The sequence below is a fragment of the Micromys minutus genome, assembly GCF_963924665.1.
Source record: "Micromys minutus genome assembly, chromosome: 9".
Lineage (NCBI taxonomy): Eukaryota > Metazoa > Chordata > Mammalia > Rodentia > Muridae > Micromys > Micromys minutus.
In genome coordinates, this window is record NC_137978.1 from 9,121,529 (window position 1) to 9,250,486 (window position 128,958).

The 128,958-nt window shown below is 38.8% G+C and overlaps 1 protein-coding gene across 1 annotated transcript; it reads left to right on the plus strand.

Moving 5' to 3' along the window:
• Positions 1-25,501: 25,501 nt before the first annotated feature.
• On the plus strand, positions 25,502-83,712 carry LOC308423950 (uncharacterized protein C1orf87 homolog; the record flags this gene model as incomplete). Its single annotated transcript, XM_080920776.1, has 11 exons — positions 25,502-25,608; positions 36,943-37,177; positions 44,677-44,817; positions 45,429-45,692; positions 51,085-51,206; positions 54,172-54,337; positions 60,397-60,494; positions 69,716-69,780; positions 76,052-76,125; positions 79,206-79,410; positions 83,552-83,712. The coding sequence occupies 11 exons, from the start codon at positions 25,502-25,504 to the stop codon at positions 83,710-83,712; spliced, it is 1,638 nt and encodes a 545-aa protein (XP_080776902.1).
• Between the last annotated feature and the right edge of the window lie 45,246 nt (positions 83,713-128,958).

The following is a 128,958-nucleotide window of genomic DNA, read 5'->3' on the forward strand; positions in this document are numbered from 1 at the left end:
CCCTTTAAAATAGCCACAAATAATATAAAATATCTCGGTGTAACTCTAAACAAGAAAGTCAAAATCTGTGTTACAAGAACTTCAAGTCCCTGAAGAAAGAAACTGAAGGTATCAGAAAATGAAAAGCTCTCCCATGCTCATGGAAATGTAGGATTAACACAATGAAAATGACCATCTTGTCAAAACTGATCTACGGATTCAATGCAATCCCCATCAAAATTTTAACACAATTTTTAATAGATTTTGAAAGAGCAATTCTCAACTTCATATGGAAAAGCTAAAACCTCAGTATATCAAAAACAATCCTGAGCAATTAAAGAACTTCGGGAGTAATCACTATCCCTGACCTTAAGCTGTACTACAGAGCAACTGTGATAAAAAACTACCTGGTATTGGTTGATTGGTGGAATCTAATCAAAGACCCAGAAGTAAACCAAGAAACCTAGACACTTAATTTTTTTATTAAGGAGCCAAACCATATGATGTAAAAAAGAAACCATCTAAGCAAATGGTGTTTGTCTAACTGGATATCTACATGTAGAAGAATGAACATAGATCCATATTTATCACCTTACACAAAGCTCAAGTCCAATTGGATGAAGGAAATAAATATAAAACTAGATACAGTAAATGTCATAGAAGAGACAGTGGAAAATACTCTTAAACACATTGGCACATTGGCACATGAGACAATTTCCTGAACATCACACCAATGGCTCAAGTTCTAAGATCAACAATTGATAAAAGGAACCTTATGAAGCTGTAAAGCTTCTATAAGGCAAAGGACACAGTCAACAGCACAAAATGGCAGCCTGCAGATTGGGAAAGGATGTTCACCAACCCTGCATCTGAGGGATAATATCCAAATTTTACAAAGAACTCAAAAAGGTAGACATCAACACCCAAATAACCCAATTTTAAAAAAACGAGGAACATAGCTAAACAGAGAATTCTCAACAGACGAATTTTGAATTTCTGAGAAGCAGTTGCAAAATGTTCAATGTTCTTAGTCTTCAGGGAAATATGAATCAAAAGAACTGAGGTTCCATCTTATATACATCAGAATAGCTAATATCAAAAACTCAAGAGACATCACATGCTGGCTACAATGTGGAGGAATTATTCCTGGCTTGAGTGTAAACTTACACAACTACTTTGGCAGTTTCTCAGAAAACTGGGAACAGTCCCACCTCAAGACACAGCTGTACCACTTTTGGGCATCTTTTGGTTAAAGGATGCTTCAATATTCCACAAAGACACCTGCTCAACTATGACATTGTTTTTAACAGTCAAGTAATACTCTATTGTATAAATATACACATTTTCTTTATCTATTCTTGATTGAGGTACAAATTGTTTTTTTTCAGGTTTTGGATACTGTGAAGAAAGCTGCTATGAATATAGTTGAGGCTTGCTTTGTAAGTGAGAATGGAAATTAGTGAGGGGCATCTCTGGGACCCGCTGGAGATCTGGAATGGCATAGGCTATAGGAGACTATGGTGGTGACTCTAGCTGAATTTCCTACCAGCAGGACATAAATGAGAGACTGAAATGGTCACTTCCTGTAGGCAGGTTGGGTTTCCAGGGAAAGGACGGGAACACCAACCCACCCACAAAACATTTACTGCATTCAAGATGCACAGGGATAAGGATGGTGCAGAGAATAAGGAAATAGTCATCCAATTACTGGGCCAACTTGAGACACATCCCAAGGGAGAAAGCAAAACCCTGACACTATTAATGATACTGTGCCATGCTTGTAGACAGGTACCTAGAATGACTCTCTCCTGAGAGGTTTCAACCAGCAGCAGATGCAAACAGATGGAAAGACCCACAGCCAAAATATCAGACCAAGCTACAGAAGTCTTGAGAAACAGTGTTTGATAGAATTGACCAAGCTGGAGGGATAAAGGACATCCCAAGAAGACACAGAGTCAACTTAAATGGGCCCATAAGGGCTATCAGAATCTGAACCATAAACCAAAGAGCACGCAGAAGCTGGACATAAGTTCTCCACACATTTGTAGCATATGTTCAGCTTGGTATTCATGTGATTCCTCTAATAATTGGAGCAGGGGTTGACTCTGACTCTGTTGCCTTCCACTGGTTCTCCTCCACTTACATGAAATGCCTGGTTGGGCCTCAGTGGGTGAGGAGGTACTTAGTCCTGCTGGGACTAGATGTTCCAAGGTGTAGTGAAACACAAGTGGGGCTTCTCTTTGTGAAGAAGAAAAAAGGAAAATTGGAGAACGGATATGGAAGGGAGGGATTGGGAGGAGAGAAGATTGGGCTGAGATTGGGATGTAATATGAATTAAAACAATTCATGGGAAAAAAGAATATAGTTGAGAAAGTGCCTTTGTAATATAAAGGAGCATGTTTCAGGCATATGCCCAGAAGTGAAATAACTGGATCCTGAGGTAGATACATTCCCCATTGTCTGAAATACTACTATATTGATTTCCATAGTGGCCATACAGGTTTTCTTTCCCACCAGCAATGGAGGAATATTCCCCTTCTCTATATCCTTACCAGCATGAGCTGTCACCAGTGTTTTTCACCTAGCCATCCCTAGAGTTCTAAGACCATTTTATTTGTATTTTCCTAATGGCTAAGGATATTGAACATTCTTTTAAGTGTTTTTCAGCCACTTGAGGTGTATCAGTTGAGATCTGTACCACATTTATTAATTGGTTATATTTTGTTGTTGATATCTAGTTTCTGAGCCCTCTGTCACATATAGAGAAGATGAGAATATTTTCCCATTCTGTAGACTGCCATTAGGTTATACTGACAGTGCCCATCATTTTACTGAAGCTTTTCGGTTTCTTGAGGCCTCATTTACTAGCTGCTGATCTTAGTGCCTATACTATTGGTGTTCTATCCAGGAAGTTGTCTCCTGTGATAATATGCTCAAAGCTATTTCCCACATTCTCTATCAGACTCAGTATTTCTGGTGTTATGTTGAGGCCTTTGATGGACTTGGAGTTGAGTATTTGCAGGGTGATACACATGGCTCTATCTGCATTCTTATACATGGTAACATCCGGTTAGACAGCACCATTTGTTGAAGATGCTTTATTTTTTAATTGTATAATTTTGTTTTTCTTTTCAAAACAAGGAACAAGGTGTGCATACAGTGTAGATTTATATCTGAGTCTTTGATTCAATTTTATTGATCAGTCTGTTTTTATGCTAATATTATGCAGTTTTTATTACTAGAACTCTAGAGTAGAGCTTAAAATTAGGGACAGTGATACCTCTGGAAGTTCTTTTAATATATAGGATTATTTAAGTTGAACAGCCTTTTGTTTTTATGGGACTCTTAACAGTGGAAGTGCCTTTTTTGTCCACTCTTGGATCCCGTTTCCTCTTACTGGGCTGCCTTGTCCAGCCTTGATATGAAAATTTGTGCCTAGTCTTATTGAAACTGGTTATGCTGTATTCCAGTGATACCTCTAGGAGGCCTGCTCATTTTTTAACATAAACAAAGAAGTAGTAGATGTGGGGGAGGAAGAAAGGAAGATGGAGACTGAAAGGAGTCGAGGGAAGGAAAATTGTTGTGGGAAGCAATGTATGGCAAAAGAATTTTTAAAAACACATGGTATATTCTGTAAGCTCAAGTGGAGAGGTTCAGATTTTAATACTAATTTTGTCACTGTGCCTGCTGCCAAGTCGTTTGAGATCTCTGAGACTGAGTTGTCATCCATAAGGATCACAGTGAGAAGCAACCTGATAAGATAGTTAGGACAAACTTGTTCAAGGGGTGAAGGAGCCTTAAAACAATTCACAGAACCTGATAGATGTTCAGTCAGCTGTGCTAGCTGTTGTAGATCAGCCAGGCCCAACAAAGTAAACTTTGTAACAGCAGCACCTACACCAGAAAAGGCCTGTGTTCTTTAGTGCTGGAGAGATCAACCAACTTTATGGAAAGAAGAGCTTCAAAAGCTCCTGACAGCATTTAAGGTCCAAGTTATTATGGACTATCGGGCATTCTGATTCACTATCAGATGTCAGAACCAGAAAAGCAAATGGCACATCTACATGGAGTTAGTTTGTCAACTAGGAAGCAGAGTGGCTAAAAGGCAGGGTCCTTTCCACATCTCTGTTTCTAGCTGTGAAATGCATAACTCAGCACATGTAAACAAAGTCATGGTCTGTGTCATGGCTGAAGGACCAGACTACTGACACGAGCAGGTCATTGCTTAGATGGTCTCACTATTCCCACTTGACGTTCTCTTAATTTCTCTTGAATAACAATTAATTCAATTCCCCCTTCATTGTTTGGGAAGAGCAACTGAAGAACTTTGTTTAAAGCATCTGACAACACTGACATAAACTTTTAAAGAATATGATGCTAAAGCCAAACAAATCACTGAAGATTCTTCTCCAGTTTCAGAGCTAGGGCAGAAATAGAGCACAATTTTTCCTTCCATTCACAAATTCCAGAATTTGTTCCCTAACACCACTAAACCACCAGAAATGACAGCATACAGCAGACAAAGCAGAAAAGATCAGAATTTAAAGACCTCATCTACACACAGGTTTGAAATCAGTTTGTGACACATGAGACTCTGTCTCACAGACAAGGCCACACATGCACACATGCACACACACATATACACATGCACACACACATACACACATGCACACTCACATACACACAATGATAAAACACCATAGATTGTAACAATCTTTATTACTGGCATATTTTAGAACAGTTATTTGAGATGTAGAAATCAGAAATTAAAAAACAGAATCTCTACCTATCTCTGTGGGAGAGAGGAGGAAATTTTCACTTGGCTCTAAAAGACTCTAACTATAATTGCTTCAAAATGAAAATTGAAAAGAAAATCATAAGAAACACTGAATGTTAATTGGAGAAAGATACAAAGTTCACCAAGACACTAGATTAGACACCAAACCAAAAAGGAGAGTCAAAATACAGGAAGTCAGAGATGCAAGAGAGAAACCCACAGGCATCCAAAGACAGTGAGATGAAGCCCATGTAAAATTACCCATCACCTCTTACAGCCTAAAAATGTCTTTCCGGGTTTCTACTCCATTGAGAACAAATATAACAGAGCCAAGCAAGACCAATGATTACACAGAGAAGCAAGTAGACGGAAGCCTGTAACAAGAAAGAGATGAGCACTATGTAATGAATGGGGGAGAAGACAGAATAGCATCCAAAGAAACCATACCAAACATAGATTAGTCTTTGCAATGTGTGTGGTTTAACATTAGTCCTAGGGCTTGCCCTGAGGCAAGCTTGAATAGCATATTTTGCTTTCTTGCAGAGTAAAGATCATTTTCTTATTTATTCCATCTACAGAAAGGTTAATTATGCTTATAACTGTGGTTGAAAAAACAATTCTTAGAAAATGCTTTGGTAACAACAGGTTGGCAGTATATGGAAACCATCTGCTTCCCACAAATGTTAAGGTAAACTTTCAAACTTGTGGGGTTAGCAGTTACAGATTGTAGAGTAGTTCAGTGGATTGCAAATACATGCTGTGTTGATGTCAACTTTCTGACTCTTGACACTGAGCCTAAAAGATGAACCATGTTATAAGAAGAGTGGTCTCTGGGCATATCAAAACTTTAAGTCATCTTTGCTTGCACATATTACAGAACAAGAACATTACACAAGGGAATATAGTATTTATAGTGAATGTCTTTTAAGTAAATTAAGCTGCTCTGGTTTGCTCTTACTCTGACCTACTAATGGGAACAGGATCATAGAGGGAGGATTTGTTTCTTATAAAAATATTCAGTTTATTCTACAAAAGAACATAAAATGCTGCTCCCCTGACCCCATGGTGTGAGCTGCTCACAAGGGCTGCAATTGCCTTGGTACTGGCTGCTTTGTATTAGAAATGTTCTCCCCTCCTCCCAGGACTGCAGCAATTCTTATCTCCCCACCTCCACTTGGAAGGGCAGAGAGAAATGGAAATGGCTAATGTTCTCCCGGCTTAGCAAATGCTGCAAGGGAAGCTAATCAATCACTTTAGGGTGCTTCTCAGAAAGACAAATTTCTGTGAAAACCATCTAGCTGAATCTGAGAGGGAGCGTTTTAAGTAAAGAGTATTTCAGAATTATGAATGACAGTGAGGAATGGACAGAAATCATATATTCTAATGGAAGTTAAAAAAATCTAATTAGTCACTTGTGCATCCAGCTTTCAAAGCAACACCTTAATCTGCATAGAATCTGGGTCCTTATGACCAGTAGATATGGAAGAATGCCCAGTAAGATATCTGCGCTACATCCAGCACAAATTCAGGGACAGATTATATTGGGGCTGTAAAGAATAAAGAAAAGACAGACAGAGTGAACACAAAGACAAAACTTGGAGTTGGGTGCACCAGTCCCTCTGATGGAGAAACCACAGCATTCCAGGAGTTCAGCATGTTTATTATATAAGGGTTCCTATATAGAGATGAATGAGGAGGCAGAATTTAGGGTATATAAATGAACAAGGATTCGGTGTTTATGATATACAGCTGGATCAAGGAGAATAATTTAGCTAACCTTAGTAGGAGCAGTGTCTGCAGGAGAGAAGTTTAAAGGTTGTAAATATTTTGGGGAAAAAAGCTGTGGTATATCTTTTTTTGCACAGATTATCAACATCCACACATGGACCAGAAGGATTGACATTTCTGTCTGGGCCTCAGGCTAGGTTCCTTGACATGGCCAGGGCAATGTTAACCGCACACATCCATGTCTGCTGACATTTTACGTACATGTGAGTTAAAATTTTAGGTAATCCTAGATCTGTATGTGATTAACTGCTTCTACGCAGCATCCTTTTCATACCTGAGTAGTTTGAATTCTTCTAGTAAAAGATGGATGAATAAGTAAACAACCATGCTATTTATCTTAGTTTATATAGATGAAGATAATACAGGGATTGTTATAATGACCCAGAGAGGAAATTATACTCAAACTAGAACATGATCGGTTATAAGAGCCCAGAACACACATTCACATATTTATTTGAATAAAAACCACAGACATTATTTTATATACTTGATCTCGTGCTGGACATTTAAATTCATCAAATATTAGTGTTCCTATAATTTAAAATTCAAAAGATCACTGGACTATGCTTCAGAGAATTTCTGTAAAGAAAAATGGCTATCAGCTGAGGAGCCATTTACCTAGTATCCCTGCTTTTTGTTATTTCCTCTGGCAAAATGGAGTTTGGGCATGGATATGAGACTAATTTCTTGGAAGAAGCTAGTGTATTTTGAAACCTTTGGGAAAAAGGGGCCTCTAGAAAAGTGGATTGTTCTCTCATATCAAGCTTCATAAAGATAAACCCTGCTTCTATTCCTCAGGATTGTGTCAGCCCAATGCAATACCACAGGTTGTAAGCATTTTAAAGATGTGGTGAATCTATTCTGGGGAAGATGATATTGCTTGCTTAAAAATACCATAAGTTTTGATAACTGGTGTGGGTCATAAGTTGACTCACACCAGGTGTATCAAGACCTTGAGTCAAATGACTGATTTTATAGTTGTCAGATATGAACTCTAAGGAACTGTGGTTATAAACAAGCCACCACTAAAATAAATAAAGAATTTAATCAGAGTACTAGAACATAAGAAAATCAAAAGAAACCTCTGCAACTCAATTTGCAATAATCTACATTAAAAATTGAAATATGAAAACAATTTGAAATATGGCATGTACCAGTGAAATCAACACTTTAGAAATTGAGGTAGCAGTCTTGTCTTCAATTAAAGGTCAAGTTTGGCTAATAGTGATCTCTAGGCAAGACTTAGAAACTAAACTTAATATAGGACAACATTCTGAACCTATAATATATTTTGTTTACCTATTTCAAAGTTATTCAAACTAAAAAGCAAAAGAAAATATTTACAGCTGCTTCTGGTCCACTGCATTTTTCTGATGCTGTCAAATGGTTTACATTAATAAATGCAGAAAAACTTCTTCTATACTACTAAACATTAACATTAGAATTATTTAGTTATTTGCATACTATCACTGTCTAGTATTTTATTGTTTATGCAAAGCAATATAAGACCTCCGTCTTATATTGCACAAAGCATCAGTTTTTATTTTGTAAGATAATATTCAAGTTTATCTATTTATGTATCTTCTACTGTATTTACTTGTACTACACTTTCCCTTTTTTTCCTAGCTGAGGAAAGATTTATTTGGCTCAGTTAAAAGTGGCAGAGGCACTCCATGGGATATTATTCTCTGCATTTGATCTGTCGGTTATTTCTCTCTCAATTTGATGCAGAAAGAAGCTTCACCCATTTATTTGTGAATGGATGGATGCAATTTTACAAACAAGTTGGAGATTATGCTGTTTTAGGAAAGTGGTAGCTGGAGGTTGTCCTCTAGGGTTGGTGAACTCACTAGCCAAGGATGGATGCTTAGATTTACAGTACCAGGCATGGGTACCCTCCTACTGAGTAGAACTTAAGTCCACGAGGGAGGAATGATTGTAAGAGTCAGAAGCCCTGGTCATCTATTTCAGAATAGTGTGTTCTGAATAGTATATGTCAGGGAAGCTGCACCCATAAAATCTTAAAAATATGACTGATAGCCCAAGCAGAACCTGAATGTTGACATGAGTTATTTTGAAAGTCTAGTTTAATGAGTTGTTGGCTCTAACCAATGAATCATGTGTGCTTGGTCCTGCTGCAACTGGGCCGCAGAGAAGGTGGTACCTAATGGAACTTCCCCTTCTCCTCAGACAAGGGGCGGGAACAATGGGAGAGGAATTTGTAAGGGTGTTTCTGGGAGGAGAGGAGGGAGGGGGCTTCAATCTAGATGTGAAATGAATAAATTAATGAATGAATGAAGAAAAGAATACAACATGGTGGGTTTCATTTCTTGCTTTTGGTCTTTTCCTCACTGCATTCTTTTCTATAAACCATCGTCTTAAAACTTACTAATCTGGCCAATACACTTCTAGTCCCACAAGTTTCCCCTTTGTGGTTCATATAAATGCCACTGAATTTAATGATAGGTCTTTCACCCTGTACCAACCCCAGAGTTATTTCGTGCGACCAAATTGAGGGTATTATTGTTCCTTGCTGGGCCTGGCCACGTTACCTTCCATGATACAGGAAGGTTCATAATCTTTCTATGTAGCTGCATCAAAAAGTGTGACATGTATCCTAGGCTTGGGCAATTCTCAAGAGCAGAGGGTTTAGGAAAGAACATGCTGAAGACTTAAAATTCTAGTATGGAATTCTGTAAACTTTGGTGAAGTTTAAGATTCATGAATTTCTGCAGACAATTCATTGAATCGAGCTGTCACTTGGTCTAAATAGCCCTATACTCTATTCTCCATTTTCTTTTATACAAGGTGCTCATTTGTCTCTTGTAACCAAATATATTAGAACTTCCAAGACAATTAGAAATTCTCTGTACATGGTGGTAATAGTTAATTACACTAGTCCACATCTCTAAGTTGTGAGAACCTAAGCACAAAGAGGTTAAAGCTTGCCTTGGGCCACATATTTTAACTCACCAACTGAGATACTGTTATATGCACAAGGGTCTTGAGCCCCAGTAACATGCTCTGTACACTATGGGAATTATGCATATGACATATCAAGGATGGCATTGGGTCCTCGGAGAGATAAAGACTCGCTTTTATTTGTGCATGGAGACAATGGTACGATAATCAGAATATCCTGTACTGCATGGTGCTTTTGTTTTGCAAAGTGTTTCCCATCAATTACATCATTTTACTTTTAAATATCCATATGAGTCAGGGAAGACATTATCACCATTAGTATTTGTTCTTATTATTGATTTTTTTCAAAAATGTTCTCCTTGTCATGAGGAAATATAGTCATTACCATTTTTAAACTCTTTCAAATACATATCTCAGTAAATTCTGGTGCCTAGATTTCTCTGACAAAAAGGCTTTATCCAAATTGGAAATGACAAACTTCTTTGACAAATGCACAGCAATATGGCTTAGGCAAAAAGCCACTTGAGCAAGAAAGCTGGAAATTTTTTTTTTTTTGCATGTAAACAAATGAATTATAAAGAATGCATCACAAAACCCTCATTTCTTAGTTCTAAACTTTTGCAGTAGTTAAAGTCACAAGGATGAAGGGCTCTGTGAACTAGCTAACAGCACAAGTTAGCATCTGTTCACATAGATCCTAGGCAGCTGCCAAATAAATATGCTTGTCAATGTAAATAGAACCATTGGAGAGCACAGGCCTCATGTAATCTGGAACTCTGTGGCACTGCTCTCGCTGCATAAAACAAGGTCTTACCTACTCTTCTCATTATAAAGATGAGCTCTGTGGAGCTGAAAGAATAGAAGTGGGTGAAGTCTGAAGTCTCAGATTCGACCACTCACCTCCACCACTATCTATTTAGAAAGTCACATGTCCATTAGCTCTGCAGAGTCAAAGGACAATGGATTCTAAGGGGAATATTGATGGGAGTAAACTGTATCAAAGTGCACTGTTAATTTTTCTACATAATTAGAACAGCTTGTATTTAAGGACTTTTAAGTAATGCCAAATACGTGGAAAGACATTATATATTGCCCGGTGCATAACGGGATGTTAATAATTACTATTAATGCAAAATAATCAATTATGTGCATATATCTTAAAGATGAAAATACATAGATAATATACATAATTATAATACATACATGCATATATTAAAAAGGACAATTCTTAAAAAGAAGTACAAGTATATAATATGCCTCAAACATTGCATACTGCATGTTATTTAAGATATTAAGTTTCTTGAATAAATGTTTCCTCTTTAAAAGGGGAGCCACATGTGAAAGGAGGGAAGAGATAGGATTATTCTCTCCTATCACGCCAGTTAATTAAGGTTCATTTGTGTAACACCTGGTGATATAGAAGGCATATTCTCCCACCTGAAAATAATGAAAAGCGAAGGACTGATCCTTCATTACCTAGACACCGCATTTTGGAAATGCGCAGGAGGTTCTACTCCACCTAGACTCAACAAACTTTTGCCAGGATGAAAAGTCAGAGGACATCATAAAGGCAGAGGACATCATAAAGATCTACTGAAGGTGAAAGACAAGCCTCCACCAAATCTAGGGATCTGATTGCTAGTAGACTGTAAGTAGCCCCCATGTGCCGAAGGCAGGAATGGAAAACACGCAGCTCACATGGTGCTGATATGCAGATAAAGCTTTCTTTGAAGGATACTCTTTTTCAAAGAGGACCATTGTGCACAAGCACAAAATAAGAGCAGAGAAAGCTTGGCCACTCACCAGTTTCAGAGGCAAGGAGTGGTGAATGAGTCCAAATAAATGGATTCCACAGCCTAACACTCTTTTGTGGGACGTCTGACTTCACCAGCTGGCAAGCCACTCAACAGTGGGATTTCTTGGCAGGTCACTGAATCCCCAGGTCTCAGTCTCAGCACTGGGCAAAAACTAATAATCTTTTTTTTTCTTATTAATTTTTAATGGTGTAAACATGGGTTTCCTCATGCCATTTTTATAGATGTGCATTCTATCCTGTGTTCCTACCCTCCTTGTTACCTCCTCCCTGCCACTAGTCCCCCTTCTTCCCACTTGTTTCTCAGGTCATTTTCTTTTTTAGATTCTGCATATGAAAGGAAATGTGATGTTTGCCTGCCTGAGTCACACTTATTTCATTTAACGTGATGATCACTAGTTCGATCCATTCCTGTGGAAATAAGGTGATTTCATTCTTTTTCGTAGCTGGATAGCACTCCATTGTGTGCATATACCACATTTTTCTAGTCTTCTTTTTGACCAAGAAAACATGACTAAGGTTCTGGGAAAGCCTGGTTTGCTGTCACCCTTTGCCATGTAATTTTAAGTGTTGATCATCAAGGCTGATTTTATCATCAGGCAATAACTATTTATGAAAGAAAATCCACTGCATAATGATACCCTGTGGAAACAGAAATTGGAGCTTACTTACAAAAATCAAGTAGCAAAACAATTTAGCTCTTGGTTTACTCCAGCCTGGGCTGTGCTTTGCATGTGAAATGAGCTCAGCTTCAAATGTGGCAGATTCTTCTTGTTTGGGTCGTGTTTCTAATCGAGGCACATATATTTTCCCTCGATTGCAGGAAAACAAATTGGCAGTGGCATATTGCTTTGATATTCCAACCATTTGCTAGATTTCCATCCCTCCAAAATATCTTAAACGGAAGCATGAAGCATGAGTAAGCCAAACCAAAGAGCTCAGTATTTATGAGCCTATTTGAGCCTTATAAAGGTTTGATCAGAAAATATGCCGATTGATACACGGTAATGTTTTACAACTGCAGTTGTCATGGTATATAAAATGAATTACAGTTCTGAAGGGATTTTTACTTTGTCTGCAGACATTTCTGCTTTACTGCCACCAAGTGGTCTTGATTCGAATTGGCAGCCTCTTCACTGCTGGTTTAAGCAGAGAATAGGAGGGCGTTTTTAGTTTTAATTTTAAGATGAAAATACGAAATGTTTAGAGGAAGATCCCTTTCTTGACAGGTCCCTCCTGGAATTTTCACATAAAAAGCAGAACTATATATGCAAATACATATTAACACACACATACAAAAGATATACTCCCATTTGAACATACTAGTCTACCCTATGAATGATCACCTATAACATCAGGGGGACATACTATCTTTGAGCAATTCAGTTCCTCTGGTTTTAAGTTTTAGTAAAAAAAAAAAAAAAAAAAAAAAAAAAAACCTTTTGTTTTGGTGTTGGTTTTGGTTTAGCCTGTTTTTGTTTTGTTTTGTTTTGTTTTGTTTTCTGAGACTGTCTGACTTTCATGTAGTCCAAGATGGCTCCACACTCTAGATCCTGTTGCCTCAGTTTACTAATCTGTAAAAGAGGCTTAGCATAAATTTAATAAGTCCTGTTTGTTTAAATGACTCTTGTATTTCCAATTCTCCCATGACAATTCTGGAATTTTAACATCACCACATAATAGGAGCAAAACTATATTCACAAAGTCAGTCTATGCTGATGAGAAAAGATTTAAGAAGGAGAGCTAAGCTAATATGAAGACACCAGGTACATTCTCATCCATTATGACAGGTGTTCTCTAAGAAGAGAATATTTGAACTGACATACACCAGGAACATGAGAACAAAATAAAAATCTGTCTATTTGTAGGACAGAGAATGAAAAACCAAGTCTAAAGCTTGAACTTGAACTTCAAGCTTCTGGAACGGAAACAAAGTTTTTTGTTTATACCACATGGTTTGTTGGACATCGCAAGGGCAGCCCTGTTAATATAATGTAGGCAGATGGTAAATGGTACATAAAGTGTGTATTTGGAATTAAGCAATCAGTATCGTGTTAAAGAGTTTGTGACATAAAATAGTCTGAATCTCCAATACAAAGACACAAAACTTGAAGGAAATTGAAAAAGCTTAAAAGCTCCATCTTGGTATCTATATTCGCTCATGGATATAATATTTATATGCAAAATATCACATATTCATAGTTATATGCATACTTAAGTAAATATACAAAAATACCCATATGTACCACATTTATACAACAGACTTAAGACTGAAGCTAAGTCAAGTTCAAAAGCAGGCTCTATAATGTACAAACAGGATTGCCTAGGAAAGATACCCAATTTTCCAAAATCACCTGACGTAATTTTATGATAAAATAGAAAATAACTGATCATGGCGACCAATGAAGCAATATATACTGCATTAAACGGCTAACCATTTTTGTCTTCAATCCATACTTGTTTCTCACATCATGGAGAGAAAGCTCTCCCACTCTCCTCTCCTTCCAATGCCCCACGCATAGTCAGTTTCCCAGAGGGAAGAGCACTTACTGCTTATCGGGAAATGTGGTATGATGATATTGACTGTCCACAGAAGAGATTCTACAGCCACATTACAGATAAACCTATGGGTGTTTCTGTGAGGGAGTTTCTAGTGTAGGTTTTTTGAGATGAGAAGACCAACATTAAATGGGGACTAGAAATCTGCACTGAATAACCAGGCAAAACACACTGTGACCTGCATTCACTTCTCTGTTTCCGCACCGCTAATGAAATGGCATGTCTTGCATTCATGACATTATGTTTGTCATAGAAGATGCTATTGTCAAACTGAGAGCCAAAGTAAAATCTTTCTTCCTTCTTTAAGTTGCTTCAGTTAGGTAGTTGTCACAGTAACATGAAAAGTAACAACTACAGTTCACAAATATTATGCCATGTCCTGATGGGAGGACAGTGGCATGGTCTTAAAGAAAACATCGTCCTTTGGTAATTTATTCTGCAAATGTTTGCATATTTGAGCCAAGAAGCTCTTGGCTAAAACCATATCTAAAAGAAGTCTGTTCTTTAGAATTGACCATACCTCTGGCATGAAGTCAGTTTTAGGGAGATCAGAAGAATCTATTTTTATCAGAATTATGATCTTTAGTATTTATTGATCATATCCAAGTTATTGGTGATATTGAAGAGCAAAGACTGATCTCTCAAAAGAATACCGACATTACCTGGGGAAGTCTGGTTGTCCTAGCAAGAATGATAGATTGTTAAGTGGGTCTCCTGCCTGGGAGATACCAAGGGTACTAAGTGCTGAAGAAAAGGAAAAGCTCAGTCACATGTGCTGGGCACACAGATAGAAAGGGTCTTTTCTGCAGAAACCGCACCGGTCCCCATAGAAACATTGGCTCTCGGACACCATGGCAATGCTGAGTGAGAGTCCTTTGATCAGTAATTGAAGTACTACAACACATGCTTTACACTTCTGGATGCTAGTTCCTAGGAGCTAGGAATTCTAAATGACCTCCAGTGCTCTGGACAGTCCATTGAAATGAAAAAAAAGAATGCCAGTACCATCTCAACCGAGATAAAAAGGCAGACAACTCTGCATCCTTATTTCCTTCTCTAAACACAGTTTCCGAGGGCCTTCATGGCAGGACCTCAGTTAGAGTTGATGCATCTGATAGTAAAGACGTTTCCTCTTGTATATCTTGATGTACATTGCTGGGTATTCTGCTCATTCTCACCAACACAGCACTCCTATGCGTTTATAGATTTTATCCCACTCTCTTGAGGATATCAATGAACCAACCTGAGGTAATACTGTCTTGACAGTCTCAGATGAAGGGGACATCAAGGAGAACATTAGTTACCTGCCAAGGATGTTGTTGTCCAGAGAGCATATTCAAAAATCATTACGTTTTATCTATACACACCAAAAAAACTCTGACTGTTTCCATGTTATGTTCTGTTCTACATGTACTTTATGCTTATGGTAACTAGTATGATCTCAATGCATACTATCAAACCTCTCAAAGAATTAAGTACTGACAAAAAATATATTCATATAGTGTTATGCCAACATGCCTTTAAAAATCTGTACATGTATCTCTCTTTTTTAATTCAAGTTGTAAGAAAAAAATACATCTCTCTTGAGAGATGGCAATAAAGCTGCCTTTCTTTGGACCTTCACTGTGTGGAGATCACACTGGGCCCCATGCCAGTGTAGAAGATCTCCCATCACTTCTCTGTTGAGTGACAATCATCTGCTGTCTAAACAAGTATTACATGTTTTACTGTCTTTTATAGTCTTCCACATATTTTCCATAATCATTCCATACCATGTATAGACTGGGGTGCCTGAGACCTAGATTTTAAATAAACAAGTTTTTTTTATTTCTTCAGACTTAGTCCAACTCATAAAAAGTGACTCTGTTCTTCCCTTCTGCAGCTCTTTCACCGATTGAGGGGGGAAAAATAAACCCTCTCCTGAATTCACACCGTAAGTGTTACATGTCAGGTTAGTTTAGAAGGCATATGTAAATCTCAGATTATAATCATACTGGAGACTCCTCCTCCACTTCTGAACTGAACAATCTATATTTTTTTCATATGCTGACAACTGGCAGGTTTTATATATATATATATATATATATAAAATGTATATATATATATATATATACATATATAGATAGATAGATAGAGAGAGAGAGAGAAAGGGGGGTTAAGATGAAGGGCATGGGCATAGTTTAGCAAAATGGAACTTTATTTCAACTGGATTATGCACACTCCATCTTCTAATCATACACTTAATCGCCAAACGCCTTTACCTGCCTGCATTCTACACAGATATTCCTTACCTAACAACTCACCTAATAACCTTGTACCCAACCTCCACTGTGTTATAAGTACACTCCTCTCTGAAAAATATAATCGACTTCTTCTCAAATGAAAATTGAACTCTAACAGTTTCTTATCCAGTATATTTCCAGTGTATCCAGGGCCAACCAACCTGAACTGATTTTGGGTAAATGTATAGAAAGTCAAAGCTGAGTCTTCATGTGAACTCTTAAGGAGAACCCTGTAGGAGGATGCTCTGATGCTGCTTGCATTTAAATGATAAATTTTATACCCCAAGACCTGGTTACCCCCAATGAAGAGATCCTCACACACACCAAGTGATTCTAAGTAATATTGCTCCCAAGTTAGCTTGTCAATAAAAAGTCTTAGACAGTAGACAGAGGTAGGCAAGCTTTCAGTTAACTGGCCTAGGTTACAGGTAGAGACAGAAAAAAAAAGAAAGGACAGGGAGAAAGGAGAAAGCTGCCATGATAAGAGGTGAACCATGAAGACATCAGGAGAAACATCGAGTAAAAAGGTCCATATGTTTGTGGTATAAATAAGAGTAGCTCTGAAATCTGCCTGATCAAGGCTTACAATTTATACAAAAAATACTCTTTTTCTTTCTATGGATATCAAGAAAGCATGAGAGAAGTTGCTGCACAATCCACTTTGACCAGATATTTGAACCAACGCATCAAGGTTAATTGTCCTAGAATAATGTCTATACATCGTGCAAACGAAAACTGAAATTTCATTCACTTTTTCTATTATATAAAGTATGCGTGTATGCATTTGTGTGTGTGTAATTCAGAGGACAACATCTGGAGGTCAGTTCCTTCCTTTCACCATATGGTTCCTAGGGATTGAATTAAGTTCATCAGACCTTTATGTACTAAGCCATCTTGTAGGCTTGACTGTCATTTCTATAAGCACTGAGATGTATGTAATATATGTTGGCCTATGAAATTTGTTTTGTCCTAACATTATAGATTATTTTACTCGCATATGAAATATGCATATCCCTTTGCATATATCAATGCAGACCACTTGGAAGTGCTATCAAGAAACATCCCTTTTCTGGACCACATTGTGTTTCTCCCACAGAAAGCTATGCTTATTGACGGGTGATAGGGATTTTAGGAATTGAAAGTCCTGAATACACCCACAGGTCCTTCATTCAGACCCTGAGGTAGTATTAGAAAATAGATCCAGCTTTCTTGCTCTTCCCAGTTGTACATGTATCCAGTGCGACACCCAGACTGCAATCAGAGGCTGTGAGTGACAGCATCAGACACCATCGCCGAGGATATAAGGTAACCCAGACCCATGATGGGCAATGTCCATGTGATGCATGTGTACTTGATCTTCCCACAGATGTCAACACCATGACCACACAAAGAGGAGTCAGTTCATGTGCCGCTTTGTACAAAGTGTTTAATTTCTCCCTGCAACTGTTTCCTTCAATGGGGAAAGTACTTCCTACTCTAAAAATTACTACTGTGTTGGTAAGTATAGAAAACTTTCTGGAGAGTATTTTTACCTGGTAAATACTAGTTTACAGTAACAAATATTGTTCTAAAAAAGAATGAAGGAATAATGACTAATATCCTCTATTGCCAGGTTTTAATATTAACTACAAATGGCCATGGATATAGTAGAGCCTCACTTAAACCCAAAGTTTCTGGACTTACAATTAGAGCTCTGACTTGTTATGACTTACAGTCATTTCAACTTCTAGAGCCACCAGCTCCCTCTCCAGAGCCTCAGTTCCTAAGACTGTTGCCTGGAAGGAGAGAGGGTTGTTCAGTGTATGAAGTGGTGAAAATGTATGTTCAGTCTGAGTACTAATTATGTTTAAATACTTGAAAAAGAAAAACAAGTAACTTTCCTGACATTCCATAGCAGAGGAAGCTTTCTGCTGTGTAGTAAATTCTTCGGATTTTCTTGTTACTTTCCCTCTGCCTCTATTAATGCACTTTACAGTTTATAAACATAAGACTCTGAGTAAGTAAAGCTACCCAGTTCAAAAGAGATGTCTCTGATTCATGGTTGTACAACTTGCAGTTAGCAAGACCTTGGGAAAACTACTCAATCTCCTGACAGGTTCATCTACTTTAGACTTCTGAACCGCAGAGACCCTGACTAAGGGGCCAAGCATCAGTTTTATTTGGGTCTGCATTATAAAACAATGTTGATTGGTTTTGATGGTTTTGAACCTGTGCCGGCTGCATTAATTTTTGCTCTATAGGGGCAAAGAAATGCTATATGAAAAAGTCATATGGACACATAGCATCTTGAGTAGCCAAACTTAAAAATGTAATTTATCTAGCTGGATGTAGTCGATATGTCTTTGATAGTAGCAGTCACAACTGGGAAACAAATGTTGGAAAATCTCTGTTGAGTTCAAGCCTGGTCTAAACAGTGAGTTCCAAACCAGCCAGGACTACACAGTGAGAATCTGTCTCTAATAATAATAGTAATTCCTATTTGAAAATAGTTGAAAGGGAGATAGATTAAGTAGTTGGACAAAGCTAGGTAGGTAAAACAAAATACAACAGAAACTTGCAAATTTGCCAAATGGATTTGTTGGGGGTCTGATTGAGATGGGAGGGAGGTAAAAACAGTAGGAAGAGAGTGATCACAACATTATCTTACGCATGGATGAAATTGCTACAGAGAAAATTTAATACTTTTGTAAAGAAAAGTAAAGTACTTCAGAGCTGGAGGAAATTACTAACACAGAAAGTATGATGAGAAACGTATTTTGATTAAAACTGTTGTTTTCTGAAGAGAGTGGTTCGGTGCATGAGTCATTGTGGCACATTTTCACAAACAGAATCAATCTGAACTAATCCTACAAGCCAGGAACTGAGGCATGAGGAAGCTTTGCTGTTTCTCAGCAAACAGAGTCCACAGAGGCATGCAGTCATCCCTGGCAACATGGGACAGCATGTGCCAGTAATTGACTATGAAAAGAAATACAATACACAGACATAAGGGCTTAGGAGCCAAACAAAAAGGCCTTAACAAAGAACATTCAGGAGGCAAATGTAATGACAGCAACCTTGTACATATACCAACATTTTTCTTAGTCTTTTATACATCTTGTCCTCGTGTTTATGTAATTAGTATTATCCAAGAAATCAGACTACAGAAAAGCAAATGTAGTTTGTGTGAAGTAATAACAGAACCATCCTAAGTGCAAATCAGGCTTCAGCGCTGGTTCAATGTTGATTTGAATGTCCCTGTAGCTATTGATACAAGCACTAACCTGACACTCAGTTTCTCCCACTGGAGTGTTGTATAGGTATAGGACAGTAACAGAGAAAGAGACGATGTCACATGGTGATGAGAGCCCAATTCACTATCACGTGTGTCCCTGTAAAGAGGAAAAATGTGGACTCACACATACAAGAAATAGCATCTTGTGAACCTCAGTTCATCTTCAAGTCAAGAAAAAATGCCGGAATGGCCAGCAAACTGTCAGTGGCTAGCTAAGAGGCACTTTGTCCTGAAAGAACCAGCCTTGACAGTAGACTGCTGGCCTCCAGAGTTGGGCAAGAACGTGTTTCTGTTACTGAATTTACTCATTTTGTGGCACTTTTGTATCATAGCATCCAAAGTTTGTCCATCTGCTCAGCATCTACAGTCTTCTTTCAGAGTTGAGAGAGCACTTAGTGGAGAAAAGGGGTTAACTACTCTGTTCTGTTTGGGTTTCTTTTCTTCCTTTTTGTTTTTCAAACTTTTTTTTTTTAATTTAATGTATATGAGCACACTGTAGCTATCTTTTTTCTTATTTTTTATTAGATATTCTCTGTATTTATATATGAAATGTTATCGCCTTCCCCTACCCCATTCCCATTCCCATTCCCTTCCACTTGTCTTCATGAAGATGAAACAAGCCTACCCTGCTTTGTCTCATTAGCTGAAGTCTTCTTAACAACACAGACCATTGTCTCCTGGAGAAGAGAGAAGGTAGGATGAAGGGAAAAAGGAAAAGAAGGAGTAAAGGAGTGACCAAAGGAAAAGATGAGGGAGGATAAAGAAAGCAGGAAAGCAGAGGAGGAGAAAAGAAAGGAAGGAAACAGCACAACCCACATATTTTTGGCAGGACAGCTTGGTATTGATATCTTCTCTGTTGGTCAGGGACGTCACTACAAAATGCCTCATTTTTATAGAATTATGATTAAGCTGTTCAAAGAGCAATTTTGTTGTTTCCTGTTTATACACTTATTCTGCTTTCACTTATGTGGACCAAAGAAAAGCATTGGACCCCCATTTTCTCTCCCCTCCTCAGTTTAATGGTAATGGGATGTTCTGGCATTTGGGAAGAGGCCAGTCTGGTTTTCCTATTGCAGCAATTCATCTTTCTTTGTGGCAGAAAAGAGAGAGCGCTGACTATTGGACGGAGACCTTTCTGTGGAACCTTTCTCTGGTGACTCATAATCTAAAGCTGCTGAATCCAGGGAAGTTGGTTTTAACCACAGTATTTAATCGTAGGGAAACATTTACTGCAGAGCCTCTTGTTTTGCCTTAATACAAACTACAGGGGAGGTGTTTCTTGGTTATATCATTTCATAAAGCAGAGTGAGAGATGAAAATCCACAGTCCTGCTTCAGAATTGAGGAGAACGGAGCCTCAAAAGACCACCAAGAGGGACACTAATGGTTATAATGGCAATAGAACACTAACTTTCACGATTCTAATGATGAAAACTAGACCCCACAAAGGAGTTGTGGGGAAAGGCTGACTATTCCTGCCATCAGGCACACCTGGAATTTCCCTACATTCCTGCCTTCCCACAAGTCAGGTGTCTTTGCTAAGCTCAGCTTCTTCCTCTCTAAGACAGGAGAATAAATAGTCCTTGTAAAGTTGTTATGACTGTTCCATGGAGTGTTGATGGTAAAACTCTTAACAGTTTCTAGCACATAATAAATACTCACTATATTATTTTTATTGTTATAAGCAAATGCAAAGTCTATTGTCAGCCTATTACTTGTTGGAGGATGTTCCCAAGTGCCTGCTGTGCAGTCCTGAAGCGGCCATTATTAGCTGTCTCTACTTTACGGACTAATTAAATGGCAGATCACGTGCATAAGTTCAGAAGTGGCAAAGGAGAAGTCCCCTTGGGTTTGAAAAACATATCATATTTCATCTGAAAACAATCAACTTGGCTACAGGGCTAAATAGATCCTGTGAAGGTCATTAGTTGAAGTTGGCCATTGTTAAACCTATAGTCAAGCAAAAGTCGGAGGACATAATTTACTGTTCCTTCAGGGTTCTCGTGGACTTAGCAGAGTTTACATCCAATGGATTGTCTGTGCCCCACATCTACATTTTAAGAAGAATCTGAACTTTCAGGGAAACTAATGGGTGATTTTAGGGGTAAGTATTAATGACTTTATCTTGAAGTATCATCAGTAAAAGAGAAATTGTTTGCACCTGTGTCTGAGGTCACTAAACCTTATCAGGCACAGCTGGACCCCAGCTCTGTGCTGCCTTCTGCTGTCTACCTGCACCTTAGCCCTGCCTCCCTGTGTTAACCAGCTTTCCCAACAGAATCTGCAGATGCAGATATGCACTGGAAATCTCAACACCCATCCTCACTGGTAGCTCCACCACTGTCAGGCTTCTTTGCTTCCCAGAATCTGTTGTTCAGTAGTCCTAGGAAGACATAGTGTTGGAGGAACAGTGTATGTGACAACCTCACAAAGATGACTTGGAATGGGAAAGAAAAATAAACATTCCAGAAAAAAAAAAAGGCTAGAATGGAAAAGTGATCCAAGAGGTTGGGAAGTGATAGCAAGTAGCTAACTCCAGAGAGTGCTCTATTCACTAGAAATTTGTACAAACCAAAATTGTAAAGTCTGAAGAGAGACGGTGACCCTGAGAACAGAATCTGCAAACCATGGGTTGCTCATGATCTCTGAGACATAACTAGAGGGGAGATCATTTTAGAGCTGGGCCTTTGGAAGGCAAAGTGAAAACAGGGATGCAGGTGGGAGAGGGAGTTGCCCTTCTCTCTTGCTCCCAAAGATGCATGCCTGTGTCTCTTGCACTCCAGAGAGTGAGGGTACGGAGCAAGGCCATCTTTCTCTGTCTACAGCTAACAGCAGAGGCTGCAGTAATCCTGCAAACATAGCAAAGTCAGGGGCTGAAGATGGGTCCTTGGATTTGGAACTGAAACAAACAATGATATCATTTTGGAGTCAATTTAAAGTTTCACTACTCACATTTACAGTCTTTCAACACAGTACAGAAAACCTAGAAATCTGGGTTGGATGGAAAAGTTATGCAGGAGAATGGATATACTGAGTTATGCTGAGTAAATCAAACTCCCTTGGGTTCACTAGTCATTAGAGCCATTGTTTTCAATGTATGGTTCGAGATCCCCTTGAGTTCAAATGAACTTTTCACAGGGATCACATATCAGATATCCTGTATATGCAACTTTTACATTAGAATTCATTACAGTAGCAAAATTACAGTTATGCAAGGAAATAATTCTATATAGGGGGCCACCACAACATGAGGAAAAGTATTAAAGCTTTGATACTGCATTAAGAAGGCTGGGAACTCACCACCCTAGGGGTTTTTTCACACAGAAATTGCAGGGTTTAAGACTTGAGAGACCTGCATTAAGATTAACATATGCAAATCGTGGTTCTCTAGACCTGAAGAGATATTTGAAAAACTAGTAGAGAAGAGTCCCTGACATAGATAACTGAGTTCCTTTATTTGCATCCTGGGGTCTTGATAATTTCTCAGTATCCAAACTTTATTCTCTTTCTCTTTAAAATAAAAATAAAACGGTTAGCTGGCATTTGTCAATAATACAATATTTCCCAAGTTCAAATGAGGCATATGGCATATAGATGGCATAGAAGGTTATTACTAGTGTTATATTATTTTGTTTCTTAGATTTATCGTGTAGCTCAGGATGACCTGGGATAAGTGGTCAGGAATGACCTTGGATTTCTGGTCTTCCTGTCCTCTGAGTGCTTTGCCTACAGGAAATCACCATCACACCTGGTTCACACTGTGTTGAGGACCTAACCCAGGTCTTCATACTAGGAACTGAACCCATGCATTCTAGGCAAGTTCTCTATTAACTGAGTTACAACAGCAACAAGTGATCTCTTCTTATTTCATGTCAACAAAATCATCTTTTTGTCGTCGTTTTCTGCCAGTGTACAGCAGGAAACAGTCCTGGAGCCAAAAAGATGTTTACCTAAAGCCATGTTTCTAGGAGTGTGGGTCAGTCTAAAGTATCCAGTTCCTGGTAAGTTTTTAAAAGAAGAGTTCTTGATGAAAGAGCAGGGCAGTCCTCCGGTGAGCAAGATGGCTTCTGGAAAGACACAGGAATCCCTCAGCACAGAACACAAAACACAGAGCTCCCTCCAGGCAGCTGTCATACTCTGGGACACCTGGTTTCTCCCCTCACCCACTAGGACCTTCTGCTGCCAGCGGTGAGGGAAAACATAGTTCCCGCCCAGCAACAGCTTCTGCGTCCTTAGCAACAGGGTTGCAATGCCCCAACCGCGAGCAGGCCCTGTGATTGGCTGGATGCCTGAGCTCCACAACCTACATTCTGGGTTGCTCTTTAGACAGAAGCACTCGCGCTTCTGAACTCCCTGGGTAGGAAGCGCCACTTTGGCGGTAAGACTGCTTGCCCCTCTGGTCCCTCCTGGGGATGGTGTCAAGGTTGATGCCCCACTGCGGGGCAAGTAAGACAAGATAGGCTCAAATCTATGTTTGGCTTTCCACACCTATAGCTTCAAAGAGCCTGAGGTGGGCAGGATGAGGTCTCTTCTGGGGTTTGAGTTCACACTAAGTAACCTTCATGGGTTTTGGTGTAGCAATCAGAACAGAACACGGAAAGACCTGTGCCTTCTCCTTCCCCTCCAATCTGGAATTTTTTTTGGTGAGGCAGTAAACCCTCTCTGGATCTTAATTTCCTATCTGTAAAGCCAGTATTTTTAAAAAGTAAGTTCTCAAACTCTCTGAAACAAAAGGGGGTGGGGGTGAGTCAGGTTCACCTAGCTTCACTCTCTCTTAAACACCCAGGGCTTATCTCGAGCAGGTTTTCATTTGCAGAGTCATGTATCTGTGGGTACATACTGGAGAAAATTAATCCCCTTTTCGATATACAATGCTTCTTTTTTATTGAAAACTTTATGTTAAAAAACAAAGATAAATGTACAAATTTTTAAGCATTTTTGCATAAAAGTATACGAATACATTTTTTAAGGTTGTAATTAAGTATTTGTGGGTACGTATACATACACATATGTATATATGTAACAATAATATAGGAAAAGAGGTTTTAATTTGAGGGGGTAGGAGAGAAATCTGCCTTTCCTTCCTACAATGCTTCTTTAAGCACACTGTCTTGTGCATTCACAGAAAGTCTTTGATCATAACAGGAATTACTCTCTTGAATTCACAAATGGGGAAAGGGAGTATCAGAGCTGAGTGGCAATTCTTCAAGTGTTCTAATAAAGCCTGGCTTTCGGCTCTGGCCTCAGGACAGTCCCATCTCAGACTCTGCAGTCATAAAGATGAAGTCCCCCAAGGACCCAGTACACTTGTTTAGCAGTCCTTCTGAGATTTCGAGCTCTAGCTGCACATACCACTTCCCTCACTAGCAAGGCAAGAATAGTCATGGTTATTAAGAGTATCTCCCACCCTGGCTGAGGAGATGTCTTAGCCTTTCAACCTGAGTTCACTTCCTTGAACACACATTGGACAAGCAAAAAACTGATTGCAGCAGGTTCTTCTCTGTATTACACACACACACACACACACACACACACACACACACACACACAAATGAATGTAATTTTTAGGATGTAATAGGTAATTTTATTAGGAGTGTTAGGTGAGTTTAGGGGTGACACTGTTGATACCCAATCTTCTTAGGCTCTGTGATTTAATAGTAGAGAAGCACATGCATTATGTAATACAAGTTGTACACAGCATAGAAGCTGCCATTCCTCCCCATCCCCCAGTAAGATAGTGAGACTTCTCCAAGAAGCATTTAGAATAAATTGCTTATGTCTGAGCTGGATAAGGACTAGCTGCAATAAAGCATCTGGATTACTTGAGAGGAATTGAGGGGAGGTATTTTAACAAGGGTTTTTACACTTGTAGGCTGGACTTCTCAAAGGACATGAATTTCATCTTTTGCTTCTAGAAAAAATCATGGAATGTAATGATCTTGTACTGTTCTTGATTTTTTTTCAAACATTTTTAACTAAGTCACTATACTGAAACGGTCTATAGGACCTCTTCACAGGTTCTGCTGTCATTGTGGATGAGAAATCTATAACTACTTGGACTTGTTTATTTTCCTTCTCTAAAGGTCTGACAAGATTTGGAGAGGGATCATGTCTTCACCTTGGAAGACCCCACAAAGTTCAGTGCCAATGCCAGAGATGATAGTAAAAATTATTGGAAGTAAACACTTTCGCTACTTCATAGAAAAGCCAGTGACGTAAGTCTCTTCTCTGAAAAAATGACTGTTTCTTAGACAAAAGTGCCATGCTGACTAAATTAAGCCATTAAAATGTAAAAGTAGAAGCAAAACAGGGTTGATAACTCCATGAGCAATTTTTCTGATACTTTCATCCTTATAATTCCTCAATTCTCTTTAATTACATAGGCTGATTTTGCAGATAGATGGGAAATGTGAGCATTATGACACTAATAAATATTAATGGAGTATTGCTGCTTCTCCTAGTCAAGTTTGTAATCCACCACATGCATTAATTTGGTGGTGGGAAGGAGACAGGGAGGGAGACTATTAGTCAATTTGTTGTGAATTACAAGGGTGGGATTAATGACAAATCGCACCTCATAAGGCTTTTCCTTACTCTTTACCTTTGCTCCTTCTCTAAGCCACTTCTCAGAGATCAGCCAACATGTCTTTCCTCCCTTCCATTAACGACATCGTGCTTGAGTAGGGTCATTCAGATATCTTTAATGTTAACTAGGTACTTGGCACAGAAGACCATGACAAGTTCTTTCCTGTAGATTTTTAGCTGTTTTTTTAAAAGAAAGGAATGCCAATTACACCCATTTTCCTCAGGAAAGTCCATAGCCTTTCCCTCCTAAGTTGATTTCTTTGTTTCTTTCTGCTACTGTGTTATTGAACATAGCTGTGAGAAGTCACACTTACTAAAGACAAGACAAGCAGTCAAAGCATACTTTAAAAACAAGTGCCCTGGGTCTTCCTTAAGATAAATAGATGCAGAGTCTCTGAATGGAGGGCCTATGACCATTGTCTTCCAAATGGATAAGCAATTGCTTTTCCTCCTTCTCTACCAGCCTTGTCACCCAGAGCAATTCCAACATGAAGGCTGGCATCAGCCACGTCTGCACAGACTAACACGTGAACAGGGCAGGATGGGGGTCACCATTTTGAGATCATTGCAGAACAGAGCGATGGGAGTTTTAATTATAGACCTGTTCTTCCTGGTCAGTTGACATTGACAAAAATGTAGTGATATGTGTGGTCTTCTATTATTGTCTATAAGGCAGGAATTTAATGGGACCTGCATAGTAGGTTGCGGGGATTAAAAGTATGTGGGCAACTTGCAGTGCACAGGACATCTCATATACCTATTAAGTGATTCTGCTATTGTTATTGAAGTATATCTTTCCAAGGATACAAAGGGTTTAATGAAAATCAAATACCATCCTATGAAAAGGACGGCATTTCATTTATACTCTAAGCCTAAGAAACATAATATGTTCTATTTTATAGATGAAGAAACTGTGAGGAGGTAAATATCCATTTCAAGATCTTTTCCAATCTTCTGTCACCATATGAAAGCAGAAAGAATTATCAACAGAGCATATGTCCCACAGTGATACAACACCACCACACTACATGTTTCTCTTCATAAAGCTGGCTAGCTCTAGCCCATTCAAAACCTCTGGCTTTAAGGATGTTAAGTGTAGTTTGTTTGGAAAAAGCAAGTGAGGAGGAGCCCTTGCTTAATTTAAATAGTAAAGGAGTAAACGTTACATTAAGTAAATTGTGAAGTAAAAGCAATAGTTCTTACTCAAATGAGACAATGTAAAAGTGGCATTGTTTTATTGTAAGATAGGTTTTCTCTGAACTTAACGCTGTTGTTGCTTGAGTGCCACAGGCAATTAACATGCTTTGTTAGAATAATCCCCAGCAGTTCAAAAGTGAACAGTTGTCAACAGCCTACTTGTTGCTGATACGAAGGAGATCAACAGCCATCATGTTCCCTAAGTCCCAAAATACCAAAACATGGAGCTGCTAAATCTGAAAAGGCTGTGGCTTTGAGTTGAATCAATTAGTAAAACTCTGCATAAGAAGTTTAACTAAATACCAAAGGGGGTGTCATCAAAGGGAAAATCTGAATTAAAGACTAAAGCAAAAGAACTATGAAAAGGAGTGGAAACAGGTTTAGCTGAGATTTTCTCCAGGACATTATTGAAGAGGAAATATAACCTCGAACTTGAAGACCTAGAACTGTGGATGATCTTCTTACTCTGTCAATGTGCCAGAAACCACAGAATTTATTTTTTCACAGTTGTGGCTGTTAGAGATTTATCACTCAGGTAAGCATCAAGCAGATTTCCCTCCAGAGGTGCCAGAAAACAATTTCCATGTGTCCTATGCACTCTTGCTTATCATTAGGGTTTTGGTACATATGACTTTTCCATGTTTGCACCTGTATTCACATCCCTATTTTCATAAAAATTCTAGTCAACCATATTGTAAGCCCACTATATTAATTAGATATTCACACACACACACACACACACACACACACACACACACACACGGTATAAGAATTGAGACTTACACATAGTAATCTCGATGGTAACACAATTTTCCCCATAACAACCACCCACCCGTATCACAAATAACGTAACTGAGGGATGCTGTTATACTCCTGTTTTCTGCATTCATTATTAGATTAAAATATGCTCAAGGCCTATTTAATATAATTAAGTTTTCATAAAGAAAGTTAATCTATGAGCTTTGAAGAATGAGGCAAATTTTACTGTGGTTTGTACTGTCACCATTTCTCTTTAAGATTTCATCCAAACCTTCCAAGTCAGCTCTTTGCTTCTGCCTTTCTTGTCCCCTAGTGGACTGTATGAAGCCTTGCTTTTACAGTGTCATGCATGAACAGCCTGAAAATCCAGCATGAATCCCACAATAGCAGATCCCAAGCTCCCTATTCAGATAGACTAAGGCAAGATTGCTTTTTAAATGACTTCGCTATTGACTCCTATACATTCTAGAGTGAAAATCCTCATTCTTCACCATGGCCAGAAGGATTCTTCTAAAATACAAATCTAAGGTACCTGAAAGCTCCCACAACACCCCTGAGTATTTTATTATGTTGAGGCTTCTTATATCTCTGTCTCTCCCCTTTAACTGTGAAGTCCTGTGCACAAAACTGTATCCTCCCCACAAAGTACAAAGTCTTCTACATGTTGAAAGCTGAGTAAGTGAATTAGAGTAACACAGTTGCCAAGAAAAGTAAAGATCTAACAATGTTTCCTTGCTTTAAAGGATTTCAGGCCTGTGATCTCAAGCTTTCAAATTGCATGCAGATGTTACTCAGGATTCCTCAATAGTCTTTGATAGCTCCTAAATAGGAAGATATGCCTTTATCTTATCTCCAAAATAGAGTAGGTAAAAATGGGGGATGAAATCCAGAGGCTTGTGACCAACCCTCGGACAAATTGTAGCCAAACAAGTTTAAGCACTAAACATGAAAGCAGTGATTTCCAAGGGTCAGGGCATCTTGACAAAAAGCAGATAAAAGTAGATTCAATTATACAGGCCTTCCTCTGACTGCTGGGACTAGGAGGCCAAATGAAAGGAATGAAAAGGTGTATTACTGTCAATTCTGATGACTTATCTCTCTCACAATGGCCCGATACAAGGCATACTATTGAGGTGGGTGATAGCTCGCTGTTTATTTTGCCATGGCTAACAGCACAGTCCGACAGACCAAATACATCTGACCAAAACAGGTTTATTGTGCCCAGGTTTCTGGAGATTTAGGGTTGAGGTGGGTTGCATCTGATGACAGACTTCTTAATGGAGGTCTTGAAGTGCTGCAGACAAACATGGCAGCTAAGGAAATAGTGCAGGCATGATTTTCTTTTTATCTGTTCTTTCTACTCTTCTTTTCAAATCGCATAAATCTATCATGTGGTTGATTCTACTCTAGACATTTATTTAGTCCGAAACCCATCATAAAATTCCCACTCTAAAAATAATAACTTGGTTACGTGTTCATCTTCAGTATCTCTCAATGGAGAATAAAGTCCAATGAGTTTCAGATGGCATAGACCATATCAAAACTAAAATTCACATGAAAATAGTGGTTGTTAGGTGACAGAATGACTGATAATTCTCCTTTCTGGAAATGGGGGTGTTTATGTGTTATACTTTTTAACATGAAATCAAGGAAAACCTAGAACTCATCATAGTCAAAGTGCAATGACAGATTGATAAGAGACCCTGGCAAGAAAATATGCTACAACCAAACCTCATGGTTCATACCAGGCTTCTCCTTGGGTAAGTATTTATGGTCAGGGTTACATGACTTAAGGACTTAGGTTTCTGTCTGTGTTTGTACTAAGCATGAACTGAGATACTCAGAAAGAGAGATTCTCCCCCTCTGTACTCAGTACTCAAGGGACACAGTGTATGAGGAACCCCTTCACAGTAAAGACGAAGGCAGCAGGGAGTATTAGAGAAGATCCTTAGGACAGAGCTATAATAAGTATCGGTAAATTGATAACATTGATGAGCTAAATTCATGAACAGAACTGAAATGTGTATATTCTAAAAATAATCATTCCAATAAATACAGTTGACCTCTATGATAGCTTCCAATGTCAAAGGTCAGTAACACATCTTTTTATTCTTTAGATACTCAGTGATCACTAGAGCAGTATCAGGTAGGCTCTATGCAAAGCTTTAAGGGGGATGATTGCACACAATTATAACAGTTTATCTTGGTATCATAAGTCCATGTTCTCTCTAGTGTTTTCCTCACAGAATTTTCTTAAAGAACAAAATTTTGTCACTTTTAATCCTCTGAAGTCATTTCCAATAATAAATCTTTTGATATGTTCAAACTGTTTGAAGTTTCAATAGATTTAGAGAATAATGTATTCCATGGGGAACCATCATGATCCTCTTCACAGGTATGAATGAGCACTTTCTGATGACTGAGCCTTGGGGATTCAGTGGGGCACATAGAGTGTTAGTGGCAGAATAAACAGCAAGCCGTAAGCACTCACGTGGAGACAATATAATTAGAAAACAGAAGAGGAAATGATACAAAATGGATTCTCAAAAGGCCTTTCTGGACAGGCAACATTTGCGTGTGTCTCTGTAGAAACAGAGCAGAGTCATGCATAAGACTAACCACAGCACAGCAGACAGTAAGAAGTCCTGAGCTGACCTTACCAGTGTTTCTGCAGTCACGGTCCTACTAGACTTCACTTCTTTATAAAGGAGCATGCCTCCTCTGTTCTGAAGAAGAGGTTGCAACTTTCCACAGGTTCAGGTATCAGATAACTGGCCCTTCTAGCAACTGCAACAAACAAGAAGGCCACTAAGTTGCAAGCACAGAGCAAAACTACAACAAACACACAACACAAAGAATGTGTGAAATCAGAGAGGCCAACGAGGTTCTGTGTGAGCCATGGTGCGAACTCCGCTTTATGCAGGACAGGAATCTGTTGAAAAATTGAGAGCAACAGAGAATAAATACATAGTGTTTACACTTTGCAAGCCATGGTTCTGGCTGCTGAGTGATAGACAAACTAAGGGTGATGAAGTAAAGAGAGAGACCATTTAGAGCACCTTAAGTGTAATCCAGGAAAGAGAAACTGAAGCTTTTATGTAAATGTGCAATAATCTTTGCCATTTAACATTTTCATATCAGTACATGATGGGTTGGAATATTCCAGGACTGAGAATAAAACTTGATGATGAAATAATTATCTAGGATGGGCCAGACTTGGACTTCAATTCTGAATACCGGGGAAGAAGTAAGTATCAAGGTACAAAGGAAATGTTGGGAGAATAAATATCGCCAGTAATCTTCTAAAATATACAGTTGAGAGATAATTAAAAGCATTGCTGCTTCCTCAGAGGAGGCAGGTCCCTAGGTGGCAGTTTACAACTGTCTATATCTCCCAGAGATCTGGCACCCTCTGCTGGCCTTCAAGGGCTGCAGGCACACTGGTGGTGCACATATATAACTTCATCTTATACTCATGCACACAAATCAAAAATAAATACTCCTTACAAAGCCTGATAATCAGAGCAAATGCTGTTGTGTCCATTGGCATAAGATCAAAATGATGAATATGTGAAAACCTTTCTGTCCTAAGCATTTTATACTTCATTTAGCTGCCCCTTTTCACCTACAGTGGCTATATTAGTTAAATGTCTGTTTGCTCTGAAAACGTGTAGCAAGAAGCAGCTCAGGAGTGGAAAGTTTTATTTGGGTCCTCAGTCAGAAGGTCCGCAGCAGAAGCATGGGACAGCTGGTCACACTGCATCCCCAGGGAGGAGTGTAGAGCTTGCTGGGACTCGGCTTGTGTTCTCCTTACTCACTCAGTAACTCCAGTCTAGACAGATATGCTGGGTCTTCCCTCTCAGTTCATCTAATCTTGAAACTCTCTTATGCATGACAGTTTGTCTCCTAGTTGAATCTAGATCCTTCCAAGTTAACAGTATTAACTGTTTCCATGGGTGTTGTGGATTCCTTCTGTTTAGTTTTGTACTCATCTGAAGTGTTGTGAGAAGTACAACAATACATAAGACATACGTAATGCATGCACATAGTATAAGACACAGGCAGAAACCTTCAGTTTATGACATCCTGGAGAATAATAAGGAAAATGTGTGCCCACTGAATCCAGGCATTGAGACTATATGGTAAAAGTTGTCAGTGTATCATTGAAAATTCTGATTTTTTTTTTAAAGAAAGAAAACTTTGAACTAAAATCCCAAGTATTATTTGAAATGCCTATACCTCACACCCTAGACAAAATAAGTCTCTTAGCATGAACAGAGGTATTGCAAGTGAAGAAGGTAACTAAGAGCAATCCTACCTCAAAATTTGACAACAGACCCAGACAGGTAATTCACAAAAGAAGGTATGAGCAACTGATATGGGAAATTTAGCCTGCACTATATGAGAAGAAGGGTATATAGTAATGAGATATTATTTTTACAAACCAAGTTAAAATTACTTTTAAAATGAAAATATTCAGAGTTGACAAGGCTTAGAAAATGTGAAGGTCTTTAAAAAGTGTGTGTGCATTCAAAACATTAGATATGTATATACTTCCATTTAATAGGAGCATAATATCAGATTCTGTCTTAGTTGAGGTTTTTCTTTGCAGTAATAAAACACCAAACCCATAAATACTTGGGAAGAAAAGTTTATTTCACCATATAGTTCTCAGTCACACTCCATCTCTGAAAGAAGTTAAGAACACAAATAGGGCAGGACCCTGAAGGAAGAATGTGATACAGAGGCCACAAAAGAATGCTGCTAATTGCTTGCTCCTTGTGGCTTGCTCAGCCTGCTTTCGTATAGGACCCAGGACCACAAGCCCAGGTGTGACACTGCTTTTCCCCCACCAATCATCAATAAAAATTAAAAATGGACAACAGGCCAATCTACTGAGTACAATGATTAGCTTGGAGAGAGGTTTACTGGCATAGAAATAAGGAGGTAAGAATAACACACAAAGACAAACAAAAGACAAGATTTCTGGTACAAGACACAGAACTGTAAATAATGAATGGAGATTTCAGAAGAGCAGAGATACTGAGATATTATTTACAATTTAAAAGTAAATCACAGCAGAGAACAATTGCTGGTTGGATCATGTACTAATTTTATACCCTTCAAAATAAGAATCATTTGAGAACTCTGCTATACTCTCTAAAATCCGTCAGTATAAATGGGCTGAAAATGTAAACTTACTATTTTCGTTAATGTCAGAACATAGCTCAATGGTATAAAGAGTTGCACTACTTTGGGATTGTAACTTTTGGGATTATGCTGTTTTGGGGAATGTATAAACACAGGCTGAATGAACATTTTGATGTTCTACAAAGTCGAAAGCTTAGAATATTGAATAGAAATTACTCAAGGATAGTTTTCACCAAAATTTAATTCCTGTTTTAAAGACAAGGTCTAAAACCCCAGTGTTTAATTATGAATTATTTTTAAGTTAAGGTATGAAACTGAGACACACAGGCTTTGGAGCCACATGAATCTGGATTAAAGTCACAATCTCTATTACAAGCATTAAGTAAATTACTTAACTGCTTTGATTACTGATTTTTGCCGTGACAATAATACCAACTTTGAAAACCATAAATTCACCACAAAGTGTGGTGTATGTATACATTTATGACATACATTTATGTGTGGTGTTGTGTTCATTTATTATGTCACTAGTGATGGAGCAGTGATTTGATTGGACCTAGGTATAGGAGTAAAATTAATATCATTTTAACACCTTTCTGGAAACTAAATCTTTTGTCTTATCCCCGTAGCATAAAAAAAAGGAAAGAACAATAGTAAAAACCCTCATATATTTACACAATAACATTTTCAACATACTGTATCACAGACTTTGTTCTTCGGCTACTATGGTATTTTAGTTACAGTGATATTTTAGGTGTATTGCCTCCCAATTGTTATGTTTAGCATCTTTCTAAAAAATAAGAAGAGATGCAATCTCTGATTGTGCTGATGATCTCTTATGACTTTCAATAAGAATGAAAATTAGATCTCCAGTCTCTGTGCTGTCAGTCTTGGGAGCCTACTCTAGAGGATAGTTGGCACGTGATTGGGAATTGGAGGCATCGATTGGCTGCCAAGGCTGGCATACATTTTGGATGGCATCTGGTGACCTTTAGCTGAGACCCCTGGGTACTCTATTTGAGATTTTTATGTAATCCAAATTAAATGTGTGCACTATTGAGGTGGAGTTGCACGGAAGGGTCATCAGGACCCTGCATCACAAAGTCAAAGATGCTGCTACTCACACTGTAGTGTTTCTCTTTAGCCCTAGCAATCTGAGCTTCATCAGTGGGGAGCCCTAAAAGCCTAGTTGCAGGAATTCTCCAATATGGTTGAGAGAACAGTTGGGCAGCTTACCCTCCTTTTTGATCACTCAGCAGCATTGTAATAAACCCTAGTTACTCTAGCCAGGGATGCTACTGAGTTCCTCATAGTAATCCTTGGATCAGAAGCTAAGGCCAGAAGTAGGTGTGAGGAAGCTAACTGCCAGTTTCCAACACACTATGGATGCTGTGTTTTCCCTTTTCTTTTAAAATGGCAAATTTCTATTTTCAGAAAAGTAGGTATCTAACACACCACCTAGAAGAAAGAACTGTGAGTTTGTGAACAACACAACAAGAAATGTGTGTTGAAAAGATGTTTGTGCTAAGCAGAGACACATGTCACTTCTCAGCTGGAGAGTCTATTTCATGCTAATTTTTAAAGTGCTATGTATTTTTTTAAGACAGTTTTTACTTGAAACAGACCTAACAGGTTATTTTTGGTTTCACATCTACTGTGGTTGTTCTAAGAGACAGGAAAATACACTGCTGAATTTCTTGGGCATTTCTGTCTTGAGTCTGCCACAAGAAGGATTTTATAGGTAAATAAAGAAAAAAATGATACTGGTTCTTTGCCTTTACCCAGAATTGTTATGTCTCCTACATGGTCTTCAAAGTCAATACTTCCTGCTTTGGTGGTCTCTTCCTTTGTTTTTGAATCCTAGTTCAGTCCCAAGCTCCCATGCCCACCCTATTGCCTAGAGGGTATAAAGCTGGCCATTCTAGTAGAGTTTTTAAATCAGAGTCTACCTCTGAAAAGCCATATAGTCATATGAAATCTCTGAATCTCAGTTTCTTCATCTGGAAATGAAGAGAATCTGCCTTCTTTGGGATGGATTTAGGAACTAAATTAATTGAGAGATGGAAAGGGCTATATAGTTGGCATCATGAAAGCGAACAGTCAGTGATACCTTTGTTTTACTAGTTAGCACAGATAATAGTTATGTCTCTCTCCTTTGAACACCAAATAGAACTAATTCTTAGCCCTGATCACTAGACGTGAATGTGTTAGGCACGTATATTTGTGGGATTTATGCCAAATTCTCAAGATATGTTAGAGAATTATATTTACACTGACATAAAAGCATGTGCCTTGTTTCTGTTTCTCACTCGAGTTTCTCAAACACCATATAGTCATGCAGGAAATGCCCAGTTCAAGAAAGGGAAAGATGCTAGTACCCCAAAGACCCACACACTCCCTTCTACAATCTATATTAACCCCTACAGATAACCACTATCTTGACTTTTAAACCAAGATTAGAATAACTCTAAATGTTATAGTTTGTATTATTTTAAATACAAATTTAATTATGTTGAATAAAAACATTTTTTCAGTATATTTGTCAAATATGCACTTTTTCTCTTTTTTGCCTTTAACTGTTGTCTTTGGACTTCACATATGTGGCAAAGGCATAGTTCTAGGTGAACATCGCTGTCTCCTTTCCCTGCATTTCCATGAGGTATACTGAGTACTGTCAGAGGAGAGCATCCATGCTCTCAAACTGGTCTCACAAAAGTCTGTTCTTCATCTTTCCAGGCTAGCAAACTGACCTCATTTCTCATTCAGCCACTAGGTCTCTTTTTCACTCTTCATAGTGAAAAATTCAAACAATTCCTCCTTAATTTTGACTTTACATAACATACTTTCCCAGTGAGAAAGTAACTGTCTTATTAGCAGAGATTAAGAGGTTAGAAGTTACTAACCTGTTGCTACCATACATACAAATGAGGCTGCACATATCCCTGATGTCATCTTTCATGCCCTGGGCCTCTCTGACACACCTCTTATTGGATCTGGTTCATTGTGTTTCTTCAGTGGTGTCTTCTTCACATCAATGTTTCAATGTGTGAAAATATTTGGCATCTCTAAAGACCAAATCTCTGACCCCTTGCTTAGGATATGACAGTATTCATATGACTAAACTAGAAACCTATTTATTGCAGAGCACACTGATGATTGAAACTGTCATCTGGGCCTCTTTCTAGAAACATCTTTTTGTTTTGCTGCTGACTCGATGCTCCTGTGTTCTTCCCTGAATTCCCAGAAATTTCTTTCTGCTCACCTTTTAGGAACCATCAACTTTCCTTTTTATAGATGTTAATCTGAGTTCTCTCTAAACTTTTTTTTTTCCATTTCATTATGAAATGTCAAAATGTTACAGAAATGATGCCCATAAAACTACAGATATATGCAAAGGACCACTCATAGCTTAACTTGGATTAGATCAACAAATACAGGAGCATCCGAGAGAACATTGAGAGACAAAGAGTCTTGGGGTCAAACAACTGTGGAGAGACAGAGCAGGCGTGGGCCTTGCCAAGCATCCGACTTTCTTCCATTTCTAGGTGCAAATGCTTATGTGAGTAAGTCGTGAGTAATGTACTCATGATCAGTGTTCACTTCTTGTAGTAAGTTATCTGGAGCAGATACTCAGTCGATTAGGAAGCGAGAGGAGAAAAATAATCTGATAAGAGAGATGGTGGCATGGTGCTTTCAAGTACTTGATGTTTAGACAGACAACCATGCTTACCATTACATCTCACAGGGCTGCTACTGCTGTTCACGCTTCCAGACTCACACCTTCTGCTTCCCGTGCCAATGTTGTATATGATGATGAGTGTTCCTTCAGACTGACAAGGTGGAAACTCTCTTCACAGAAATCAGAATGAGAGGTTGAAGACAGAACCTCAAACCTCACTCCAGAATTCCAGGACTGATTACTCAAGAGAGGTGAGCAGAGTCCTGCCAAGACCCACTGACTCTTCTGAGCAACAAATAACCACTAACCCATGTGATAAGGAAGAAAGCAAGAACACAAACAGCAGCCAGAAACCAGAGAGCAATCAAAAGTTTTTAACCAGAGTACTCAGTAACAGATTCCAGGATGGCAAGGTAAGTAACAAGAAATAGCCAAGCTTTTCTTGGTAATTCATTTAAAAAGTACAGAGGAAAAACATAAATTCATGCAAACACATACAAATAGCAATGATTACTTTTTCATAGAAATAGAATAAATGCATCTTTTTCAACTTGAAAACAAATTTTGAGATTTTGTGTATTCCGATGTTGTCTATGGCAAACTGAGTTGGACAACATAACAGTGGCAAACTCACTGGTGTCACTAGCCATGTGTCTTATGTTTATGTTATATTGCTGTGATAAGCACCTGATCAAAAGCAACTTAGGGAAGAAGAAATAATTTGTTTTATCTGGTAGCTTATAGTCTACCATGAAGATAAATAATAGATATAAGAAAGCAAGAACCTTGAGACCTGAACTGAAGCAATGACCATTGGGGGATGTTGCTTATTTGCTTGCTCTCCTTGGCTTGCCCAGACTGATGTCTTATATAACTCAGGACCACCTGACCAAGTGTAGCACCACCACAAATGAGCAAGGACATACCTACATCAGTCAATAAACCAAATGCCTCACAGACTTGCTGAAAGGCCACTCTGAAGGGAGCATCTTCTAGGTTGCCTCTTGTCAAATGACTCTGCCTTTTGTCTAGTTGACAAGAATATAACGAAAACACCATGTGAGGTCCCAGCCTGTAGGAGAAATAAAGTCTGTCTGCATTCACATTACAAGAAAAAAAGATTATTAATTTTCAAAAGCTCATTGCATTCCTGTCTAAATATCAAATCCTCTGTGCCCTAAAGTGTCTTGATATAAATACCAGACTCTACTAGTACCCATATGAACAATCCATGAAAACTGTCTTTGAGGAGGATAAATCTAAGTGATTAGTAATTTGAAATTAAAATGCAAGTATAGCACCAATGAAAAACTGGACCAAATAAAGACCAAACTAAAGATTCATTGATAACAAAGAGCCATTCCCAAAAAATTACTGAATTTTTAATTAAACGGATACATAGACTCGGTTGGTTTTTTGCAATGCTGCCAAGCATTAAGTGACAGCCAGATATTTTAGTAGAATACTGATTAAAGTCTGCATAAAACTCAAAGAGAAATTTTTTAACTTATAATTTTAATAGCTCTTTAAAAACTCACCAAGATACTTGTTAGAGTTTATCCATAGGAGGAAACAGAATGACTATGGATTCTAACCTTCTGTGCATAAGAACCAGGCAAAGGACTGTGTGTGTAGAATACTTGCCAGCCCACCAGTGTATTTCAGGATTCATTCTGAGGGTTCTGATTGAACACTGAAGTTCATTTATGAAAGTAACATGACCAGTAAGTTAGTGGGACAACTAAGGCTAAAACTCAGGCCTTCTGACCCCCATTTAGTGTTTTCTATTGGCTTTCCCATGGTGAGTTCTTGAAGGCATTGTCTGTTTAAAGCAGGAAATAATAAACTAGCAAGATTAAAATAGTATTGTATGAACATCTAAAAGTCTCTGGGTTTCCCTGTAATTTTGACTCTAGCACTGATAAATTTTCCTCTATTTTGTCATTCTCAAGAAAGACATTAGTAATAATACTACAGTCAAAAATTCGTTCTTTATTATGGTCAGTTACTTTCAGGTACATATTTTTTGCATTTTGTGCATTGCATTACCAGATGCACATGCCACTGTTGTTTCTCTATTGTGATGGATGACAACCTGAGATTCCAAGTTAAAGTGACTCACAGGTATGAATAGGATGCCTAACCCACTTTTGCCACTGTTGCCACTTCTATTTTCTGTCTCCTCCTCTTCTTCCTCCTCCTCTTCCTCCTCCAGCTTCTACTCCTCCCTCCCCCTGCTCCACTTCCTCCTCTTACTTCTTTTACTCCTCTTCTTCCTCCTCCTTCTCTACCTCCTCTTCTTCTACACAAGATGCAATATATCGAAAACTGGCTTCAAACTCTGTGTAGCTAACCTCTTACCCTTTCTTTTCCTCTTGAATACTAGGATGTCAGGCATGTACCCTCATGCCTGGTGTATATGGTGGGGAGGATGAAACTCAGGGCTTGTGTGTGCTAAAAAGCACTATACTAATTGTGCTACACAGTAAGCCTCTGTTTTATTTAAATTTTAATTGATTTCCCCAATCATAAACTACTACACAATTGCTAGAAGACAGTATAATAAAAATAATTAAAGCTTAAAATAGAAAACTAATAGCTTTCTACCCACTAGATGTTGATATAGAGTGAGAATCATTACATATATATTTTCCCCTCTCCTCCTCAGTTCATTTCGTGTCAAGGGTTCTTCCATCAGCATGAAATGGGTTCTTTCTATGCTGTAAGTTCAGCAGTCCTTTACTCCCATGTCGAGCTAGCAGACATCATTTGCCATGGCCCAAGCACTCGTCTAAGCCATTAACATGTATTAACTAATTTCTCCCACAGATCATCCAGTTGTGAAAGGAACATGTTAGTTCACGGATAAGGAAACAGAGACAAGGACAGTTGCCTTGCCAATATCGTAATGCTGAGAAGTCTCAATCTGATTATTCTAGCACAGATTCTAGGCACTGCTGTTTCCAGATTGAGTGTGTTCCTTTGCTTTGGTGAAATGAAAGTCCTTGTAGCACAGAAGTTAACTCCATATTCGATGTCCACCCACCTATATTCAGGTTCTCACTGGTGACATGGTCCGAGCAATTATACCATGACCACCAGAAAGAAGTTTGCTGTGTCAGCAGTTCAGCTCATGGGCTTCCTCCATCTGGAGAATTTGCTGGCTCTACAAGACCAAAGGGAAATAACTTTTTTCTCCCCACCTAGAATTCATCATGGGCTTTTGAGACTCAGTGTGGGACACCAGCTACCAAATACAGGAAGGCCTCCTGGGAGGTGTGGGGCCTGACTAATTGGTTCTGTCTGCCAGACAGGCATGTAATGCTGGCTTGCCAGATGGCAGCCACAGTTGCCTGGTACAGAAATCCTCATTACCACCTTGACTAAGTGGTAAATGGAATCCTGCTGTAGTTATAGAAACACACCAATCAAAATGACTTCTAGATCTTTATCACTCACACACAGATTAAAAATAAGCCTGGGATGTGGCCCACAATCTGGACAGATTAATTTGCTCCAAAACAGAAGTTAAAGACTGAGAAACGCTGGGACAGCACAAAGGAGGGCAAGCATCAGACAGTAGGTAGTACTCAAAGGGTCTCCTTAATAGGAGATAAGGCTTAACATGCCACAAAAACACAACATTTTATATTTTTAAGAATAGCAATACATCTAAAAATGAGCTAGACAAACCTTAATGGAGTTGTGTAAGGTCTCCTAGGATGCAGAATGGGTTATTTGTCAATATTCTTATTCTTGCCCTGGATAAACCTTTGAAAAATGTGTGTGGGTGTAACACACACACACACACACACACATACACACACATACACACATTCTCAGGAACATAAGTTGATATTTTTTTAAAGAAATGTGTGACTAACTTCAAAGACAGTAACACTATTTTAAAATAAAAATTAACGTGTGCTTATAGCATCTGGCAGCATGAAAATAAAAGTGTGAGTGCTTTCATTTTATCTATCACAGCCAATTGGTAAACAGCGTTCTTCAAAGACTCTTTGCATGGATGGCATGCAGCTATGCATCAGAACCCATGAGTTTTGCCTTCTTTACAGAGATGAATAGGCAGCTACAAAGGCTTCCCCACTTAGATGTGTATTTGCAGCTCAATTCCACGTGTTAAAAGATGAGTCTTTGCTCTTGCTCATCTTCCTTTGACCTGATCAAGCATGGTCTCAGTTTGTCTTCCAATTGCACCAGCAAGAAACCGAGATAGGTTTTCCTCCTCTCACTCCATAACTCTCACTTCCAGCCAGTCACTGAGTTCCCTAAATTAGTTTTTTCTTTTGTGCCTTCTCTTTATTTGCTTGTTTCTTCCATTTTTACTTTAGTCAGAGTCCTATTCTGTCTTACTGTGCAGATTTTAATAATCTTATTACTACTGGATTTTTTATTTTTTAAACACCCCTCTTGGTACTAACCAGCTATTGTAAGAAATCTTGTCATGTAATAACTTTTACTTGATGGTATAAAGCAATTACCATGTGTACTTACTTTGACAAGCATAAACTGGGCCAGCCTTTTTGATCCCAGATAGATTGGCAAGGTTGTCTCTAAACCCTAAATTTGTTTCAAGTATTACTTTTCTTAGTTTTATCTTTATTGTTTTTTTCTTTATTGTAATAATATATATATACGTCTTATATACTTATGATATATTATAACATAAAGAATGAATAGTTTTAAACACTATGTATTTGTGTATCTACACACACACACACACACACACACATACAAATACTAATGAAACAATTTTTAAAAGAAAATTTGAATTTGACAACAGAACAAGGAGAGATATGAAATGGCTTGGAAGGAGGAAAGGTAAAATGTAAAAGATGTTTATAACCTCAAAAATAAAAGCAGTAATCAAAATTTTTACAATAATTATATGTATAATCATGAAAGGAATAGCAATAAAACAGCACACACGTGTGTGTACGTATTATATTTTTTAGGACTAACTTCAAAACCTCTCAGCTGTACCCTCTACTTCAAACATTGAAAATTTATTGTTAATCCCCACTGCTATGAGAGAAAATTAAACCTCTTTCATCCAATTTTATCTAATCTGTTTCTTTTCACTAAAGTAGAGTTGTACCCCATGAATACGATTATCATATCTCGCCATAATTTTTATGCTATTTGACTTAAAATCATTAACTTTTTGAGAACTTGATACATTATCTACCCCACTCTGACCCATTTCACTCTTCCTTCAGCTGCTCCATGATCCCTCTTCCAAAGTTCATGACCTTAAAAAGAGCAATTCTGGAGGTACCAGAACTCTAAATTTAAGGATATATTAAAGAGCTTTAGAAATAAAAACAGCAGGGTATTCAAACACACACACACACACACACACACACATGCACACGCACATGTATACAAAACTAGATAGGTAGGCAAATTAACAAAATAGAAGGCCCAGAAATAAGTACATTTAACTATGGCCATTTCTTATTTGACATAGATGGCCAAAACAAACGAACAAACAAAACTATTGGAGAAGAGGGGACATACTCAATAAGAGTGCTGGGACACTTTACATCTAGATGTAGAAGAATGAAATTAGACTTATATTTATCAAGATTTAAGATTTATTAGGCTTCCAACATTTCTAATATCCCCTGGAAAAATTAACTGAATGCAGAATTTTTATGCTTTATTTTTTGACAGTTCTTACATGCCAATATCACAAAACTAGCATTGACTGAAGGTACTGCAGATATTTTTGGCATCCAAAAGCAGGATTTTGTATTGTTTTTAGACAGAGCACAGACTATAGCAATTTTTCCCCAAACACTAGATTCTGAAATAATTTTCACTTCCTGTCTTTCCTTTTCTCTCTCTCCTCTTTCTCTTCCTGTCTCTATCTCCGTCACCGTCTCTCTGTCTCTCTGTCTGTCTTTCTGTCTCTGTCTCTGTCTCTCTCTCTCTCTCTCTCTCTATATATATATATATATATATATATCTCACTCACTCTGCACATAATCTATTGGCATTTTTTATAGACAGAGCACAGACTATAGCAATTTTCCCCCCAAACACTAGATTCTGAAACAACTTTTCTCTCCCTGTCTTTCCTTTTCTCTTTCTCCTCTTTCTCTTTCTGTCTCTATCTTCCTCTTCTTCTCTCTCTGTCTCTCTGTGGCTCTCTCTCTCTCTCCTCTCACTCAGCACATACTCTATTGGCATTTTTTATATTTACTTCCCTTTTCTGTAATCTTTCTTCAGTTTCCTCCTTACCCTGTTAGCCTATCAAAATCTAACTTTTTCAAGCCTAGACAAAGGTGACATTGCCTGATGACCTGGACTGCTAAGCCCATGTTAGGTGAATCTATGAACTGCTCTAGTAGGGTTTTTTCTACTCTATCTTGTCCTGCTGTCATGGCTCCTTACTGTGCTTCTCACTGTTTTCAAGTTATGAGAGCAATGGAAAATCCCACTCTGTTTGTTCTAGGGACATACATACATGCATACATACATACATACATACATACATACATACATACACAATGTGTATGTGTGTTTTCTGCAAACCTCTGCTTTCCAGCTATGAAATAGAGCTAAAACCACAGGGTTGCTAGAGGAGAAAAATTGATTATATCCTCATATGTTGCCTTGTTCAGAGTATGTAACATAACAAACTTCTTTTTACATATTTTTCATATTTTATAACTGATATTATTGCCCAGACTGAAGAACCTCTTGATGTTGCCCAAAATTATTTTTATGATTATAACTTACCTGAGTTGCTGTCACAGTAATACTTATTTGCTGCCACTATCAGTTGATTGAAGAAAGTAAGTTACCATAGTCCCTTTGTTAGTATCTTTAATTAACTGAGACCAATACTCACAGATCTGATATTTTACTCGAGATTTAATTGAAATCGGGTATGAACCCAAACTGTAAAGTGATAAATGTGAACATCTTAGAAATATTTTTTTTTCATAAAAGGAAGATATGTAGTCTCATTCGGGACATATAAGAAAATCCCAACTTCACCCAAGAGCCTAAAATAGATTAGAAGCAAAAAGACACAAATTTTGTGAGGCTTCTTGGAATCATTGGGGAAAGACAGTACAAACAGGTTAGCACTGGTTACATTGAAGATTTCCCTGCAAACTGGGGCAGAAAGACTGTTTCTTGGCATCTGAATCCTGGCACTAGTCAAGAAATTTTTTAAAGTTACATAAAAGAAGTATGTAGTTAGCTTATGAAAAGTGTTTTAGAAACAAGTCATCTCCTGCTTCCAGAAGCTGGGTAGCCCTGGGCAGATCAGCTTTCTCCAGCTGTCAAGGTCCTGCACAGTAACACGGTGAACCATCATAAAATATAGAAAAAGTTTCAAATATCCATAATTCACCATATTCTATGGCAATGAGATTAGATTTTAACCTTGACCCTAACTCCTCTATTATTTTGTTATAAACTTTAATAACACTTTTGGAGGGTAATACTTTAATTTCCTTTCTTCTTGCCAAAGCTCATAATTGCCTCCACCACCTTTCATTGAACTTGCTAATAAAAACATCCTACAAAGACTCCCATTTCTGGTAAGATGCCACATTTGTCTACAAACACCTTATGTTCTACCTATTTTCTCATGTGCATCTGTCAAAAACACCTCCCTTGCACAGATGAAACGGTATCAAATTGTTACTATTTTGTTCCATGTGTGTTGATTGTCTAATGCTGAGATGCTGAGGAGCAAGTGTTCTCCATCATGGCCAGAATTTCAGTTAGAATTGGAATTTGCTCAAAGAAGCTACTGGCTCATTCATGCTCTCTCTCTTTTTTCTTTTTTTCTTTTGGTTTGCTTGTTTCTTTGCTTTTCCCTTCTAAATTTCTGCTCTTTGCTTCATTCGTTCATCTTTCTTTCTTTAAGATTTCGCATGGGGCAAATGTCCACTGCAGCTCTGTGCCAACAGGAGACCAATCTCTATCCTATATGCATCGTCTCCCCCGGAGAAAGTCTATAGACTGGAGCTTGGAAAATGCAGCAAAGGACAGCTCTGACCAGGCTGAGGTGTGTATACTGCGTATTTGGCTTGTTTTCTACAGATGTGTATATGGTGGGTATTAGTCACGGACTGTATTTTCTTGTGAAATACTAGTTAGAACATGATAGAACGGACTGACAGATGCCATACTCCTCATATTTCCAGATTCACAGGAATCTTGTTTGGAGACATTTCAGACAAGCCTGCACTTTTCAACTTCCTTTACTCCAGGTTTCCTAGGAGAGCCCCTACCATTTTGGTTAACTCAATCTCAATTCAGTCTTCATCATTTGTTATGCCATCAGCACTAAACTCCCCAGTCTAAGTCCCTAAGATGTATTATTATTCTAAGTGCTCATTCACAATGATTTTTTTTTATTTTCATTGGTTGTGAAAGACAAATGAGGGACGTTAAAGAGCATATATGTTCTCTAAGAAGAGCTGTTTCCTTCCCTCCTAAAGAAGAGAACCAAGGTCTCACATACCAACCAAACTATCCAGAATAAATACTGGGTGGTACCATCTTGTCCTGCCCTAGACCAAGCCCAGCTTTGACACCTGTGCCAGTGATTTCTGTTTCTGCTTTGACTTGTGTTGGCTCAGAGCTTGCTTACATTTCTATCCCTTGTTGGGTTAGGAAATTTCCCAAAGACCACCTATAATGACAAGAGAAGATACTTTTTTAATCTCATTGGTCAAAAGAGAACTCAAGTCACAACCATTGGGCTCCAATTTGTTTGGCAAACTTCAGAAAGAGCTGAAAACTCTGGACCCCATCTCTTCAGGCTTTCTCCATCCGTCACAGCTGAGCCGCCTCTTCCTAAGGCATAAAGTCCCTCTGCCACTACCAACAGTCAAGCTCCTCTGCCAAAGATTTTCTAGAAGGGGTTCTCCGGATATGGTATGGCTATTGTGTGATCTTAAGTGTGTGTGTGTGTGTGTGTGTGTGTGTGTGTGTGTGTGTGTTTATGTCTCTTCCTTTAACCCATCAGGGTAATACAATTAAGAAGTTTCTCCCTTGGCTAAGGCCTTTCCTATGGACCTCTAAGCTTATGCATATTCATGAGTGGAAAAGTTTTTATGAGAAAATATTAGAAGAGAAAAAACTAAGGTTAGGGCCTCAAGATAAGAGTAGAGAACTTAACTAAGCAAAATTTATTGTGACAGGTTCTTAGAAGTCAGAGGTGTCTTTAAAGTTTAATTTATTGCTACCATTTTGGAACCTGAGGCTCAGGTTGTCAAGAAAATTGGTTGAAGAAACCAATGGATTAATGGAAGACATGGAGCGGACACATGAGATCACTTATGGTAACGCCAGAGTGGCTTTGTATACAGCCCATGTGATTGATCTCAATGTTGCTGCTACCCTCAGCAAACCAAATCAAAACCAACATCACAGGATCATCTCTTCATTTAGTGATATAACAAATGAAAAATATTGATGCTATATCTAACTCTCAGTAGATGCTCAAATAAATGCTCTCTCGCCTAAGTTATCATAATAAATCTGTTCTATACTTACGAAAATTATTTAACAGCATGTGACCAATACATGACACAAGCTACATGAAACTTCAGTAAAATTTCATAGCCCAAGACCTACCTAATATGAGACTCAGCCTAACTTATCTCCAAGGTTGTTCCTCTGTTCTCTGGAGGTTTTTATCTAGAACCATTGGATGGCCTCTAGATTAGCAGTAGAAATCAGTGACCGTCTTTCAGTCCCCTACTACATTGGAAAACAATCTTGGCTTCATTCACCTAATCTAATAAATTATTGTCTCTAGAGTAGATTACTTCATCTAAACATATAAGCACATATTATATGTATTAACCATTTCTGAGATGTGAAGAAAAAGAGGCTAGACATTACATCCCCCTGCCATTAAAGCCCCATAGTCTCAGTGGTTAAAAATATTCTGTCATATGTTTTGAAACAGGTTCTGATGTAACTCAAGCTGGCTTCTGAAGGCACCCATGTAGCTGGAAGATGACCTTCAGCTTCTTCTAATCCTTGCGCCTCCCCCTTTCAAGGGCCATGAGAATAGGCATGTGCCATCATGTTCCATTTAATGTGGGGAATCAAACCCAAGAACTATGTTGCAGCAGGCACTTTACCTGATCTATATTAACAGTTCCTGTTAGCTGCTAGGTTTTAAATTCACACTATCTTTATAGGCACTAATGCTGTCTAAACCACAGAACCCATCCTGACGAAACAACTGCCCAGGAATCCTTTTGCAGGTCATACTGTAGGGGCAAAGGGGAAACTTCCAAGGCCTTTATGCAGGAAGTTTAATCCTTAACCCAAAATGATTCTCAATTTTTATTCTCATAGCACCTTAGTCAGAACTAGCCACATGGCTCTCCCATGGATCTGTAAACTTTGTCATTTTCTTGCTAAAGAAATTATATGTGACCTCAGGTATATATGTGTGTATAGTAGGCAAACAAACAATTACTGATAGTGGATCACAAAGAACTGTCAACAATAATTTGGTGTACCTAGAATTTTAATATGTATAAAATATTAGAGCAAGTGTGTATGCTAATGAGAGGAATATGCTTATTTATTCAATTATTTATTTTTAGATTTATTTGTCTTATGTGTATGAGTGACTTGCCTTCATGTATATATGTATGTATGCCATGTCTTGTGCCCATGAAGGAAGCAGAGATGCTAAAGAACTGAAATTAAAGGTGGTTGTGATCTACCACATGGATGCTGAGAACCAAATTTGAGTCTCCTGTAAGAGCAACAAGTAATGTGATCCACTGAGCCGTCTCTCCAACCCCTTATTTATTCTTAAAGTTAAAATATAATTATAACCCCTTTCTTTTTTCTACCTCAAACCTCTTCCCTTTGCTTCCTACTCAAACAAATGGCCTCTTTTTCTTTGATGGTAACCATGATTATATATGTACAAATTTCTAAGTACAGCTGCTGAACCAGTTTTTGTTGCTCATGTGTATGCTCAATTTTAAGTTTAACCACTTTGAACTGAGTAACCAATTAATTATGACATTTCTAGGAAAGATATTTTTAAAATATATTTGTATTACTCTTATTTTTTCTATAGTCTAGTTATTGCCCTTCTTCTGATCTACCACATTCCTCCTTCTCCCTGGCTTCAAGAGGATGTCCACCCACCCCATCCCTCCCGACTCCCGGAGACCTCAGTCTCTTGAGGGTTAGGCATTTCTTCTCCCACTGAGGCCAGACCCGGCAGTCCTCTGCTATATGTGCCAGGGGCCTCAGACCAGCTCATGTATGCTGCCTGGTTGGTGGCTCAGTGTCTGAAAGATTTCAGGGTCCAGGTTAGTTGAGACTGCTGGTCTTCCTATGGGGTAGCCCTCCTCAGCTCCCTCCAGTCTTCCCCCAATTTAACCACAGCAGTCTCTAGCTTTAGCCCATTGGATGGGTGATTTTGTATCTGCATCTGCCTTAGTCAGCTGCCTGTTGGGCCTCTCGAGGACTGTCAAGCTAGGCTCTTTCTTTCCCTCAGTCTTTTCTCTATTTTTGTCCCTGCAGTTCTTTTAGACAGAAATAATTCTGAGTCAGGGTTTTTGACTGTGGGATGGCATCCCTCCACTTGATGTCCTGTCTTTCTACTGGAAGTCGACTCTACAAGTTCCCTCTCTTCACTCTTGGACATTTCATCAAAGATCCCCCCCCCCCATCTTTGAGTCCTGAAAGTGTCTTACCTCCTAGGTCTCTGGTAAGTTCTAGAGTGTTTCCTTCCCCCACCTCCCACCCCAGAGGTTGCATATTTACATTCATTCTGGCTCTAAGGGCTTTTCTCCTGTTCCCCACCCCCAATATCCTAGTCACTCATTCTTTCTGCCTCCTGAGATTGCTTTCTTCTTCCCCCCAAGTGGGACTGAAGCATTCTCACCTGGGCCCTTCAGCTTGTGAAACTTTTTGAGTTCAGTGGAATGTATCCTGGATATTCTGTACTTTTTATTTTATTTATTTATTTATTTTTGGCTAAATCGACTTATTAGTGAGTACATACCATGCATGTTCTTTTGGATCTGAGTCACCTCACTCAGGATACTTTCTAGTTCCATCCATTAGCCTACAAAATTCTTAATAGCTTTATAGCGTTCCATTGTGCAAATGAGCCACATTTTCTGTATCTACTCTTCTGTTGTGGGATATCTGGCTTTTTCTCCAGCTATGGCTATCACCGATAAGGCTGCTATGAATATAGTGGAGCATGTGGCCCTGTGGTATGGTGAGATATATTTAGTGTATATGCCCAAAAGAGTGGTATAGCTAGGTCTTCAAGTAGATCTATCTCCAATTTTTGGAGGAACATCCAGAATCATTTCCAGAGAGGTTGAACCATTTTGAAGTCTCATAAACAAGAAAAGAATGTTCTTCTTTCTCAGCATCCTCACCAACATGTGCTGTCACCTGAGTTTTTGATTAGTTCTTCTGATTGATATAAAGCAGAATCTTATACTTCAGGGTCATTTTGATTTGCATTTTTCTGATCACTAAGGACTTTGAACATTTTTTAGGTTCTAATCAGCCATTCGATATTCCTCTGTTATGAATTCTCTGGTTAACTCTATATCTCATTTTTTATTGTATTGTTTGTTTATTTGCTTTTTGGAGGTTAGATTCTTGAGTTCTTTATATATTTTAAATACTAGCCCTCCATCAGATGTGCAGTTGGTAATTTATTTTTAACTGATCTGTAGAATTCAGGTTTCTCCTATTGGCTATGTCCTTTGCCTTAGAGAACCTTTCCAGTTTCATGAGGTCCCATTTATCAATTATTGATCTTAAAGTGTGAGACATTGGAGTTCTGTTTAGGAAACCCCCATCCCATTGCCAATGAGTTCAAGGCTCTTTCACAGTTTCTCTTCCATTAAATTTAGTGTATATATTTTTATGTTGATGTCCTTGATCCACTTGAACTTTGTGAAAGGTGACAAATTCATGTCTATTTTCATTTTTCTACATACAGACAGCTAGTTAGACCAACACCATTTATTGAGGATGCTTTCTTTTTTTCCACTGTATATTTTTGGCTTCTTTGTTAAATATCAAGTGTCCATAAGTGTATGATTTGATTTTGTGGTCTTCATTTCTATTTCACTGATCAACTTGTTTATCTCTTTACCAATATACCATGCAGTTTTTATCACTATTGCTCTATAGTACAAGCAAGCCCTGGGTTAATCTGAGAGAGTCTGCCTTAATGCATGAGGTAAAACATAACCAACCTCTCTCCCGCTGTCCGCAAAATATACTATAAATGTGTACATACATGCAAAACTACACACACACACACACACATACACACACACACACATACACTCACACACACATACACACACACACACACACACCAAAAGAGTACAGTCTTTGATGGATTTCTATTAATGCAGGATATAAAGCATCCTCAACATTTTTCAGATGTTGTTTGGTCAAAACTGATCAGTACTTTGACTTTGTTATTATCAATGCTAAGAGTATTGTAATTATCAATGCTAACTTCACATAAGTATGTAGTTCATAATCTTAAAAGTCTGTTTAACACTTCATATTAGCAAAAGTCTATTTAGCACTATTTCTGAAGTTGAAAATTTTGTCCATTCCTAAAGTAACCGAATTTTTAGGAAAATCAAGCCAGGAATTCAAACAACAACATTTAAAACCAAACATTCTAACAATATATTCTAAAGATAAAGGAATTTTACACTAATATGCTGAGGAGTAGTTATATAAAATATTAAAATATTTGTTTTATCAATTTTATCAATATTTCTCTATGGGTAGAAAACTTCACAAATATTAAGAACCCTGCAGTTCCCAGTACACAGTTGTCTGAAATCCAAATCAAGTTGTTTCAGGTAGAGCTCACTGGTATTGATACAAAGTGAGGTAGAAGTGTGTATGTTGTGTTCTCAAACCAAATATGAGGGGATTAAAATGATCCAACACAGATGAGAGTGGCCAGAAATAGTTGTATGATAAAATTTGAATTAATGTAGTTGTAACACATTTAAAGCTTTTTACTATACTTATAGGCTCAAGAATATAAGTAATTGTGCTCTATCCAACGACAAGGTAAGAATGAGGTGGTACTGTTTTGCCATTGGTCCAGATAAGACACTTGAGCTAAAACCAGTAATAATTATGGGCCTGCAGTTTTTAAATAGGGTTTTTTTGAAAAATACCAACATTAAACATTTTCCAGATACATTTGGTGCCAACAAGCATCATCCCCTTTGACATAAATTAAATGAAGTAGTCCTATTTTATATTTAACTTTCAGGTGAATCATGGAGAGCTACTCTGTTTTTTGAAAGAAGTAACTAAAGATAATTTAGAGAAAAATGGAACAGCTGTACATAGTAACCCAAGGAAAACTCCAAGTCTCAGCCACCATAAACAAAGGTATTCTCCTCCCCTTTGTAGTCATTTGGTTCCTGCAAATCTAAGGCATACTGCTACTGCTGTGGGGCTGTTGGTGGATAGATGTGGAGGTTCAGAGTTTAAGATGAAAGTACCAGCCTGCTTGGGTTTGGGTTTTCAGTGTCATTTCCTTCCTTATAATTTTGAGAGAGAGAGAGAGAGAGAGAGAGAGAGAGAGAGAGAGAGAGAGAGAGAGAGAGAGAGAGAGAGAGAGAGACCCTGTAACCTGTTTTATAACCCCTTCCATAAGGGCTCCACTCCTTTAACCTAAGTTAAGGTTTGAGTTTGTTAAATAAACATCCAGATAATTTCACTAGACTTCTAGTGCTTTTAGGAAAGTGGAGACACTGAATAGAGTCCCTTGTTCACAAACACTTGGCTGTGTGTATAGTATCCCACCTTTTCCCCCCATCTGCCTTCCTCTCTCTTTCTTCCCCTTTGCCATCTCTGCTCTCTCTCAGCAAAGAAAGTAATTTTCATTCATTTTATATATTTTAATACTAAAATATCTTCCTTTTTGTTTATCTTTGAAAAAGAGTAATCTCATTCTGAAATTAAAAAAGAATCCTGTAGAGTACAGAACTCACATTTAAACTATGAGCCTAGGTTGGTCAGTGAGAACCTATATTATTGGCATTCACAAAGGGTTTCAAAATTAAAAATCAGTAATAACTTTTTGGATAATCTTAAGCCAAAGACACTACAGAAATTTGTTTGAAAGTGTGTGGGGGAGAAATGTCAGAGATGACACAGAGTGGAGTGTGGCGTTTTCTGTGTTTACCAAGAACAAGAAGGAAGGGAAGTTGTCATGAACATGGGTTTCATGGCCAGATCCTGGGCCATCTCCTTTGTCACTTTTTACCTCATCTAAGTCCTCTGCACTTTCAGTGTCCAGCTGGAAATGGAGACTCAAAGAATCTTTCTTAAGTTGGTTTCTGACTGGTAACAAAGCCAAAGATTTTCCTTTCACTGAAGATGTTTGATCTTAGCCTTTACTCTGTGTGTGTGTGTGTGTGTGTGTGTGTGTGTGTGTGTGTGTGTGTGCCCGCCCATGAATTATATCTGTGTGAATATCACCCCAGAAACTAAAAGGTCATTATGGAAGGCCAAAAAGAAATCTGAAGCACAGAATGAAATTGACTGCATGTGTCCGGAAGGCCGAGGGGACACCCCTGAGGAAGGAGGGAGCCAGTGGAACATTGCAGAGGACAGTGGGACATTAAGAACAGGACAACTGAGAGCAAAGTATAAGGAGACATGCTTGTGAGAATACCACAGTTAAATTCAGAGTGCCTTGCCAACCTTTTCTACACAGCAAGATAAAGAGTGAAATTCTGTTGTAAAGTAACTCAAATTCAGAAAGTTAAATAAATAAACAAGCACAATGTTACTTAAAGCAGTCTTGGTTCTTAGCCATCACAGAAAATAAACTTATAAATGATAAAATACTTTAGTATGCAGCAACCAACCTTCATTTACCAAAGATTATATAATTGTGGCACTGGGAATTTATCAACTATTTAGACCTCATAATTTCTAGATAGGAGGCCTCGTCTGGACCCTGTACCTTATTGAAGCTCTTTGACTCATGGTCCAGAACTCTTTTCCTTCCAGATAGGCATTGCATTTGGAATTATTTATTTGGCTTTTGTGGTTAGGAATGGCATCTGTCCTAGCCAAATTTGTGTCTCAGTTGGTCCTCTCATAGATACTGGCCTATTTGAGGAGCTCAATAAATATTTATTGAATAAAATGACATTTGCAGTTATCTAAGGACGCTCCATGATGTGAGTTGTAGGGACACCTAAGAATCTGTCTTTAAGAGAAGCACATAAAGAGACTATTCTGAGTGTACTGGAGAAGACAATTGCTTTGTTCAGAACAGACAGTGTGTTTGTAAAACATGGGACTAAGCCTGCAGCTCAGGAGACAAATCTTATGATCTCCAGACTGGGGATGTTCTGTGACTTGAGGGCGGCAGCTCTGATCTCCTACCATTACAGTACATTCTCAATAGTACCTACTGCTGAAAGAAATCTGGTGTACGTGGGTGTTGGGTATAAAGATGTTATAGCTTTCTTCTGAGGAAGTAAAACCTCCCTTCATAAGTGTAAGTCAGTTTGAGGTTGTGATTCAAATGGATTAGGGTAAAACTTGAATTTGGAGGTTACAGGTTCACAAAACACAAAAGAATAATATTTTAGAGCCTCAATTTTATTTCTCCTATTTAAAGGAAAATAAAGTCATATGTGACTGTCTCAGTGCTTACATATTTGCATGTTAGACAGTAAGTAAACATTATTCCCAAAACACTAGTCTTCCAGACACAAAAGGTAGGTTAGAAAGTATGTCATACCTCTCTCTGCCTAATACAGGCAAATCAATTCCCATATAAACCCACTATCACTATAAGAAAGCATTTGTTTGGCTTTGTTTGTGGCAATGCATGATTAGAAAATTTAATTTTCTATTAGTCATTAACTGAATTTAAAAACAGTAAGATTAAGTATGTCTAATCTAGGTTTAAAATTTGTTGCTATTTTCCACTCAAATAAAAAAAAGGGGCTGGCGGACAGATTAGGTGTTTAGGTCTGTGAAATAACCCAATAGGTATGTGCCTCCTGAGAAAAAATTACAGATATCATTCTAATGAAAAAGGGGCATGCAGATCGGTGAACACTGCACATGCAGCCTTTATCCAGGTGACTAAGACTCAGGTGGGACTCAGGTGCAGCCCTCATCCAGGTGACTAAGAGTCAGGTGGGGCTCAGGTGCAGCCCTCATCCAGGTGACTAAGAGTCAGGTGGGGCTCAGGTGCAGCCCTCATCCAGGTGACTAAGACTCAGGTGGGGCTCAGTAAATAACTAAACTGAGGAACAACATAAAACTCTGCAGAGCCTTTTAGCAGGACATTCTTTTCCTAGTGTTTATTTGGCTGTCTTCTCAGCACCCCACCTCAAGATTCCAGCTTTCTGTCTGAAGTGAACAAGGGCCTTCTGGAGATTTTGAAGATGGCATTAAGAACATGCCAAGGCAAATTCAATGTAGACTGTCTCAACCTGAGCTTTCGAAAAGAAGATCGCTCATTCTCTGGCTGCCTGCCCCTGCCCAAGGTAACCAAAATTATATGTCAGATTTTGTAAGAGTCAACCAGCTACTTACTTTAGAATACTGAGATTACATTAACAATAAGGCACAGCTATGTTCTTTGTTCTCCCTATGGAATACATATGAATTACATTCTACAACTCTTTGGTGTGTGTGTGTGTGTGTGTGTGTGTGTGTGTGTGTGTGTGTGTGTGTGCTTGAGAAAAGAAAACAAAATAAAGAAGAGATTTACAGAACATGCAGAACTGGTCCAGCAATTACCTACATTTTGGCTATGCTTAATGTTAATAATAGAAAATATGATAATATCTATGTAATATTTCACAGTGCAAACAAGTACTTTTTCAAGGCCAAGTTCATTTCTCACGTCCTCTGTGAGTCTCTCCTTAGGGTCAGCATGTGGCATCTTAAGCCTTTAGAACACCATATTTTAGGACTGATGTAATTTATTGCAGATAGAGCTTAGCATGCTGATTTGAGGCAGTAATTACCAGTGCAGATGTGTTTCATGGAAGAGGACCCAGAACAATATTAATTCATGAATCTTCTGTAGCCAAATAAACTAATGTTTCAAAGCTGCCCCAGACAGAGTTGGAGTGGTGATTGCTGCTATTACTCTACCTGCACTGATATTACCACAGCCTCACACTGTTGACTCTGACTAGGTGCTGAGTACTCAGCTAAAGGCTTAATTGATATGATCTCATACAACATCAAAAAAATCAACTCCTTAGACAAAAATCACGAAATGTCGGTAAGCCTTGGTAGTACCCTTTCATAAATGAAATAAATTCTTAATTTTGAAAACAAAAAATGATTTGATTCCTAGAACACAAGTAGCAAAGGTCAGAGTTGCTATTTCAACTATAGAAAAGGTTAGAAATTGGCCCCAGAGAGGATGCAATTAAGAGAGGATATTGAGAAGTATTTTACTGAGAACAACCCCCCCCCCCCCGGAAAAAAAATTAGAGACTTGGGGAAGGTTGGGAATTACAGGAGAAAGGTCCTACCACAGCCATCACAGCAGACCCTTTATTCTGGACATTCAGGGGTTTAAACTTAAGAAGTTAAAATAGCTTTACTATTTTAATTTAATTTTATGTACCAACAAAGTAAAGATGTAGTACTTTACAAATAGGTTACTATTTTAGAGCAAAAGCTGTCTTTCTCTGTTACTACATTATGCAGCCAATACAAAAAGCTGTGTGATGTACCTGTGTGCATGTGTATTGTACATGCAAATGTGTTTCAGTAAAAAGAGAAGATTGCAGGGTAGTCTGCAAGTCATGACTTGTCATTCCTGTGTTCATATAGGATACACTAAGAAGCAGCAGATCTTTGTTGGATTAAAATCCATGTAATGCGATTGGTGAAGCACTGTGTTTTCAGATGTTATGCATAAACTGCAACACAAATAGCTTAAAATTAAAATTCATTCACTTAATCTCTTTTGCTCTTAGCTTTTTATCTGGAAAACCTGGGTTTCAAATAGTCACCTCCTTTGACTATTGTGAAGATTAAATGAGATTAAGTATATAAAAATACATGGTATAGTCTGGTACACAGGCCTTAAATAAACCACACACACACACACACACACACACACCAGTTTTTTGGGATCTCAGTCTTTTGGTCACATGATACAACATTAACACTGGCTATCATGGAACCCTTAAATGGTCTTGCCTACAGCTGGTCTTGAAAGCTTAACTTTGTGGTTTGGATCCAAGGAAATGGGGCATATTTTCCGTAGAGCTGGTAAGTCTTTCACGAGCCATCTGGCATCTCTTAAGACAGCTGGAACTCACTCAAAGTATAATACAATTTCTGGGAGGCATGTTAAATAGAATTCTGCTTCCTCAGAATGTGAGGCAAATTAAGGCCCAAGGGATATTTGATACAGGAAGGAAAGGGGTACAACCACACCACAACTTCCTTGCTCCTGGATCCAAGTCTGAGAGCAGACTTTAAAGGCCAGAACTAGAAGCATTGACATTTTGGACCTATACATCTTAACTTTCTTAAAGTGTGAAAGAAAAATTCATCAATGTTATTGGGTCTTATATGACAGCTCTCTACTGCTCCCCACTATGAAAACAAAGAGAAGGATAACGTGGAAGTGAGAACACCCAAAAAGCTTTCAGTTCAAAGTGTTTTCAGAGACCCTGTGGCTTCTAAGTAAAAGAAATATTATCAAAAATAACCTACATATCTTGACACTCAGATCAGTTGGGATTTGATCAATCACAAAAGGTATAGAACATATTTAATATAAGTCATCTTCATCTAGGGACTCCTCCATCTTATTATCTTGTGCATCTTTGGTGTAATAATGGTTTGATAGGACTGTGAATGCAAGGTGGATCTACATAGATTTCTTTATGAATTGTTGCACTGCTGTATTCTTCTTGTTGCTGTGACAACATAGCCAGGCAAAAATTAAGGAAGGACTGGCTTATTTTGGCTCACAGAAATTACAGACGATCTTCACAAAGAAATTACAGCAAGAAGAGCTTGAGGCCCCTGGTTCCACTGCATCTGAGGTCAAGAAGTAGAGAATTATAATTAGTGATTGTTCTCACCTCACTTTCTTCTCTTATAGATTCAGTAAGTATAGCTTAGGGAATGGCCCTACCTTCAATGGGCAGGTATTTCCACATCAATAAATCTACTGAAGACAATCTTCCACCTTTATGCCCAGAGACAACTCACAGATTATTCTTTATCTCACAATGTTGACAATTGAGATTATTCATCACAGCTTCTCATTTCCTGATCAAGTGATGTATTTCAGCATGACTGCAGAAACACGGTTCTTGAGCCTACAGACTCCGTTTAACACTTTTAGACAAATTCCAACTTCACCTTTGAACATGTTAGGACATCTGAATCTCCACCTACCTTCAGCAACTTCTCAGTCACCCTTTTCACATTTACTTGTTTCTATATCTCAGTCATAAAGCACTCCAAGTATTTCTACTAATCCAGAATTATTCTCTACATTTAATGCAGTGACCATATTTCTGATCAATGTGGTATATTTATTTAATTTCATACATGATACATGAAATTAGTCATTTCTAGGCACCAATGACAACAAATACAATCTTGCTCACCAGGAGCTTAAAGAAAGGAAATGCCTTTGACATTCTATGACAACATAAGGCATAGCCATGGCCTTAAACATAAAACTAACTAGACAGCAATATAATTTATCTTCAAAATAGACAAGAGATTATATAAATATTTAACCTTGGTCAGCATATAGGTTTGGCAAAGAGAAATGAGGAGGAGGTAAAATGATGGGAAAGGCAATCAGGGTCAAATGAACAGGATGTACCATCTCCAGAATAAGGACTGATGAAACGATGACCACTTCAAAGAATGGCTTCCAATCAACTGTCTAATGAAAAGTATGTGCCAGCGTATGAAAAGTCTATCCAAGGAGTTTATCTTTTATTCTATAGAACCATTGTAACCCCTGAAGCATTTTAAATTTGCAAATAATATGATGACCTTCTTCGAACTTCCAGTGGGACATTTTAATGTAATTTGGAGAATTTTTCAAGGAAATTTCAAGCAAAACTTAAAGGAAAGGGAAGCCTATAGAAAGCTGCTATAATAAAGTAGCAAACAATAATGATGCCTCAAATAACACACTAACAGCAGAGGTGGATAGAGTAGATAAGATAAAGTTGGCTTTGATATGTCATTGAGTGTAGGCCAAAACTAACTCAAAATTGAACTTGTTAGAAGACAATGCCAATCACTGAGATAAGAAAGGAAACGGAAGTAATTGGAAGTAATAGAGTTTCTAATGTGCTGAGTTTTGAACATTAATCTTGGTGGTTAGACTGAAATTACATAATCTGAGACATCATTGGAGCAGCTTAGACTACTTCAGAACAGAGGCCAGTGAAGCAGTAACCAGGTTGTAGAAGGCATTTATTATGGAGAATTTAGACAAGAGAAGTCAGTGAAAGAGATTAAATATAATCATGGGAGATGTGGGAGTACTCAAGAAAATGATGAAAGTTTAGAGGAAGAGGACATAGAAGTCCGATTCTGCAAAAATGGTCTTCTTTAAACAAGACTAAATCTGGTAACCAGAAATCCAGAGAGGTTCCTTTAACTGGTAATAAGGGTTGAGTCAAATAGTAGTGTGAAACACAATCCATGAGAAAACTATATTATTGCTAAATAATACAGTTTATTGACTATTAAAGTTTATTTACTCCTTATTGAAAACATTTCCTCATGGAATGAAAAAAACTTAAACATTTCCTACTAAAGATTATTAGTATGAATATTTATCCTTTGGGGAATTTTAATGGTAATCCAGAGTAGCCCTGTCTTAAACTTCTCTGGTAGATGTTTTTATTGCTCCTCATGACTGTCAGTCAGTTTTTAGCAGCCAGAAATCAGTCTGTGTCTAGGTACCATGATGTACTCTTTCTATTCTGCTATTTATTTTTGCCTTCAACAAAACTGGATATTGACAGAGTGATATATTTTTAGAACAGAATTTCGGTGTAGGTGTTCAAACACACATCAGCACATTTCTAATCACAAAGATAATTGGTTCTCATTAAATAGGGATGGCAGAATATGGGATCAATTTCCACATCTCTTTGATTTTTTGTTAACCCCTTTCCATGCACATTCCATTTCATTCATTCTTTACTTTGATTCTCTATTTTCCAAGACAGCTAAACAATAGTTGTAAGAAAATAAATGAATAGAGTACCATTCCAACCTTTAAGAAACACTCTCTTGCAAGGAAGCTCAGAAAGTAGTAGGATTTCTGCCCTCCCAGGAAAAGGCATAAAACTATCGAATTGGTAACACCATATTACAGTTCTATACTGTTCTGGAGCTTCTCTACCTACTATTCATATATCCTCATCCTCTGCCCAGCATTCCCCTTAACTCCTTACACTTTTAATTAGCTCTGCTCTTTTTAATGTTTCAGGAGAATCTTTTTTTTATTTCTCTTACAAGTCTCTGAATTTCTTTACACCTAGAAAGTAACAGGCTTGTTTTTAAACCTCATAAAAACAAAGAAACATGATCTTTTGACCTCTGCCTCTTTTCTTGCTTACTATTTGCTGAGGATGAACACCAAACCTTGCATCAGCTAAGGATATGTTACACTGAGCTAAGCCATGTTGCTCTTTTAAAGCGTAGATCCCATTTATTGTTTAGCTATGATAATACTAACAGATTGTTATTGTAAAGAAACCACACAATATAAGGCTCTTCCCAGGTTCAGGATAAAATGGGAAGTGTGGTCAAGAGCCTATTACTATGTTTCCTGTGAAATGCAGAAGCAAATCATGGTAAGAAAGCTCACGATTAACTTTTTTGATTAACTCCCTTGCACTCTAGAAGTTCAAAGGCTTCACTGGTTTCCTGGTCCTGTATCCCAGGATGATAGGTCAGAAGAGCAGTGGAGTCCTAGAGCCACTTATAAAGACATTTTTAAAATTCATTTGTTCACATTCACCTGAGTTTTCTACTCTCTTGGTAATTAGCTAACCTGAAGAGGACAAAACAGTGATTGTAGGGGGTAATGTGTTAACTATGAGTTAGGAGAACCTACTGTCTGGGAGGTGGGCTTTCTGCCAGGTCTGTAAGGATCATTTGGCTATGTTAATTGGCAAAGAAGGAAGGTCCTCCTTAACTGTAGGTGGGAACTGTCTAAGGGCTGGGGATTCTAGACTAGAAAATAGAGAAAACAAGCTAAGCACTACAATGCAGTTCTTGATCTTTGCTTGCTGAATGTGGATACAATATGACCAGCTGCTGTATACCCTCCTGCTGTCTTGCCGACCCTATTATCTGATGGACAGAACTTTCAACTATGAATTACTTAAAACCCATTGTCCCTTAAATTGCTTTTTTTGGGTGTATTTTTTTTTTTAACCTTAATCCTGAATGATACCTCAATGGCACAATATAGAGAAAATTTTTTTTTGTTAAAACTAGATGGGCTATAATAATGGGAAGAAATTAAAGCACTTATTCCATTTTACTGAAGCTTCAAATTCTGTCTTATTTCTAGGTCATGTCTATATGCAGCAAGCATGGATTGTATATAACCATGACCCTGCTGGAAACATTGCTCCACCATGACGATTTGGGTTACCGAGGTGAAATAAAGTAAGCTGATTTTTTATTTTTGTGCCCCACCAAAATGAAAATATGGTGAACTCTTAAGTCAATGTGTTGATTTTAGTAGCTGAGATCTTAAGAGGTCACTAAATTTAGATGAAGTTGGACCTCCCTCAGAGAAATAGTCACGTTCCTAGAAAAGAAGACACTGAAGCTTCCTTCTGCTCTCTGCCATACAAAACATAACAAGAAGGTAGACCATCTACAAGCAAGAACTAAACCTTTTTGTCATCTCAAAACCATGAGAAAAACCAATGTCAGATGTTAGACACTTTGGCTACAATGTTACGCTTTTTGTGAGACTATAATAATTTTTTATCCCATTGTCTTCTAATGGGACACCGAGTACAGAAATCTGCCTCTAGAGAAGGAGTTTCTTGTGGGAACCAATCAATTTCAATCCCCTTGACAGCTAGGGATTGAAAGTCTGAACCCTACATAGTAGAATGGGAGAACCAGCTCTCACAAGTTATCATCTGACTCCCATATATATGTATGCACATATACACAAAATAAATAAGTATAATTTCCTAAATATTTAAGAAATAAGTTTTCAGTTTTCATAAAAATGCAAATCAAGAAATTTCTTTCAGGCCTTAAGGAACTATCACTACTCATATGTCCATCATAAATAGATACATGATAGGACCAAATGGATAAAATTGTGTTGGAGAGGTTGAAGAAGAAGCAGCAGCATCGAACAAGGATTATTAAGAAAGGAAAGCAATAAGATTGACTTAGCTTGATGCATATGAAAGAAGAAACTAACAGGCCAGAATCTTTAATAAGCAAATAAGATAGAGTTGAAGGTTGGGAGGAGCAGGAGGATATAACACACCCTACAAAGAGTACAGGACATAAATTCCCATGGACCATCTTTGGAGATTTTAGAGTTACCTTTAAGGCTTCTTATAGGTATTGACTAATGGATAAATTTAGGAAACTGCTCATAGCCCTGGAAAGAAAGAGACAGAAAACCTTCTTCGGGCTCACCACAACTGTGTGGGCTACATTAATTATTTTATTCAGAATTACAGTGCCCCACTCTTTACCTGCTTCCCCCCCCCTTTTTTTTGCTTTACAAAACTTCCAACTTATTTTAAATGTTTCATATAAATAAATATATTGAGTGTAATGTGTCCCAAACCCCCTCAACTTCTAATAAATAAAATAACATTTATTTAGCATGCTAAGTTTGTTGCCATATTATAATAAACAGTAAACTACAGTACCATAGGGCAAGCAGATTCTTTATTTAGTTCAGTTCTGTATCCCACATATATAAATCAAAAAATTTTGTGAGGATGAATATTTATATATTTTAAGTGAGTTAGAAGAAAAGTTATCTCAAAATATTTCCAGTCCTCAGCTTATGGTCAAACTAAAGAGTTTCTTTTCCAAACATTTCAATTAAATCACTGTGGACTTAAATATCACCTAGTCATTTTATTTTTTTTAGTACTCTTTTGAATATTGGCTTTATTTGTGTAGTTTCTTAATTGATATCTATACACTGATCCCCTGCAGCAAGGAACATAACTGCTTTTTTCACACTAAATGATAACAGCTTCTAACTTACAATGTGGCACTAAGTACATAGTACATATTTAATGAAATTTGATGAGCCATCAATATACTGTTTCTCCAGACATTTGGAATACAGTTATGGGTGAAACAATGCCCCTTACTCATGCAGGTATATTCCAGTTAGGATGAGAAATCTGTGTTAAAATATATGGCATATATCAAGGTCACAGGAGCAACAAGGGAAAATAAGGAGAGTAAAGTTTATGAGGAAAGAAATCAATAAGTAAGACCAAGGGTCTAACCTTGTACATGAATTTCTATGGGCCACTTTTGGAAATGAGCATCACCTTTAAGATAGTTAATTTACAAAAGCAGGAAGATAAGTTGAGAGCAAAGTAGAAAACAAATCGCGGATTCCCAAAGAGGCTCTTGGAAATGAAGAAAGATCGAGCACCAAAGATCATATTATATATGGGATATAGTTAAGACTCCACTGATAGCATTGACTAACAGCTAACTCACAACCAGTATTTCAGGGACCTGGAATATTTGTGGAAATTGCTATCTTTGACCTTAGAATATTCCAGGACATCAACACCATGAAAATCAAAGAAAAAATGTGTTTATAAGCGATAAACCTATTTCATCTCTAAAAAGTCATTGGCTAAAGCTTCTTCTATGAATTAAACCTATTTCATTATAGGCTTTGTATGCAAACCTATATCCTTAAGAGATTAAAGATGCAATTTAGACACACATTTTAGGAGCTGAATGCTCGAATCATTATCTTAGTACATATTGTCCATTAATCTGTGTTCAATTGGAAAGCCATTTGGAATGTGGCTGTCTGCTAATTAGCAGGATTCTAGTGCTGAGCTGCTTCCTGATTAAATGTCCTTTAGAATCAATAAAACATCAGGAGGGATTGTGGTGATGTGGGATTAGCCCCATCTAGCCAAATAAAATGAGTTGTGCTCGCTTCTTAAACTAGCATGTCGCAAGAGCTGAAAAGAGAGGCAAATTTGCCAACCCTGCAACAACAAAATTGGTGGGTTTTTTTGTTAATAAATTTTTTGAACTCTGAGATTTAGTTTTTATTTTTCCATTTTGTCAACAATTAGTAGGGACATTAGTGAATGACTGCGAGGATAAGGCGATTGTGAGGAAGACTTGATTACGATTCCTAATCTCCACTCTGAATCACTCTTATGTAAAATGAGCTCAGGTTGTATTGGATGGAAATTATTATCCCTGTTTTTGGCCAGGGAGATGGAAGTCAGAATTCACATTTAATGTGAATTCTCTGTGACTTTGTAATAAATGGTAATTAAGGAGGACAGAGAAAGAACAGGAGGCAATCTAATACTCTAAAATTATATTGGCAAAATTAAATGCTTCAAACCAGTTTAGAACACACGTGCACATGCCAAATTGTGTTGGGGGAGGAGATAAATAATGAAGCTGCTATGGAGGCTTCCTGAATAGAGGGAGCAATTGACAGAGCCACAAGTAGGACTTAGCGTACACATCTGGCCCGTTATTGAAAATCGAGTTAGGTTAGAAAAGGCTGTTTTTGCCAATCCTGGGGACAAAGGCAACAGTTTAGGAGACAAAGGCAACATGGGGTGGCTTATTTGGCAATGGCCTTTTAAATGAAATAGAAAAAGTTAAGGAAAGAACTATTAAAGATTTGCTGTTGTCTGCCTGTTAGGTAGCCAACCTAGCTTTCCAGTCCACATTCTGCGAATGAAGTGAATGCTAATGAAGTTTTTACTGTTTAAAGAGAACATTTGAAGAACTTAAATAGTTCCAAGCAATATTGCAAGTACCATTAAATATTAAGTCTTTTAATTCCTGCAACAGCTAGGATTTAAAGGTAGCTACTATTCTATTTTTCAAATGAGGAAACTGAGGCAACATGGAGAGACCAAAATCTATATGCACCGAATAAATCAATTCATCAGTTAGGCTGGATGAATTTATCTCTGCAATAGCAAAGGAGAGAGTTGGGCTGAGCAAGGTGGGAAGTGGAAAGCCTGGGCTTAGTACTCGTAGCTGACAGTGCCATCCCTGAAAGCTCAGTTCTGTCCTTTACCACAGACCATTGGTGGTTGGGTATACTTAGGAAAGTGTGGACTATGATGTGGGACACCAGTATGCAGTATCTTGTAACCAAAAGTATGGTGCGGGTATCACATGTGCAGCTCAAAGAGAGGAAGCTGAAGTACCAAGGAGCCACAGGAACTGTCATCTGTCCCTTGTCTGTAGGCTTAAGGAAACCGTGAGCAGAACCATGGAAGTCAGGAGACTGTGTCTATTCACACCGCATGTGGACAAACTCATTTGATGATGGCTACAGTTAAAATTTAACACAATAAAGCCTACTTGAAAAGAGTATTATTCATTCACCTAAAGGATTAAAATGCTAAAGTAAAAAGAACATTGCAGAACATGGGAAAAGCAGTCCAGTCCTTCATGTTCTAAGTTTTAATAACATCTTTAAATTATTTCTTCTATGTAAACTAGAAAAGTTTAAAAAATTATTGGGGTTCTTCCAAAGATACAAGAACTATGAATTTTATTGAAATGAATTAGAAAGCATAAGCACAGTGAGACAAACTAGCAATGAAAAATGTAGCTGATGGCTCAGCGAACGGGGATGCTAAAGGGGTGAGGTAGGAGTGGGTGGGTGGGTAAGGGAGCCCCCTCTTATAGGCGAAGGGAGGGCACTGGGAAAAGGCACAACATTTAAAATGTAAATGAATAAAATAATTAAAAGACTATTTGATACAATCATAGAAATCATGAGGAAGAATGGGTGATTCATGGAAAGCACATCTCTCAAGGAGAATTAAGTGTCAGCAGGAATCAATTTTTACAAAGAAATATATAAGTGAGAAAAACTGAATATGCAATGTTAAACTTCAGGGGCTTCTGCAGAATCTACCCAAAAGTAACTAGCAAAAAAAAAAAAAAAGAGAGAGAGAGAGACATTATTAGATATTAGATATGAGACTAGAAAAAAGGCTCAGCATAAAGTGACTTGACATTGTGAGAAATTAGGGAAAACATGAGAAAAATGAAACTAAGCTAAAGTAAAACTGAAGTCCTGATTATGATAGCATATTTTCTGCTGATATAACAAAGAACTCTGAATTTCTCTGTTGTGTTCTTTTTTTTAACCTGTATATGGCTGAAAGCATTAGAGACTGAAAATCTAAAGTCAGGTGGCTTGGTCAGCATGGCCTCTGGTGAGGGCCTCTGAGCCTATGTCACAGCATAACAGAAGACATTATGGCAGAAATGCGTGTGAGGAGAGACTGCATGGAAGGACAGCCAGAAAGACATTGAGTTGGAAGAACCGTGTTATTATTTTTATAACAACTAATCATCATGGGATTTACCAGGATCCCCTGAGAACTATATTAACCTTTTCCAAGTCTTGATGTCTACTAACTTTCCTTTAAGCTTTGACTCTCATAGAATTGACTACTTCAACATTGCCATGCTATAGAATGAAGACCAAGTGGATAGACCTTCAGGTGACCCACACAAGCTATACCGAAGGGATAGCACCAACTAAGGCAACTTTGCTGTCCTATATATACAAATTGAAAGAAGTCATTATGATCTAGGCCAAATTAAAAAAAATGTACCTTGTGTTTGTGTATTGCAATGAGAATTTGTATTAAAAAGACAACAAAATTTGACAAGACCTTACCAAAAACAAAATGAAGGAGAAAATTAAATATATGTGAATAAAAGTCAGATTGGCCTCTGACTGCTACAATAGTAAATATTAGGTGACACTCAAATAATTATTATAATTCTAATGTGGGAAATATGGTAAAAGTTGTAAGACTTGCCCAACATGTGGATCTGGAGTGAGAAAACAAAGGTTTGACTCTTGAGTGGATACCTTTAACCCATGTCTTGGGGCAAGTGGCTTACATGTCTTTCGTAATGGCTATCTCTATTAGAGAAAATAATAAATAATAGGGGTAGTTGAACCCAATTATCACTACTCAGATTGACCCAGGCAGCAGCGGCTGTGGTACTTCTCACTACCTGCCCCAAAGTTCTGGATTCCTGAGTCAAACACACACACACACACACACACACACACACACACACACACACACACAGCCTTTATATTTTAATATGCCTTAAACCTCGCAATGGTTGGGCCACTTTCTAACCTCCATATGGATGATCCAACTCTCTCCAATATCCCCAAGTTATTACTTGCTTAAATCTATATTCCATCTTTGCTGCCCTTAGACCCAGACATGGAACCCTCTTGGGCTATGATCCCTGGCACCTAAATTATGTCTATGTTCTCTGCCCTCTGCACGCCCCAGGAGTGATATCTCCTCTCCTTCCTCAGGCTCTCTCTCTCCCTGTTCCTCTTTGATCCCTTGCCCAGAATAAAGGTCTCTCCTCTGTCTACCTGTCCAGGCTCTGGTAACTTTATTTACAAATCAAAACCAACTGGGGGCAGAGTCCCTCAGTCTTAGGAGAAGGATACATACTGAAAACAGGTTTTGGGGAAACCTAATCAGCAAGATAATACAAAAAGCTACAAATGGGTACTAAGAACACTCTCTAGAATCTATGTTAAAATGATAAACACAGTTGAAACTGGAATTTGGAACTTGTTGTTGTTGCTGCTGCTACTGCTGTTGCTGCTGTTGTTTGAGGAAGAGTTTCACCTAACTTAGGCTGGTCTGGATCTTTCTATGTATTCAAGGATGACCTTGAAATGTTGACCCTTTGTCTCTATGCCACAAGTGTCATCACTGACACAAGTCACTAAACCCCCCCCGCCCGCCCAGAAATCAAACCCATGACTTCATGCCATGACACATTCTACCCACTTGACTACTCTCTCCCCAAACATGGAAAGGAATGTGAAATGTAGTTCTGGATCTAGAATCAAGATCACAACATTTGTCTCAAGTCCTAACCTTCCCAGCTGGAGAATGAACTTGGTACAACACTTTCCTTATTACTAGTACCTGTTATTACCATGGAAACCAATTCTTAAGTTGAATGGCTGTTTGAAGATCTAGAAATGTTAGAGACATAGAAATGGAAAATATTTAGTACTATAATTTTAAGAAGTATATTGGTTACACAAGTCCTATATGTCTTTCAAGTCATATAATGCCCAAGTTGAATATTTAGGACTATTTACCACTTCCTCCTACTCTCAGTATATAACCAAAAAAATGTTGAAAACATTCTAGGAGTGTCTTATCTGGGGCCTTGTGTCTTGTATGTTTTCCCTTTATATATTAATTATTCATCTCTCTCTCTCTCTCTCTCTCTCTCTCTCTCTCTCTCTCTCTCTGTGTGTGTGTGTGTGTGTGTGTGTGTGTATGTGTGTGTTATTGACACTATAAAGATCAGAGGAAAATGCTTGGGAATTGTACTGAGAGTTCTTGGAGTCACATTCAGATAACTGAGTTTATACAACAGCGTCCTTTACTGACAGAATCATCTCTTTGGTTCTTCTCTTTTTCCTAGGATGTGAGAAAGCAGTCTGCCCACTTTCCATGAGAACTTCTTGTCCTCCATCTTTTCTTTACTTTCCTAGGTCTGCAGACACCAGATTTTCTGGTTGCAGCATTACACATCAAGGCTTATCTTTCCCTCACGGGAAGCTCTGGAGGCCACATGTTCAAAGCTCCTATTAGAATCCTCATGTTGATCAAAGAAATCTTCTGACATGTGACCCATGTATTGGAAAAGGTTTATGAGGTATAAGCAAAACAAACTGATTTCATATTTAAAGTATCACTTCTATTTAAAGAGAATAAAATCATATTATATTAGAACCACTTGAGAAAACCTAAGACACATGTTTGCCAACTTCCTCTCCATTTCAGTCTGCCTTCTGCTGGGTGAGATAGCAACAAAACTCTCCATTTGCAGTTAGTTTGCTGGCAGCAGAAGCTGTCTTTCACCAACATGAGAGAATGTAAATTTCTCTTCTTCCTCATTTTACTCATTCTTTGAGAAGCTCATACAGTGTATTGTGATCATATTCATTTTATTGCCAAACTCCTTCTAGATCAATTCTCACATTTCACCCACACAACTGTACACTCTTTTTTCCTATATCAAGTCTTGTGCTTCCTATATTGTCTTGAATGTGTAGCTTTAACTAGAGTTTGAGCAAACCACCAGAGATCTCTTTGAGTCTCTTGAAGCTATGAACGACCAAATAGAAGAGAGGATTTTCTGTCTCTTCCCAACTCCAACCTAGGATATTGCCTGCTTAAATATGTGCATATCTTCTGCATTCTGCCTCAACTACTATAAATTTATACGTGAAACTGTTTTGTTGAATCTACAAAATAGTTTTCATTTAGTGAACCACTGCATCTGGCTCTTACTGTCTTTCTAACCACTCTTCCACAATGATGACTGACCCTTGGGAGAAGGGAGTGTAATGCAGATGTAACATTTCGGGCTGTACATTTAAAAGTTTCTTATTCTATGCTCCTTGACCAACTGTGGGTCCCTGTATTAACAACATGAGACAATTCATAATACTTGGGGAAAACAAACATCAAGAAAGACAAGAAACAAATTTAATGAAAGAGATTGTGAAAATAAAGAATGAAGAAAATCATAGACAGGTGGGTCACAGCCTTGGCCGGGCAGAATATGGACATTTGACTATAGTCCTAACCACATTATATCAATAAAAAAACCATGCGTCTCTTACTGACAGAGAAGACTATATTTACATACCACATAAATGGCTGCTAGGCAAGCAAATATAAGTGATTTTTTACTATCAAAGCTCTACTGTATCAGTTCAAGCTTCAAATAACTGATTTCAGTTATAAAATGCTAATACCTAATACAATTTTTTTCTTGGGCAACTCACTAACTATTATTTAAGGCTAACATGTAACAATCCCCTTTCTACATTTGTTATGTTTTGTAGTTCTTTCCACACTTAGGACACAAAAAAGATTTCTAATGGCCACTTGGCACGAAGATCTCATGACTGATTTAACTTATTACTAAGAGAGAGATAAATGCAAAAATTTTGAAGTGGAAAGAGGGCAGAATAGTGCTAACACACAGGTCATGAACTTACTTATTTTCCTATAGGACTAACAATGCAAAAACTGGCTAGTTTTTCCTGACAGGAGAATAGTCTCAGATTTTATGGATAGAGACACCTGTGGCATTAGCTAGATTTTCTCAGAGTCCCCTTGTATCTGAATGCCCTGAACTTGCCAGAAAACCCAAGTCTCCAGTCTGTTGGCCTTGCAGTAATTTGTTTGTTTGTTTGGAGGTTCTGAGTTTCCTACCTAGGTCTATGATTATGTGTTTGTTTTTTAAGCTGGATGTCACTTACAACTTAGATTGGCCTCAACCTCTTGATCCTCCTGCCATAGCCACCAACCCTCTCCCTGATATTCTGATACTGGTGGCCTAGGCTACTATATTTAGATTTTGCTGTAACTCTGAGGGCATTTAACTGCCTGTATCAGTCCTTTCTAGCAAATATACCTTAAGCATATCTGTTTCCTACACTGACATCAAAACTCCTTTCACTATTGCTACCAAACATCAAAACTCACCTTTGATGATAATGCTTCCAACGCAGTGGGAGCTTACTTCTCGTCACTCAGATTCTGTCTCCATTTCTAATGCAGGTGGAAGAATTTCATTACGTGGCTGAACAAGGCTTCTTCTGCTTTGCTCTGTGATGTACCAGCAGGTGAGTGCTGTGCTTTGTATCTGAGCAAACTTACCTGAGTTTCATCACATTCTTACCAAAACTATTCAGTGAGGAAAAGATAGAACTGAAATTTTCCCTTAAAAGTTATTCCTTTATCTTAGTTGGATGATAAGACATATGAATCGCAAAGTTCCATTTTTTCACTTTTTGTTGTAACTCCTTAATATGAAATTAGAACACTTACATAAGAAATAGGAATTACTGACTTACATTTCAGATGCAACCCTCTTTAATCTAGCATTTTTAGGTTGGTATTATTTGTCTGATAAATTGTCAAACATCATATAAATATACAGAGATAAATATATGTGTGTATAGATTTAAGTTTAGTGCAGCAACTTTTAAAAATGTTGTAAAGTGGGGAGCAGTGAGAAAAGCCTTCTGGGATTATTCAACATTCAATTAAATTATAGAACAACCAGTTGATTAAATTGTGGAATCATAAAACAACATGACTGGGCTGCTACAGAACAATATCCATGACATACTATTAAGTAAGATTATAAAGATGAATATAGCAAAATAGTTAGCAGTTAGCAAATTTAAATATAACATGTGAAAGATAAGCATTTCTATTAATCTGTTGCTAAGATTTTTCTATTTAAACATCTTCTAACTACTGTGAATATGTGCAAGGTACGGAGTATGCATGGTTGGGTATGCTGTTTGATAACTATATATGTCTATGTCTATATAGGGAAAAACTTCCTACAGGGTATTTCAAGCAGAAATTCATACAGTGCATTAGTCATATATGAATCAGAGGCTGAAAATTTTGTAAAATGTGTGAAGAAAGTACTCATGTTCTTGGCTTCTATAAAAATTTTTTTTTCACAATCCTGTGACTTAAAACAGCAGAGAATCCTTCAGTCATAGTTCTGAAATCTAGAACGATTAAATCTGAGTATCACTGAGAGCCATAGTCCCAGTGAAGTCTCTAAGCAGGCATCTTTGTTTGCCTCTTTTAGGTTTTAGTAACCATACACCTCCTTTAGCCCACTACATATGACTCCATTCTCTGTCCACACCTCCACTTGACCTTCTTATGTCTCCTCTATATCTTTGTTCCCAAATACCTTCTCCTTCCCCTTATAAAGATCTGTTCTAAACTTGATCACATCTTAAAGGTTGCTTCCCAAACAAGGGAAATTCACAGGTGCCAGTGGGTAGAGGCTGATCATTTATCTTGAGAGAAATGGACACAGTTCTGTACTTTACTTTGACAAAAGCCAGACTTTAGGGACTGAAAAGGATTTTCAATTTGGGGAGCTACAGAAAGAATACTATAGTTCAGTGTGCTATGTCAAAAATATAGAAGGCAGTGTTCTTGCGCACATGGTCAAGTATCTCTAAGGAAAAATGAAGGAGCTGGAGAATGCATTCCACAAGATATGTGATTAAAAACTTCATGTTAAAGTGCCACATAGTTGGGAAGGTTACTGTTCTTGTATTTCAAACAGAACAGCATGTTATAGTCCTGAGACCATTAAATGAGTGTCGTGTGCCTGTTGATTCACACATGACAGCTCATCCCTTTCTCATCACCAAGTAGATACTCACTACATCTTCATTTGGTTTTCCCTGTTTCCATGCATCCTGACAGCTCTATGTGTCCCTATCTCCTTCTCTTCTAAGATCATCAGTTAGAATGTGTTGGTATTTATCCAAACTGTCTCAGTTTAATAATCATCTCTTTATACCCTATCTCAAAATACAGTCACACCCCTAGCCATCTGGCATGATAGCATCTGTATACAAGTGCTACAGCAACATAATTCATCCTGTAGCTCATGTCACAACTGAAGTATCAGTTCTGTAGCAGAATAATAACCTTATATTAGAGTATTTCCTTTACTAACTTAGCTTTGTCACCTTTAAAATAAAGAGAGGGGGAAGACACGGGTTCTATTAGGTACATAGAATGACAATGAGTTTGACAACAAAGCAGAAAATATTAGTCCTTGTCAAGCAAGAGCATTGACAGGTAGTATTGTTGTTGTTGCATTGTATTATAGCCTCATGATTACTGAACATTAATGCAATGGCCTTTTTCCATCACAGAAGATCACTGGATCTATGAGGATGAAGTGTTCTTAAGTGTTGAACGAGAATTAACAAAATCAAGAATGGTGGCAAAGAATTTCAATCTAGAGAAAGGACGCAATTGGAAGATAGAAATTGAAAAGTACACAAAATAAATTTAAAATGTATATTGAGACATGAATAAAAATTAAGAATAGTTGACCTCACTAGCCAATATTATGCAATAAATATATAGGTCTAGAGAGATGTCTTAGCAGTTAGAAAAGCCTGCTGATCATACAGAGAACCACTATTTAGTTCCTACCATTAATGTAGGGCAACTCACACCTTTCTTCCCATATCCCCAACTGTGGGAGCTTACACACACACACACACACACACACACACACACACACACACACACACACAAACAACATCCTTCCAAGAAAAAGAAAATTAAATCGCAAATATTTTCTCTCTTATTAGAGGCTCCTCATCAATTTGATGTCCAGCTTTGGGTCAAGAAAGATAGTGGTTAAGATATTGTTAGAGATGTAGATTTACTAGAACAATCTAAGAACAGAACTAAAGATTTATCCTACCAAACAATAGTATATCCGAACGGTAGCTGAGTGGTCCTAGAAAGAAAAATGTAGATTCTTTGCCCAAAACTGAAAAAGGAAGGAGATAGTCACCAGGGATGGAAGCTGACCAGACAGCAGTATCCGTGTTAAGGCTCAGCCAGGAGGTCTTAGAATCCACAGCACTGTTTCTCTTCCCCTTGCCTGGTCCAACACCAGCTTTCTTCTTGAAGCTATTATTGAATGCACTATGTATTGCTATCAAGACCTCTGCTGTTCCTGTGGTTCCCTCATATCTGCATGGCTTGCAGCCATGTTTGCTGTCTACTCACCGTGCTCCTTAATTGTGAATTCTTTCGGGTAACTTCTTAGTGACTCCTGTGTGGTTCTCAGCCCTGAATTTGGGTTTGGTTGTGTTGGAAACCTTACACTGGTGTGTCTCTGTACTGGCTTCAAGACTGGAATACATATCGAATGAGAAGAAAGAGCTTGTCTTGTTCACTCTCGTAGTATCCTTCCCACAACAGTGGGATTAGTATGTCCTCCTCAAATGAATGGATTGGAAACAGCATAGAGCCTCCTGGTATTAAGAAGACAGCTGAAATTTTTATTGTTTTAGGTCATCTATGGTCAAATAGAGTCAATTTTCACCTTGTAGAGTTTTTCTTTTGATTATGTGAGAAACACCTGCCATTGATAAACATTTGAAGTTTGTTAGTTTGCTGATCACACAAGCCTCATTCATTAGGATCCATGAGTCCAGAAGATTTTATGCTTCCAACCTTGTTTCATTTTAAAATCAACTAGAGAATACTTTTAAAAAGTATTCTGCTGGGTTCTGCTCATCTGAAATTGGGATTTAATTGGTCTGGTGATACACTTGAGCACTGATCATTTTTAAAGCTCCCTAAGTCGAGCTAATATCCAACCAGCATAAATGAGCACTGACTTTGATAATACGGGGAGCAAACAGGAGGAGGGATGGTTGTATGAACATCACAGTCTCTTGGTAGCTTTATAAATCTTTGTCCTTCCCAAACTTGGAAACTTCTAGAAATCAGTGCGGCCTTTTTTCCCCTATGTAACTCATCCAGTGGCTGACTAGACAAATGGTTCTCATTACCCTTCCTGCTGGGTTAGGAAGAAGGAAACGGAAAAAAAAGAGATCTCCAGCACAGGTCTTTCAAACAGTATTTACATATGCAAAAAATTACTTCTGTATATGCCATCAGCTAGGACAAAGGAAAAGGGTAAGGTCAATAGAAACCAAATAGGTGTCTTATATATTCTTCTAAGGGAACACTGAAAACACCATACAGCAAGGAAGAGCTGGGCAGAGACAGAGAAACCAAGTAGTTCTCTCTAAGGAGAACAATGAAAAGCTCATATAGCAAGGAAGTTCTAGACAGAGACAAGTCTAGGCTATAGACTTCTTCTCAAATGTCCCACACATTAACTCACACCCAGAAAACTGCCTGGCATGTTGTATAGTAACTCCTCTCCTGTGAGGAAATGATGTTTCTTTACCAAAGATTGAACACCTTGCTTTGTTGAATATTTTACATACATGATTTTTTACTTCATGATATTATAGTAACTTTTTGGAATTCCACAAATGAAAGAACTTATCCAAAAGTTTGGAAAAGAAAAACAGTGTTAGTGTTTAGGACTGTCTGACCACGACTCAACACCCAGCCTTTCTGTCCCACACAGCTGCTATTATCCTTTAACTGTCTATCTCTGTGGCTAAAAGTGATCTGAAGCATTTTCTCTTACAATAAAGAAGAATTTCTCTTCTTCACAAACTTGGTGCAGGGAGCACATTTCAGTACAAGTAGGTGTTCATGGGTTCTCATGATAACTCAAAGTCCTATCAGATAGATTCAGATTTACCTTGAAGGGATTAACATCATGATCTTCAATGAGTATCAGTTGAGATTTATTCTATGGCATCTGAGTAGGTATGAGAGATAAAGACATGATGAGACACATTCTTCTTCTCAGAGGATTGGGAAAGGAATATAAAAAAGAAAGAACGCACTTAGTAGGTTTATTTTTTAAATGTCACATAAAAGTACATAGTTATTCATCCAGGAGCAAGCACTGAGGACCATGGTCATGCTGGAGGCCAAGGCTCCAGGTAACATAAAATTGCATTGTCTTATACTTCAAAAAAAAAGCAAGAAAGAAAGAAAATTAAAAAATGAAGACAAGCTAGGAATATTGCCCAGTTGATAAACTGATTGTCACATAAACATGGGCACCTGAGAGTAGTTACCAACACCCATCCTTAAATAAAATAAACACAGACAAACAACAACAAAACCAAGGCAAAGACGGGAACCATACAGATATGGTTGTGACCACAGGACTAGGATTCTGGAATTTGCTGCTTGCTGGGCAGACAGTCTAGACAACTGGTAAGCTCTAAATTCTGGGGCAGACCCTATCTCAAGAATAGAAAATACAAAGTAACTGAGGAAAATGCCTCTGGTCTTCACACACAAACATACTCTTGTTCATAGTACATTCTCGAATATGCAAACACACAAACACATAAACAGGTGTACGATGCATATGTAAACACAAACATACAAAAATAATTGAAGATGATAATTCCTTATGGTTCAGAGAGGCAATGCTAATAGACTATTACAGAGAAGCTTTAAGCCTGATGTGGAAATTTAGGAAACACTCTTAACTCTCAACACTTGCTATGATCTAGATAATTCTATTTAATTGTAACTGTCACCTAAGGTGCCTTTTTTTTCTGTCAGTAGAAAAGCCTGAGGTGGGAAGAAGTGGAATAGGATGCTCACAGTTGTAGCCATGGTTTAAATCTAAGATTCTAGGCTCAGACCTGATATTATCACCCACTGTGTTATACCAACTCATTCCAACTTTGCTTGAATGTTTTGCTTCAGTTCTGTTGAAAGTAGTGAGAGCCAAGTGAGAATGAATGTATTTTTATTAATATGTTTACATTTCACTTGGCACTACATGATAGTCACAGGGATTTATGGTCAATGGAATTCTCCCTAGGCCTTTGAGGACTGCATTTAAAGCAAGTCAATTTTATGTATCAAGGCAGCAGCGTGCAGCCTGGCAATCACACTACTCACACCCACCATTTAGAAGCGGGTAGAGTGCTGGAATTCTAGAAGACAGGGTCACAGGGCCCACCCTCGCTAAGCCGTATGGACCTTTCTGGTTCAGAGTCATCCACAGGTTGTACTTTGGCTGATTCCCACCACTGCTTTAAGGGTACCATCACCATGCCTTTGTCCAGATGACCCCTCCCCATCCTTCTCTTCATTGATTTGTTTCATTTCCTTCCAGAATAATCACTTCCCACCGTGTCTACTGCTCCTAAGTGAGCTTAAGTACTTTCCTGTTTCCATATGTTGCTTTTCTGAAGTATGTATGGAAATGGTGTTTAAAGAACACATTTGAGTAGCCATTTATCACCCTGTTTCATTCTAAGAACCACAAGGTAAGGACCTGGGCCTGTATCCTCCAAATGTCCATATTACCTAACATAAGCAACTTCCCCAGCAGAGCCAGGGTGTGGCCTTTGACTTGGGTATATGTGTATGCCAAATTTATGTGCCAAGTTTAATCCTTCTCTCTGTCTTTTTCTTGTTTAGGAAAGAATAAGAAGGAAACCCAAGAGGACTTGATTGATGTGCCTGAGAAACCCCCAAAAAAAACTGAACATGTGGTATGCAGCTGAGCCTGGCAGGGCTGTGAGGACCCCTGATTCTATCCCCCCCACATTGTGTTGGGCTGGGCCCTCTTCTGACTTCTGATTCTATCCCACCCCACATTGTTTTGGGCCCTCCCTTCTGGGTTCTTTATTTCCACCCTCCACCTTATTGTCTGACTGTCTTTAGAACCCAACTCACACAGAAAAGGGAAAGAGGTTAACTCCAAGGATATGGGTTAACTCCTAACCTAGTTAGCATAAGGCACTCTCTTGGCCATGCTCAGTGATGGGCTTGCAGTATGCTCTAAGCCACTGTTCCTAATACGTGTACAGTAGAGCTTCCAAAACTTGTGACAACCAACTGTCATCAGACTAAAGGGTGGCCAGAAGAACATTCAGTATCTTAATTCCAGCTTCCAGAACCTAAGAGCCACCTTTCCCTAAAGGGTGATACATTTTATCACCCTTTAAAATGTAACAAGTTCTCTGATTTTTTAAAAGAAGGAAGAGAGGTGGGGAGGAGGGAGAAGAAATAAATATCTAGCAAATAATTAAAAATCCATCTTAACATTCTCAGCATTTAGCCAGGTGATATTGAAAAAGTGGAAGGTAGCATGAATTTTTTATCTTTGTTTTGAAAAGTCTGGTTCAGAACATAATTCATCTTAAAATGGTATGAGGTCTCTTCATGCACTTCACACGTAGAAATATTTTAGAAAACAGTATCCATTTTGGCAAGCATCTTGCCATGTGAAAAACAACCACAAATGCTTTTCTCCTTGAGTGTTAAGTCTGTTGTGAGTTAGAGTTTCAAAAATGCATTTTGCTCTTTTATTTTTGCTTCTTGTAGAACTTTTTTCATTTCTGTAATGATTAACTCTTCCTTGAATAAACAATCTTCATTGCCCCACATTTTTAAAAAGGAGATGAAGCAGAGGTTTTATAAAAACAACTTTCTATTATACCAGAAAAAAAACCCATCCATATGTTCACTGACTCACTCACCCATTCATTCATTCATTCATTCATTCATTCATTCATTGAACAGGCATGTATTGAGAATCCCTGCCAGCCACCAACTAGACCTTGGAGATTTTTCAATAAGTATCTCATATGGCCTTGATGATACATCAATAACTACTCTGGGGAACAAGATACTTAGACAAATACAGTAGTCAGTGATAATTGCCTGGATCGACAAACAGACAAGAAAGAACAGATTCTTGCCTATTCTTGGCTGTAAGGAAAGGCAGTACAGAGAGTGGGATATGAGATGGGGCTTGAAAATTGCATAGGAGCCCAATCATTCCAGGCACAGCATTGAAAAGGGTTTATGTAGCTGAGAAGGAGGCACAACAAAGAGATAAAGACAAGCAGCATCTGCCTCGGTCAAGCTTTATGTGCCTGGAGAGAATGATGAAAGACTGAAAGGGTAAAGTTGGAGAAATAAGCAAAAAGCATCTACATCTCCTAAACAAGCCAAGAGGGGACTTCTCATGGTACAGAAAGGTGATATAGAGGATCTTATTACTTGTTCCTTTACTGAACTCAATTTGGGTTCAAAGTCTTTGATTCCTCCTGTCTTTAATTATCAGAGAGTTGGGAAGTATCCAAAAAAACTGTTGTTTTTTTTTTAAAAAAGGAATGATTTTTAATGAAAATATCCATGTATGCAAGTATATTAAGTAAGTAGATTTTTCTAAAGCTTTCATCTTTTCTATAGTTTCCCAAAGCTCTAAAAAAATAATTCATCAGAATCATCTCTCTAGTTTTTTATATGAAAAGTTTCTCTTTGACCCAAAATTAATTTTATCAGAGAGGAAATATTTTATATTCATCCTGAAAATCTACCAGTTGCTTGTCAACCATGTCAGAACAATTTCACAGTGTTCTAGTATTTCAATCAAAAAATTCTTCACATTCCCAGGAGCAACCCCATCCACGTCTGCTACCCCGTCCACAGACAAGCTTCTTCGTACAGCTGCTCTTCTGCAGGAAGTCGGGGTGCTCGCCACTTACACATGAAAAGTTTGACATCAAAAAAATTACTGCAGAGTCTCAGACATTTGCAAGTTTGGGGAAGGGAAGGCAAATGGTATGAATCATTTCGTGGTAAGTGGTGAGCACTTAGTGATCTGGAAAAACTGGAAATGTTACTGTGCTAATTATGGACAGAAATGAAACATGAACTAAACCAAGGAGTTCAACATGGGGAAGCTTTTCCATCATTCCTACAAGTTTCCTGTTTCCTGCGCCATCTCAGCTGGACAATAGTTACACTACTTGTTTTGCCTTGGATGCCACATCCCAAAAAATGTCGATAGAAGTTGGTGCTTCTTCCTATAACACTATGGGCTGGGCAGGAAGAAGACAAATTTCCCAAAGGATCAGAACATCACTGATCAAGCAGGAGCTATTAACCCCATCTACACATGAAAGGTAGCAGGATGCCTTACTTTGGCATCTCTGGATCTCACTTTTTTATTTCATTGCAGAAGCACTTTTCTGTTCCAGAGTAGCTACTGGGATTGGGATACTGAAGTGAGCTAATCACCACCTCTACACTCTGCTTTTAGTTTGGGTCTAGTGTGAGGTCTGCCCAAAGTTTTAAGTCTCATTCTTCCTGAGCTTCAATTTCCTTTGTTAAATTACAGTCAGAGAGACACTTGCATATTCTCTAAACTGTGCTCACAGGCCAAAAGTGGCATGATTATTGGGCTAGTCATTTTATCACCAAAATCCACTGAGGAGGCCGTGGCTTTTCCCAGAAGACTACTCCCTACAGATTCCTTTAGCTTTTGTACAGTAGGACATCAGAATGTCACCCAGGTCCCAAGTTCTTTGCCTGTTACAAATCAGAAAATGAGATAAGAGTGATGCTCTCACCCTTCTCAAAGGAAACTTGCCATGCTTGCATTGAGTTAAAACTTGGCAGGTAGAGCCCTATGCTGCCAAATATGTAAGATTCTTCCTTGTTTGCCAAACCAGACCTCACAATAAACATTTCTGGTGTGTGTCTCCCTCTTTGGCCAAGAGTCTGGAGAAGCTCTGGGTAGTGAATGTGTGCCAGTGAAATGCTTGTGTTTTTTTGGTAGAAAACTCCAGAAGAGAACCTGCAGCCAAAAAACCCTACCACTATGACTTTAGCCCCAGAAGACCCCGTGACCTCCTTGAAGAACAGGCCTGTCTCCCAGCCTGTTGAGCATCTGGCCATGATGAAGGATAAACAACCGGAGTTATGGATAGACAGGTTCAGAAAGCTGGAAAATGCCCTTTACCTGTGTGACCCGAGCAACACAGGTAGAGTATGGATTCCAAAGTTCAACAAACCCAGTTTTCTTCATGTTCTAACCTACACTTTCGTTTTGTTTGTTTTAACCAAACCTGGCTTGGTTTCATTTCATGAGTAAACAGTACATTTTATCTATAAAATGGGTACCTGCAAAAATCAGAAACCACAAAGATGAATCAAATGAAAATTCCCCACAAGGTATATGAAGATATCATTGTGTTTCCTATCCGCACCTCTACTCTTCTACTACTGGACCACACGCTTCATTTTTTTAAATTACCCTAATTCCCTTCTGCTCCCAAGATAAACTCCAAGCTACTTAGCACATCAGATCCGGTGCCTGTCCACCTGAACTGCCTCCTCTACCATTTTTATTTTTAGCATTTTTCACACAGTCACAATGAGTAATCCACCACTTTATTTTTCTCAAACATGACTTACGTTCCCAATTGTTTAAGTCTTTTGTCTTCCTGGTACCTTCTCCTCAATATTATTTATACCATAATCAAATTATTGTTCTCTGGGGCTTGAGACAGATCTAGGTCAGACTTTCTTTGGCCTTGCCAGACTTTTTAATATCATCATATTTGATATGTATTTTTACTTGCCGGTTCATTGTTATCTCAGTAATATTAGAGCAAATAAATGATTTCAAGTGTGTGAATAAATGCAAGGTGACAATTGCTCTTAGATTATGTCATTTGAGCATTTAGAGAAAGAGGAGTCCTTTTGTGGGAACACCAAAGGCTTTATTAATATTAAAATGATCACTAAAGTTTGAGTGCTAATATGCTCTACAGAGGCACTCATGTGAAAATGGCAAGGTCTTCATTCCCTTTGTGTTCTTTTGTTTGTGTTTTCAATTCTTAATACAATTTTAGTCCTCATAAAATATAATAGCATATAGCCCAAGATTTTAATCATTGTGGAAAAGGAAGAAAAAATGTAGAAGGACATGAAAATGTAGAAACAAGAGGAATCTATCTGAATAACAAAATATTTACTAAAACTGTATTAATGACTCCAGAGCAGGGTTAGTGGCTAGACTAGAAAGAGATTCAGAAAGACTGAACAATGGCTTCTGCCCTCAAGGATAGGCATCTATGTAAACTACAGAATGACAGTACTTTAACAACATTAGAGAGGAAAAGTAAACAGGTGATTCATAATAAAATCTTATGATTGAAGGAAGTATTGAAAATTAAGTACTCCAAAGTAAAAAAACATCAGGTGCTCAGTTACTATTACATATGAGAAAGGAATTATAATAGACCTTATATTTTAAAAAATCTCGAAAGAATGAATTCTGGATAATTTTATTAAGAGAAATGATAAATATTTGAGAAGATAAATAGTACTTTAAGAAGATAAAATACTCTGATTAAAATTATACAAAGTTTATTTTATTGAAATATCATATGGTACTACATAAAATGTATCAATTAAAGTTTCTGATAGAAGAAAAAAATTTTAAAAATATGAAAGAAAGCTTAGCGTGTAATTTAAGCTGAAGTGCCAAAGATGGTATTGTGGAGACAGAGCTGGACATGAAACATGGTATGAGCAATAATGTGGCATCTTCATCAAGCTATTTTAAGTTGAAGCCATCTTCTCCAAATGTTAGTTGAACTGACTTGTGACAGGGAAAAGGAGGAACAGGAGAGGCACTAAAATGCATGGTGAAGTTGAGCTTTTACCATGATCCTTGGAGATAGGATCTTCCTCAACAAGAATACACACACACACACACACACACACACACACACACACACACACACACACGAACACACACACATGAACACATACATGTTCAAGCAGAGAAGGTCATTGTGAAAGCTGAGATAAATCATTTAGGGAAGATTTTTATGGTGAAGAAGAGAGATGTAACTGAAGTAACCCTGAGCCTAGCTATACACTAAGTAAAAAGGAAAACCATTTTTAAATAAAATGTTAAGCCATGATGGTGTATCCTGGATCCTCAACTTAGTTGCTAAGAAACTCCCCCAAAGATTTGGCCCTTTGTAATAGGAGTGAAACAGACTAGAGAAAATGTAGTTATTGTTGACTTTGGGGACAGAGTCTTATGGCTTTGAGATGCCTTTTCCATGCCCCTGTCACTGTTTATGCCTGTTTCTCTGTTTCTATGAAGTTTGCTAGTTGCTTACCAGCCAAAAAAATATATCAGCCAGATCTGGGAACATCTACAACTGTCTAATGGGAAAGAAGATTAGCTAAGGTCATGCTGTTGGTTCATTAGCCACAGTATTTCACAGACCACGATAGCCTTTTCTAGAAGTAGAGCTGACAACACCTGCTCTGCCCACAGATGACTCACTGTTTTTTATTATGTGCAAGGAGCTAAGTAGGCCAGTGCATTCCCTATCCAGGATCCAGCAGACCATCCATCATCAAATCAGTGATTCTGGGAACCTACTGGGCTTATTCTCTAATGGGGATTGTGAAGAAAATAGCCTCAAAGAAAGGGTCACAGAATGACAAGAATTCTAAAGAAAGAAAGTGTCTGAGACAAATGGCTGAGTAAACCATGTACTAAGAATTCACCCAGTAAACTGAAGTCTAAATAGAAAATACAAAGTTGAAAGAGGCAGAATGTCTTAAAGAACATGTGGCATTGTATGCTTTCATTTCTAAATTCTCACATTGGCAAGACCAAAAGCTTAGTACCCTTCTTTGCAGAGGAAGAATTCAAGCTCAAAATAATGACATTGTGGCCAATAGGAATTAGATTCATAATTAAAACCTAGCTCTCCTTGACTTCTCACTATATCTGGTACTAAAGATACACTAGAAGGAGAATGAGGTTTTGCTTATGTTGGATTAGAAGATATAGATCCAAGTCCAGACTCTTATCAGTTAACTTCTCATACTATTAAAACTGTTCAGAGCCACTGACCTAAAGATGGTGCCTCCCACAATGACCTGTATCTTCCTAAATCAATTAACCATCCAGACAATCCCCAAAGACAGGCCAACAGGCCAACATAATCTGGACAATTCCTAACCTAGACTCTTTCAAAGAGATCCTAGGTTGCGGCTAGTTGAAGGTTAACTAACCAAGACACATGGAATGTGTCTTACGTCTTTTAAAAATGTTGAGAGACTTTTTTGGCACTTTATGACATAGATCTTCACAGTCCAAAGAACAAAATTTGCAGACACTATGACCCACATTTAATCTCTTCAACCCATTTCATAATGTGATACAGTAGTTAACTCTGCAGTTAACTATTTAAGTACTTAAGCAAGTGATTGGACAACTCAGAACTCAGTTTATTCCTATGTCAAGTTAGTAATGATAAGAACAAAATGAATCAATATTGTGCAATGCTTGGGATAGAGCTTGAGACATGGGCAGTATTTGCAGATAAATAGTATTTGCCATTACTGTACAGATTATTCTATTTCAGTTAACCATTTACATAACTTAACTTCTTCATGGGTTGCAGAACTCCTATAAGCAACAGATTGTTTCTCTGTATTCCCCAGTGCAGCCTCTGACATGTCTAAGCTCACAGTTCAGGTTTATAAACCAGTTAGTGCCCATTAGTGATTCTGCAATCTACATATATAGTCCTTCCTGCAGCTATTTTGACACCTACCCTCTATGAAAAAAAAAAAAAAAAAAAAAACATGTTGGCATTGTCATAGTTGAAACAGAAGACATGTGGATGACAAAATGCTTGCTGTGGATTCACACATCTATCATACAAGTTAGTTGAAGACAGATACAGGAAATGTGTGTCAAGAAGGAACTCTGACATGTCTGGGGACATTCATAGGTATTTTGATTAGAAATATCCTGAAATTTAGGAACATGTTTAGGAAGCAGACCATTTCTTTGAAAAATTGCCTTTATATTTAAGTATGTATACAAAGAATAAGATTGAATTCTTTAGAACAAATGTGTGGTGTTATTAGACCTGTCTGTGTTCTTCTACCCTAAAGTCGTCATCATTGGTCTCTAAGCTGTATCTTACTCTAAATCTCTTAAGTAAATTTTAAGAATCTTAAAGTCATAAAAATTAGTGTTTAATATGTACTCATTTACAATAACACATAGCTGTTCCTTAGTCTCCCTTCCTCTTTAAAAATTAATAAGATAAGCTTTATCTACCCACATCATCACAGGAGCGCTGGAGCTGGATCGAGCCAGACGCCTCATTCACAACTACAACCTCATTTACAACTTGTCTCTGAGTCCCCGGAGAATCGACCAGGCCCTTCGAAGATTCCGTTCTGGAGAAAGCATAATCTTGGAGCCGGCACTTCAGTACTTGAAGGAGCTGTGAGAACAAGCACCCATGAGAGCAGCTGTCACCCCACCCCACCCCCCATTTATGGGGACCTGGACTTCTCCTCAGGTTGAGGGTGTGGCAGAGGCTTTGTCAGAGCTGACACAGATGTAGCTGTTCTAGGCAGTTTTGAGCAGGACTTGGCTATGATAAGGAAGAGTTCGCGGTGATCAGAGACGCAGCTTTCTCTTCTGATATAAGAGTCTAATCATTTGAAGTGCTCTCCTGTTCTCTGCGTGCTTATTATCAATGTGTTCGATATTTGCTTTCTACATTTCTAACAAACTGCTTTAGAAAATAAAAGCATGAATTCATGTGTCAAAATGCATTCAGAATGTTAACAATTAACCAGAATGTCTGGTGCAGAATAGAGTTAATAGTTCTTTTTGTTGAGTTAGGTTTAGAACAAGTAGATTCATGAAAATAAATTTTAGTTTTAACCAACTTAACTTCTGGAACTACTAGACCTCCTTTGTAAGCCAACAGAGTAATAATAGATGTGGCTTTCTCCTTCTGACAATCAAATAGGTGAAGAATGTATATATATATATTCTAAATGGACCTTCAACTCATAATCTTACTGCCTTAGATTTCTAAGAGATTTGATAGATAATTTACTATGTAACTAAATAAACCACTATGCTAGACTCGATTCTAGGACTGATTTTGACTATATGAAAAATAAAAGGTATGGTAGCACATACCTTTAAATCCCCGCATTCATGAGGCAGAGGCCAGTAGACTTCTGCGTTCAAGGCCAGGCTGGTCTACTTATTGAGTTCTTAGACCAAGGCTACAGCAAAGAAATCCTTTCTCAAAGAAAGAAACCAAAACAAACAAAACAAAAATGAAAATTGTTGACACTGTCTTAACAGTAAGTGAACAATAATTTAAAGTTTGAGTTTTCAGTGTAAGTTTAGCACCTTTTCCAGGGCAAACCTATGCAATGTGAGAAGTTTCTCCAGGGATATTTCCCAGAGTCCCTGGAAGAAGTTTCGAGGAAGGACGCCTTGGATGACACTTTGGAAGGGCTCTCAGGGCAGGAGAATTGGGTAGATTTCACCCACCCATGTAGTTCTGTCTTTAACATTCTCTCCAGCTCTTCCTTGTCCAAGCAGCACAGAGCCAGCCATGGGTTCAACTGAAGGAACATGGTTCTAAAGCTTCAGAAATAAGATGATCCCAGAACCAATGCTAATGAAACCTAAACAGGATACCGAGCATGAATGGTATGGGAGAAAAGATGAATGAGTTAGGTCATGTAAGGCAACAGTTAAACAAAATAGCTTCTGAACATGCCATATTGTCCATTTTATAGTATGCTGTGTGTATCATGGAAAAAATCTCATAGACAAACCTTCAAGAACAAAAGCAAAAAGAATAATTCACAAAAATAAACTACCATACCTCCCTTGTAAGCTAACAGAGTAAGGATAGACGTGGCTTTCTCTTTCTGACAATGAAACAGGTAAAGAAGATGAAGGTTTTAGGATTAACTGTTCAACATTAATACTATGTACCAGGTACTTGGCACTTTATTTCCCCAACTTTGACATCTCAGTAAGATGTCTCATGGATCCATTTCACAGATGAGCAAACAGGTTCATTAAAATGGAATGTAAAAAATTTGACTGTGCTAGTTATTTGCCAGAGGCAGGTAGCTTCCTGGGAAGCCATGGATCCTAATGTACCCCTTTGTCTTCAGGCAGGTAGAGTAGAGAGGCAGCTGAGCTTGAGGGAACGCTAAACCTGATTTGAGTTTAATGAACTCAGTCATAATCTTCAACAGCAAGGATTTTTGCCTTGTTCAGGCATTTCTATCCAACATCCAATAGAGTTCTTCATCTAGCAGCATTATTAACCAGCTGATGTGAATGGCTTATTTACAGACACCACAAAGTAACAGGTGCTCCCAGAGCATTGTGACTATAGCCAGTGCCTCCATCTGTTTTGGCTGAATGGGTATTTCTTTACGGAAGAATAACATGACCAGATCACAGCTTGCTTTCTACCCTCACCATCCAGATTATACCAAGAATATAAAAAGGAACAGGCTCTAAAACAGCTAAAAGCCATTCACTATGCAGTAGATTTGGCAGTGACTTAATCTCGCTGAACTTCGGCTTCTTTATAAGAAGAAAGTGATTGGACTTCTTTGTAAGAGTGTGATAAACACTGGAAGCTATGCTATTCTTACAACTCTTTGCATGCAAGAGACATAAACTCTCAGGAATTCTCAAAAACAAACAAACAAATGGTCCATGTAGATAAACAGAGGAGAATCAGGCCATTACCATACCAAAACAAATTGTGAGGTACATTTTGTTCTTCTAGGCACAAGTAGCAATTTCTTTTGAATTATTCACAGATTTACTCCCAAGATTGTATGTGTATGAGTGTGTCTATGTGTTTGTATATGTGTATGTGTATATATATATATATGTATATGCATGTGTGTATGTGGTATGCATGTTTCTGTATTTGTGTGAGTACATGTATGTATGTGTGTGTGTGCTTGTGTTACTTGTTCTGAGACAAAGGGAAGCAGGAAGTGGAAGATTATGGGGGAAATGAATCAGTGAGGAATTACAGAAAGAAATGTGGTTAAGTATGACCAAATATGTTGTATAAAATTCTCAAAGAATTAATAAAGTATACATTATTTTAAAAACAATAAAACAGACTTTGTATCTATGGTGGTAGCATAGGGAATCCTTTGAGGGATTTATGCTCTAGAGAGAGGGTCTATTGCACCCAAATTCAATATGAAAGAGGAATATGGGAACTTATAGCTAATGATCAACAAAGCAGGGTGAGGATGAACACATGGACAATCACAAAGAGGTATCAGACATGAGGATGGTGATTCTGCATTAGGGTCAGGCCATATGAAGTCAGACTACATGATCACACGATGGTTAGAATTTAGTCAGAAAGGGGATCTTGTTCTGGGGGTGGTCTTTATGGTTGTCCATCTGTGTGTATATATATATTACTTTGTCTGAGTAAAAATTAAGGAAATAAAATTCAAATTCACAGAGATTATTAAGGTAGCAATGTGACAGCAATGTGACAGACAATATGAATATGGCTATGAAGCAAACGAATTGACATTACCAGTAATATGCTATGATGTCATTATGCTCCAGAATGCCATTGTGGCATTTGCCATTTGCTATTATTCTCAGATAGTGACTTGTTGGATACTTGCTGTGTGTCACTGTAGAATTGTAATAAAGACAGAGAAGTAAAGACCAGTGTCTGTTGATTGATAAGCTTTCTGAGGCAGGACATTCCTAAATGGGGGACATTATACAGTAAACTTCTTAGAGAAGACACAATGGTGTATGTTTGTGAGTGTGAGTGTGTGTGTGTGTGTGTGTGTGTGAGAGAGAGAGAGAGAGAGAGAGAGAGAGAGTGTGTGAGAGAGAGAGAGTGTGTGTGTGTGATACGTATAACTAACTTTGCGAGATCTGCAACTTGAAAGATATAAATGGATAGAGGCATCTTCTCACCAAGAGCAGACTTTCTCACACCATATAGCCTTGAACATATTACATTTACCAGAAAAGCACTCTTCCATCACATTAAATGAGATACTGCATCAATGGCTTCCCAGTGTATCTTGCATGCCACAGAGGAAACAAGTATCCTCTATTTTTATACAGTATCCCCCTTCACAACAAGCCCAATTACTAGTCCTTTCCAGATATTGAAACTCACATTTGGCTCATTTTCAGCATGCTTTTCTGGTTAGCAGACACTGCCTTTTACATTACCCTCCTGCCTGTAATTGCTTTTCTTAGTTTACAAACAGGTTGGCATTACTATGCCCATTCCACGGTTGAAAAACTGAAGCTCAGGGTACTGCTGAAATCACATTGGTTCTAACAGGCATAGTGAGAGAGACTAAGCTGGAGTGGAAAACTGTTGTGTAAACTCCAAGTTCAACAACACTCTGCAGGCTGCTCCGGCAGCAAACAACTCATACAACACTCCTGAATGAATGGCCAGTTCTCCAGCAAGCCTGGCAGCAAATCTAAGCAGAGCGTCTTCAACTTTGTCACCAGCACCAAAGCCCAGATCCTTCATCCTGTGGGTCACTGGTGATCACCTACTGAATGGAGCCCAAACATGAACATTAGCAAACCCCAGCTGCTTTCTCTCAGCTCTGTACCCCTCTGAGAAAGTAACAAACATTCTCCAGCCACCTGGCAGTGGTATGTTCCCAGAAGCAAAAAAACGTAACAGGAGAGATAGAACAGTCCAGAGTGTGCTAAGTGTTTTCTAACTCTTCTGAAGAGTTTCCCAAGATGATTAAGAGAAACAGTGAGGAAGGGGTGGTGCTCTAATTAGGATCAGGACCCTGAGAGCTTTGATGCCATCTAGAGAACTGTGAAGTTCTGGAAACAAGGGAGTGCCTTTCTTCTCTCCCTCTCCTCCCTGCCTTTATGAGCCTTTCAGCTACAGCTCCAATGCTCCTTAGCAACAAAGGCGGGCTTCCCAGAGCTGGGTGCCTCAGGAATGCCAGCCCTTTCCCTCATTAGCATTGAGGGGCCTCATCTGCCTGCACAGTTGGCCGGAAACCATGCACAAGGCAAAGTCTTTTGGGGAGGACCCAGCATTTACCACGGCTTGTTGGAAAGTGGGAAGCTGCCACAAAAGTTTCCAAACAAAAGGCATCAATATTATTTGTGGAGCCATCAGGCTGCCTGGGACACAATATGGCGCTGGCTTGGCCACATGCTCCCACCCCAGGTTCTGAGAAAAGACTCAAGGCCTTCCCAAATCACATATTGGCCTTGGATCCTTGCAAAGTGCATTGTTTCCCTCCCCCCTCCCCTTCTATTTTGTTGCTCTTCAGACTCAGTTTTTCCAAACTGGACAATGGGTAGACTCCACCTGGAAGTGGGGTTACCCAGAGGAGGAGGACAGTTGACAAAAGGTAAATGGTCAGATGGTAGGACAATCACTAGCAGATGGTGCTTTGGAGGATAGAGTCCAGGAAAATTCATAGGCAGATTGAGCTCTGACAATGGCCAAGAGAGATTTATTTTGTGAAGAGCAATTGGCACTTGGTACCAAGCCCTAAAGCACACACACTGCTATCTCACACAGTTTTCTGTTCTTGAACAAGGGAGACTCAAACAGAAAGTCTATCTCATCAGAGTTCCAAGGTTCTGGCTAGTTTGCCAATCCCCAGAAGATTACAACCTAAGTTCACTTTCTGCTTTCAAAGAGCTCTAAGCAGAGACTCCATGGGCTTCCTTGTGCTTGGATACTTTCTGAGATGTGACTCCACTATGTGTTCCCTCAGACAAGTCCAATTTGTTTTTCCAAAAGCCATCTCTCTCTCCTCCCTGTGGACATAGAGATTGTAGATTGATGATTCTGCTACCCTGTGCCTGGCCTTTATTGGCAGAAGAAAATAAAGAAGGTGTAAGAATAAGGGAAATGGGAACCTTGCTTTTCTTCTATGGTGTTGACTGAAGTTCAGGAAGGTCAAAATGCACAGAGAGCTAGAGAAACTAGTGTATAAATAAATGCATTAGGTTATTCAGGCTTCTATTATATTTTTAATTTTTGAGACTTTTGTATATAAATACTGTTTACATTCTTTCTATCATTTTTTTCCATACTAGTCTTCTCCAGCTCCCCTCCCTTCCATTCCCTTTCAATTCTTGGTCTCTACTGTTATATAAGTATGAATACAAACTTATGCCTGTACATACGTACGTATATACATACATACATATATGCATGCATATATACATATTCATTCACAATCACACACACACACACACACACACACACACACACACACACTGATTCATTCAATTTAGTCTTGCTTCTGTTATATGTGCTCAGAGCTGAAAATTTGGAATTGGATAACTTTTGTGGTTTGGCCTCAGTGAGATAAGAGACTTGAGTCTCAAAGGAGTGGGTAGGCCTAGCAGGATGTGGGGGTGTGGTGGGAGCATTCTTTTGGAGACAGGTAGAAAAAGAAAAGAGGTACAGAACTGTCAGAAGGCAGCCTGTGAGGGGGATAATGACTGAACAGTAATAAGTGATTAATGATAAATATTAGAGGGAGAGGTTATTCTCTCTCAGCAGCCACTGACTGCTTGTAGCTTCTCATTGAGGGGTTGGTTGGACTTTGTACATGTTCATCCATGCTGACTGGTGTGATCATTATACAGGTGTTAATTTAAACAATTATACTCTTTGTAAAGATTATTTTCAGGTGCAGCTTCTCCAACATGTCTAGAAGATATTGTCCTTTATTAAAGATTATTTTTTCTTCATATATTTGCCTAGATATCCTGTCTATTAAAGAAAATGGGACACTGAAATCACGGACAATTAATGGGTTAATATTAATCATGCCCCTCACCATTCTGTTTCCAATTTTTTACCTCTATTATTGTTATGTAAATATTGTTTGTATTATTGTTACATACAAACATACATACATGTATACACATGTGCACACACACACACATGCACACACACACGCGCACACGTACACACACAATTTAAATCCAGCAGTATGTTTTCTAGAATTTGGTGCATATACCTTTAGACAGCAATATCTTGTGCGGGTGGTTCTGATGCTAAGATCCTGTTCCCCATTGGTTCTTGATCTGTCAGTAAAGAAGACATGATTGCTGGGTGGAAGGAATAGTAGGGACTTCCAAGTTCCACATTCAAGAGACAGACTTAGGAGAGAGGATGCTTCAGAGAAGGAAAAGGTAAGCATCTATGTGATACCCAGGCAGAGGGCCACAGGCCCTCTACAGGCCGGCGGTTTTTAGTGTTAGCTGAGACAAGATGTAACTGAGCAACTAAAAGTTGAGGGAGGGTGGAAAAATACTTGGACTATTAATAAGGGCACACTTCTTGAGGCAGGAGGTAAGTAGTGCCCAGCAGTTGTGCCAAAAAGGCAAGTTAACTTTGAACAACTGTGTGTGTGTGTGTTCTTCATCTGCAGATTCCATAGTCTCTGTGTGGGGGCTGGTAGTGTGGTCTGTTTCCAGAGTGTAGGCGTGGTAGTAAAAGCCACCCTTGGTAACTTATTTTTGATATACTATTCCCTTGATTAGGATGAGGTAGGCCTCCACCTTCTCTGATTACTTTTAGTTTGAAGTATAATTTTGACGGGTATTATGATAGTGATGCCTGCTTTCATCCTGGTGCCATTTGATTAGAGTACTTTTGTCCATGCTATTTTTCTTCCTTTCTGTCATGTTTGTTTTCTTTATTTCTTTTCATTTTAACTTGGAACCATGTTATTTTTCTAAGGCCTGTATGTTTTTAAAGTTACGATGTATTTTTCACACAAAGCAACATGTATGTTGCAGTAAATATTTAAAAAGCAGTGCCTACTTTCTGAGCTTTACTACTCGGTGCTTCCTGCCCACTCACTCCGACCAGGGTGCATTCCTCTTTGCACCGCCCACCTCGTCTCCCTCTCAAGGCCACTTTCCAGGCCTACTCCTCTTTATGCCCCTTTCTTGGCTCTCTGTGATCGGAGTGGTCCACAGGCTGCTCCAGTGTGGCACCCACCACGATGCTTTCTCTTGACCTCAATTTAGTCACCACATGAAAGAACATGCCACACAATATCTCTGATCCAAATGATAAAGTATAATTTGCTGATCCAAACAGTCCCAAATCCTGTATAAACCCATCCTTTTAAAATATTCTTAAATAAATAAAAATAAAATATTCATAACCACCAGTATCTATGCAGAGACACACAGTGGGTCATCTTCATCTTCCTCCATCTTGCCTCTCCTCCTCACTTCCTTTCTTTCTATTTCTAAATCTTTTTCCCCACCTATTCTTCTTTCTTGTCCAATGACAAGCTTTGCTTTATCCTGGACCTGCCTTTCTCCATAATAACACCATCTTCACGTATATGTTTTTTCCTCATTTATATAGTCAGCCCATATATTTGTTTTTAATTGAGAAATTAAGACCCATTCAACAGGATGGAAATCATTCCTACTACTGGGAACTTAAGCAAATACCCATGAGTAATGAAATCAAGGATCTTGGAGAGAACCTATAGCTACCACTTTATGAAAACAGCATAATCTCTAAGCACATTCTACATACTTATCCTTAGACCCAGTGAAAAGTATAATTAGTCTTTTCCTCTCATCAAAGGAATTTCTCTTTACAACAAACAATGACCATTGAAGAAAAGTACAATCAATCAAAATGCAGAGTTATCCTCATATCTCTAGCACAACTGTCACACTTAAGGCCCAGAGATCATTGGGGGAAAGTGGGCAGAGTGATTGTAAGAGCCAGAAGATCAGGGAGTTTTTTGTGAGACTGTGTCTCCTCAGAATGCCTGATCTACATCCAAGGTTTTGTCAACATTTCTGCCTAAATACAACAGGGACAACAGTAGACATATATATGTGAATCCCAGGAGGCTTCAACCCAATACAAAGAAGTATAAGTAACTAAGGCATACTGCAAGGGGGAGAAATAGTCTTCCTCAGGGTAGAGTATATCAATTGACTATTCAATGCAAAATTGTCAGAAAAAAGAAACAAGCAAAGCAACACAAAAATATATAAACAAGTAACATCATGCAGACTGAAGAAGTTGCATTTGTGTGCTTAGGAGTGTAGTTATATTTGGGTATTTAGGAGTTTGTGTGTGTGTGTGTGTGTGTGTGTGTGTGTGTGTGTGTGTGTATGTGTGTGTGTAAACTATTGAGGAAAAGGAGACCATGAATTTGAAAAAGATCAAGAAAAGAGAGATATGGGATGGTTTGGAGAGAGGAAAATTAGGGGAAAATGTAATTATAATCTCCCCAAATAAAAAATAAATAAAATTTATCTTTGATTTTTTTGTATGTGTGTTTAAGCCTGTGTAATTTGTATAAGTATGTAATGTGTGTACATGTCTGTAGAGTTGAGATCCTCTGAGCTACATGAGGTCATGAGCTGTTCAATGTGGGTATTTTGGAGGGTCAATTAGCACTTTTAACTACTAAGCCATCTTCCTAGTCCTTTGGTAGGCCTTCTTTAACTAAGTATTTTAAGTTGGGAGACTTAAGCAGAAGTGTAATACTTCATAGACTGGAAGCTAGAAGTTCCAAGCTAGCTAGTTAAGTCCTAGAAAGCCAGAGTTAAGACTAGTTAAGTTCTAGAAAGCTACAACTGAAGTCTGGCAGGACTAGTTCTGTCTGAAGCCGAGAAAGGGTTTACTTTATGTCACTTCATAGCTTTGCCTAGTTTGCTGACATTCCATGTCAGGCCTTGTATTTTAGGAGCATGACCTTGGCCTCTGACTTAATTTTTTGATACTTTCTCGGTTGCATGTCCATCTCTGTGACCAAGCATCCCATTTTTGATGCACACAGTCACAATAAATAAATGTCTAGAGGTTAGGAGTCCAGGAGTTCTTTTATGCTGCACATGACTCAAATTATGACAGGAGCGTAAATGATTGTGTATGTGAGATAAGCCCTTTCTTAGACTTCTCCTGGGAAAACCAGGCCCAACAGAAGGAAGGGACATCTCCAATGGAATGGATCCGTGGGTGTTTCCTGAGGGAGAAGTCACTTATACTCAGCTGAAATACTGAGTGGATTTTTCTAGGTAAGTGAAGAAAGATGTTCTTCCCCTCCCCCCAAAGAAAAGCATATGTAAAAAGACCAAATTGTATGAGTAGAGTTGTGGTTATTGGAGGAAAGCCTATACAGTCTACTAAATCAGCATTATTGCAAGCAGGAAGCTGTGAACGCTCATCCTTATACCCACAGATAGGTGTAGTCATCAGGCGTCATCAAGAAAGCTTCTCTTTCGTAACAGGTTGAGACCACTACAACCAAAAGCAGTCAAAACAAAGTTATGCTCGTTTTTACTGGATATGTCTGAAAAATATCCCCACTCCTATGTCTCAGGGAACACTGGGGAAGAGGAGGCAGAAAAAGAGTAAATGCCAGGGGATCAGGGAGTTTTCTAAGAAATGGTATCCCCTAGTAACGTCAGAAGCTATACACATAAAGTCTCACCAATATGACTATTCAAATGTGAGCTGAACAAGGAGGACGCCATAAGCATGTCAGTATCAGAGTTGATGAAGAAAAGGTCACAAGGCCTCTACCCCACACAAATTACTTTGGGCAACTGAAGAAGGTTGAGAACAGGACCTTCCCAGGGAAGAACACACTAACATTTTGTCCAGTGACAAATGGTCAGCCATGAAAACCTACGTATAAGTAACATTACATGGATTGAACAGGTTATATTTAGGAATATATAGTTATACACCAAATGCATGCAATGACAATTAATTTAAAAAAAAAGAGAGAGAGACCATGGATTTTAAGGAGAACAGAGAAGGTGTATAGGAAAGTTTAGAGAGAGGAGAAATGTTGGAATTAATCTGATAAATAAATACATGAATAAATAAATAAAACATATATGCCCTTCTTTCTGATGTCTGTCAAGATTCACTGTCAACTTTCCTTAACACACATAAACACTCTGTGTAGCATATCTTACCCTTGTCCCAGGAATGAAGAAGAGAATTCGTTTTTTATTGTGAGTACTATGCCCCAGAGACTACTGTCAGAGACTTGAGGTTGGACAGCCTCAGACATTTATGAACTTGTAAATATAAATTCCCTTTTGTGAGAAGAATGTGACCCTTGCCTGTGTTGGTGAACAGTTCCACAGGACCTTCTCATGCCCTATCCAAAAAAATAAGAATTATGTGTCCCTCTTGGCAATATTAGACCACTTTTCAAAATAAATATTATTCAGTTTGTTCCCTTACCCTTGGGGATGATACTTTCTTCTCTCATTGATCAGAGTTGGCCTGTGAGTCATGACTTTTTCCTGAAGAAGATAAATATAAACTCCATTCTGCTTAACTCAATAGCATACTATCATCAGTAAAGTAAGTCTCATGGGGTAACACACAGTATGATTAAAACAAAATCAAGTAAACACAAAAAGAAAATTTTCAAGTTTTATGTTACCCCAAATATAGTCATTAAAAACACTTTTTGTTTTCAAATAGCACCTAAATGGTTCCTAAGAACTATGTAAAGCACTGTAGGAAATTTTATTCAAGGTGATGTTCCAACACTCCTAGTCTTCCACGTTTCCTACTGTACACATTGATTCATTTGTAGTAAAATGTCTAGGTCCAGAATAGGGCTGTACCCTGTGTGATACTAAATAAAGACTGTTGAGGAAACGAAAGTATCACAAACTCAGTACAATCTAAACAGCTAAAGTTTCTACCAAATTTGGACTAACACTGATAGATAAATCAGGAGCAGAGGAACACAGTGAAGCTGTGAAATATACGAGATGACCCAGGCAGTCCATATTCACTTCCAGGCATAGCAACACATCCCTGCTCCCTAAAGAGACTGTATCTGTTTGTAGATGCTTTTATGACTGCCCTTGTCTCTTGTAATTCCGTTTTCTCTCTTTTGTTAAAGAGTTGAACTCCTTTTTATCCTGCAATATCTTTACTACATGTCTCCTATTTCTATAACACTTTCTATAAGCCAATCAGTAGGCTCCATTTTTAACTTTCTATGTGTAAAACATGGTTCAAAACAGCCAAGCACGTTGTTAATTTAATTTCCCATCAGGGCTGGCCTTCGTGAACAACATCCACCCTATTTCAGCATCTAGGAAAAAGAATACAGTAACAGAAAACCATGTAGGAAAGAGACTCTGCTCTTTAAGTACCAGACATAATGTGGGATGAGGGGTTGGGGTGAGTTAGAAGAAGTTATGGAAAGACAAGTTTCGATTGAACATAAAGAAAACCACCTTAAGAAACAAAACTATTTCATAATTGAGCTTAACTGCAAATACAATAGCTCACTGCCCTCAAAAGCAGTTGTCCAAAGAACTGTTTGCATGCAAAAGATAGGTGGTCACTTCTAAACATTAGACATTATGAGAGGCAGACAATTTGGTTGTAAAGAATCTCAATGACTGTCAAGTTTTGTTCACCTGAAAACCAAGACAGAAAAGGGAACATCACTGCCTCTGGACTTTGATACTCTTTTTCAGTCACCTTCACACTTGGAAACTCAGCAAAATCTTCCCCAAGTGTTTCATGGTTGAGAAGATCTGTGTAAATGGAGGGTCAAATACCAACTAAGCCCAGTGCACAGAGAGGTCTCAGAGCCTTTGGTTTCACTCTGAAAGCAGATTTAGGATGGTGTGCTCTGTGCATCCTGAGAGATGAATTTGTAACCAGTCAGTATGCTAATCTACAGTATCATCTACAGTATGTATGTAAGTGTTCCCGAGACCTTGGAACAACAACAACAAAAATAGATCAAATTAGGTAGGACACAAGAGTAATGGTGGCCATTTGCAGCTAAGGATAAGAGGCTCAGAGAAGTTTTCTAACATTTGCTAAAGGAAACAGAATAATTAGACACAGAGCTGATCCTCAGATTCCTTCTCTACAATTTCCTTCTTAAATTTTTTTCACTACTACACAATCTTTTGTTGTCATGTTCATTAAACTTGATAGTTTTATTATACCCAGTTATCTGGCTTACTCTGTTGGGCAAGACCTGCCTCGCAAGACCCAAGTAATATGGGTCTCATACAACATGCAGCTTCTGCGATTTGTTTCCTGTTACCTCATGCTAGGGCTCATTGCATCTAGGGATAAGAGAAGGACACTGAAGATTGAGTATATGTTGTGGGCCTATAATTTCTATTTTATAAAACACATCATGAGTCTCTAAAGAGCAGACTAGCCATGAATTATGTGCAGGGGTCTCCAGCTGTGGAACATGTGGATACTCCCAGCCTGAGCTCATCTGGAGGGATCAGTAATGTCTTAAAAGTGTCTTCCTTCTGAAGCATCGACTTTTTATGTCAGGGGATAAAAAAGAATTTATCCTGTATATTTTACATTTTATTATTTAATAACTATTGGCTGACTGCCTACTATATACCAGGCATCAATGAAAATTTGAATGGGTTTCCAAAGCTGTGTTCAGAAATGCTCTTTCTAAATGCTCTTTCCCAAATAATTACACTGGACAATTAACCAGTACTGACTGTTATCTGGAATTAGCCTGTTGGTAACTTCACCCTCTGGTACTTAGAGAGCAAATATTTTTGTGTTCACTCTGACCACCCAGCCAAGACCACAATTTTTCTCAACATTTTTTGGATTCCCAACAAGGAATTAGTGACTAGCTCCTATCAAAATATATTAGCTAATTTTTAAAAATTTAAGGCCATCACAACTGATGCAGACACACCTTGTGGATGATTTAGGAGAAAGCACTTGTCTCTGTTGTTCGTCTATCTGTTCATCGTCAGATTAGAAAATACAATTTGGGTCATGCTGGAATCCTTCCAGACAGCAATGAGTAAGACAGAGCTTACAGGCTTCGCTGCAATTGGACGTTGACCTGACCCTGTTCAGTGCAACAGAAGGTTATGCCAATAACATGTGAAAGAATGCCAGGAAGATCAACTAGAGCTCAGGGCACAGTACTGGGAGCATGGCAGCTGTCAGAGGGTGGTTCCTAGAGAATCACTACAACAAGGTAAAACATGGGAAAGTAACTGACCAGAGTTCATTAGATGAGGCCCATGGATAACAGATGTGAGCAAGTATTCTAGACATCATAAGTAAGACAAGTAAAATTCCTGAGTGAGGGGTCCACTCTCTATTCTGGAAATAGAATCGTTTGCAAACACAAATGATGACCCAGGCAAAAGATAAGGCTACTAGGCCAGGGGAAGTGGGGTCAAACCAACAATGTCTAAATAATTTTTAAGATGTCACATACACATCATATGGTAGATTAGGGTTTTGATTTCCATGTGGGGTATCAAGGCAGAAAACAAGGAAAAGGGAAAGCCCATTTAATGCTATTTGCGTGATCTAGAGAAATCAATGTCTTTGAATTTTATATTATTTATCTAGAAAGTTAGCTTTAAGGGGCCTCTTTGTACAACTAACAGATATAAGACATGAAATGTAACATACATAGCAGCCAATGCTAAACAGGTCTCCTAATGGTAACTATGTGCTCTGCAGTGCTCAAGTCCTGTAATAATTTAGTCACAAAGAGCAGTGTCTTTCATAGGAAGGGCATGAAGGATAATACCATCAGCAGAAATAGCTTCAAGGGAATGGTTGACACACACTGAGTAAATAATTTATGTGTTTGGACCATTTTTAAAAGCCCCATTATTATTCCTTCTCCCTGTCTCACAGGGACCCTAGTAGTCATAGTGCATTAGTTAATTCCATGGCCCCATTGTGAATATAACAATATTTCATCCTCTTAATACAAAATAGTCACTCTAAGAGGTTCCAACTTCACAAATAAATAATTTCTGTCAGAAAATGGAGTTTTTCCATCTGCCCAGCCCATTTTCCATCTGTTCCTATGAGCTCATAGCAGGACAGAGCTGGGTCATGAGGCCCTGTTGATTAGTTCTGATGTAGGGAGAAGGATTCTCCAAGATAGATTTTACATTAGTGATAATGAATGCCCACTGTTATCCGTTTCTATGTAATGAGAGTGGACAGAAAAAAAGTTCTTTCTAGTCACAAGGAAGGCTGAAGGAGTCACAGTGAGTTGGATTCTGCATGAATTTGATAACACCATAGGTCCTATTCCCATAGCATGTTTATCATTGCAGAACTGCAGTGAACCAACAAGTCCATAAGAGGCCCACATGACAGATGAAAAGACTGAGGATTTGACTAGGATCACACAATTTATAAGTGAGAGAACTAAGACCATTTTCCAAATACAGATTCTTTTCAGAACACCAACTCTTCATGTGTGTTTCAAATGGAATCACTGACCTAGAAATTGTGATTTTGTGTCTCCCAGTAACTAGTAGGTAATGGTAAAAGATTATCACATGAAATATGCATACCTTCTTGTAAAGTCCTGACACTGCCCTGAAGCTAAATAGGGTCTGGGTGAGATAATAATATTAGTAGAATCTGATATTAGAAGAAAAAAAAAAAAAAAAAAACCTTGGGACTGGAGAGATGGTTCAGTGGTTAATAGCACTGACTGCTTTCCTAGAGATCCTAAGTTCAGTTCCCAGCAACCACGTGGTGGGTCTCAACCTTCTGTAATGGAATCCGATGCCCTCTATACACAGTGACAGTGTACTCACATACATAAAACAAAAAGAAAGAAAGAAAAAGAAAGTTGGAAAAGTGGACTTATGTTGTAAATTCCCAATATACTATTTTGGTGGTAAGGGTGAATTACTTTCTGTCTGAAATCTACTTCAATAGGAGTATGTCATCTGGAAGCTAGCCAAAGATCTGGAAAGTCTGACTGCCACAGTACTAACCTGACAAGCAAATTTCATCCACTAGGGCAATAATGGCATGACTGTTAGGAAGATAACATTATATTATCTGGTTAGATTTGAAGATTGTCCCACAGCAGGGAGCTGTTGGCTGGTAGTGCTAGGGAGGTCATCGGCACTACAGTGGAGCCTCAGAGTGTCATTTTCTAAGTGGTAATACCAGTAATCTACTTTCTACATAGTAATGTCTATATGCACCAATCTGTGTTTTTCTTAATGTTGGTGAAAGTTTTGTTTTGTTTGCAGTACGAAACAGTGCAGAGATGCTTTGTTTTGGGAATAAAAGATTATGAGTACTCATCCATAAATGGGATACCTGTACTAACATTCCCTGTCCCAAACTCAGGGAAGAAGGAGAGAAAATGAAATGCCGTGGAACACTATCTTCTAGACACAACGGGTTGTTAACAGGGTGTTCTAATGGACAAAATCAATAGCGCTTCTTGTGTTTCTGACTCAATGACCAAGATTCAAGAAGAGGTGAGGGTACAGTGGAGTCTCCAGGCTCTAAATCTCATGGCCTCTCACAGCAAAATTTGGCATAGAGAAAGTACGGTAGGGCACAACAAAATATTTAATACTACTAGCCTTAGACATACAAGACTGGGGCCTGGGTCAAACTTACCAGGTCCTCTATGATACTGATCAGTAATAAAAAACTTAGAGTCATAAAATCTTACATGCTAGCAACAAAATGTTTGTAGAACACTTCAACACCTGAAGACCTGAAACAAGTTGTTTATTCTCTCAGTCTAAAGATTGCTGTCTTTTCCTTTCCTCTCAGGTCCTTTCTTCTCTACTTCCTACAAATTCTCTCTCTCTCTCTCTCTCTCTCTCTCTCTCTCTCTCTCTCTCTCTCTCTCTCTCTCTGTGAGTGTGTGTGTGTCTGTGTGTGTGTGTGTGTAAAACAATAGTAAGAGAAAACTTACTTTTTGAACATGAAATGGGATCAAGCGTACATGTAATAAACTGTTATTCATAATTAAGAGCTAAGACTTTGGAGTTGAAGGACTTTCATTCAAATCCAATCTCTGCCAATTCCTTTAAAACCTTAGAGAAGTCACTTAGTCTCACTAAGCCTCAGTTTTCTCATCCGCAGAAAGGCCACAGTCACATTACCTCTTCAATGTTGCCAGAACTGTAATCCACACCACACTCTAAACCTCAGTACCAACCCCAAACCCATTTCCAGCTGCTACACTAACCATTACCTGACCCCTAACCCTAATTGTAATCCTTACTCTCACCCTTACACTTAGCCTTCAAACTGCTGTTGTGAGAATTGAATATATTAAAATTCATACGGTACATAGAAACCAGTGTCTGTCTCAATGTGAATCTTACCTGTTGTACCTGCTCTTGTTTTAACTTACCAAGTGTCACTTTTCCAGTTCTCCCTAGTGAAGTAAACCAAATTCACTTTGCCAAGACAAGGCCCAGAGTATTTCTTCCAGACAATGTTGGTTGCCTTCCTGCCAAATTTTAATTTAAGCATTAGGAGCTAAGAGCTCCCTCTGTTGCCCAGAACTGCAACAGCACTATCACTTCTGAGAGCTTTATTAATATTCTGTCCTTCATGCCCTGGCTGTCTTGCCTTCTGAAAATGTACTTCCTAGACTGATGAAATTGCTCCGATGTACTGATATCATCAGCGATGACTCATGGTTTTTATTTTCAATCAAATAGAACTACCCTTCTAGACTGGAGTTAGAATTTAAATAGCTGCCTTCACTCACATCAGAAAGGCTCAGGAGGCTCCCTAACAAAGAGAGTCCCTCCTGGAGTCTGGCAGAAAGCTAGAGCTGAAACACTAGAACAGAGTGTTCCCATCAACAAATCATTTCCACTCTGTAGTGTGTAATGAAGCCTTTCAAGGTGAAAGCATCGGTCTTGGAGATTGAAGAGAGAGAGGGAAGGAGAAGGAGGAGAAAAGGGAACAGAGGGAATGGAAGGAGAGCTCCGTATCCAGAGCTCCCTTTAGGAAGTGCTTCTCAGATTCAGATGTAGGCAAATTCTAGTGAGGGGGGCCTTCACAGACTGAGTAAAGTGGCTCCATTTCCTGAGGAAGGAAGTAAAGTTCATTGAGAGCTGGAGATGCTGGAGTAGAGGGGTGCAGGGGGATAGGTGGGGTAAGCTCTCAGGCTCCTCAGCAACTGTGTCTGAGTTGTGTGGCCCTTGTACATTTGAAGGCAGAGAGTAGATAGGATTTGAGTTTACCCATGAAAAGAAGTGATAAATGTTCAAGGTGATGGAAATCACAATGGTTCCTGACTTAGTCACTATACAATTATGTCATTGTTTAAAATGGCATTGCTCATGCACTCACGCATGTTTGTATGCACACACACACACACACACACACACACACACACACACACACACACAATTATTGTATTCACTAAAAATAAATTTTAAATCTGGTCTGACTATGATGTCAGACACTTTGTAAGAAACGCCTCATCCTAGCCTTACAACACAGTGAGCTAACATTCCGCATGCCTACATATGGAAGGAACCAGAATTTCAGAAATGGTGGCTAAAACCGAAGCCTCCTCCTACACTATCTCCAAGGACTGAGACTCCACTGGGAAGTTCTTAGCAGGGAGAACATCAGAAGTGTTCTCGAGAATAGGTGACCCCTAAGCACATTTCACGTAACTAATTTACAGACGAGGTACTAGATCTCAAAGGACAGGGTAAATTTTTGCCACTTATCTGGTTGTATGTGAGAGCAGCCACAAACTTAGACCATGCTATGGGACATGCAGAGGTATTACAACTTCCATCCTCAAAGAGATCAGTGTCCTTGGTGTCAACAGGCAACTACATATATAATTAGTTGTTAACAATATTTAATGAAATCTTTCTATGTCTGTTCTCAGCATTTGTATTAGTTTTTTTTTTTTTTTTTTTTTTTTTTTTTTGGAGTGACAAATACTAAGAAAAACAATTTAATTAACATATTCATTTTGTCTTGTGCTCTCAGATGTTCCAATTCACTATGGTAAACAGTAAAAGCAAAGTAAAGCAGATCAATCAGGACAGACAGGAAGCAGAGAGTGGAACAGAGAGTGGCTGTACCGCAGGGTTCTATTGTCTTTCCTTTTGTTTCCTGGGTACCACAGCTTAAGGAATTGTGCCTCTCAGTCTCGCACTGTCCCTGTAACTCATAGTCTTCGGGGACATGCTCACAGGCATGTAGAGGAGTGCTTTATAAATGTTCTAGACGTTTCTTGATCTAATCAACTGGGCAACGAAGATTAACTATCACAATCTCATTTAATCCATGAAGTCTCCTCTTGGAGTGTAATCTTCCCCATTTCATTAAAATAGGAATGGGTAGAGGGATGACTTAGCTATTAAAAGTGTTCTTGCAGAGGACCTATGTTCAATTCTCAGTAGCTATGACACCTCATAATCAGCTATAACTCCAGGAATCCAGTACTCTCCTCTCACTTCCACATACCCACACACAGCATGCAGAAACATACATGATTAAGTATTTTTAAACAAGTAAACAAAAGTTGAAGCTGGAAACAGTCATTTAACATAACAAAAGTGAATATAAACAGTCACTGGCAGAGTCCAGATGTGAGCTTAGACTTGTAGCCAAACTCTGGGCTTATAACAGAAGACTTTCCTGCACCTTGGAAATTAGATATGCTTAAATAAATGTGCTCCAAATGTCATGAAAGTGATGTGTAGTAAGGGTTTGCATGTGTATTAGAATTCTCTAGAGGAACATGACCAATATATATTTAAAAGAAGGCATATTATATGGGAAAATGCAAAAGGAGCTGTCTCAACACTGTAGATTTGAGAACCCAGTAGTTGCTAATTGCAATAAGACTGGATAATCCTACTCATCTGTCAGTCTGACACTGAGACCTGAAGGATATGCAGAAAGCCTCTGGCCTTCCTCCCATGTTGGAGACCTAGAGAAGCTGGGTTCTAATACCAGAAAAGGAATGCCACAGCAGGAGTGGCTACAGTGGTGGCAGCAAGAGGGTAAATGAACTTAGAAACAGGCAGGCAAACTCTCCAGTAAGATATGAAGACAAATGAGCCAAAAATGAAGGAAATGAGTTTTCCTTTTTTATCTGGGCTTCCAACAGAAAGTACCACCCACATCTAGAGTGGATCTTTCCACTTCATAAAACCGGATCAAGAAAATCTTTCATAGGTGTTCCTATCAACCTAGCTCTTAGTTGAATCCAGATTCAATAAAGTTGACAACCAAGATTAACTATCGCAGGTCCTGTTCTTGTCAGCTTGTACCCAATTTTATCTTTTTGTTTCATGAATAATTTCCAAAAGAAAGTTATAATGATTTCATAATTCAACCCACATAACATAACTATCTTATGCAAAACTGCCAACCCACCATTGTCCCCTCGGTAGGTGGAAAGGTCCCTCAACAAATGCTTAGTCTTTTAGTGCCCCATAACTTAATCTGATAGGGTAGACTTACAGGACACTACTGACATTATCTGATTACCAGTGCTATATTAGATGGTAAAGAAACAAAGAAGAGAAAGCACAAACATCTGTTTAGTTTATGTGTATAAATGCACAAGCATGGTCTTAACAAAGTAAGATGGAAGCACTCAAGGCAATTACATCCCTCATTTCTGCAACTACTTATGTGGTCTTGCCACTGTCTAGCCCATCTTTCCTTCACGCTCACAAAGCCCCTCAGTACAAGTTGGTTCTTCATTCACAACAGTGACTCAAGCCTTCTGTACCATTTCTTAAGGATTAGGTTGTTGTAGTTTCCCATTGATCATGATCACAGGAATTTAACATCGTGATATAAAGAATCTCCTGCATACTTGAAGCACTCTTCTTCCTCGCCTCCATTATGCAGAACCAGTGTAATTTTCCTCAAATAATCTGCATCAATTACCCATCCTAATACTGTTAATCTTTTCTTAGCTGGTTGAATCGAAGTCATGAAGATTCCAAAGTGACCAGAGGAAGTCTGGGCTTCCAGTTCAATAAATTGTTCATTGTAACCTTACTGGCAGAAATATTTTCTCTTCTGCAAATAAAACTTAAGGACAGATTTTCCTAATGGGTCTAGGAATGATGGAGTGAATAACGTTCTCATTTTTGCTCCTGATTCCCTGGCTTGTGAATCCCAGTCACAGGAAAGAAAAAAGAAAGAAAGAAAGAAAGAAAACAAAAACAAAGAAACACCATAATACCATATATTGAGTGTTGACTGGGAGTCCCAAAAAACCTTTTAGACAATTAACACCTAATTGGACCTTTGTGTCTTTAGAAGGCCATTTCACTGTTTTATCAAGCCAGCTACTTCAGGGTGGTGGAGAAACATGGTAAGACCAGCAGATTCCTTAAACAGGAGCTCCTTGCCACAGTTTTATTTTATTTTTTGTGATGTGAGTCCCTCAATCAGAAGTGAAACACTCAGTCAGTAATAACATTATGGTGGATAAGGTATTCTGTAAGTCCATGGATGGTTTTGGAAAAAGCATTATGAGAAAGACAGAGCAATAACCAGAATATTATCCTAGTCAAGACATTACTGCCTTTTACCCGATGAAACTGGTACAGTGTATTCAAAATAGCACCAGGGTCCTTGCTTTACCACCTTCCATGTACTGTTGGATTTTTGTTGTGCACTCTCAACATTATGGCTTGGAGGGTCACATGATAGTCATCTCATGATGGCATCTCAGGTTACAAGATAACTTGATGATCTCACGTAGAACATTTGTTTTCAACAGAAGACCCAAAATCAAATCAAGACCTGTCTTGAAAAGGGGGAATGGTTGTCTGCTGATGACTGTACAGCTATGCTGTAAAATTCTAAAGAGCATCCAATATGATTTACACATGCAAATCACAAGGCCCACTGTGTGGGGGGGGGGAGCCTGACAAACTCTTCAAACTGCATTCCTACCTGCCACCAACAGGTACCAACCATCAGGTCTTCTGGATCATGTGACCCTGGTAGTGGAGCAGACTATACAGGATCCAGAGCCTAAGAGCCCTTTTCTGTCCTGAGCATCACTCAGCACCCATCAGTCTTCCAAGCCACTTTTTCCTTAAGATAGAGAAACATACTCATATGAGGAATATACTACCTCTACATTCCAAATAGGCCTTTGTGCTTCTTTTATGCTTACAGAAGTGTCCTGGTGCAACACTGTATCTTTCATCATAGAAGGGATATCTACATACACCTCCAAGATCATCCCCAATGCTGGATACAGAACTGCATAATTTAGTGTTTTCTCTACTAGGTCTTGGTCTTGATTTGGCTCTACCTCTCATTACCATGTTCCATTCCTTCCTTTTGGAGTGGGAATCTATACTCTGCTAATACATGTTGGAAGTATGCCATTCTTAAATAAATTGTGCAGGAGGCAGAGACGGCCTTGAGTCTGAAGGAACTGTGGACGTGTGCACAGGATTGGGACTATGCTGGGACTATAGGGACCTTTGAAGTTGGGCTGAAGAGGTTGCAGGGACGGACCTTCTGATTTGGATGTGAAATGTTCCCTATAAGCTCAGGTCTCAAATCTTTGGGCCTCGGCTGGTGGTGCTGTTAAAGAAAAAGATTGAAGAGGGTTGTCACAGAGAGTGGGCTATTAGACTGTGACTTAAGACTGGCCCCACTTTCCTGCTCACTCTGGATCCTAAGCCTCCATGCAACGAGACTAGCTATCTTGCCCCTGCCACCATGCCTCTGTCATGATGGACTGTATTCTTCTTGCACCGCAAGCACAGACGAGCCCTTTCTCCTTTAAGTTGCTTCTGTCAGGGAAATTGGTCGTCGCAATGAGAAAGCACTTAATGTGGGGGTGTTCGAGAAGCAGCAGCAAGAAGTGATCCCACATGTTTGGGAGAGTATGCCAGAGAAACTGCATAACAATTGGGAAGCATCATGACTGTCAGATGAGGTTGGGAAAAGCAGCGACGAATGAGAGAAGGATTGCAGATTTCCAGAAGTTAGGGAAGAGGAAATGGTTCTGTGCACACAGATAACTAGCCTGTGTAGAGGGAGGGCATGGCCACTCGGTGTTGCTACTGGTTAGACAGGAGTTTGCAAAAAATGAAATTCTGAGGATAATGATTGAAAGTGTAATTTGGTGTCATTTCCCTTTTGAATTAAAGTCAAGATTTTTTTTTTCTTACAGATATCAGAGTTCCTGACTTCAGGAAACTACCACTCGGCTGACAAGTTAAGCAAGCTACGCGCAGCAGTGAGTTCTATGAAGAAGCTAAGCAGAGTTCCAGCGACTCAGATACAAGCAAGGCACGCCGAGGATCAAGCTGAGAATTGGGGGGCTGCATGGCTGTTGCTCACAGACAAAGGAACCTAGTCTTGAGTTGTAGGAACAGCTGTGCCAATCCCAGACGGGAGACAGACCAGACGCAGCTTGTTTGGGGGCTGCACGTGTTAAGTACTGCAGAAGACAAGCGAGCAGGTGGGGATATTGATGGGGGGAAAGCCAGGGGCCTACCAGAGGTCAGCTGATGATGAGACTGTGCAGTGTTAAAGCAAGGATGTGGTAGGGTGCCCTGGCCCTGAGCAATCATGGGCTGGCTTCCTACCGCAGTCAGCAAATCAATTACGCCCTCCACCGACTTCGCCTTGTGTATTTAGAATGCATGGTGCTCCCCTGCCAAACATCTGCTCTCGCTATTAAGCATGCCATGGTAACCATTGCACTCCGTGCGTCAGCGCCACCAGGATTGGTAATAATCAAAAGTGTCAAAACCGAGAAAGAATGGGGAAGGAAAGCTGTGCAAAAATCCAGCGGCAAGATGATTGGACTGGAGCACCAGTCTGCAGCTCGCCAGCTGCGCCTTCTGCTGCCCCGCTGGGGGCAGGGGAGCCGATAGGGCTCTGGCCTCCTTTTGCCCCTTCTGTTGATCTCTCTGCCTATATTATTCATTCATCCACTGCTTCTCCCGACTTTGGAAAATATGCCCGGCCTTGCCAGCGCAACATATGTGCCCCTGTGCCATTGCGTATGATGAATAAACCCGCCAAAAGCTCACCAGACCTAGGGGCCTCTGGGTGCAGACCTAGAATTGACACAGACAGGCAGTGGCGTGTCCTGGCGTAGGGCCACAGGAAGACACTGACCAGGCTTCTACCTCAGATTCTGGAGACTTGGGCAAATCTCTAAGGCTCTCTGAGCACAGATTTTGCCCCTTTTGAAAAGCAGGAGCACGTATCAATCACCGACTCTTGCACACATAAAGGGAACCAGCCACCTTTAATGGGAGCCCACCATAGGTCAGTTATACATTTTTCTTTTTAGTTGGGCTCTCGAAAATAGAAATAAATAAAATTGCTAGGCCCTATGCCAAACGCTTTATTTAAATTATTCTCTCCACAGCCATCCTAAGGAAACACTGTTGATACTGTTTCATACAAAGATTGAGTTTAGGAGGCAGTTAAAGGTTAACTGACTTGTTGAGCCCTAAGGTGGTGTCATTAGCAGGTCATAGGGAGAGCTGGAAACACTTTCAGTCCAGCTTGCTGCACCAGCCACGCTGCTGGTTCTCTTGCCTTGCTCTTCACTACTAAGAAGAAAATACTATTTATAGCCCCCCAGTTCAGCCACAGGAGCCATAAAATGAAGCTATTTCCTCTTCCAAACAAAAGCCCTTCGGAAAGGCAGGGCCATTTCCCACTGCCCCAAATCTGTGTTCATTCTTCCTAACCAGTGCCAGATCTCCGGGCAGGTGCCAGCTCTCCATTATTCCCACCGACCCACCCCCTCCAACTTGGTGAATGCCTCTTTTAAATAGGGCTCAAACCCGTGCTGTGGGATTCCTAACTGGGAGTTATGACTTCCTTTTCAGCGAGTCAGCGCATTTAGACGCTCATAGATAGACAGGCTGGCAGGGTTGGTGCCACCATCTGGAGCGTGCCCCTTCGGACAGCTTCTGAGCAGCCCTGAATAAATCTTGCGAGGTTCGGTAAGGTGGCTTCCAGCGCCCTCAAGTGGACATGCAGGGAAATCTAGGAAAAGGACAGTGGATCAGTTAAAAGAGAACTAAAGAGAGAACGCCTCTCGTTGATCCCGTTAACAAAGCAAGATAACCAAAACCTGCAGACCTCACAGCACAGCTTCTGCTTGTATCTCTTTCCAGCTTGGCGTGAGATGGCTGAACACACCATTCAGAGGTCCCGAAGCAAGCAGAAACTTACAGACCACCTCTGCTGTTTCTTGAGCCAAGCAATAAAGATGCATATGCCACCAACCATCATGGACCCCTCACTGACAGCTCACTCCAGATTCAGCCTTCTTCCAGCTTCGCTAAGGACGTAAGATCCAGGTTCAGAGATTTTAAGCAGTGAGATACTACCTACCGCCTTGGCCTCAGAAAGTCTGGAAACTGAATCAGTGACCAACTAGGTGTGAGCAAGAAAAGATTTATATGAGGCAGTATGCGTAACTCAAGGCCATAAAGTCACGTGGGTTTAGAGAAATTAGCAAATGTATACGGTTGACCTAACATTCCTACTTTGGCAAACATTGGAAGTGGTTTGTTTGTTTATGATTGGTTTGTTTTAACTCACCGGGATTCTTTGCACAAACTCCTGTAAGTTTGTCTGTCTCCAGTGAGTGCTACCATGATATTGTTACCAGGAGCATTGTGAGACTCATGGGACTATTAAACTTTGACAGAAGAATCGGAAATCATGTGGGACTTGTTCAGCACCTACTGTTCCTAATACACATGGCGCTGACACCATGGATTTCTTCTCTGAGGGTAACCAAGACAGCATGGAAACCATGGAGTTACTTCTGGTGCTCTCACTGTTCTTAGTAACCCTCCAGCTGCCTAGTCAGGACATTCACACCCACCTGACATCACATCAATGGAGTCATGTGACCCAAGTGACATTACACCATGGCAGTAGTGCACTAGGACACCAGTGCCTTTGCTGGGACTTCCTATGAACAATGACCTAGTATCACAGATAAATAGATAAAGCTGTAACCACCCCCATCTCTCCTTCCTGGGACCCTGGTCACTACATGCTCTGTTTTCTGCTTGCAGTGAAGGAAAATAGACCAAGAAGGGGGAAAATCACTGAAGTAGTGGTTGCCAAACAAATGGGAGACAAGAAATCGAGTCCAGTAACAAGAAAGGGAAGGAACCGGGCAAATATAGAAAGTAAACTGTAATAATTCTAAACAGTTTCATTTGTTTTGATTCGGGTAACTCACAAAGTTTGGTAGCTTTAGAATCTTTATTGAACAAAAGATTTTATTCTTTTTGAGGAATAAAAGCGGTCATTCACCATGGACTTTCTACTGAGAGTTGTAAGCTATTTCTACTTTATCACAGTCATCTTTAACACTATCATCAACATATGGAGATCCAGTGCAATGGCCTGCATGCCTTTCTGTTTATATCCTATTTAGTCCAGGAAACAAAAAAGGGAGGAAAAAAAGATCTTGTACAAGAAACTATGAAACCACAACCATGGACTTCTTGGGAGCTCAGGACACATCTGAATGTGTTGGTAAACCACTAAGCACCTTTGCTTTCTCTATATTGAATAGTTTGTGTAATTTTTATATTGTTTTTATATATCATGTATATTGTTTTGTACATTTTGGGTATTTTGTAGATCCTATCTCAAGGCGAAAATGACTGAATTGTAGATATATAAAAATACTTTCCAGTTTTATTCAAAAGTCCACTATTCTCTGCTTAAAATATTATAATCACATCATATCGACACCCAGTGCTGACTTCTCTTCATATGATGAAAATGTTTTCATATACAAGATGGAGATACAGGAGGCAGACACTCTACTGGGTATGTTTTCCATCCTTAGATCCCAGGTGGCCCAGGAATACTCATGGATACACACTAGGAGACCAGGAAACAGAGCAAGAGTCACCTGCAGGATGAGATACCACAGGAGTTGTAGGCAAGCAGAGGCTGTGTCCCCAGCCCACCTGAATGCCCCAGGTCACCGAATCCCTTTTCCTGCTGTGTGGGCCATTTTAATTCAGCTTATGGGTTATTTTTTCTTTACGAATAGGCTGACCTTTAAAACACCATCTTCTTTCAGCCTTTGAACTCATAGTTTGCTAAGAGAAGATCTCAACTTTTCAAATTTGTCATAGCTTGAAGCATAAGGCCACAATGACAAGACAAATAAACTACCAGACACAAAGGAAACAAAACAAAACAAAACAAAACCCAAGCAAACAAATAAAAACCAGTAAGATGAAAAAGCAACCAAAAGTGCTTGGTTTGATAAAATGAATGAAAATACATGTTTCATACCTTCTTCTCTCCAATCTAAACTTAAGACAAACTGGAGGCAGTGAGAGAGAGCCTTCTCTTCTTCTATTACCAATCACTGTTGGTAAAGATGTTTCTATTAAAGACCCTCAGCCATGTGGACTTTTAATCAGCCCCATCTGCACTGTTTTCAGAGGAGCCCACTAGAACACACCTAGCAGTTTTGTTACATCCCCAGCTAATGTGTTAAACTCCATATGGCATCTGGCAAAAGCGGTGTAATAGAGCAGGAGAGAATCAGCTTTGGAGTTAAACTGATCTGCTTCTGGCTCTGCCATTAACAATTACACATCTCCTTGATCTTCAGGTTCTACATCTGCAAAACAGGAACAGTAAAGTAAGAAATATCTACAGCACAGAGCTGTGCTGATAATTCAGTTAAATGAGCCAAGAAACATGTTTAAGCTGCCTGGAATAGATCAAACTTTGCATATGTATGTCCAGAAAAAGATAAAAGTAAAGAATACTCAGGTCTGTGGAATGAGGTAAGTTGAGAGTTTCTTTTCCTCCTCTTCCTCCTCCTCCTCTTCTTCTTTTCTCCTTCCTTTTCTTCCTTCTCATCAACTTCTTCCACTTTTTCCTTCCTTCCTTCCTTCCTTCCTTCCTTCCTTCCTTCCTTCCTTTCTTTCTTCCTTTCTTCCTTCCTTCCTCCCTCCCTCCCTCCCTCTCTCTCCCCTCTGTCTTTCTCTCGTTCTTTTCTTTTTATGGGTTAAAAAACATTAATAATTGTGCTGCTGAGTCATGGTCTTCTGTATCAATGATGCTTATTAATTGAGTTTAGAAAGCTCTTAGGCTTTCTCAGTCACCTTTGGACTCCAATTGCTACCATCCTACATCCTGCTCTAACAAAGAACTACCTATGCATGAAGTCATTTGGCTTGGAATTTAGGACTTCTAGATTCTGTGCCCTAAGGAACCAAAGCAGATATTAGACATACATGAGCAATCAAATACAAATTGAGGGTCAACTCAGGACTTGAAGAAGGTACTGGAGTTATCAGTCCCTAGAACTACTGATATCAACTGAAAAACTAACTGGTTTTCTGTCCTGCAGAAAAGAGAGCTTGCCATGGGGAAGAACAGGCCATGTCTGAGCTGTTCATTTTCTTCACTGCTCTTCTGAAAGAATTTACCTCCAAGCTCCCAATCAATGACAGGCTGAGTATGAAACTCAGAATGGAGCTCACCCTTTCCCCCGTCAGTCATCACACATCACATCTGTGTTGTCCCCAGACAGAGGTGCCCCATAAATAAAAAGAAAGGAGAACAGAAGGAGTTGATATGTGCTCTTAAGCTATGAAGCACTGCTCACATGGAAGGAGGCAGAAAGTAGGCAACAGGGAAAAGGTGAAATAATGTCCAGGAAGGAAATCATACACCGTTCCTAGACAACTATTATCTCGATGGGGGTCTCTGGACAAATCACTTATGTGCTCAGTGACACATCTTTTCATTTTAAAGGTGCAAAAAAGGACCATTCTTTTTATATAAATACAAATAAAATTTATACAGTTAGAAAAAAATTGATGAAATCACCATCTCTAGTTGTCTTCCTGAAGCTGAAAAAACAGTACCTTGGGAGTAGTCTGTCCCTCCTCTGACCTTGTCAATGTGGAATGCCCCAGTGGATGGGTTCCATGTTGCTGTACACGTTCTTTAGCAACACCTCACCTTCTCAACATGGTACATTATATGAGTCAGAGGATGTGGGGGAGTAAATATTATCTAAACCATAAATAACAACAGTAAAACTGTAGCTTTAATTTCCATCTTTTTATCCAGCCATAGATCGCTCTGGCTTCTGGACCACTCAAGTAGTTCATCTGGACCAGAAAATGAGTGAACAAGTGTCAGAAGGAACCCTTTGAGGAGCTGCAGTGACTGACCAAAAAGGCTCTCCCAGGGAAGGTTAGTAGTTGCCTCATCTTGTCTCAATCATCCTCCCGGAAGTCAGCAAGGCAAAGTTGCCCACACTCACAACTTCTGTGCCACCACGACCCTAGCCTATTTTGCAGATAGGACACATTGTAGGCCACTTTGTGTTGTATGGAGAACTTACAATGTCTGTTATAATGTTTGTAACATTAAGAAGAATCAAAAAGTAGATGTGAGAATAAAGAAAAGAAACGGGTTGCCAATAAGCAAGGACGACAAGCTCCTCACTGGCTTGGCTGCGGGTTAGAGAGGATGAGGACTGTGCATCACAACTTTGAACTGTAAACTGGAGAGGTCTAAAGTGCAAAGAGATGTAGGCCAGCTGCTTTTTTTTTTTTTTTTTTTTTTTGATTCTGTGAACCACAGAGTGTGAAAGGAAATGAGGAGCAGCTATGATAACTATGTGAAATTACTGTGGATGATGTTGTGGCTCCTGAGAAAACCTGGTTCCAGGGAGAACAAGAAAGTAAAATAATCATTATTCAGACAAGAGGCTAGCACCATGATGGCTGCTGATGAGAAATTAAGAAGGACTGTGCTTTCTCATGTAAACTACACTTCTCTTTGCTCTCACTCTTCTGAAAACCTCACAGCTCCCCACCTCTCGGTTGACACCTCCATCTTTTTGCCTTTGATGAGACAGATACACACACACACACACACACACACACACACACACACACACACACACACATCCCCAAAACAGTAGTTTAAAATAAAAACAATCACTTACTTCCTCCTGCAGTTGTTGTGGACCCAAAATTCTGGATGCACCCAGGTACACGGACACTATGTGCTGCTGAGATTTTACAATTTTACTCAAATAGTCCTGGAGCGGGCCGAAAGGGAGGCAAAATTGTCTTTGTGAGTCTTAATGCTGCTTCCTGTGGCCTTTTCGTATGTGCCACTTCGAGTCTTCAGTGATCCCGGAGTTCTGGAAGCAGGAGGAAGCTACAGTGTTCTCTGCTATCTTAGTTCTTCATCTCTGTGACCATTACCAGGTTCCAGAGACGTCAACACAGACTGACTTGAAGGAAAGCAACTCCAGAATGTTGCATATTATTTTTTTGAACCATCTTGTACGTGCTTATTGTTTTTCATAAACAGGCTAAAATAGCTGTCATTTGGAAGGTAATGTAAGTTTCCAGCGTTTCAGACAGCCAGTCAGACAGACATTCATTTGCATTTAGAAAGCCAATACACAACATGCCACTAGCAGAAGGCCTCTTGGGGCTTCAGAATTGCTTCAGTAATTAAGATTAGTTTTTGTATAAATAAAAACATATAGGAAAATATATGGACACTCAAAGCCAGTCCTTTGATATGCCTAAAATTCTATATGCATATAAGTTTATTTAAATGACATTCGATCTAAAACACACTTTGTGTCTCGATTAGCACAAGATGATTTTAGATAGAATTTAGATGAAACATGCTCTACCAACTTCCTCGTTATTGTTTCCAACAGTCTCAGGCCATGAATCTTCAGAATTTCTTTCTTACTTTTACTTGAAGAGAGCTTCCAACTTGCAGTGCCTTTGTGAGAACTGAAAATACATAGATCATTCCTTTTTTCAGCAAGCAACATGTTTTACCAGTTAACTATTGGTCTCATTATTAGCAGGTCTTCTTTCCCGCTCTTTCATGTGTGTCGATATTACACATGTAATAGCTCTATGAATTCATATATACAAATATTTTTCTAAATAATAAGGGAATAAAGTTGCACAAAACCATGCTGAGTGCCCCTTTATCACTAAGTGCTGCAGGAAACAAATTTCATCTCAGTTCTTTAGAAAAAACTGTACAATGAGTTTTGGTCAACTCTAGCCACTTAACAGACAGACCTTCCATTCTTTTTTCTTCCTACCCAACTTTGTAACTTTTGGGGGGGCCTATCTAGGTTAATTTGTATTGTCAAAATAGTCTTGCATGTGTGGCCTTCCACTGGAGCAAAGTTGACTTACTAGGGGCTATTCTTTCAGATAAAATTGATTGATATTTTCTCAGCAGCTAACCAATGCCACTGCTTCCTCAGACAGAGGTGAAACTTCACTCCCCATCTCCGCTCTATGTTGGAATTTGATCTGGCTTGGGCTTGCCCATGTCTTGTGCACACCTTCACAGTTGTGTGAGTTCATATGTGTAATTGCCATGCTCTATACAGAAGACACTATCTTTGTAGTCATACATGTTGCAGGCACTTACATTCTTTCTTTGCCCTCTTCTTACACTTGAGCTTTGGGGTAGAAGGTCCAGTGTATATGTTCTCTTCAAGGCTGACCATCATAGAAACTTGTCCTCTGTGCTTTGGCCAGTTGTGGGTCTTTGTATTGATCATCACCTACGACAAACCAAAGCTTCTCAAATGAGGGCTGAGAGTTACACTGGTCTGTGGGTATTATAATAAACTATTAGGTGTTCATTTGATATTATGTTCATTTAGCAAAAATAAAGTGGTATGTTCTCCCTTAGGGCTTGTCTAGCCATGGTTTCTCTAATAACGGTTCAGTTAATGCTTCTTGTGAAGTGTGCCTTGAATCCAATTAAAAGTTGTTGCTTGTTTTCAGGATGTTTAGGCCCTTAGAGTAGCATTGGTTATACTTCTAGGCAGTAATTGTAGACTGATGGGTTCACTGATGAGTGTGACTTATGATTATGTTTGTCCTCCAGGAGATAGCATGGCACCTTCCACCCTTATGTAAGATAGCCAATATGAGTGGAGCTTTCAGATCAGCACTGGCTTGGTTTCTCCATGTTCTACAATGCACGGGTGTGGTGTCTTTGGCAATAGGGCTTTGCCAATAAATTCTAGAGGGAAACCATGAGCACTAGCAGCAAGCTGTAGTGTCTAAGTGTTTGTAGATCCTTGTAGCCAACAAATCCAAAAGAAATAACCCATCGATAATGCCAGGCTCCCTTCTTTCTAAATCTATTTTTACTCATTTTATATATGTATGTAGTAGGTTCCCATATGCTTTTTTTTTTAATTCTTTAGATTTGATGTTTTTAATAGCATTTTCTATGTGATATCATTTTAATTTTCTTTATGGTAGAATATGTTTCCAGTTTTTTTTTTTTTTCAAAGCATGAAAAAAATGTTAAAGAATGTGGACAGCCTTTCTCTCTGCTTTATCTGTTCAGACATTATCCCAGTGACTTTGACTGTTATTTTCTAAAGCATGGTTACAATTTTAGGCTCTGGCCCAGTCTACAGCATAGGTACTGTTATGTCACTGCCTAGGCAAAGCGAGAGGCTTAGATGTGGCTCCGTGGTGATGTTTATTGTTTATTTCTTGGTAACGTGTTGCCATTGTTCCATTGTGTGATTCTTACTTTTTGTCCTCTGTAATCATTCAGTGGAGAGAGATTCTTGAGAGATTAGAACTATCCTATTCTTCTTTTAATTTTCCCTTTAAATTCCGTACTTGTTGTCAGCTCTTACCTGGACCACTGGTGATTCTTCCCGAAATCAACCATAATTTAATTCTAATGATCGTATAAAAGTATAGTTTTTTTAGGCTGCTGCTCCCTTGAATCTATTATTTGGCACATAGCATTGCATTTTATGACTTTTGTGATCATTATGTCTATATTTGAATTTATACCTGCATATAGTATATGTGTGCACTCACACACTCACACATATTCAAACACACACACTCACACATGCACACTCACACATACACTCATACACTCACTCACTCACACACACACACTCACACATACTCACACATACTTACACACACACTCACACACACACTCACACACACTCACATACACACTCACTCACACACACACACATACATACACACACACTCACATACACACTCACTCACACACACACACATACATACACACACACTCACACACTCACACACACACACACACACACTCACATACTCTTTTTTATCCCCTTAATGTATTCACTTTTCTTATCATTTCTTGAAAGTACATTATGTATGCCTTTTTCCCTCTTCTTATTTGTTTTCCCTCTAGCACTGGAACAGTCCATTCTTTCTTTCGCTCTCTGTATTTGAGACCTAGCCTGTAGGACAGCATCTAGCACAAGGAGAGGGGTCAAGAAATATCTGTTGCACATCTGCTTGGTGCTTCCCACACTCAACACTAGATTATGAGACTCCTTTGAAGAGGGACTAGCTGAGCATTCATGTGAAGATTTCCCCCACACTTTTACAGGATATTTTATCTGTCACATCTTTCAGTCTTTACACAGAAAGTACATGGACAGACCCAAGGATAGTCCTGAGATTTACCTGACTCTCCTTGTGTTTGTTCTCCTCATCTGTCAGCATAAACTGGAGTTTTCCTGTCTTCCTAATGCTCAACATCTACTTTATTCGTTGTCATTAAGTGTCTAGTACTAAAGAAAAATAGCTACATGAGTTATTTATCTGCTGATTATACTTCATGGATACACTAACTTATATATATGCAATGTCACATTATCTACATATATTAAATACATTATCTACATATATTACAATACCATCCCATTCCCTATAACCTTCCCTACTCAGTTATGGTTTATCAATCAAAGATAATAGTAAAAATTTTTAAATGCAATCAAAATTCATGATTAAACATTTTTTAACAGAGGAGACCATTTATAGTTCACTGTTAGATCTAACTGCTGTGTACACTGGATATAACCTGATATACTGCAAGGCCATACCAAATCTTTTGGGTATTTAAGTAAATGACTAAATGACAATTCCCAGTTTATATTTGTTCTACATTAACAAAACCTTCACATGCCTAGGAAATCGTGTGTAGTGTTGAGGGCTCTGGAAATAACCAGTTTCTGTTCTACAGTAGTACCTGAGTCCCACAACCTTTGCCTTTGCTGATTTGTATAAGTTGCCCGTCCCCTCTCAGTGGTCCTCACTACCTTCAACACCAATTAGATGATGCCTGATAACTTCACCTGGCATTCTGCATGTCAGCATCTGGATCCCCACCCCTAACAAGTCCCATGCCTCCCCTTGAATCTGCCATTGCTAAGCACCAGTTGATGTCTGCCCAGACAGAAGCCATCTGCTGGTTATTAAAGAAAGTTAAATAAGCCGAGGAGCTCTAGGGAAGTTTAACAAGGAAGAGCACCATATGCATAGAGAATTAGCAACCAGTTGGCCCCTGTGACTCAGGGTTCATTATGACAATGTTAAGCAGGCTTCCCTTGGGGTTGCTCCGTTGATTGGCTCAGGGGAAGCCCCACTGAGAAAACCTGCCTTTGAGATCCTCAAGGCACAAAGGCAGCCCATGGAAGTTCATTAGATTTCTCTGTCAGTCAATCTGTCAGCATCCCAGATGATCCTAGAGAAGGAAGCAGTACAATAATGCCTGGGCCTTGCCTTGCACAGTCAGCAGTGAGAACAAACAAAACAAAACAGACATGGCTTCTGAGCATAATGGGGCAGTCAGATTCACAGTTTGGGTGGCAGTCTAGGGAATCAGAGGAGACACAGTCTAGTGTTTTGCAGAGTCAAGCTACTATACTAATTTAATGAAGTTAAGTTAGAAAATGGGGACAGAGTCAAGACTTAGGACCTGTTCAGTCTCTGTGCTGCATTACTTATAGGCAGAACAATTGGGGAGAAGTGTTTTTTGGGTGGGTTGGTGTCTTTATCCCTTCACTGGGAGTCCTGCCTAGATATAGAAAGTGGATACTTGAGGATCCATATCCCCCATTACTGTCTCATTAGACTCACAGACTCCATTGAACCCCCCATCTCAGGTATCTGGCACATCCAAAAGATGCCCCCCAAACCCCTCTGCCAGTTTCTGTTTATTCCCCCAGCCCTCTCTCCCCAGCTATCTCTACACCTGACTCCCCTCATTTTTATTCCTCTATTTTGTTTCCCCTTCTAAGTGAGAGTCAAGCATACTCCTTTGAGCCCCCCTTGTTATTTGGATCTGTGGAATATTGCATGGGTAATTTATGGCTAATAAATTCTTTATGGCTAATATCCACTTATAAGTAATTATATATCATACATGTCCTTTTGAATCTGAGTTATAAAGATAGAATAGAGACTGAAGGAATAGCCAACCACTGACAGCCCCAGCTTGAGACCCATCCCATGGGCAGGAAGCCATTCCTGACACTATTAATGATACTCTGTTAAGATTGCAGACAGGAGCATTAACTGTCTTTTGAGAGACTCCACCCAGCAGTTTACCTAAACAAATTCAGAGATCCACAAACAGATGGAACTCCTCAGGGAGTCTTTTGGAAGAGCTGGGAAAAGAATTGACAGACCTGAAAGAGAAAGAAACTCCACAGGAAGACCTACACAATCAACTAACCTGGACTTTTGGGGGCTCCCAAAGATTGAATCACCAACCAAGGGGCAAGCATGGGCTAGACCTAATCTGCACCCCAATACATATGTAGCAAATGTGCAACTTGGTCTTCATGCAGGTCTCCCAACAATTGGAGCATGGTAGGTCCCTGACTGTTTCCTGCCTATGAATCCTATTTCTCTAACTGGGCTGCCTTATCTGGTCACAGTGGGAGTAGATGTGCCTCGTTTTGAAGTGATTTGTTGCACCAGGAGAAGCGGAGGGGAGGATGTCAGGGGGGCTGTGGGAGTGGAGAACGGGAGGAGAGTGGGAGCTGCAGTTGGGATGTCAAATAAATAAATGAATATAAAAATGTAAATCACTGTAAAATTTTTTTAAAAGGCTAAGAATCTGGAGATGCCTAGGGGCTGGAGTTATGGTGACTCACAAGAGGAGGCTGGGACTCTGGATCTTTCCTAACACTGCTCTGGTCCACAGAGTGGGGTCATGTGATTTTGCCAGAAATACACTGGTGTGAGCACACTGAGATGACACTGAGGGTAACAGAGCTTCCAGTGCAAACCTAAAGATCTGAGTTTGATCCATGATGGAAAGAAAAAACTTCCAAAGCTTGTGCTATACCCTTCGCATGCATGCATGTTGGAGTGGAGAGAGAGAATAAAAATTTATTTTTTAAAACGAAATAGAGTTGGGGACTCATTCGTGAGTACATTGCAGGCAAGTGTGTTCAGTATTATCTTATGCATGTGCAAGGCACAGAACAGGGAAAGTGAGTGTGCCTCCGTGGATCCACAATGGGTCCCAGGTACTATGAGAGCTGGTACTTGAAGATAAGCCCAACACTTGGAAGGTAGAAGCTGGAGTTTTGAAAATTCATTATCAGTATTGGCTACATTAAAATTTCAACACTAGACTAAACCTTGCATGAGACTCTTTCTTTACATATGTATGTATATATGTATGAGTGTGTGTGTGTGTATATATGTGTGTGCACATGTACACATTATACATAAATATATATGCATGCACATACATAGGCTGGGGGTGTACCTCAGTTATAGAAATGGCATAGTGCTTGCTTAACATGCACAAGGCCTTGGGTTCAATCACAACCACTCTACTGTAAAGATGATATTTTAAATCACAAACTGTACTCCCTTTTTTGAAGTCATAGGCTCTGGTAGATACAAAAGACAAACCAAACACTGTCCGATTTTCAAAAAGTAAGTTGTCAGTGACTACAAATGTTTAGCTGAGATTTCCAGATAGAGATATCCTGTAATAGATGCTGTTGTATAAGGCATGCCTGCCACAATCCACATAATCAGAGCCTCGGTAAAGCTGGAAACAGGTGTCTTTACTTGGAGCATAGGACAGGAAGGAAGCAAGCTTTGGTCCCATGTCACAGGGAGCTGGGAATGCTGTGTTAGCTAACACAGTTTTTTGCCTTATCCTGAAGTCACTTCAGATCACTTGTTTTTTTTGGTTTTATTTTTGTTTGTTTGTTTGTTTTTGTTTTTGTTTTCTTCTTCGTTTTTATTGAATATTTTATTTATTTACATTTCAAATGTTATCCCCTTTCCCTGTTTTTCCTTAACAACCCCCATCCCATCCCCCTTCCTCTTCTATGAGGGTGCTCCCCCACCCACTCACTCCCACCTCAGCACCCTGGCACTCCCCTACACTCGGGCATCGAACCTTCACAAGACCAAGGGCCTCTCCTCCCATTGATGCCAGATAAAGCTATCTTCAGCTGCATATGCAGCTGGAGCCATGCAAACTGCTCCAGCTCCTTCAGTCCTTTCCCTAACTACTCTATTGGGGTCCACGTGCTCAGCCCAATGTTTGGCTGACAGCATCCACATCTGTATTTGTCAGGCTCTGGCACAACCTCTCGGGAGACAGCTATATTAGGTTCCTGTCAGGAATCACTTCTACACATCTGCAATACTGTCTGGGTTTGGTGTCTGTATATGGGATGGATACCAAGGTAGGGGAGTCTCTGCCCTTTCCTTCAGTCTCTGCTCCACACTTTCTCCCCACATTTCCTTTAGACAGGAGAAATTCTGGGTTAAAATAATTGGAGATGAGTGGGTGGCCCAATTGACTTGTTTTTCAGTAAATACACTGGCATGGGTAGAGCCTTGCCAACCCCTTACATGTGGAGCATAGTGTTTGGAAGAAAACAGGAAAAGCTTGTTTCCAGCATCGAAGGGATGTGGCATGTTTTGTAGTTTCACACCATGACCACAAGAGGGCAATACAAAGCTATCCTGTCTTCTATGTGCTGAAGCTCAAAATTTCAGCCACATTTCCCATGAATTTTCCCTTGGGTGCTGTTGTGTGTTGTCTGAATGCACTCTTAGAAACAATAACAATACTTTTAGAGTTTTCACTATGGCCTGATATTCTCCAGATCGAACTTCAAACATTTTCTTTAAGTTTGTAACCACACTTAATTCACGCAGATGATGTTGCCCAAGGTTTTACAGCAGTCACTGACATCTGTTTTACGGAAATCATCATATCATGTAGCTTAACCCCGTGTCATCTGCTTTCCAGGTAAGAAAAATGATCCCCAAGGGGGATTGTGGCCAAAAGAAACAGAGTTGTCAAATGAAATGTGTCCAAATCTTGTCTTCCCCTATGGATAGTTAGATAACGTGGAGAAAGATGTTTGGCCACCATACCACCATTTGCCTACATCGCCTTCCTTACAACAAATTCACTTGTAAAATTATTTATAAAATGCTCCAATAACTGCTGGCAGTAAACATAAACGTGTCTTTGATAGCAAAATTATAATTTAAAATTTTTCTAGTTAGAAAATTATAGTTCGGACTATAACGATCCTGTTAGTATAGGAAGAGTGACTACAGGAGAATTTATAGGAAGTAGTGGGAAAGGTCCAGAGGATCGCAAAGCCCAAAGTGTGGGAACCATCCTAGACATGGTGAAGCCTTCAGGAGAAGCTGGTAGACAGCTGTTTGAGTAGCTCTCTGAAAGGACCTGATCTTGCTAAGAATGAGGTACTTCGGGAAGAATGGGCATGAATGTCTGCAAGGCAAACACAAAAGAGAGAAGAGCTGGGGGCTGTAGCAGTGGAGATGGTGTGAACGGGTGGGATGATTGAAATACTCCTGTTTAAGTCTAGGAACTAAATAACACACATCAGAAGTTTCACCCTGGGAATCACAAAACTGAAGTTCTCATCCCTGAAAAGAGAACTTGGGAGGGGAGCAGACGGGACAGTTAACTCACCAAGTTACCCTGAGAACTTCTTTCTAGCCAGCCCATAGGATGGATGCCTAGGTTGATAATGAAGATCATAATTTAAAAATGTTTAGGGAACTAAACCAGGAGCTACGCACCTGTAATCCCAACAGTTGAGAGGCCGAGACCAGAAAATAACTGGCAGTTTGAAGTTAGCCTAGACTATACAGCAAGTTCCCAGCCAGACAGTGCTACATAGCAAGACTCTGTCTTAAAACCAAACAAAATGATTGCTGGAACATATCTAAAACAAACGAGAGGTGCAGAGGGGACGAATCACATTAAAACTTACTGAGGCAAATTACTACATTTCTCTAACCTCAACATTGTCAATAGTAATACTAAAACCAATGGAAGTGGCACAAAATCTTAGGTAGGTCATCTATAGACAGATGGGTAGGTAGATAGATGGATAGATAGATAGATAGATAGATAGATAGATAGATAGATAGATAGATAGATAGATAGATAGATTGTCAGTCGATTGATAGGATGATGGGTAGGTAATAGATGAAAGCCAGATGATAGCTCTGGTTGAAGTGTGTGTGTATGTGTATGTGTGTTTGTGTGTGTGTGTGTGTGTGTGTGTGTGTGCCTGAGCATGAGTGTGATAAATAGGTAGAAATAGAGAGAGAAACTTTCCTTTTGTGAGAAATAATAACTAATATCCTTTTTCAGAGGTGTGGCTTCAGTCCAGATACAAGCACACAGGAAACATGAAAGCCCTGTGAACGCTTGTTGGCCTACCAGTGGGGTCATGTGTCAGAAATGATTTATAATAAACAGGACATGAGGAATGGAGATGAGCTCACCTGGTCAAAAGCAATGTAAAAGTTGATATATGCTAACATGTATGTTTTAGTCATGTTTCTATTGTTGGGCTAACAGCACAATCAAGTCAATTCATAGAAGAAAGCATTTACTTATCTTGATGTGCAGAAAATAAGTCTGTGAAAATCATAGGTAGGCAAGTTTGGCACTGGAGCAGTAGTTGAAAACTTACATCCTGATCCACAGACTTGGGAGTCATAGAGAAAAAGCTAACTGGCAACAGCATAATTTTTGAAACTTCAGGCCAACCCACAGTGACACATACTCTTCACTAAGGCTACACTATTTGCTTTTGTTCTTTTTTGAGACAGTTTTTATGAATAGCCTTTGTCATCCTGGAACTTACTCCATAGACCAAGATGGTCTTGAACAAATAGAGATCCACCTGCCTCTGCCTTGTGAGTGCTAGAATGAAAGGCTGGACCACCATGGTCCAGCTGAGGCTAAACCTTCTAATTCTTCTTCAAAGGCTCCACCAAACATCAAGTAGATGAGCCTTTGGAAGTCATTCTCATTCAAACCATTAAATACGAAAAATAGATGACAAGAGAGTAAACTACTCAAAAGGAGAAATATAAATAGAAGATATAAATTTTAATAAGTAATAAATAAGCAATGGTAAATAAGCTTTAAAGGATGTTTGATACTGTGGGATTTTTGACTATCACAATTAAAAGGCTAGTCTAAGAATTAAAGGCAATCTAATCACTGTTTCTATTTTCACTCAACACATAATCTCAAGGTCTGCTTTCATGAATATTTTTCCTAGAGAAATAAATAAGAATTTTTACATGAATTTTAAATACAAGCACTGTTGTGACTTATTCTTCAACTGATGTCACTATTAGGAGGTAACAGATTCTTGGAAAAGTCCAGCCTTGTTAAAGGAGATAGGCTACTGGAAATTCAAACTTTGAAAATTAAATTTACCCCTTTATGCTTTATCTCTAGACTTCTGATAAAAACAGAGTCAGAAACCTTCAGTGCCCACTTCTGTTACCATGCTACGCTCAATACGCTCTTGTCGACAATAGAACCAGATGACTGCACACCCAAACCTCAGAAACTGCCATCCAGTATAGATCTCCTGCATTTCAAGTTATTACTGCTATTTAATCACAGCAATCCAAAACTTATTAGAAGAGAAAATTCGTACCAAGAAATGAAGTTGTTCCTGTGATTATACCAACCGTGATTCTGAATCCTTGGTGGGTGATTCTTTAGGGAACTCCAGAAAACCAGATGGCTGTTGAAAATGTAGGCAGTAAAGACTATGTGCAGGAGGTTCCAGGCAGCCTTGTCTAGTCCCTGATTTTAATGGGATTGCTTCAAGTTTCTCTTCATTTAGTTTGATGTTGGCTACTGTTCTGCTGTATATTGCTTTTACTATATTAAGGTATGTGCCTTGGATTCCTGTTCTTTCCAAGACTTTTATCATGAAGGGGTGTTGAATTTTGTCGAATGCTTTCTCAGCATCTAGTGAGAGAATCATGTGGTTTTTTCTTTGAGTTTCTTTATATGGGGGATTACGTTGGTGGATTTCCATATGTTGAACCATCCCTGAATCCCTGGTATGAAGCCTACTTGATCATAGTCGTTTTGATGTGTTCTTGGATTGAGTTTGGGAGAATTTTACTGAGTATTTTTGCATCAATATTCAGAAGGAAAATTGTTCTGAGGTTTCCTTTCTTTGTTCAGCCTTCATGTGGTTTAGATATAGGTGTAATTGTGACTTTTTAGAAGGAATTAGGTAGTGTAGCTTCTGTTTCTATTTTGTGGAATAGTTTGGAGAATATTGGTATTAGGTCTTCTATGAAGGTCTGATTGAATTCTGCACACCTTCAACATTCCTGGGATCTCTCAACATTCTTTACTTACTGACTTCACAAATGCACTTCCCTCGAGGTGTCTGCTTCCTGGCTATGACACTGTCCCATGCTCAGTGATCCTCAGTGTAATGGGAACAATAGTCAGGTTCTTTTGGAGTATGCTACAACAGCTTTTGGGCATTTGGAGGGATGAACACAAGGAAGTTAACCACTAAAAGCCTGTACAATCGAGGTCACTTAGCACCATATGCTTCTCAATGCCCATTTCCAATCAAAAATATTTCAAGCATTTATCCTTACATCCTTGATCTTGTGGTGAATAGAGTTTGTTGATTCTTGGCATGACCTCAAGATATTGTTTCTATTGTCTCAGGGAGAAGATATAGCTTCTTTTTATGGCACTAATCTCTCTAGCTGCCACAACCACCCTGTCTTGACTTAAGTTTGTCGATATTTTTGATCTTTAGCCGTCCTGTAAATTTAACTAACTGTATCGAGAAACCCTCATGCCAAAGTATGAGTTACATGCTGCTTTGACATTTTTCTCCATCTGATCATTTAGGTCACCGCTTGTGAACTCAACCTCATGTAATTCCCAGAGCAAAGAAAACATGAAAACACATTCTCTGCATACTATGTTGCTCTCTAGTCCAACATCTAATAGTTTTCTGCCTGGAAACTCCTTCACAATTCTTTACTACCCACATTTTCAACAGCCTTCTGGTTTCTGGAGTTCCCTAAAAAATTCACCCACCCAGGATTCTGAATCATGGTAGGTATAATCACAGGAACGGCTTAATTTCTTGGTGCCAATTTTTTCTCTTCTGTAAGGCAAATGACACTGTCATTAGGACAAAATGGCAATAAACAGAGTGGAAAATTTCTTTGCCAATCTTACATCCAATAGAGGGCTAATATACAATATATACGAAGAACTCAGGAAGTTAAACTCCAGAGAATCAAATAACCATATTAAAAAATGAGGGCAGAGCTAAACAAAGAATTCTCAACTAATAAATATCAAATGGCACAGAAGAATCTAAATAAATGTTCAACATCCTTAGTCATCAGGGAATTGCAAATCAAAACCACCTCACAACAGTCATAATGGCTAAGATAAAGAACTCAGGTGACAGCAGATGGGGAAAAAGAAAAACACTTAATTAAAGTAGTCCCTAAATAGAGATGCTCTAGGGAGTGATTTGTTATGAGAGATCTGCCCAGCTCTTCTCTAATATATTGTGGGTTGGTATTTCCTGAGCATCATGGAAAGTATTTTGTTATAAAATGTGAATTATCATTCTGCTTCAGATCCACCAAAGAGAAGCTGCTTTGCTCTGGGTTATAGGCCCACTATAATATTATTGCTTTACTTACGGACAAGTAAGGAGAAGTAATAGTTAACAGGTACCCAATTCATTTGACGCAGTCATACAAAATATTTTCTGCTTGGAAACTGCTCATCTTCTGCACTTTATTCCAGTAATAGAGAACAAGCTAGCACACAAAATTTGATTGATCCAGTTAAATGTGCCACCTTTTATACTGCTTAGTTCTTTTGTGAGAAAGTCCTTTTTTCCTTAACAACATGTCTCAATCCTTAGCATGCAAATATGAGTTGCACTTCCTGAGCTGAAAGACTTGTATGGGTAGCAAACCTCGAGATGTTGCCAGTAGCACCTGTTTTCAAAACTTGCCTGATTTTCTCAATATACTCAGGGATATTGTATTTTTGTGTATTCTTTATTGGTTTGAGTTCTCTTCCACTTGGACATAAGTTTCATCAAAGCCAGGACGTTGTACTCTTCCATTTTGTATCTAAAGCCATGCAAGATAGAGTAAGACAGCCTCATCCTTAATAAAATTTGAAAATTGTTAGTGACAGAAGAAAATATTCTTATCAACAAAAAAAATTTATAATATTGCTACTTACACATGGACTCTAGCCAAGTTAAAATAGGCTACACACCTGGTCACAGTGACTATCCGTGTGTTTTGGTAAGAATAACCACTTTATTGAGCCCAATTTTTATAGTGTTTAACATTTACCTTCATTGGGGAAAGAACTTCAGTAAAATACACAATGTCTGCTGATAGTCACACCAACATGCACATTCTCTGGACTGATTTTTTTTTTTTCAGTTAAAAAAAATGAATCACATTGTTTATTTCTTGGTATGCTTAATTCTCAGGTAATTATTTGGTTAATTTTCCAGATTCTAGAACTACAAGAATAGTTACAGCTATTACACTGAAACACTTTGTGCTAACAATTTTAATGTCATTATGCCAAGAGTGAAATCTTTATTTTTTTGCATAGAAGTATACGAATACATTTTTTAAGGTTGTAATTAAGTATTTGTGGGTACATATACATACACATATGTATATATGTAACAATAATATAGAAAAAGAGGGTATTAAATTGAGGAGATAGGAGAGAAACTGGGAGGGGTTGTAGGAAGGAAAGGGGGATGTGATACAGTTCTATTTTAATTAAAATATATGCTTTTTCCTTGAACTTCACACAGTCTGTGAGTTGTTTCTGGGGTATTCAGAGCTTTCTGGAGTTAGTATCCTGTTATCAGTGACTGCATATTATGTCTGTTCTTTTGTGACTGGGTTATCTCACTCAGGATGATATTCTCTAGATGCATCCATTTTCTTAAGAATTTGGTTAAGCCATTGTTTCTGATAGCTGAGTAGTTCTCTATTGTGTAAGTGTACAACAATTTTTGTATCCATTCATCTACTGAAGGACATCTGGGTTCTTTCCAGCTTCTGGTTAGTATAAATAGAGCTGCAATGAACATTGTGGTGCATGTATCTTTGTTGTATATTGGAGTGTCTCTGGGGTAAATGCCCAGAAGTGGAATAACTGGGTCTTCAGGTAGTATTATGTCCATTTTTCTGAGGAACCGCCAGACTGATTTCCAGAGTGATTGTATCAGTTTACAACCCCACCAGCTGGGGAGAAGTGTTCCTCTTTCTCCACATCCTCGGCAGCATCTGTGTCATAACTTGGCCAATCTGATTGGTGTGAGGTGGATTCTCAGGGTTGTATTGATTTGCATTTCTCTGATGGCTAAGGATTTTGAGCACTTCCTTAGATGTTTCTCAGCCATTTGATATTTCTCAATTGAGAACTTTTTGTCTAAGTCAGTACCCTGTATTTTAATAGGGTGGTTTAATTCTCTGGTGTCTAGGTTTTTGAGTTCTTTGTATACCTTAGATATTAGACCTCTATCTGATATGGGATTGGTAAAGAACTTTTCCCACTCTGTTGGCTGCCAATTTGATTTCTTGATAGTATCTTTAGTCTTACAGAAACTTTTCAATCTCATTAAGTCCCATTTGTCAATCTTTGACATTAGAGCTCGAACCATTGGTGTTCTGTTCAGGAAATTTTCTCCTCTGCCTATGGGTTCTAAGGTTTTCCCTATTTTCTCATCTAATAGTTTCAGTGTACCTGGTTTAATGTGGAGATCTTTGATCCACTTACACTTGAGCTTTGTACAAGGAGATAAGAAAGGGTCTATTTTTATTCTTCTGCATGCTGAGTTCCAGTTGGACCAACACCATTTGTTGAGTAGGCTATCCTTTTTCCATTGAATGTTTACAGCTCCTTTGTCAAAAATCAGGTAACCATATACGTGAGGGCTCATTTCTGGAATTTCGATTCTATTCCATTGATCCACATGCCTATTTCTGTACTACTACCATGCAGTTTTAAGCACAATTGCCTTGTAATATAGTTTTATGTCAGGGAATAGTGATTCGCGCAGATATTTTCTTGTTGTTGAGGATGGATTTCACTATTCTAGGTCTTTTGTTATTCCAGATGAAATTGTACATTGCTCTTTCCAACTCAATGAAGAACTGGGTTGGAATTTGATGAAGATTGCATTGAATATGTAGATTGTTTAGGTAAGATGGCCAGTTTTAAAATGTTGATCCTTCCAATCCATGAGCATGGGATATCTTTCCATTTTCTGAGATCTTCCTAGATTTCCTTCTTTAGAGGTTTGAAGTTCTTGTCATACAGGTCTTTCACTTGCTTAGTTACAGTCACACCAAGGTATTTCATATTGTTTGTGACTATTGTGAAGGGTATCTTTTCCCTAATTTCTTTCTCCACATGTTTGTCCTGTGAATATAGAAAGGCTACTGATTTGTTTGATTTAATTTTATATCCAGTCACTTTGCTGAACTTGTTTATCAGCTGTAGGAGTTCTCAGGTGGAACTTGTGGGTCTCTTAATTACACTATCATGTCATCTTCAAATAGTGATGTTTTTACTTCTTCCTTTCCTATTTGTATTCCTTTGATTTCCTTTCTAATTGCTCCAGCCAGG